Genomic DNA, 119880 nt, shown 5'->3' with positions numbered 1-119880 from the left:
CCATTAGAACATTAGTTGCTCATCAGACTCTTGCATAAATGAGTTATAACTCATATCAATCCATCTGATAGCTTGGATAAATAGTCCTTACAGAGCAGGTGGTTGTAGTAGCCATGCTGCTTTAATGATCATCAATCTTCTTCCTTTCCTTCAGCAGCCTTACCGAGGTTCTCCGAAGTGTTTGATGGTTTTTGTGACTTTGCTTGGAGAAACTTTGTCTTAAAGTTAGAAGTCTGTAAAAGAGGATGCGTATTTCTGGAGTAAATGAATGACCACTTAAAGTTTGAAATTTAAATTTTCCAGACTGACTAACATTAATGTCATACTCAGTTTCAGCAGACACACCCATGAAGCTTGTCAAAACTTTTTCAATGGTCTGCAAAAAATATTATCAAGTCAAACAACGGCTACCTTAAAAAATCTAAAACGTGAATCACATTTTGCTTTGTTTCCATTTTTCTGTCTACATAATTCTTCATATTTTATTTCATAGTTTGTCTTTAGTTTCGCTCTTCACTGTAGAAAACAGTAGAAATAAAGAAAATATCTCCAAATCATTCTGAATATCACATTAAAGCAGTGATTAAGTAATCTATTTGACCTCTCTTGTCACGAGTTATTAGCAGTTTCGCCACAAACGAATTTCCCCTCTAAATGTCTATGGTTGCATTTAATTTACTCATTGTGGTCAAAGGAAAGGAGGAACTATTGAATGTTTCATTAAAACAGTTAAACTTAATGAAGAATATGAAAAAATGAATACATAATTGCTTATCTGATGACTTTTTTTCCTTCTGTCTTACCCCAAAAGGTATCTGATTGCTGCACACGTTTATCTTGTCACCCTTAGGAAGCCATCGGTACTGTAGTCTCGTCTGTAAAAAAAAAAAACACCTCAACCAGTTACAGTAATAAATACTATTTACACAGATTATTTTTCTCCTCCAAACAATGAATGTGACAGCTGCTTGAGCTCTGAGATCAAAAGTAAGGTACTGTTGGTCTCTAGTTTTTGAGACTAACATTAATGAATGCCACTTTTACTTGGGATGTTTAACATTCATTTTGCTGATAATAGTTTCACAAGTAGGGTGGCACAGCGGTCTGGTTTTTAGCACCCCTTCACATGAAACTCATGAAATGAGTATGAAACTCATGAAATGAGTCATATCTGATTTTATCTGATTTTATCTGATTTTATCTGATTTTATCTGATGAGAACACCTTCCACCAAAACCACCATCAAAATGGCAGAAAAGTCAGTTTGTCAGATGTTTGTGTGTTTTCTTATGTTTATTGTAGAAAATGAATGAATGAATGGGAGACTGGCATATTGTCACATTTGCCTAAATAAGCAGGTTCTCTGTCAGCCAGCTGCAAAACATATTACAGCAATAAACATTTTTTATTGGTAATGAGACTCACACTTGGTAGTGTGAATAAAGGTGAACAACATGAGGAAGTGTCTCCTCCAGTACATCAAGAGCAGTGTCATGGATTAGCGTGAGCTCCTGAGGTTTAATTAATGTGTAAAGCAGAGCTTATCAGTTGCCCTTTAGTTTGCTTTGGCAAATACATCAGGTCATAATTTTTCTGCAGTGAGGGCCAAAGGTTCATTACTCAACTACAACTATAACTGACATTACTTAGCTTCACCTTAAGTGGAGATGCAGATGTGGGTGAATGATTCATTAAACCAAACCACCAACCAATCGAATTGATTTAGTTCTTTATACCTAAATAAAGAAGTTGTCTATAATAACTCCTGTTAACCTCTGACATAGTGTTACTCACTTATAATTAACCATAAAGATTTCATACTATGTCATTGTAAGTACAAATAAGAAGTACAAAATAATTAGTAGAATATATTGTGGATGAAGAGCTCATGTGATGCTTCTGTTTAGCTGAATCATGTTAAACGTTTCTCACAATAGAAGAGAATCAGTTTCTTAACTCCAGTAATGTCAGTGATCATCATATTTCCAGCAGTGTAACACTTATTTCCTTATAAGAGTGTGTTCCTGTCACATGTCCCTCCAGTGGTTTGTCGGTGGGTGTGATTTGCGTCACATCATTGAAAACTGCACGTCCTTTCTGCACAGAGGTTTAAAGGGTCTGAAAGTAAAGCCACAATGCATTATTGGAACTCATGAATGCAAGGTGATGCTGCTGTGGTTTTGTTTCCGCATTTTCGACACGTAACAGACATTCGTCACAAATAATAACCTTGAAATAGAAGACATGACAGAAATGAACATCCACGCCTCACATGTTCATTTAACATTTATTTAATTTACATTTCGAGTTGTTGTAGTTGTTTGCTTTGGTCGATTACTACCTGTACTGAAAATGGGACTGACAGCCCACTCATTTTTCTAACTACATTATAAGTGGCATTTTGTCTAACAAAAAAAAAAGCCAATAAAGAGCTGTATAGATGGTGAAATGTTCTGACACATACACTATTCACAAAGAATTTGAGATATTAAGACTTTTGGGTGAAAATTCAGAATGCACCTCAAATGCACTATAACCTTTACAAGTGAACTTAATTTGACCTTGTCTAAACTGTTGAATGTCCAACTGTTCAATGTTTCAGTACTTATTGCATGACATGCTGTTCTCTAACAAGGTGATTAATGGCAAAAATCACAACAAGTGTGTGATCCATGAACTGACCACTAAATGTTCTGGCCCAATGACAATTTGTATTTAAACAGTCCTCTTCATAGTGCTGTTCGCATTTTGACATTATGAGACCAAGACCACACCTAACAACTGATCAAAGTGCGCCTGGCCATTGCGAGGCTTCAAACGGGATGTTCTCAGAGAGCTTAGAGTGTCACAGAGTGTCATCAGCAGGCTGCAACAGAGAGACTGGAAGAGTCACAGAAAGGGACAGAAGTGGACGACCTTTGGCCACATGCCATGCCGATGACTGCTTCATTGTGAACAGTGGCATCTGGAACCAAATGATGAATGCCACTCAACTCCAGGCACATTTAAGGGAGGTGAGAGGCACCTGAGTGTCACATCAGACCATCTGAACCCGCTTAGATCAGCGTGGTCTGCGTGCTAGACGGGCTAGGCTATATTACAGAAACACTTTAGTTTTTCATTCAACCCAGTTTAACAGCATCGCAAACTACATCCTCCAACAGGATCATACAGTTACCTTATTTCTTACACTGTTTCACCATCACTAGTGTACCATAGTGTGCACATAACTGTCTCACATGACTTACTTACACGTAGTTTATTATATTTCAGATTATTGTATTATTATTTCAGCTGCATCAGTGTGTATTGTATGTCAGATACTAATGTACATACTTACATTAAAGCAGTTTCAACCAGTTGTTTAAGGTTCAAATATAATAAAAAAAATCTGAAATACACAAACGCTATTAAACAGTTCATCTCCTCAACTCCTCTCCATGGTGATAAGGAGTGAGGAGGAGATGCAACCGAAGAAAGCAATGTCACTCGCACTTAAAATTAGAGAGAACCATACAGTGATTGGAGAGAATCCATAGTGGCTGCAGTTTTTTATTTGAGGCCAGTAGAGGATGCCCTCCTTCTTTATGATGACTTCAAGTTTTTAATTTATATATGATTGAAAATGTTAAATGTGTAAAAACACTTCAATAACACGCAGAATGCATATATAACTGAAATTCATTGGATTATGGAAAATGGCCTGCTGTTTATTGGGTCTTTGACTCATTCTTGAAATTCAAATAGACCATCTTTTCATTCATTTTGTCGGATGAGTCAGCTCCCCAAGGCCTGAGGAATGTCTCTCATTCACACATAGTCTCAGTGAGGGTGCACTAGGGGGCAGTGTCCCCCACTTCATTCCCTTCATGAAGTATGACATTGCTTCCTCTGCCATTATTCTCATCCTCATCCTCATCATCATCAGCAGCAGCAGCATCGAAGTATGACTGAGGTGTCTGTAAATTCAGCACCTCAGGCAGAATTGGATCCACCACTATCACTTGCCCGTTTACCATCAACACTGTGATTGTGTTCATGCAAGTATCCTTGTGAATCTTATTTAAATGCACGTAATCCTTGCACACAGCTGTTTACCAAAGAAACACAATAATATCTTGTTGTTGGTAATTTTGCCTTTCACTTCTATAACAACACTGTTCTCAGGTGTTCTTTTATATTTGAAGAAATGAAAAAAAGAACTGAGCCCCCAGTTTGATTAGATCCAGTAAAATGAAGGATTAAGTTTGTGTCAACAGCTCTGGCTAATAAACTCATAGCGCCACCATCTGGCCTATGGTGTAATTTAATTTGCTCCAACTACCAGTTATTTTTGTAATTGCAACATGGAGTCATCTGGCAGCATTTGGTTATGGAGACCAACTTTGATAACGTATATCTGCTTTTGTTCCATGGAATATTTTTGTGTTTTGATTGGTTTGGATCATTTCTTCATGTGCACTTTCTGTTGTCTTGTGTTAATCAGAAAAAGGCAGATCAGGACAACAGAACTCCATGAGAGTTATTTAAAAATTGAACCAATTCAGTTGAACTAAACAGTTCCATCTCTTTCCAAAAATGTTCCAGATGTGAAGGGACGTCTTGCAGCCAATTACCAGAAGACAAATATGAAATTTACAACACTTCTCTGGCTTTGGTTTTTGTGCAGAGTCACAAGTCCAGAATGTTTCAACATCTGTCCTAAAAAACAGCTGTCAGCACAGAAAACGAGGTGTAAACTAACTGTAAATGAAAATATGAAAATGAAATGTTATAACTTGTGTTTAGTCAGGCAAATGAGCCAGTATTACATATCTGTGAGGAGTAAATGTAAGTACACCTCAGACAGATTATGAACAATGGATTGGAATGGATTTCAGACAACCGTTACTGGATCACCAACAAAATCCCTCCAGAAGCAAGACATGCAATAGTCTGAGAGGTCTCAAGGGAACCCAGGGTAATTTTTAAGGAGCTAAAGGCCTCTCTTACTTTATCTAATGTTCATGTTCATGAATCCACCATCAGGAGAACACTGGCGTGCGTGGCAGAGTGGCAAGGACAAACCCGCTGCTCTCCAAAGGGAACATTTCTGCCCACCTGCAGTTTGTAAAAACATCATGTGGTCGAGCCAGAAGACAGTTGGGAAAATGTTTTATGGATGGAAGAGACAGAAGTAGAATTGTTGAGTTTAAATGAGAGGCGTCATGTCATCCTGTCTGTGAAACACGGGGGTGCTAATGTCCTTGTTTGGCCCTTCTTTGCTGCATCTGGGCCAGGACAGCTTGTCACCATTGATGGACCAGTACATTCTGAATAATACCAGTGACTTTGCAAAGAAAATGTCAGGACATCTGTCAATGAGCTGACTCTTAAGAGAAACTGGGTCGTGCAGGAAGACAACGAGCACAAGCACACAAGTCGGTCTACAAAGGAATGATTAAAGAAGAACAAAATTAATGTTTTAGAACGGCTAAAATCCCTCCAAGCCGCTATAGGCAAGGGATCAGAAGTTACCATACCAGAGATGTTTAACTGCTGTTAGTGCTGCAGAAGGGGGTCACACCAGACACTGAAGACAAGGTTCACGTTTACTTTTCTTGAATAAGTACATTCACAAGTATAATATTTCCCTTTTTTTTATTTGACTGGGTTCCATTTGTCTATTTTCAGGACAGAGGTTTTGAATCAGTTTTATGCATAAATATAGACAATTCTTATGGGTGCAAACGTTTTTAAGCGGCACTGTATATAAAACTATATATATTACACTAATATGTCATCATCAGATGCTGTTGTTCGGTTATGCGAGCTTTTATTTTGAAAGTTCCAACAGGAAATGCTCACGGCGTCTGACTTGTCACGGGTCTGGGTTCAACCCCTGCTTCAGCATCTCCTCAGAGGTGACGGATACAGCTGGTTCATCCCGGGTGCAGCACAGGGAGCCGAGAAGATCCAGGTACAGCGCACACATCACGGCCACCGGACCCATCCACACACACGAGCCGGGGATGGCGTCGCTCGGCGTGGGGCTGCATCTCATCCGCAAGCGTGGAGCAGGCAGGAGCGCCGCGGTGGAGAGGAGGAACCTGCTCACGGTGTGCAGGTGGGAATTCCTCATGCTGATGTGTGTTTTCACGACAAAGGGGATAAAAACAGCATCTTCAGCTGAGTGTGTGACGGCAGATTAGTTAATTCATGAAGCGTTTAGTGGAACTCCATTTTTATTCAAATGTGACTATGTCTACAGCCTGCATGTCTGTGGGATGGCTTACAATAATATATATATATATATATATTTTAACTAGCTGGTTTATCTCAAATATCAAATGTCTTAACATAGTTTGCACAGTGTATTCAACAAATCTCACTGTCTTACAAACAAGCCTCCATTAAACATTTTTAAAGTGTCTGTTTCCATTAAAACCCATTTCAGTCTACCAGATATACAATTTAAATACAGAAATATCCAATGTCCTTTTATGAATTTAGAAAGCACTGCATACGTGTTTTGTTGAGTATAACACTGAGGTTAGGACTTCACCTCAGTCCTCCCTGCTGTTATAAATGATAAGCTGTTTAACATGGTGAGCATCTGTCTTTTTACATACTGTAGACAGATGCTGAGGTGTGCATACACATGTCACAAGTCTGTTTCTCTTTCTGTCTCTGTCAGCTGGAGTGAAAGCACTCTGCTCTGGGTATTGATTTGTGGTTGTTTCAGTGGAGCTGGCAGATGTCAGTCACTGACTGACAGTCCCTGTGGTGCGTTTGATATGAAAGAGTAGAAAAAGGGAAGAATATAGAGTAGTGTTTCTACTTTGGTGCCTATTCAGAAAACAATCTGTTATTTCGCCACTTGCTCCGGCTGCTGCCTGCTTAGGTTTTTTTTCCGATCAAAAGAGCAGGTTAAAAACAACAACAACAACTACAATTTCAAGCCTTAATTTTCAGGCTCGATGACAGTCAGATTAAAGTGTGCCCCCTTCCTCCTTAAAATCTGAAACAGATGACAAAGGAAGGCCATTAGTTAGGCACAGGTGCTACATGCTGACCATGCTGGTCCCCTCCCAGCTCCTCCTGCCTCCACACCAGCCACCAGTGCCCTGATTGGCACAACTGGAGGAGGAAAAAGAGAAGAGAGAGTACTGCAGTGAGAATGAGGAGTAAGAGGAATACCGGAGAAAGCCAGAATAACCTTATTCCACCGGTAAAGCTGACAATCGATTTACAGATAATTAACCGAGGACTATGTAAATGGAACACTGATGCTCTTCTCTGGAGTATTTTATTAAACCTAAATTAACATGTTTGAACTTCAGGACTGCTGGTTGGATGAAACAGCCAATTTCAATATCACTTTGGAGTCTGGGATTTTTATTTTATTGTTTTCTATTTTCATATTTTATAGACAAAACAACTGACCAGTGAAGAAATCCTCAGACTCCTGGATAGTTTGTGACCCAGTAACTTATATTTTCTGCAATGGCTCATTCCAGCTCTTTATTTAAACTATATACGTATCTGTAAGATGTGTAACAGGCCGTTTAGATGTCTGCGTTAAGTTGACGCAGAGGCTACGGCAATAAAGCCTGGATTATGCTTCGGCGTAGTGATCACGCAATGGTCACGCAATGGCCACGCAGTTGCTTGGACGCAGTCGTGAGACCGTGATGGTTCTGCGTGGGGTTTACGTGTCGAAATGCAATTCAATGCCACACCGGTAGAGGTGCGCTATGATTTTTTGTGACCGACCGACCGAGACTCTTGTGACGTATCTCGCCTCGTATAGTTATTTACCTTCCGGCTTTTGTCGTAGTCACAGTGAACGATGGACACCGAGACAGAGAGACTGGCGTTAGAACTCCAAATTATTCAAGCAGAGGAAGAAATACTTCTATTGCAAATTAGGGCACGATGGAAACGATGAGTGGAAACCGGAAAAGCGGTCTCCAGCGGATGTAGTTAGCGGACCAATCACAGCCAATGCCGCTGCGTTGCTGCTGCGTTGCTGCTGCGTTGCTGCTGCGTTGCTGTTGCGTCGCCTCGACGCGCGTCGAGGATTTTTGGGAGGTGCACGTCTGGCCCTTGCGTAGGACGTACGGGGGTCCGCAAGGACGTAATAGGTCCGTACGCCCCCTCGCGCTGTGTCAACGCGGAAGCATAACTTGGGCTTAACGCGGCCACCTACGCAGACCATACGCTGAGCCTAGCGCTGTAGCTGATGTGACGTGAAGGAAGTGGAAAGTGAAGCAGGAAGTAGAAACAAAAATGAACCCGGCTGGCAAAAAAGACACAGTTCCGACTAGCGTTTGGGTGGCGTTGTTACAGAGCGAGACAGACTGACTAGTGTGTAGGTCCTTGCATTTAGGTCCCACACTAGCATATAAGTGCCTTAACTCAGTATAAAATTTTAAGTCTTTTTATATCTATACTAAGACGTGACTACTAGATCACTAGGTGTGAGTGTGAAAGAGAAGCCACTACTATTATTATTACTGCTAATTCAGTAACTTTGTCCTGCCTGTGCTGTCTGTGGTAATATCATACTGTTCTGTAAATAGTTATTAAGTTGCTTAGGATATTTTGTCTGTTATATTTTGTGTGCAGTAGACGAGATACCGTGAAGACAGTCGTCCTGTCATATTCGTTCTAACAATGCCGTCTTTTTGTACAGAAGTTTAATTTAATTGGACACATTAAATGAAAGACAGTTAGTTATTATTGTAACAGCCTCCACGAAGCCTGAACGATTTGCAGTTGGATTTGATGTGGAAGAAAAGCAAATCACTCGCCTTTAATAACACAAGTTTCTGTTCACTGTAGCATAAATACACCTGTATAGTAAGTGGAGGGTCAAACTAATAGTAAGGGGTTGAAGATTACATGTGATGGATTTGTCATTGGAAGTACTTTAATCAGAGGTGGAGTGAAGGGCAAAATGTATGACTTTGGAAATGCTTTACATTTAAAAGTGTCGGTCCACAATTCCTGTTTTTCCTGCAGCAGTCTAAGTCCCATGTCTTAGGCCAAAGAAGCATCTTAACTACTGTTTACACTTTTTAACGACAGCTCTCATTTAGACCTGCTTTTATGCAATTTAATGCGCCTTGCCAACTGAGTTTGTTGATGTACTGTGAGAAGGCCAGAACAATTTCTGCAAGTGTTATTTGATTTTTTGAGATTATTAGTGGTTATGTAAGACCCACTGCTGAAAGATACTTCAGAATTTGTTGCATTTCGCAGGTGTTTTCACTTATTCATGCTCTTCTCAAGTTGACATTAGGTAAAGCTATACGGGCTATTTGCTGAGGTTGCCACATACAGTGTGCTGATGGAGGCTAGGGGGTGTATATGTGATGCACACAAATGTTACAGCAATAATTCTCCATGATTCTTCATGAGTAGCAGACAGGCAAGTCATGCCCAGTCAAGCATTATGGCTTTAATTTCATTTACACCTGAGCCCAAGTCTTAGATCTTTTCAGAATGTCCCTTGTGTTTGTGGGGAATAACTCTTAGTTGTGGTTTCTAGATCGAGTAGTAGAGCTAATATTTCATGAATCGTAAAGTCACGAGTCCGTCAAACTTAGAAACCATTCTCATTCATAAAGAAAGCGCGAAGTGCAAAAAACAAATCATTCACTATTTGAAGAGGGAACAAGCTGACGTCGATTATTGCTGTCGGTTGCCTAGCAACAGGGTTTTCACAACTTCGACCACTTTAAAAACACCAGTATTGTTCATATGACTTCAAACATATCAAGAGTTACACTTTAACACAGTGCGAGAAGAAGAAGTGATGTCATATGAAGAGTGTATGGGTTTCAGGCACTGACTGAAGTCCGTGTGAACTGGTCTTTACTGTGCGAATGTTGAAAGAGTTCATAACTGATAATAAGTTAACGGATAAGTGCAGTATGCGGTGTACAAAGAGAAAATGTTATCTGGGTTGTTTCAAAGTTAATATGTATACATACATATATATACGTTTGATCAAAGTCTTTTCTCATAGCAATAAGCTATCAGTTTTTTCCTTCTTTCACAGGAAGCTTACAGGCCATAGTCACCCTGCTGCTAAGCAACGAGGGGGAGCGAGAAAAGCAGAGAGAGATGTGAAGTCAGATTATTGAGTTGATGTTAAGGGCTACACACAATTTGCCACAAGTCGTAGACACATTGCAGCCTTATCCATTAACTTTCCTTCCTGTGTAATTAGTCAAAATCAGATTAGGCAGGGTCGGTCGCATGCCACACATTACTGTGACAGTGGCCTGCACATTAAGGCTCGATTCATTGCGAGAGATTAATCGAAGCCTCATTACAAACACAGGGGCCATGTGTTTATTTTCTGTGCCTTCCAATTGATTAAAAAATGCTTGTTAATTAAGTCTATTCTTCTATTTGTTGGTTTGATTTTATCGGCTTTTGGTGACACGTATATTAACAGTCAAAAAATAATTGATTTGATAGGCACCTTCTGACTGTGGTTGGAGTGTGTGTTAGTCTTTTACATAAAGGCAAGAGACAGATATCCTGATTTTAAGTAGCTTTTAGCACCAACACAACACATTCCCCTGGTAAAAGTCAAATTCTTTCAAATGCACTACACCAGCGGCTCTCAAGATTTTATTGTGAATTCAGTCACAAAGCCAAAGCAGAGAAAACCCTAATATCATTATCTTTGCAGTAAAGTTGCCTTTTAAGGTAAAGCTCCTATAATCAGTCATAATACATGTGTGTTCTTTCATGTCCAGGTTTTCAGTGAAGACGCTGCTGGACCGCTCCTGTTTTGAGACAATAGATGATTCATCTCCAGAGTTCATCAACTTTGTTTCCATCCTGGAACACATCCTCAGTCATCGACTCAAAGGTAGGCACCCTACGCCAGTCCTAATAATCAATAAAAGGCATTATGTACTTTAACGTCGTCTCTGTATTGTTTCTGGGTGACAGAGGTTTCTTTGTGCATCTTTAAAATACAGAGCATAGTGGACACTTGTACAAATTCCCTCTCTGTGTCTTTGTCTCTCAGGTCAGACAACATGGTTTGGCTACGAGAGTCCACGAAGTTTCTGGGACTACATAAAAGCTGCCTGCAGTAAAGTACCTCATAATTGCATTCGAAGCATAGAGAGCATGGAAAATGTGCGATCGTCGAGAGCGAAGGTGAGGCTGAAAGCTTCTTTGGATCAGATTTAATTTCATGATACAGCGGGGAAGAAAATAACTTGGATCTTAAATAAGTCAAATGCACAAACAGTATTTGGTTGAAATAATACTTAATTTAATTTTGCCTAAAATTATACGTCCCATCATTGAGTCTAAAAATATTTGGACCTCCAGTACAACACACTTAGGGTGCAGAATCAGGCTTCCGTGCTTCTGGCTTACTTTGCAATATCCTCTTAGGAAAAGAACAAAGGAAACACAGCCAGAAAAATGTTAAGAAAGCACGAGCAAAAAGCATGACTCAGTCATCGTACCTCCTGTGTAAGACAGCAAACAAGCGGAGCTAACAATCTTTGCTCTGCAAACAGACTGCAGGTCCAGACTCCCTCGCGCACTCAGCTCATGAACCCAGTTTTACAGGAAGCTATTTAAGCATTTATATCAGAAAGGCAGCTTTGAAATTATGCTGATGTCTTTATTTTCAGGTGTGAGACCTGCTGAGCTAGGGCTTTCGGGGCTTTTAATTCAGCTGAAGTGTCGTTAGGAAATGTTTCTCATAGTTTCTAGATGCTGAGACATCAACAGCCATTTAATCAAGGCATTCATGTCCTTTGAGGTGTCGTATAAATTATGCGTCTGTGGTACTTCCGCGTGGCTGCCACTGTGGTTTTCTTTATCAGTAGTGGAAACAGACCATCATATCTTAGATTGGTGGATTATTATGATATTGTCCAGAGACATGTATGGTTCACTGGGGATGAAGCTTCTTAGCATCATTATCCCAGCTGTGCTTTGTGTTTTGTGCCAAGTAGTGTGTGTGCACTAACTATGCTGTGACCGTAAACTCTCTGTCTGTGGTTATTTATTTAGAGCTGAGTGCTGCTTGTGCCTCTGTCTGCAGGGCAGGGCATGGATCAGAGTCGTCCTGATGGAGAAGAGACTGTCAGAGTACATCACACTTGCACTGAGGGACTTCAAAACCACCAGGTCTCAGTTCGGTACTCATACCTACAGTATATAAATATACACTTTGACCTCTTTATCCCAGTTATAGAACTGTTTTATCAGAGCAAGTACACATACAAAGGGTCTCTGTCCAGCGTCTGTGCCGTGTGCCGCAAGTTGATTTAAGACCTGTCTACAGGTGTCCCACTAACACATGCCATCAAGCAGCCAGCTATCATACATCCTGCACCTGCACCTGCCTGCTGTGAGATGAATGAATGCTAATCCTGTGTGGTGATTGTAGGAGGTTTTATGAGGACGGTGCAATCATACTGGGAGAGGAGGCCGGGCTGTTGGCGGACACGCTCATCGGACTCAACACCATCGACTTCAGGTACGGACCGTGATCTGCTATGTTCCCCGCTGTCAGTCACGCTTTTTCTCCCTGTTTTTCTGGAATATGGTCATTGGAGCAGAAGAAATCCTTTTCTTGATTTTTTTTTTTCGTTGCTACATGACCTGATTTTGCATCATTTGTGTTTTTTTTTTGTTTTTTTTTGAAGATGGGCAAGGAGGTGCTGGGGTTGCTTCAGCTGCACTTGGTGATGCAGCAAAGGAGGAAGTTTAACACACCTGTAAAAACACTTAATCAAACAAGAGGGACAAGTTCCTCAATGGTAACTGAAAGACAGTTAGTTATTGTTGTGACAGCCTCCACGAAGCCTGAACAATTTGCAGTTGGATTTGGTGTGGAAGAAAAGCAAATCACTCACCTTTAATAGCACAAGTTTCTGTTCACTGTAGCATAAATACACCTGTATAGTATGTGGAGGGTCAAACTAGTAGTAAGGGGTTGATGATATATGAAGACCCTGGCTCTGCAGAAGACTGATTGAAAAGAGCGGCTCAGGTGACAGAAACTAGGGCATAACGTCCCCTGGAGTCCTGATAAGCCAGTGATTAATGTTGTAAACAGAAACTGTTGTCTCTACCTCAGAAATCACATGAACACCATTACGCATCATTTGCTGGATCTTATATAATGATATACTGTAACAGGAGAGACCGTGCTTTGATTTTCAGTTTTTGTCTTCTCTCTTTAGTTTCTGCCTGAAAGGCGAGGGTCTGGATGGCAGCTGCCCTGCTGTGATTGACTACACGCCTTATCTGAAGTTTACTCAGAAGTAAGTGGGGTACATGTAGATGTAAGTGACAGATTTTACACACACAACAGTTACCCACTTCCACCGACTTGCCTGTTAATTAGGTACACCAGTGAAAATTAATGCGTCCAATGTAATAGTCCTGCACTAAACCTTAGCTTCATAAAGGTTATGGTGTTCAGCATTTGAGAGAGCTGTTGATTTAACTGTTTTCATTTACGAGGCAATGGTTTGTAGGACTGTTGAATTGTATTGTGTTGCACCGACACGTTTCTCACTCGAGCGCTAGGCTAAATAATGGAAACACTTTTGTGTTTAAGTCAATCCAGTTTAACAGAACCACAAACTACATTCTCCAGAATGATCATACAGTTGAATTAGCACCTTTCTTACACCGTTTGGACATAAACTGAACATTATCACAGTCCTGCAGCAAGACTTAGTCTGTTATAATAGAATGCATTCATTTTCACTTGTGTACCTCATGTTTCGGAAAGTCATTGTGTGTTGTGGTTGCGTGACTGTTAAATGTGGTCAGGTGCATTTTAATTGACGTATACATCTATTAGACTTGGTTTCAGTTTCTTGTACTGGGCCGTCAGCCTGTGTCGCCTCATGTCGCGTTAGTACTTAATGTTACAAAGTTGTATTTATAGTGAACTACGTTAGGTTTGTATATACAGTGTTATCTACAGCAGACTTTTCAGAAGCCACGCAAAAGTTTTAAATATAAAAGATAAATCTTTAACCTGGGCCAGACGCTCAGGGCCTAACAACAACATACACTTACCACCGCTGCACAAGATTTGTACTAATATGTGGCACGCTGGTTCCCTGTGCAGTGCAGACAGCATCAGCAGTGACGAGGAGGAGATGAGGACTCTGGGGAGCAGTGGCAGCGAGAGCAGCACCCCCGACAAAGCGGCCACTGCCGCCTCCATCTTCACCGAGCAGAGCAACTTGGTCAGCAAGTGCAAGCGCTTTGAGCAGAAGTATCGCATGGCTCTGGAGCAGAAGGTAGCCTATATGAGGGTTATTTTGGGACGAAGGCATAGGATGGCAGTGTGACATTTTGCTTCGCATGATAATTAGGGGCTGGGTTTGCTAAATGTCACAAACATTCAGCTTGATGTAATATGTTGTATCAGAAACCCCTATTCATCTGTTAGTCTGTGTGCTGTCAGTGTAAAAACAAGGATTTCCTAAATCTGTGCCTTCACAGCATTAAACAAACAATGGAAAACCAAAGAGTATGTGCGCCTCTGTGTGTTTGTTTGCCTCAGGGTTACCTGGAAGAGCTGGTTCGTCTACGAGAAGCCCAGCTGTCGGAGGCCGTGTCTCATAACGAAGCTCTTGAGCAGAGCCTAAGAGACACACACATCTCCCACACACTGGAGAAAGAACAGCTTGAGTACATCATACTGGAGCTACAGGACCAACTGTGAGTCCATTCTGCTGTGTGCCTATTTTTGTGTTAGTCACTGAGTGCATGTCAGGTCGCTATGCACAACGTGGAGAGGTTTGCAGCTTTACCTACTGTGAAACTGACATTTAGGACACAGCAAGTAGCCTGGAGGTTGCAGGCGGTTTATTGCTTGTGTGTTCTTGAATCAGTTGCACTCAGGGCTGCTTTTAGCCAAGACAAATTGCTGCGTCAGCGCTGTGTCTTTCCATTAATGTTTTAATCAGTGAGAAAACCCTTTCGCAGGTTGGTCAGTAATTCAATGTAAGCTACAAGAGGATTTGGCAAGAGGATTTGTGCCATGATCTTGAGAGTAGACGCTGCAGTGTGATGACTCAGTGGATGGTTTCATATGCAAATACAGTGGAAAGCTAAGTGACACAGAGAGAGAGAGTGAGAGGCTGTTACAGTGATTGTGGGATGACAGTCAGGGAGCATTCATTGAAAATGTATGCTGTTTGAAAAAGAAAAAAAAAACGTTTCCCATGAAATCACAACATAAGGATTGAGGATTATGATGCCAATACTGAATATGAAAATGACAAAATATGAAAATGATTATTAGTAGTAACAAAAAGAAAAAAAGACGTTTAGTCAGGCTTGAGGCTTTACTCTGTGGATGTCAGTGTTAGTTCATTACAATGTAGTGGATGAGATTAAATGAACTTGTGTAGACATTTATGGTTGACGATAAACCCAACTGACTTGCTGATCTCTGACTCTTTCACCGGGCCGCCGGCAGTTTGAAATTGTTAGCCTTAAGTGAAAAATCAGAGTGACTGTCAGATGAATTACCAAGATTTCTTTTTTTCGTTCATGTCCCCCAGTGCATGATCTTTTAATCTAGTGTTTACCTGTCCAATACTTTAGTTTGTTACTAGTTTCCTTAAAAGCTACTGGCATTCCCCACAACTGCAGCTGAATTATGTTTAGTATTAATTAGCATTTAAATTAATGTGGTGAACGTTACTGCTGCTAAACTTCAGCATGTCATTCTGAGCTGACCAGTAACATTAGCATTTAGCGTGAAGTACAGATGTTTGCAAGTACTGCCTGCAAAACTGCAACTCCTGCAAGCAGACATTACAGTCTGAGTTCCTGTGCGTAAAGTGTTGGAGGTACGGTTGTAAACTGTGTTTCCTTTGAATGGTTAGCTTTTATATACTATACAGTATAGCTATATAGTTTTGGCTTTATCGATATCTTATGTGAGTGTGTGTATTTTCAGGACGGTGCTGAAGAACAATGATTTGCGGTCCAGACAAGAGTTAACAGCCCATCTGACGAATCAGTGGCCGTCACCCGATGTCCTGGACGCCAACGCCGTTGCCTTGGATACGTTGCTGTACAGGAAGAGCACAGGACAGTGGGAGGAGTATGTCGTAACAATCAAACATCAGCACACAGGGATTGCATCTTCATAAAGCATAAAGGAAATAATCTAGGATTCAGAAACATAGAAATTAACATATGTATTAAAGCTATAAATATAAAAAAATAATAAGTAGGGCACTATAATGCATACTACCAATCACATAGGAGGAGCACTTAGATGAGGTGACTTCCTTTAGCTCCTATATTATTGTCATTCACAGGTCTCTTTATATTAGACATGGGATAACGATCTTGCTCTTGTGTCTGTATCAATTTAGGGAGAATGCTCTGCACTGCCTTCACATGATTGGATTCATGATTCGGTACATTTTAGATCTGTGCATTAACTTCTCCCCGAAGGAAAGCGTCACCAACACCCCGGTATTGATTCAAATGGGAGGGTCCCCTAATTGTAATAATTAAATCAATGCCGCAACAAATCAGCAGCGTGGTGTGGGTTGAAGTACTGATTACAAAAGCAAGATCAATCAGTGAAGAGGGGAAGTGGAGAGAGCATATCAGACAGCAAAATCTTTACTTTCATTACTCTTCTATAGATTTCAGCTTCAACGAACCTTAATCTTGACGTACTTTATTTATTTGGTATGAATTAATTGCTAGACTACAAACGGTAACTTCAAAAATGCGTGAGAATACCTGCTACTGATAAGAAAATCTCAAGTACATTTTACATTCTTGTCAGGACTAATTCTGTGTGTCGTCTTTATTAATCCCTTACTTTCCTTTTGCAGGAAGACTTTCCAGAGTCTGGAGCAGCTGTCTGCAGATATGAGCCTCTCCCAGACTTCTCTTGAACCGTCACAAACACAGAGTCTCGATGCCAAGCCGGCCAGCACGCAGTGGCCACACCAAGGTACGCCACCTTTTACAAATAAGATCAACGCTCCTGATGAAGGTATTAACTGTGTGTACCCTGTCAACCAGGTAAAGAGGAAACTCCTTCACTAAGAGGTCTGTGTGGCTCCCTCACCTCAGTAGCCAGCTACAAGTCTCTGGCCAGCCTGAAGTCAAGCGAGTGTTTGGCCAGTCCTGCAACGGAAATCAGCAGCCCCGGCATCACTCCTTCATAGGCGGTGAAGAGCTAAAAAAGTCTCACTAGCAGGGCCAGGCCATCCAGGAACTTTCTCATCGTAGGTGATACTGATTTTTCTGTTTGTAGAGGTTTATGTTCTGTATGTTGAGCTGTAAGAGACTGAGGGAAGCTGAGCAATCTGGTGTAGCACATTCTTTGACTGGCTCCATCAGACTGAATATTAATGTAATCAAAGTGTGTTTGAATGCTTTTGTTGGTGTTTTTATCTGTGGAGCATCGCCTTTCCTTTACTGGACATAAATTTTAAGATAATAGATGACGAATGAATCATGTCACTTCACAGTATTCAGAAGACAGTGTTGAGTTTCTGTCTTTCAGAAGGTTTTACAGGAGATTGTATCGTGCACTGACTGTAGATCAGATCAGACGTCTGAGAAAACACAAACAACACAGCAAGGCTGAGTGTCACTATGAACTGTTCTCTGCAGTTAAAAAGATCTGTTTCATGTTACAATTGTTTTTTTTTTAATCCTTGATTTACGGTGGTTAATTATCTGTCAGAATGTTATCATCACCTTTTTGGACAATGCAGTCTTTTGTTTTAAGGTGTAAATGTTTTTCCTTCCTCCCTTTTTCACCAGCGTTATTTTGTCAGTTTTGCGTATCATTCAGTGTCACATGGTTTTGTTCTCAGGTAAGATCACTATGATTGATATTCACCTTTCACTTCTGGGTTTACTTCAAACTTGAGCTTTATTACAGGATTCCCTTTAATTATTAAAATACATCATTTCACTGTAATGGGTCACTCCTGATCCCGTATCTGCAGAGCCATGTGTGTCAGTGATCAGTAATAAAATGCAGCAGATATTCTGAGTGTATTAGAGCAGAATATTTTTTATTGTTGGTGACTAGCCGTGTACCTCAACACTGAACTCATAACTTTACTATTTGCCTTCAGCTTGTTCCAGCAGTCATTTGCACAGACGTACAGCAGATGTTTTATTGGATTTATTTGCCTTTTTATCGTTCATTTTGAATAAACTCTACTTGCTAAAACACTGAGAATTGGAATAGTGACATTTGAGCTTCTTGCCAACGACAGGTGAACATTTGGGATCCCACATAAAGTTTACATGCGTCAGTCCTCTTGTCAAAGTGACAGCTCTTTATTTTGTTTTAGACTCACACTGTACTGGCACTGTAGAAGCTTTTGTGTGTCCCTCTCTTCACACACACATTTACATGTAACATGTTATTGGAAGACCAAGTGCAAAAACATGGAGATCATCCTAGCACTGACAAGACACAGAGGAATAAAATAAACTAATCTTATATCTCAAATTTCAGGCACAGCCACGTGTTTACTTAGACAATTAAAAAATAATAGAGCTATGGCTTCCATCTGCTGGGTGTTAAATACACCATTAGATTCAGATTAAATATAAATACAATAAAAATAATTTTAATAAAAATTCTGATCATCTTTAATATTTTGAGATGCAGTCAAAAGGGTCTTTGTGTTTTCGCTCCCATTTCTGCTTGTGTTTTTTTTTTAATTTGGCAACGTTAGTGTTCTCCTTCCGGGTATAGTCTAGCAGTAGTGGTGTTCGTGGTGGTGTTTGTTGTTTTTGGAGACAAATCTATCACGTGTTACTGGTCTGCAGCGGCCCCTGTATCCTCTCTTGGTTGTGTTTGCGGAAAAAGGCCTTTCCAAACTCGTACGAGCTGATCATGATGGCGCAGGCTGGAGCCACTTTGATCAGCCTGGGGAGGAAACCTGGCAGGTAGGCAACAGATAAGAGGAGAGAGTATGTATAATTTACTTGGGTACGACCATGATTCATAAAATATGAGGAAAGTGCCTACCTGCAAACAGTCCACGAAAGCCGTCCTGTTCCACAATATTGCGCATCACACAGAAGGTGGAGGAGGCCTTACATGACACTGACGAGACAAAATTCAAATGATTGTTCAAAACCTGACCACAACAAAACCAATGAGGCTTCAGTAATGCAGAACATTCCTCATACAACCTTTTCACACATATTCATGCTCCTCTTCATCAAGCCCACCTATATTACAATTAGTATAAACTGATTTTAAACCAGATACATTGTGCCCCCCATCCCCCAATGTATATTTGTATTGATTAAAATCATTTTATTCCACACCAAGACTGTATCTAATATTCAATATTAGCTTGAACGCCGTCTTGGTGTCCACACCAATTTAAGTACTTTATCTTTGATTCTCCAGTGCTAAGACCTACACATTAACATACCAACCACTTAATGCATAGGTCAATACAGGTAAACACTCAGCAGTCTACATACAAATAAAGGACAAGAGGCATTATTTTGAAAGAAGGGTGAAGGAGGCCATCTGTTCTCTACTGGAACAGCCATCATTCAACATAGGAGGAGGTCTATGACACCACTTATCAGTAACAATGCTGCCCCCACATCCTGACCTATTCAGACTCCTGGCCCTGACTGTCACATGACAACCATGTGGCCTCTTAAGGTGTGAAATAGCATGGTAGTCTATTGCCACCTTGATTTAACTCTGCTGAAATCAAACGTTGCCATGACAATAAAAAAGTCCCGTATCCCACAGATCTGTTTGCTTATTTCGTTGTCTTGTTTTCATCCAACATGTCCAAATTTGTTAAATTAGATGGTGCTACTCAATCAGTTTTAAACGTTCCCACAAATGTAAAACATCTACATGCTTCATAAGCATTAATTAATATAATAACTAAATAATGACATATTTACAGTTCTTTGCTTGAAGCTCTCCAAGCTCCAACTGTCTTCTTGTTTTGACGACGTCAAAAGGTAAAGTGACAATCGATGCTATCTGAAATAAATAAAATACGAATTAAACAAAACAAAAAAACAGTTTAGTTATAAATTATATTTTCACAAAATTCTTTTTGCCAGGTTATTAAGAGAACTTACGGATCCTGACACTGCCCCAGATATAAAGGTGATGGCAAACGTGGGTTGTCTGGTGTTGTACCATTGACACAGCCAGCTCTTGCTCCTCTCATAGTTGTACCAGTACATGGCTGAGAAGGGCACATCTCGGAGCAGTGTGGGCCCCAAACCCCTCCACAGGGACAGCCAGCCTTCTGTCTCCACAGCTAAGCGGATGCAATGGCTCAGCTCTCTGTACGACTGCTTCTGAGACTGCAGCTTAGTGCGGATCAGCTCCAGAGGGCTGATCACTGTTGCCGAACCAACTGATATGCAGAAGAGGAAGACAATCCAAGGGATAAAATATTAAACACACATTAATCATATCTGCCATGAGACAGGGACACAAATCGTAACGCTGAGAATAAAGGCTACAGGTAACTGACAGTGACGGCAAAAAAACTAAATCTATATCTTGGTTTTGAGCATTTTAATTAAAAAGGTATCAGATCTTTTCATGAAACTATAATCACTCTAGATGCTGAAGCAGTGGTATTCCTCCTTACCTACTGTGCTTTTTTTATCCTACTTTTAATAAGCACTTACAAGCAGTTATTAAAAAGAGAATGAGAGACAGTGACTCAGAGTAACACTATCTCTAGTTTTCTGAATGAAATCTAACATGGAATAAAATTACCGAAAGTCAAAGGAAAAAAATTATGGGTGGTTGCCCTTGGAAATTAATCTGGAAATTAAACCCCACCCCCGCTTTATTAAAATACTGCTGGGAGGTAACTATGCTGTGAAGGAAACTCATTCTCTGATGTAATCCATTTGCTCTTAGGTTTTTTGTTAGATAGACATATAAAATTATGTAGTCACCTAAATGTGACTGACAATACTTGACGTCATAGCTTGCAACATGATCGATATACTGTGTGTCCTATGAGAATTAGGTTGGAATCTGTTCTGTTTTCCTCAGTAATGGGACAGCAGATAGATAGTTCACCTCTGGCGATAGCTCCTGCAAGGAGTGGAGCCTTCTGAGCATGATCTCCCATCCTGGCCTTCAGCACTGTACACAACTGGTCGTAACATGTGAAATAGATGACTGTAGCTGGGACTGCCATCACACTGGAGACAGCACATATGGAAAGTAAACATTTATGATGATTTTCTTCTCAAACTGACAGGCAGAAGTCAACCACAAAACTATTAAATTGAGAAGTAATGTGAAGTAAAGAACATTTAGTTAAATAATACTACAATCGTTTTTTGGGTAATGACTTTACATGATGTTCTGAGGTGGCTTTCCACTAATTGGTACCACTTCAAAGGATGAGTGCATTAGCCACTGGCTAATTGACTGATGTCCAACCACATATGCCAAATATCTCTTTAAGAAGACGAAAGGCAAAATGCAACACAATCAGGGATCAGGAGAAATACAGAGGACTCACAGGGTTGGAGGCAGACCACTCCATAACGCCTTGATTCCCTCACACCGCACTATTTTGATGAGGGCATCCTGCAAAGAAGCAGAGCGGAGAGACAGTGAAGGATGATGTGCTGTGTGAATTTCCACCACAATATGATTTTATGAAGTGAGAATAGCAGGCAACTTGTCTGACTACTGACCATAAATCTTTATAAAATCTTATGATAAACCGTGAATAACATGTGACATTTTACCAGTGTGCCATTGAAGTGACCTGATGCTTTGTACCAGGCCTTGGAGTTGCCATTCTCACACACACATATGTGGTCCATAAGTCCATTGCAGTAGACAAAACATTTGCCTGAAAGATAGAAAATGTTAACATTCATATTTACCTCTTCTGCCTGTAATAACTGGAGAAGAATGGACCAAAACATTTTAAATTCATATTCATTATACCTTTGGGGAAGGGACTTTGCTGTGCCTGCAGTCTGATCTTCACAACATCCAAAGGTGTGACTGAAAAAAGCAATAATTTAAAATGACTCCCTGTTTATACTACATTATTTAACTAACATGACACACCAACCCTTACACATGCAGAATTGCTACATGCCATTTATATTTCGCATTATTACTTTCTTTAGTAAACTATTAATTTACTTTCCAGGTGACTTTGAACCATTATTACTACAGTAATTTGAACATCATCAACAAGAAAAGGCTTCCTGTTAAAAATGTTAAATGTATGTATCTCACCAAATAGAGACGTGAGGATGGCTCCGGAGCAGGACGCCACCATCTGTTGAACAGGAGTAATGCCATTGCTGGCTGGCGGAGCAGAACTTTGACCACTCATGCTGTCTTCATAAGAACATAACAGACACGACATGACATTAGATGTATTTTAATACGCACGTTTGTTAACATGCATACAAGAACATGCTTTGTCAAATTAGCAGATTAGCAGCTACAGAAACCCTGTCCTCGTTAATGCGATGAAGGTGCCTTAACGTTACATGATGAAGACTGCGCTCTGGGCTAACGTTTGTTAGCTAATAACCTGAGCTAACTTCCTACCTGCTCAGCTCAAAACCTCAGCGACAACAACGTCTCCTATGGACATACACATTCCTCTCGGGGTTTTTAGTTGGTGCTGTCCTAAAGGTTATTAAATGACAGCATCTGAAACACGTGTGTATGTTCTGGGTCAACTAGCTCCCCAGTTTACACCACAAACATTACAAAATCACATAATATTTACTTCCGCTTAGCAGATTCGTCTTGAACTTGTCTAAATGTTACGTTAGAGAAAGTGAAAAAATAACATACAAGTATAGAACACATATATGTTTATATTTATATACATTTATTTGTGTTTATAATTTCCTTCATCCATTTGAATTTAATTTAATGTTACGTATACGTTGAAACGTCACATTCAAACATAAAAGGTGCATTTACTTATTTTTTGGTGTTGCCAGCTTTCCGTAAAACGGCAACACCTCACTGTTTCGAATATATAGTTAAGACTGCTGTAAAGTTAAATACAGACAAGTGAGTTAAAAAACTAAAATATAAAATTGATGCGTCTTTTTAAGCGAAGAGTTAAGTTGAATTAAAAAAACTACAAAATGGGTTTGAAGGTGATTGTGATTACGTAGCCGGAAAGTGTCAGACGTGGCAACATGAGTCCCCTTCTCTCCACCAATGGATTTAAAGCGGGAACGAGACGGTTAGAGGAACAACGACTTCTGCGGCTCGTCCATTAGTTATTAAAACTGCGTTTAATTAATTGCTTGTTGTAGCAAATATGCAGCAACGGTTCTCACGGATTTTATCGACGATAATTAATGAAAAAAAATTAACAAATGGTGTCTTACCGGCACGTTGCCTGTCCGCTGTGGAAAGGAAACCGTAAACGTACGTTAAGTTTGCATTTTGCTAGTTAAATGTGATAACATGGGGACAGTGGGTAACTCGACTCAGTTTAACGTCCCTTGTTTAACGCATTACAAATGAAACGTTTGTTTTGTTGCGACCTTTGTCTTCTTTGTAAACATCTGTTTCCTTTGTTTACACACAAGTATTCACGGGGTATGTTTATTCATGACAGGAGGGCAAGAAAGAAAAACTTTATTTCTCCATGAAAGAGAATAAAATGAGACCAAAACGCACCCTGAAGCATTCAGGGCCGAACTGGAAAGGTAATGATTTTGTTTATTTCCGTGTTTGTACCAACGCTAACGAGCTGTTTCCGTGTTTTCAAGTTACTATTATACAGCGAAGCATCAAGCAGATACATGAAGTAACTAATATAACGTTAATGATCATTTGTGTCGATTCAAGAGTTGAAAATTTGCTCAACAAAACTAAAACGTAATTCAGCGTTTACTCAGGAGTTTTATTATTTTTCTTTTGCCCCATACGCTAGTTATTTGATCCTGAAAGGCTGCCGTACGTTGTCTTTAAACCATTTTGATGAGGGTCAACAAAACATACAGAACATGAATAATACGTCTTAATAAGTAACAGAAACTTTAACAGCTTGATATTACAGCACACACAGCTGGTTAACAAAGTTACATAAGTTCACTGGTGACACTGGACTTGTCCAAATGCCTCTCTCATCCTGTGATTATAATGATTATCTTTAAGGAAAAGGTGGAAATACTGCTGATAAGACGATACTGAGCCAGGCGAAGCGGACATCGCTTTTGTCCTCTCCTGCACGTGTCCAGCCTTTTGCTGGGAAAGTGTTTTACCTGGACCTGCCATCAAACAGAATAACGGAGACGCTGGAGAGTGACATCAAAGATCTTGGAGGGGTGAGACATAAGCATATTTGCTTTTTTGACAGTTTGAAACTAATAATCTGGTATTTGACTTGTGCCAGCTTTACATTTTACACATCACGTTCCTTCTCATAATATAATCCATATCAGAACTGCAAACTTCATCAAACTTATCATCTCATCTGTTATCTCTTTTATAGAGCAGCGTCATTATGATACTATTTATGATGCATGAGTTGTGTTTGCTGATATGGGATAGGAGATTATCTCCCGAATGTTGAACTTCTTAGGGCTGAAGAGTAGCTAAACTCGACAGTAGTACCGGAAATTTGCATTGATGGTCTAAAATAAACATTTAAACATATAAAAATGTATATATACAAACATATACATACATTTAAAACAAGATTACAAATATGATCTGATATTTGGTGTCAGGTTTTTGCTACCTGATTGTTTTTCAATGTTCTGTGCTACAAACATGAATAAACAGTGTAAAAAAAGGTTGTAAACCCATTATTATAAGACACTGTTCACATATCTAATGTGCTATTACTCTGCTGGCATTTGCCGTGAATATCTTTTCTCTAATCTTGCATCTTGTCTTTTTTCCCTCTTTCAGACTGTTGAGAAATTCTTCAGCAAGGACATTAAGTATCTGGTGTCCAACAAACCGGAGGCTAAGTATGTGCATTGCCTCAGACGGGACTCTCCTGTCCCTAGCCCGGACTCGGGACAGAGTTCACCTCACCCACGCTCAAACCCGCCCTATCCTGGGAGCCATGGGGACAACATCAAGAGCAGGTCTCAAGGCCAAACCGACACAGTGAGTTCATATGGATTATTTCATCTACCGTTATCCACATATGTTTTTTTTTTTTAGGTTATCTCACGTCTGCACTTCCCTTGTAGATTGTTTTTCTAGTTGCTGATATCCTTCCTTTTCTGTTGTTTATCAGTTTGTCACAAGCCGAGGAAAGTCTCTGGTGGAGAGAGTGGTGAAAAAGCAGGTTTGTTATGTCAATGTTATATTTACTAAGGAATTTTAACGGCCTCTTTTCATTTCTGTGCTAATATTTGCTTGTTTGTTTTTAGGAGAGGGTACAATTGAACAAGATCCTGTCAAATGCTTTGGAGTGGGGTGTGAAAATTCTCTACATAGACGGTATGTTGTACACATTATAGCTGTTTTTACCTTTTTACATAGTTTGTATTGTGCATGAAATGCATTTAATTTTGCTTTGACTCAGAGTTTTGTTTTCTGTGGCAACTAGATGTAATGGCGTATGTTAAGAAGAAGAAAAGAATTATCAACAGCCAGGTTCCTGTGTCTGCTGTGGCCAAAACAACTGTAAGCTTAAAGGTTTATTAACTCTTAAATGCATTATTTGGGAATAGATTATCCTAAAACAAATTGTCTGCCATTCTTAATAGGTCAAAGCTGTGTCTGCAGCAAAGCAAGGTGGTCAAAGATTCAAAGGTAAATTATTTTTCTTGGACTCATCAAGTTTTCTCAGTTGATTTATTTTTAAATGTTAAATCTCAGGCACAGATGTTGCATGTCTCTTATACTTGTTTCTTGTAACTACATGCTCACATCTACTGTTTATTTCAGGGGGGAGGATCAGTAAACCTTTTATCAAGGTTGAGGATTCAAGCAGGTAAGGTGTAGTTGAGAAAAAGAACCTGACATCCATCTACTGTCTTTAAATGGTGGACTAAGTATTTATTTTTCCTTGTCAGACACTACCGTCCAATCTACCTCACAATGACAAACATGCCCGAGTTCAACCTGAAGGCTGTGGCTCCCTGTACTCCCTTCAGTCTGGAAGAAAAGGATCCTCCTGGAAACAAACAGCGGGGACACAGGTATAGTGCTTCATTGCTTTGGTCCATGTAGCTTAAGACTGGCAGTATAGGATTCCTCACATTTATAAGGACCGCTTTATAAAGGCGCAACATAACAGTCTGATGATTACAGATAATTTATTGTAATGCTAAAGCCACAACATCCCCTTACATTTTATTATAAGAATCTTCTAAATTAATAACTAACACAATTTGTGATGGTACTGTTGCAGCCACTCAAAAGTCCTCAGGGTACCTCATCAAGACTGAAATTGATGAAAGAAATTTTTCAAAATGCAATATTGTTTTCATTTTTGAAAAATGTATTTGTTGACCCTCTGGGATCCTGATGGAACAGAGGTGAAAAAGCGTCAGCAAGTGAGGAGAGAGCTCATGGTCGAAAGAAGAACCGAGACAAGAAACGAGCCGGCTACTGCGAGTGCTGTATGGTCAAATATGAAAACCTCACAACGGTAAGTTTGCTCATTTGTACCTGTTAATACGCAGAACAATCATTTTTGGTATTGTAAAATATCACACCACACACTGCATATATGTTTTACGTCCTGTGACTTCTAAGTCACAGAACAACACTAGATTATTATTATTATTATTATTATTATTAGTAGTAGTAGTAGTAGTAAATAGCTGCAGCCTCAGTCCTCACTCTGAATTAACAATAGTATAGATTATTGTTATTTGAACCCTGATACTGTTGTTGGAAATATAAGAACGACGAATTGTGTCCAAAAATAAGCTTATCTTATAAGTGATATCTATATTGAGTTCTACATAATAAGTAGAAGAGTCGCTGTGGTGTTTAACATAATCTTACAAATGCTGCTCATTGTTAGTGTCTTCTCTGTAGGGTTGCACGTTTATGTAGCAGAAGGTTACTAAATGATATTTCTGTTTGTTGGTGCTTGTGCTATAGAGAAAATGTTGCCCTCAGTGGCCTTCTCTGGACAGCTGTAATTATCAATAATTTATCTGGGTAATTTTTGTTCAGCATCTGCAGAGTGAACGTCACACAGCTTTCTCTAAGAGCGAAGAGTACTTGGTGGTGGACAGACTGATTTCAACCCTCCACTGCAACTTTATCCACATCAAAGCTAAAGTTAAAAGGTAATTTTTCCTCTTCAATCATTCAGCTACATAAGACAAATATATACTGTAAATATAATATCTACTTTTCCATATTTGTTGTTTTACAATTGTTAATTATAATTAACTAGATTTGTCTCTCATCCCCATTAGACCCAAGTGCAGTGTGTCCTCTCTTCTGGTTGCTCCTGGACCATGTGCGAGAACTGACCAAAGGCCCAAAGGAGATCTTAATCCCTCAGACACTGTTAAAGAAGAAAAGCCTTGGGCCGTGGATGGTTGTGAGGATTCACATTCAGGACACAATCTAAAGATTAAATCATCACCGGATTTCCCCGCACTAATTCATAAAGACTGTGAACGGAGGAACTGTTATACGTACTCGGACAGATCTAAGCATAAATCTCTTGCACATAAACGGCTGTGCAGACAGAGTTCTTTGACTTCTTGCACACAAAAGGCGGAGGCTCAAATTCAGCAGTTTGAGTTTGAAAAGGCCCCGTCTAGAGGTGACTGTCTTCCTTCATTTCCCTCCAGTGTTCCTCTGGTGGACCCAGAGGACCAAATACCTCACAAAGACATCTCAACCTCTCACTTTCATAATTTGAACATGCAGAATGAAGTGTCTTCAAAAAGTGTCACTTTCATTCCAAATGAACAAGAGGAGTCTGATATGAACAATGATGCTTTACTCTCGGAGACTATTCAGGACAGAGACGTATCCCCAGAGGAAGTGACTGGAAAAAATCTCTCAGAAAAGGAAGAAGGAAGCCGTCCTACACAAAGCCTCTCTCCGGTCCGGAAAATACAGAGGAAAGTCAGAGTTTATAAGCGCAAAAGACGGAAAGTTGAAACAAACGTTGACTGTAAAAAGCCAAGTGATGCTCCTGAAAACACCATTTTAAAGCTCTGGGAGCTTTTTCAGTCCAGTGAGGATATGGATGTGGACTTTCTTGGATTTGAGGACGCATAAGAGACAAACTGGGCTTTCTGTGCCATGGACTATGGAGGCGGTCAGATTTTTGTTGTCTTCAAAAACGTTTTTAAAGAATTGATCTACACCGGCTTTTTGTTTGCGGACAAAAACTGCATGAGTTGCACTCATGCTTTATAAAAGGCAGCTGCTGGTGTTCTTTAACATTTGGTGCTTTTAAGGCGGCAATAAAATGTTTTTTTTATGGTACGCATTGTTTGGCATTTAGATTCTAAATTCATCACTGAACTGATCGACACTGAAGAACTTAATTCAGAAAGATCATTTTGAGTTTCAGTAAGGGAAATTGGTACAATTAAGTTCCAACACTTCTGAAAATGACCTGATGTTCATTCTTCAGTTTTTAGAAGAAATGTGAATGCAATAATATTCTTCTCAAAAACACCTTTTATTGCCTCTTGAAGAACTTATAAAATACTGGATGAAATGCTGGTGTATGAATGAGTATTGGAGATTTTCATTTCAGTATTTTACTAAAATAAACACATTTGTGTTTTAATGTGAAAAACCTGCTGGTTCAATGAGTGGTATTTGGCAGTATATTGTGACTTTTTAGTTTTCTTCCTAAGTGCACTTCATGACCTGCCTTCATGCGTGTGTTTTTTATTTATTTATTTTTCTCCTCTTGTACCTTAGTTCAGCGTCTTCCCCTCCCTCCCCCGTGTTTAGAGCATTAGCATACTGCCCTTGTTCTCCCTTGCTGCTCTCAAATTGATGCGGCGTGTCAAATGGTAGTTTCTGCCACTGGCATTAAAAATAATGAGCATCGATATGTTCTGAGGTACAAGTGCAGTAGCACTGCAAATAAAAAAGGGTAAGGTACAGCTGAATGTGATCGTCTTGGCGTCTTTCATACAGATTTATACCCTGCTGCCGTTGTGCTTCATCATTGTGGTGCACAAATTGTCCCTTCCTTGTGCGTATTACACCTGCCTTATATCAACTAATTTTATTTAGTCACATCTAGACCAGTATTAGCATATATATTGGCTAAGCACAAAATACAGCAGACGTATACAATATAATGTAGAGACTGTGTCACCATTACAGCATGTCCACCAGAGGGCAGTGAAACGTTTATTTATGTATTACCCATATCATATCAGTCAGAAAACATCTAAATTAGAATTCCTTAATAATCAGGCATCATAAGAAATAAGAGATTTTTGTTCTTGTTTGTGTTTAAAATGTGGCTTATTCCTTCAATCACTGCTAGATTTTTAAAGACAAATAATTTCTGCTACTGGCCTAAAAAAAATCCTATAGAAATATTTACATCATATAATCTGCAATTAAATGTTTTGTTTCATAAAATTAGATGAAGATGTGAACGACTGTATACTTTTACTGTGATTCAGTGTTAAAGAAGGCACGTGTTTGGATGTGAATCGTTATGCATCCAAGCAAAACACTGCAGGCAAGTAGAAGCCATTGCCAGGGTTAAACTTTGTTTTCCCCACATTTAGTATAGAGCCTATGTTCTCCCTTGCTGCTCTCAGTGGATGCACCGGGTCAATTGGGAATATCTGTGCTGCTGTAGTTAAAAATACAGGAGCGTCAACGAATTCTTGCCTGCAGTCAATGCAATACTGCTAATAAAACAGATGAGGCAGATTTTACAGTCACTGTTATTGCAACAGCAACCGTGCTTACTCTGTGCTTTATCATCACAACATACCTTCCTATATACAGTACCTGCCTTTCCTGAAACTGAACACATTAGAGATCCACTACCTGTGTTTTTTTTTTTTTTTGTTGTTTTTGCTGTGTTTCGTCTATGTTTTCACATAGACAACCACTCACTCTTAAATGTTGGTGTCTACTGTGTAAATTAGTTTATATTCCCTGTTTAAACTGGTGAGAATACACTGTATAGAGGCATCATCCTTGAGTGGCTGATTATCACTGGGAAATCTTAGGCCTCGTCCACACGTACGAAAACGGTCTTTTCCCTCTCCGTTTTCGAGGGCATCGTTTCAAGAAATATCCGCGTCCACACAGATCCGTTTCAGCACGACCGAAAACGCTACTTCATATTCCAGGCCTATAGGTGGCGCTGTTTCAGTTTCAGAAATTCACCAAAAACGGAGAGGAAGAGACGGAGCATGCGCACAAATCTTGAGCGCTGTTTACAAATCGCCTTTTTTGCTCAGCGTGGTGGCACAGGAGCATGATATTTTGCCCTAGTAAACCTAATAGGCTCAATATCTTCTCCAGCAAGAAAACTAGCATGTAGTCCGCCATTGTTGTTGATGTTGTTACGAGACGTCTCGCGGGAGGTGGAAGGCTGCTCGGGGGTGTGGCGATGACATCATCGTTTTCGCCGTTTTCGCCGTCCACACAGAAACGCAAGAGTTGCGTTTGCGAATTTCTCCACCCTGGGACCCGTTTTCAGAAAAGTGCGTTTTAGGGCTATGCGTTTACAGGATACGTGTGGACGAAAGGCCAAAACGATGAAAAATTTATGCGTTTCAGCGTTTTTGCGTTTCCGTGTGGACGGCCCCGAAGTGTGAAGAGTTTAAAGGCCATTAACACCAGTAAAGGAGTGATGACAGTGGCTGTACCTAAGGGGCCGTCCACACGGAAACGCAAAAACGCTGAAACGCATAAATTTTTCATCGTTTTGTCCTTTCGTCCACACGTATCCTGTAAATGCATAGCCCTAAAACGCACTTTTCTGAAAACGGGTCCCAGGGTGGAGAAATTCGCAAACGCAGCTCTTGCATTTCTATGTGGACGGCGAAAACGGGGAAAACGATGACGTCATCGCCACACTCCCGAGCAGCCTTCCACATCCTGCGAGACGTCTCGTAACAACATCAACAACAATGGCGGACTACATGCTAGTTTTCATGCTGAAGACGATATTGAGCCTATTAGGGTTACTAGGGCAAAATATCATGCTCCTGTGCCACCACGCTGAGCAAAAAAGGCGATTTGTAAACAGCGCTCAAGATTTGTGCGCATGCTCCGCCACTTCCTCTCCGTTTTTGGTGAATTTCTGAAACTGAAACAGCGCCACCTATAGGCCTGGAATATGAAGTAGCGTTTTCGGTCGTGCTGAAACGGACCTGTGTGGACGCGGATATTTCTTGAAACGATGCCCTCAAAAACGGAGAGGGAAAAGACCGTTTTCGTACGTGTGGACGAGGCCATATATAATGTGACATTGTCCCAGTAGGTGTTAAACTCTTGCTTCAAAGACATTCAATCAAAAAACATCACACCTGAAATAAAATTATCTTCAGCAATGCGTTAACTCTGGAGGGTTTTCTCGGTTGCTCTGGGGCAAGCCCACACTGGTCTAATATTAAAGGCTCCTATAGAGTAGTGCGGGACATAGACGCCGTACGTTACGCACGTAGCCGACGCCGGTGCGAGGCAATTTATACTCTGTAAAAACACCACCCCAACGCTAGTCGGCGCTGTGTCAGGTTAATTTTTGTATCTGCTTCCTGCTTCACTTTCAACAGTGGCGACTGACGCTTTCACTGAAATTTCACCTAAGACTAGTCATGCCAACATGGTAACGCTTTATAATACCATGTGCTTATTAACTCGGAACAGTGCATAATAAGCCGTTAACAATGCATAACTAACAGCTTGTTAACAGTTATTCCCCGTCACTAACTGTTAACAAGCAGCTTGTAAGCAGCTTATAAGCATATTGTTTAAGAGTTTACAAGCAGCTTGTTAACTTAAAAAGCAGCTTGTAAGCGCTAATAAGTTGATTTTAAGTTACTTACAAGCATATTATAAAGAGTTAACAAGCAGCTGATATTTTACTTAAAAAGAAATAGTTTTACATTATATTATTTTGGTGAACCTTCTCAAAACCTGTTTATAATCTCTGTTGCAAAAGCCAAATTTTCAATGTACTTTCAAACTTTGGACGTGAGTAATTTTTGTATATAAGTTAATTAGTTCCACATTAGGTGTTGTAGCGGGGGACGGTTATTAGCGAGACACACATGCGTGACGCAGTTGCGCATTCCAGCTGGTAATACGTGTTGTGGTTGTGATGCTCTCTCTCATTGTTTTAAGCTAGCGTCTGTAAAAGTGATTAAACGTGTTTAAAACTGCATGAAACTATAACACAGCTTCGTTGTGGACATTCATATGAGTTTTGCAGTAAGTTTTGGTTGGTCAAAAAGACGCTAAATTGTGCTGAAATCGCGGAGATTTCGCCTCATTTGCATATCGTTTCACTCGCTACAGGAGAGAGAGAAACCACTCCGTTGTCCGTGTGTGTGACTCATGTGCTCCCCTTTGTTGATTCGCAGGTGCGTTACACTGTTCATATGTATGTTCATGTATTTTAATGCACTTTGAGAGAGATGGATTGCACACAATAAGCATATAAGAACGATGCATTTTAATTGCTTTGTGGTAGTGTGTTTACATATGAGTTCATGAAGAAAGAGTTATTGTAAATGAGAGATTCATTTAAGTTTATCTTTACCCTGTATTTTTCTTTTTTTAAATATTGATGTAATACCAGTGAGTTAATTTGACACTGAAGTGTTAATATATTTCATTTTTTTTTTTTGCATTTAAAGTTACAGGAGTAAATTCATATTATTTTGTATGGAAAAAAAAAAGCTACGAGCTGGAGAGAGAGAAACCACTCCATTGTCCGTGTGTGTGACTCATGTGCTCCCCTTTGTTGATTCGCAGAAATAAATGTGCAGATCCTGATTACGGCCTGAGTCCCTGACTTCATCTGTACTAGCAACCGACATAAGTCTGCTACACTTGTTAAGTGTTAAAAAGCAGCTTGTAAGCGCTTATAAGCAGCTTTTTAAATACTCACAAGCATATTGTTACCAGTTAACAAGCAGCTTGTTAAGCGTTAAAAAGCAACTTGTAAGTAACTTAAAAGCAGCTTATAAGTGCTTACAAGCTGCTTTTTAACGGTCAACAAGCAGATTTGCAGAGCCCGGATCTAAAGCGGGGACTACTTCCTATACTTTCACTACCTCAAACATTTATCCCTATATTTCACATGGCTCGTCTCTGAAAGTCACTTTCAAAAGTACTGCTCCAACCAGGATTCGAGCCCGGGTCTCCCACATCTGAGTCTCAGCAGTTACCAAGTGAGCTATATTCAGATGAAATAACTGTGACTCTTTCCTGTAATGACCTTGATACTGTGTATTCCATGTAATATAGTTAACTAACGGCAAGGGTGATGAACCCTATGCAGCGGTTGATATTTGATTCCTGTCCCTGCCTGTTAAAACGCAGCTTGTAACTTGTAACTACTGAGACTCAGATGTGGGAGACCTGGGTTCAAATCCTGGTTGGAGCAATACTTTTGAAAGTGACTTTCAGAGACGAGACATGAGAAATATAGGGATAAATGTTTGAGGTAGTGAAAGTATAGGAAGTAGTCCCCGCTTTAGATCCGGGCTCTGCAAATCTGCTTGTTAACTGTTAAAACGCAGCTTGTAAGCACTTATAAGCTGCTTTTAAGTTACTTACAAGTTGCTTTTTAACACTTAACAAGCTGCTTATTAACTCTTTAAAATATGCTTGTAAGTGACTTAAAAGCAGCTTATTAGCGCTTACAAGCTGCGTTTTAACAGGCAGGGACAGGAATCAAATATCAACCGCTGCATATGGTTCATCACCCTTGCCGTTAGTTAACTATATTACATGGAATACACAGTATCAAGGTCATTACAGGAAAGAGTCACAGTTATTTCATCTGAGTATAGCTCATTTGGTAACTGCTGAGACTCAGATGTGGGAGACCCGGGCTCGAATCCTGGTTGGAGCAGTACCCTTGAAAGTGACATTCAGAGACGAGCCATGTGAAATATAGGGATAAATGTTTGAGGTAGTGAAAGTATAGGAAGTAGTCCCCGCTTTAGATCCGGGATCTGCAAATCTGCTTGTTAACCGTTAAAAAGCAGCTTGTAAGCACTTATAAGCTGCTTTTAAGTTACTTACAAGTTGCTTTTTAATGCTTAACAAGCTGCTTGTTAACTGGTAACAATATGCTTGTGAGTATTTAAAAAGCTGCTTATAAGCGCTTACAAGCTGCTTTTTAACAGTTAACAAGCTGCTTGTAAACTCTGAATAAATATGCTTATAAGCTGCGTACAAGCTGCTTGTTAACAGTTAGTGACGGGGAATAACCGTTAACAAACTGTTAGTTATGCATTGTTAACGGCTTATTATGCACTGTTCCGAGTTAATAAGCACATGGTATTATAAAGTGCTACCCAACATTTGTATCTCTGAACCTCCTCAGTTAAGGCCCTTTTAGAGTACAGCGGGACATAAACATGGAAAATTAGGTACACAGCCTATGCTGGTGCGAGCCATTTATACATGTGCGCTTGTCAGTCTGGCTCACTCTGTAAAAACAACACTCAAAAGCTAGTCGGTCGGGTCAATGGCGACCGAAACTTTCGCCTAAATTTCGACAAAATTTGGCCGAAGACTACAAATATTTATATCTCTGAACCTCTTCAGTTAATCTTTCCTCATGTGTTCCATCTCTGTTGATCCAAAACAATCAATTCGACAACTGAGTGAATGAGTCATGATGATAATAACAGTGGGAATTGGGCAGGAATGGCGCTCCTGCTGTTTTTGCATGGAAGAGATTTTATAGGCTATCAGCTCAGTCGGTCCAGTCGGCGGAAGGCTGGGCCCGCAGTTTTTCTCCATCCTGCCTCCGCTCATATTTATGCATTAGGCGTTTCTGCAGTGAGCCGCTGGACATTGATATGTTTTAAGGAGGTGTCCCCAGTCCTCCCTCCCTCCCTCTCTGCCTCTCTGCCTCTCTCTCGCTCACTCCCCTCCATGCCTCCTCCGTGCCGCTGATCCTCGGGGTCTCGGTGCGCTCAGACGCGCTCGGCGTTCAGACTCACAAGCACCCCGATGGCCCCCCATCAATGGGACTGCACTAACCAGACGATCAGCCCCGGCTTCAAGCTCCCCTAGCGAAGGCAGGACCCCGAAAGCCTTCTCCTGGATTACCGCACTGTTTATAATTTCCAGCCAGAGAGAGAAAGGTGATGATGCTGATGATGCGCCCGCGATGGTGGATTTCCCTTTTGTGCGTCTATGAATTGATGCACGTCGGTCATCTGAGCAGCCCCGATGCCCCAAATGGTAACTGATAATATTTTGAATATTATAGGAATTATTATAATGCAGAAAAGGCGTTTTATCATTATCAAAAGGCCCGTGTCTATTTTTTAATCATAGTCCAGACTGCTCTTTGATCTACATCTGAAATGTGCACCTAGCCGATAGCTGCTCCATGTTATCAAAAGAGCAAGGACCAATCGACATTTCAGATGTGTTCAGTGTTTGAGATGAATGTGTTTTTATCACGGGTGATTTCAGCGCGGAGGAACAGGCTTGTGATGAAATCGGTGTTTTCCTCTCTGTGCAGGAGACGCCTTGTCGAGCCTGAAGGCTCTTCGTGATGCGGGCAGGTTTGTCGGGAAAGAGGACACGGTGCCTCTCCGCCTGCTCTACAGCAAGCACAACCACAGCCAGATCACACAGGATGAGCTCAGCACCAGGGTGAAAGCCAGCTCCGACTCCACGCAGGTACACGGTGTTTTCATGTTATGAGGGTGGAGAGAGGAGTGTCTGCATGGAGGCTGTGTGAGCTGCAATGATGCATTCTGGAGACATCTCTCTGTTTACAGCTTTTTTATCCTTCATCTCATCTCCTTCCATGCTCGGTGGGAATATCATAATTAGTTAATAACATGCGTAGCAGAAAAGAAAAAAAAAAACATTGAAACATTTAGATAGGAGAAGACCGCACTAATTACACAATCTGCAGGTGCTATATGGGTCATTACTGCCTTCTTAAAAACAGACTGTCCTACATATAATATTCAGTTTAGCATATCAATTGTTCCAGATCACACTGAGCACTCTGTACATTTAGGAAATCGTCAGCAAAAGTCATCTGGGCAACCAGGATAATTAATAATTTAGTGCTAACTTGCATCCTGTGTGTCTTGTTGCTGGGACAGCTGTCTTGGTAAGCACAAATTTTTACCTTATTCATGAATGAGAAGGACCACAAGCTAGCTTGCCACAGTAAATAACAGTAGAGAAATGCTAGCTTCTCTTTTGTTTAAGGTCATTCAGAAACAGCGTTAGCGTGATATAGTATTGTCCAGTAGGGGGCGCTGTAAACTCTAATTATTAACTAAAAGCATGTCCGAAGTCAGCCCTTTAAAAAATGTTGCTGTTGTTTATGAAAAATATATTGTGATTTGATTAGATTTTTTTTTTTGTACAGCAGGCTTGTGTTTGGATGTTAGCCTCTTTGTGTTACGTACCACAAATCTGTAGGCTTGTAGGTAAAGCTGGCTATGCATTACGTGAACTTTGTTTTGCATTATGGTTGACATGACCACCTGCAAAATCGATCTAAAATCTAACAGAATGATTGCGAAAGTCTGCTATAGCTATTTGGCCTTGGCAGTAATAACCAATATAGTGCTGTAATAATCATAATCACTGTAAGGGTGCTCAGTGAAGCAGACTGTCTGCTTGGTTCTTTTTAAGGGATGAGTCAATTAGCATTGTGCAAACCTGTCATGCGTTTTTAATTTGTGTGGCTTGTGTAGGCTAGCCTGTTCAAGGCTCAGGGAGTGGAGAGGGTTACAGATGGTAGCATGCAGGGAGGTGTTAACCCTTTGTCTCTCTCACACCTCAGACAGAGCTGGAGTGCAGTGGGTAAACAAGCTAACAGGAACCATCTGCCATCAGATATCATTTTAATATTTTCCCTTTGAAGCTGATACTAATCTCATCACAGATTTGTAACACGCGCTTGCTGGAAGCTGAATTTTAAAGCCAGGAAATACATTTCTGTGTATCAACAGAACAGTTTTCGGCACAGATTCTTAAGATTTCCTTAAATCTCGCCGAACATTGCCTAAAGCCTCATGTTTTCCAGAGTTATAGGCCTTCTCTGTAGTCAGTTAAGGGAAGCATGTAAATCCTGAGTTTAAAGCACAGAAGATCCTGCATATACAGATAGTCAACAACAGCCACAGATTTCTAACAAGTTATAAAAATTGATATTGGGAAAGAAATACAGACTAATGGGGAAGGAGAGAGACAACGGCAGGTTGGATTTGATTTATGTTCTTAGGCCTCTATTCTCCAGAGAGCTGAAATTTGTGATGTCACTTCCATAAAGGTTTGATCAGTCATCGGCTGTTTTTAGATCAACAGCCTAAAAACAAATCTGTCAAATAGTTCTGAAAATGTGTGATACACGGGACGTTATTTATAGACTTCCGTTGCATCGCCTATTTTCAGTCCCAGACACAAACACCACTGAATGAGTGGCGGGGAGTTCAGCTAAGTGCTCTTGTTGTTTTGGTGGAAAAACAAACGGTTCAAGTGGAATCAGTGTGAGTAATATGCATGTGCTGGTTCACATGTTTCCCTGGCTGCCTCTCTGTGCAGAGAACTGCAAGCACTTCCAGTCATACTTTGATAATCATGAGTGGAAAGTCTGGCCTCCTATAAGTCAGAAATCAATGTAAGAAGAGTCAGTGATTGTCTCTTAATATTGGCCCAGCTCAGTCAAGCCGGGGTGCGCTTTCATTAAGCACAATTACTGGTACCTCCTCCCATCACGAATCCAGTCTGCCAGATTAGATTTCATCCCAAGTGTGGGGTTGTCATTTGTGCGTGCTCCCTTTTAGCTGCTCATATATGCATTGACCACGCAAAGACACGCTCCTACAAACAATGGAGTCTGTGGTCACTGGGGATGCTAGTGCTAAGGTCATCCTTGGGTGAGCACTGGGGCAATTCCTGAAACAGGAACAAAAACCCCTCCTCCCCTCGTTGTCATGCAGTGTCCAATATGTAATGAAGGTAGCCTGTGGGCCAAGCCTAAGGGGGAGGGTGTGTTTTTTTTTTAAGGTCAACATTGGTACTCTCCTGGACCGGAGGAATTATTGTTTGGAGTTCTCATTCAACCACATGGTGTGTAATGAAGCCTGTACCAGATGTGCCCAGTGTTTGAATTAACACATCAGATCATCTGCCAGTCACACATGGTACTTGCCGGCAAAGAAGAAACTGCATTTTTGTGTTTGTGTGCATACGCTGTATGTCCTGGCTGAGGGACAAAAACCTGGTGGCGAAAACGATAAGCTGATTCAGAATTTCTGGGAATAACTGGCTTTGTGAAAATGTGACTAAACCAATCTGGTGAACACAAAAATCAGCGTTACTGTTTTTTTTAAAGGTACCATTCCTGTATGTTATCAGCTAAAGAGAATTTCTGATTTGTTGCTGAAACATTACGGTATGTTATCAGCTAAAGAGAATTTCTGATTTGCTGCTGAAACATTACGGTAAGATCCTTTTCAGGCATCCAGATGAAGAAAAGGACAGACCTTGATGTCTTAATGAAGACGGTCTTATTCTTACTGCTGGTTGGTGTTGAAAAAGACAACACAGCCATCCGTCAATGCAGATGAGAATTGATCTATGCGTGTGACAATGAATTAAGCAATGAATATGATAATGGCTGTTTTTAGTGATTGTAAATAACTTGTCTTAACTGCCTTTTCAGGTGAACCATGTGGCCCAGGCAAGCTTCCAAGTCGATGCTTTTGGCAGAAAATTCATTTTGGATGTGGAACTGAATCAGTGAGTATTACATTATTGACTCTGTCTGTCTGTTTGTCTGTCTTCCTGTCCATGCATCGGGCTTTCTAACTATATATCTGTGTGTATACTGATGTCTTTTTTTTTTCAGCTGTAGTAGCAGATTTATTCTCCCTTTTCCTAAAAATCTTTAATGTCCAGTGTCTTAGCTGATAACTAGGGTAACTACAGGATCACAGGATGGCTTCATTTCTCCCTGAAATGACCATGAAATGACTTCTTTAATGGCAACGTGCTTGTTGAAATGATCCCAGCGGGAGTCATATGTCATTCTCTCAGGCCTGAATAACACTTTTGAGTAGACGTTTACATTATGTTCTTCCCCAAGCACATATTGCACATTAAACTACTGCTGACTCCAGTCTTATAAGTGACAGTGGTCACTGTAGTGCTGCCAGGCAAATACTCATATTTCTCTGATTTCTGCAGCGCTGTTAACTGCCTGTTTTTTAGCAGTGCAGTTAGCACCTGAACTCCGGTGGTTGCCAATGTTGGCTCGTCTATGGATGGATGTTTGTGTATCTATATATGGGTGTTAATGTCTACAGCAGTCCAGGTATTGTGTGATTTAAAAGCTCCATCATAATGGGAAGTGATTTACTGCATAGGCTGGAGCACTGCCCTGTCAGACACTGGTACTGATCACACCTGTGCTGATAGAAAGTGAGCTGCTCTCCCCTTATTTTCTCTATCCTCCTTTTGTTTGTCTCTTTCTCTTTTCCCTCCACCTCTTTAACGTGACCACATCACCCTGTCTAAACCTTTCATCCTCTCTCTATTCTGTTTCTGTTTCTCCCAGTCACTCTTTCAGACCTCGTTCACCTCATTTGTCCTAAAAGCCTGTGAACTTGGCACACAGGCATACAGTGATGCTGCCTGCTCATCACAGAGGAAGTCACTCTCCTGCTGAGTAAAACGTTACATCACAGGAATTCCCAGGTTTAGAAGATATGTTTCTGTACATCCTGCGGCTTCACCGCGTGACGCATTGCCGGTCACGGCTCTAGATGTGTTGCACAGAGGCGTACGTGTTGTTTGGACTGTTTAATGTAGAGTAATTATTAATCTGTGCAATTATAGCAGCCTTTCCTATAACACCTTAATTGGTTGTGGTGGAGATAGTCCATCAGAATATCAATCAATGGACAGAAAGCATAAATATAAAATCCTGTTTTTCACTTACTAGAGAGTGAGTTAGCTCTATTCCATTTGAACTGACGGCAGTCTGACATGAAGTTCTTTGTATAAGAATGAGATCAGTGCAATTTAGCATTGTGTTGTGTGCCTTGTGTCTGTTTTTTTCCAAAAATCCTGAAATGATTAGCCAGTGAGTCAATTCGCTAATAGAATGAAATATAATCAACCCTTTTCGATAGTTATAATTAACTGCTTAACTTCCTTTTCAGGCTAAAATATCAAACATTTCAAGCGTCTTGCGTCTCATCTTGAACAATTTTCCGCTTTATCAAAATTTCACACCTACTTACATAGTTTTTTACAGTACTATAAAATACACCGGAGATTCAGAAATGTGTTTTTATTTTACGTGACGCAAACATTGCAGATATTTTAATAATCAATTCCACCATTTACCAGACTGAAAAGCCCCAACATGTCTCATTACAAGTTCAGTGCGCTTTCGTTTTTCATCATTATTAAATTGAACTTTGAGCTGTTGGTTGAACAAAATGAGACACTTTAAAAAAAAAAAAAAGAACCTTGGGCTCTAAGAAAATGTTATATACATCTCATGTATTGATTATTTTTGTGGTCAGTTATAGAGATAGGAAATGTGCGGAGTGAGAGGTCTTTGACATGCAGCCAGTCGGCAGGTCTGTCGGCCTCAGGTATTGAACCATGGAAATTTATGTGGCAAAAGCTTTAACCATTAGACAACAGGGCGCCATGTCATTATCCTTCTATTTTCTTACATTAAATCAACCAAAAGATTAACCAGTTCAATCAGATATATGTTTTGATTCATAGTTCGTCAGTCTGCATGTTTCTGTATTTTGCTTTTGTCACGGTATTCTTCTCTCAAAAAGAAAGATCTTCAGGTTCCTGGTGTGTCTCAATAAATACACCCTGGTGCCCTCCTCTCCTCTCTCTACCACACTCCTCAGTGAACTGATCCCCCGCTTGACAGTCACACTGATTTTGTTTACCGATAGCTTTCATTCCAGACAAAATAAACCCAGTTGATGTGTGTGTGGGTGTCGGAGTGGGAGGTATTTTAGCTGAATGGACCACCGTCACTTTTTGGCTCCCAGCAACAAAACCTAGTTCTCTCAGTTTGATCAATGAGCGGCTCCGCTGCAGTGCGTTTTTTGTGCGTTTAATTGTTGCTATGAACAAACAAGGGAGGTGAGTGTTTATTTGTTTTTGTTTTTGTTTTTTATTTCAGTTTTCTTCACCAGCTGTGTCTCAAATGCCGCATTATCATCTTCGCTTTTCTTCCTTTGCCTGGAGTTAGTTTTTGCTCTCAGACTGTGAACAGTGAGAGTGTAGGCGTTTTGTTATAAAGTCATATGCTTTGGGTTCTTATGACACACAGTGGCTGCTGAATATGTAAATTCTCAGTCTAGTGTTCTTACTTACAGGTGTGAAAAGGTTGCCTGGATTGTGCTGTCCTCAGAGATGCTAGCTGTGATATAGGAGCTTCTCTATAGAGGTCCAGAGTGAAATATCAAATATTGCAATCATTGACACAGAATTTTGTACAGACATTCATAGTTCGTGTAAGATTCCTCCTTTCTGTCCATGAGGTGACATTTTCAGTTTATTAAATGTTTTGATTAACTCCAAATACCCAAAGAATTAATGGTGCCCCCCCCGTTGTGTTGTGCGATGAGTACTAATTCATAAGTTAACACACTATCATAGATATTTTGTGTGAGATCAATTAATCACCACATTAATCTGTGCTCTGTGTTCCTTGGCTTTTCATCAGTGACATACCATATTGACACAACCCCCCCCCCCATCTGAAGTGTGACAGTCTATGGAGAGAAAGTAAGGGGGGGGGTTGGTGGGTCGTAGGGTCTTTATTCCCCCTCCTGGTCTTTGTCTACCTCAGGCCCTCCATCTCAGCGAACGCCTGCAATTTGCCATTCATGGAACTAGAGTGAGCTGTACACGGGGTTGGGGGTTGTCTCTCTCTCTTTTTTTTTTTTTTTTAAAATCATCCTCGTCCCCGACACGCACGCGCACACGTCGCCACCCTTGATTGCCCCACACCCACTCTCCATTCAGCCCTGCCCCTGCTACCCCCTCAGCCCACCCCTCCCACCTGCTCTCGCTGAATAATAGATGGGTGCTGTAACATTAAAGAGGGGTGTGCGGGCGTGTGCGTAATGGATTCTGTGCCTTGTCTATCATGTGGCCAATGTTTGACCGGTGTAAGTGTACAGTGGTACGTATAACATCATTTCCGCGAAAGTACACGTGTCCTCAGGCGTCCAAGGACAAAAGTACAAGTCCTAGGAAGTACTGAATAAATAAGTTTATTGTTCACTAATTCATATGGTCATAGTTTTTAGATGTAGCTGTGACAGTACTTCAAATATAGGATTTTGTATAGTAATAATTTAATAATTTTATTAATTTAATGTAGCAAAGAAAGCTACTTAAATATGAAAATAAGCTGTGTGGAGATTTTGAATTAAATCAAGAAATAAACATGATGATAATATAACTGTACGAGTCCACTGAAAGAAGATACAGAAAATAATACTGGATCATCTCTGTTGAAAAATGATCTCTTGTAATCATTACGATTTAAGCACAGCACTTAGTTAAACTTATTCTCTGGCACATATTCAAAATTTACATTTCTGTTCATCACATGTCATTTGACAGCGACCAGTCAGATAGTAGCCCGACTGGGATAAATTGTGTAGTTTTGTGTGTGTCTGTGTGCATGAGGAAAAGCCCAGAAAGAGGGAAGACGGTGAACACGTCTGTATAGTTTAGCGTTCATACAGTATGCGGGTTATATATGTATGACAATGTGTGAGTGCAGACAGACAGACAAGAACAGGTGGGCAGGTCCAGCTGGGAGTAAAGAGTTTCATAATCTCAGTGTTATGAAATAAGCCCCTGCAGCAGCATAAAATGAAGACAGCGTCTCCTTCTCCTCATGTTGACACTGACAGACACTCGGAGCGTTGTTATTTCTTGTACTGTGTCGGCTTTCCCTGCATGTAGACACATTATTTATGCTAATGCAAAGGGTCAATTACAGACGACGCTAATTGCATTATTCATTTTCATGAAGGCTGTGTGGATATGCACCAGAGAGGAGAGTGTTGGTGGAGAGGGGGCTGGATTGGATGGCGCTCTAATGTAACCATGGGATCCTTCCAGCTGCCTGTATTAGGCAAGAAGCTAACCAAACATCCCATGGTTCAGTGGTTTGACGAATGTGTGCGTATGTGTTGGTGCATCTGTGCACTGGCAGGAATGTCATTGCCATTGTAGTGGTCAATAAGGAGAGGAAACTGAAAAGCTGCTGCTGCCGCCGAGTCTCTGTGTGTGTCGTCTCGTTGGGTCTCAGGTGCAGAAGAGGAACGTAAAGTGTTGTCTTGATTAGAGATAACAAGAATGGATTGAAAGAAATGAGGCTCAGACAAAAAGAGGGAGGATTAATAATTAGTAGGAGGAAAATGAAGACAATACGACAGGCGAAGAAAGGCCAGATTCAATTAGTTTGCCAGCATTTGTCATCATATAGTAACACACAATGATTTTACACTATAGGTTAATACTATGGCTAAGTTTATTTATTATAATTTATGTTCTTAAAAATAATACTTCTTCCATCAGCTTTGGTCAGAAGAAGGCCTTAAATGCTCCAATACTTATGAGTCACAAACAGTCAGAGGTGCTACAAATGCAGAGTGGTGTATTAGTACAATTGTGAAGAACACATAGCTGCAAAATTAAATTTATTTGAAGTGCTGAGTACATTTTCAGGTCAATTTTGTCAATATACTTATTTGCGATAGACTGGCGACCTGTCCAGGGTGTACCCCGCCTCTTGTCCAATGACAGCTGGGATAGGCTCCAGCAGACCCCGCAACCCCTCACAGGAATAAGCGGTTACAGAAGATGAATGAATGAAAGAGATCCTTTTAGTAGTTTTAGGGGATTTCTCTCTTTTTGTCTTGTATCTTTCTCTTTCAATTTGCTCATTGCTTAGATGATTCAACTGGAAGAATACCTCGTCCATCCTACTCTTGGCAGTGCTCTAAATGTCAGTCATGTAACAGTGTCTTTGTATAAGATGACTGGGATTTTACTTCTCGAACTCCGGACTTCTAAAATAAGTCCTTCCACTTGTGTTTGAGTGGGTGGAGTTGCCGACTCTAGTGTCTTCATTTCTTTTCATCCCAACAGTAATCTCTTGTTCACTTGAACTAATGAGTGCATCGAAATGCCATCTAGCTGATGTCATGTTCATCATGACTTTCTCTGACTTTCACTGTGACATTTTCCATTTCATCCCTCTAATGTGAGTAGGTGTCCGGCTGCTGCCTCGGATCATGGAAGGTGCCGATGCTGTTGCGTCACTGGTGTGTGTCCCTGCACCGTGCACCTCTGTGTGTGCCTGTATTTATGGGTTTGCTGCTTGTCTTTACATGCGGATGCTTCTCACATCCCCACATGTATATGATTTAATGCTCTCTCATGTCCCATTCCACGGTAATTCATCATCCAGCCGCTCCTCACTATCTGCCTCCTGACATTGCTACAACCCAACTCCACTCTTCTCCTCCTTTTCCACCTTCATCTCTGTCTCTGCTCCTCTGTTCCCTGCTCTGTAATTTATTGCGGGGAGGCGTGATCTGATTTGCTGCGAACTTAATGAGAAAAACACAGAGAGGGGAGTGTGTGTGGAAGAAGGAAAGAAGAGGGAGCAAGAGTAAGGCATATAGTCGAGGATGGAGAGAAAGGAGAGGACAGAGAGAGATGTGAGGATGTCCTTCATGCACCCTTGAGCCTTGGTGGGTGGGTTGAGTAGGTGCAGGAGATATGGAACGATACAGAGTGTGTGAGCAAGGTAGGCACTTGGAAAGAGTACCCTAAAAAGTAAACAATCCCAACATCTCCTCTCCTCCCCTCTCCTCTCCTCTCCTCTCTGTGTTATCACATTACTTTGCACGCACTAAAGCTCATAACTGTAGCGATAGCGTTGGGAATTATGCTTGTGTGTGTGCCCGCCTGTGAGCTAATGTAGTGCTCACAAATAATATATTACAGGTCTTGTTTGCTAAGAGGCTCGTCGTCACATCCAGGACTATGTACAGTATGTACTCGCTGTACCTGATGGGAAAGGCTGTGAGTGTATGTTTTTGTGTGTCTGAGGGAGTTCAACTCCGTACGCACAGCATAAACTCTGTATGATGTGTGTGTTTTGTGCGTACAGAGGTGGGCAGGCTTAAAAATAAAAAGCATGGATGTTAGCAGTGGCAGTGTGTAAGTGTGTGTTTCTTTTGATGGGGTGTTCGTAAGGACGCCACACTTTGGGCGTGCTGCGGTGCCTCTTTCGGCCACTGCAATAATTCCTGTTTTTATTAGCCATTAAGATGACCCAGTGTAAGTGATGGCAAAATGCACTGCAAAAAATTAACTCAGAAGTTCAGAAGTCGGTAGATAGAGTAGGAAGTGTTCAACGTCCAAAATTGCTTTCAGTTTAGTATAAAAAAAATAGAAAGATTGTGCCAAATTTCACAGCATCTTATGAAGCAAAAACCCTCAAGAAAAGCAGATTAGTCATTAGGATACATGAATTCAATTCATGTCAGTGCGCGTGATTAATTGTGGCGACATTTCAGTTTGGAGCAAAGTAACAGGACGAGCATCCAACAGAAATGATCCTCCCTAGTTCCCTGACACTGACATGGCTAAAATGCCAGCTGTCTTTAAAGGGCAGGGTTTGTGTTGACGATATTAGGGTATCGCTCTAGCTGCTCTGTCATTCTTTCTTTTCTCCCCCTCTATCATGTTATATTCCTTTATTGATTCTCCACTCTGTCTCTCCCACCCTTTTATCCCCCCCCCCATCCTCTGTCGAGCCGTCTCCCTCTGTATGGCGGATTAGTGGAGACAAAGAGAGATCCTGAAGCCGGCTCTTGCTGAAGACAAGCACAGGAGGAAGGCTGTTGTTCTCTCAGCAGGAAAAGATACTAATGCCCCTCTAAAGACTTTTGTCTATCACAGCTTACTCATTTTCTTCTGTCATGCTGAATAAAAGTAATTTCAGCGTATGGTTTACTGTCAAAAGATTAACTATTTAACATTTATTTTCCTCAAAATCAGATGGAGTTACTGGATGGATAGGCCAAAGTTACCAACAAACACACATATAAAGATGCATGTCAAGACGTGAAATAAACAAAGCACCATAGCTTTGTCCCAAGCGGACGAGGCTCCAGGAGTGTCTATCTTAGCTTCGATTAACCCTGTTTTCATTGCGTGGAGTTCACTAAACATCCACATGTTGTCACAGATACAGATCTCCATGTTCTCCTTAGTGCCTGCAATGTCCCCAGCCACCGCATAATTCAGAGGTCAACTCTGTTTGGCTTGAATGTTGCATCAACCCAAGACTGCAGAAAATGGGAACACAAGCTCTCAGCTTGATTCTTCTTTTTTAGTTCTATTAACATCAACATTTTTTCTTGTTTGTCAGCATCAGTATTCCCTCTACAAGAGCAGCTATCCCAGTGAGTCTGCTGTTGGAATTGCATGTCTGATAAGTGATTGGAGGGCGAATGAATTATAGCCTGGAGACCTTAATGAGGCCTCAGTGGGAGGGAGGCAGGGGTGGAGGGATGGTGAGCAGGTGAAAGCAGCTGCGGCGTTCACCAAAGAGAAACCTCACCCCCCCCCCCCCCCCCCCAATATCTCCTCTGTCTTATTCACATCTTTATTTGTTATGTACCTTTCCATCTTGCTGTGTCCCCCTCATGCTTTATCTGGTGCACTTCTCTCCTCTCTGGTGCTGGCTTTCTCTTCTCTAAGCACTCCCCCATCCTCATTACGGACGCCTGACACAGCACATGTTCAGTCCTTTGTGTGGCAGTGCCCTTTTATTACCGGGTTAAATGGCAAATCCATACATAACGCAGAAGTCCATTTGATGGCTGTAGAGCCTGCGTGCAGAGCCTGTGTGGACATGTGAACCTATCTGACTAAATCTGCTGATTTCTTTTGAGCGTCTGCTTGTGTTTGAGTGTTTTGGGATGTTGAGTGTATTAAAAAGAGTCTTTGAAAAGACTGTGTGAAAGCAATGAAAAGCCTTGTACCCCAACACTTCTGCCAGTCCACTCACACACACATAAACATTAGTCCTGCCAATCTAGCCTTTATGTGCTCTTTTTCATGGCAGTCCTTGGCGACACAGTCCGTGAGAAGAATTTTAGACCACACGGAAACTTTGTTTGTGTGTGTGTGTGCACGAGTCACCTCATGAGATCGAACTGGGTTGCCACAGCAGATGTCTTTGATGCCCAGAGCAACTCACAACAAAATGCTTTAAAAGAAGGACGAAGTTTGACGTGACTGACACCCAGATGGGCTCAGTCGCTGCTTTCGTCAGTTTTTACCTTTAGAAAACCCAATTATTACGCTTAAAGCTTTTTGGAGAAGCATCTTCCTGAAGTTCCTGGGGCTCGTATGTTTGCACAGGTTAAGTGTGTGGGTAGGTGTGTGCGGGTAGGTGGGCTGCTTGACATTAAAGTGAAAGGAAAGCGAGAGAAGGCTGTGATTACTATGTAAATGGATGTTCTAGGTAGGCTACACGCTGCAAGCTGTAAGTGAAGCGTCTGTGGCTCTACCTCTGAAATCTCCTCCAGGCCTGATTGACAGCTGGATGCAAGCGCTCAAACAGATGTTGCCGCGGCAACAGGGCCAAGAAAACTCTCTTCCACTACAGCGGAGGACAAGCAGACTAATTAAAGAAGCAATGAGCTGAGAGAGAGAGAGAGAGAGAGCATAACAGACACTGAACGAGAGAAGAAATCAGTGAAAAGCTGTGGATGCATTTTGCTCTGTCTCTTTTGCAGCCGCACATCTGGACTGCACAGACACCCTCAGGTGCCAGATCCCACACAAGTATGTCTGACTTGAATTGGACCACTTGTGCCACCATGCATCCAAGACTTTAACGTCTCAGGTAGTTTTAGATATGATAATTTATTAAATTATTGAGCTATTGGCCTCTATTTCTGTTTCCTTCAGTGTCTGATTTTTCTTATAAATGACATCTTCAGCTTTGTTTTACAAAGATCTTCCACAAAGCGGTAGATCACAGCGCACGGATATTTTTTTTCCTGTCACATTTTGTGTTTGTTTGCATGTGATAAATGCAGTTATGCAGTTATAAACATAAAAAAAAGCCAGAGGTACAGTCTGGGTGGGTGGGGAAATCTTGCTACGTTGGTGCGTGTCAGTGTGGGGGATGGGTCTGAGGCTGAGTTTGCGTCTTTGTCTGTCAAATAAATTATTTAAATCCCACAACAATTAAAGCTGAAATCTGTTATCGGCGTCCTCCATTAGAGCCCCGTGTGTCTGCCTTGCTGCCTCAGTATGCTGCTTGCTTGCTCCCCCCCGTCTGAGCTCAGCGTGAGTCCGGATAAAGATCACAAGCTCTGAATCTTAAACACACATCCCAGCAGAACAAAGGCTAACAGTGCGCGGCTGTGACGCAAGGATTCGCGCGCACACCGAACGTCTTCATCACAGGCGTGTTTGAATATCTTGACAGTTCTTCTTTCTGATGTAAAAATGTTGGTAATATGTTACTGGTGTCTCTAGAGTCGTGGTGTTTTTAATTTGCACTATGGAGAATAGTCTGAGGTGTTGTGTGAGCTGAGGTTGGAGGGTGTGAAGTGTGTATGGCTGCCTGTTCTGCACATTCTCTAAACATCACAGTTTTTTTTTTTTTTTTTTTTTCAGGAGAGGGCCTCATGGCAGTGCATGATAGGATATCTGTCCAGGCCCTGAGCTCTGTGTTCACACCTTGTTTTCCCACTCTGCTCCATTATTCCTCCATTGACAACACTTCTTCCCTTCTTTCCATTTCTCCCGTGTCTCCCCTTTGCCCACGTATTTTATATTGCTGTAGCAAACTGACCATTAGTCATCGTAGAGAGCAGCCTCCTTCCACTGTGGGCGTGTGCACTGATGTCAGGGCTTTGGTTCAAAAAACAATATATGTGGGATATCAGCCCTGGAGAACGTCTGCTCTCAGTTAATATTAGAAAAGTACACGGGGTTCCTGTGTTCAAATACAAGCTAATTTCTTCTTAACTGACTCATTATTACTAGTATTATACTGTATTTATCTATTTATGTTTTCGCTTTTAACACAAAGCACTTCCTTTGCAGTGATATTACTATAGTGATATCATTGGCTAAAGAAAGACAACTAATGGTCTGTGACAGAAAGCCTAGAAACAGGCCTTTCAGCAGCATTATGAAGGTTTTACTTGCAGATTTCAGACACAGCAACAAACAACTGAGTCACCCGCCAAGCTGTTTTCACCTATTTACATTCTTTATACTGCACCAAACTAAACAGATTAACATGTACTGTGCAGAACCTAGAGTGGAATTAACCTCATTCAACTCTTGTCAAGAAAGCCAGTGTAAATCATAAAACTGCTCTTTTCAGTGAAAAAAAGGCCTGAATGCTAAAGTTGTATCCGTTATTTTTGTTTTTTCATTTTTGCAGAGCTTCTTTATTTGCGACTGGATGAAAGTTTGGTCTGCTTGACGGTTAGAAGCATCGTAGTGGTAGTAAACCTGGGAAAAGTTAGAAACCTTGAGTTGAGATCATCTTGTCACACAGGTTGGGACTATAAGTAGCCCCATCAGTGTTATTTCCCATGTTTTTTATTTTGTTTACAACCTGCTCTTCATTTTATGAAAACTGATCACAGTGTCTCAGAACGGTAATGAGGCTGATAGCCCCAAGCAACCACTGGAAAAAGACAGATTGTTACTGCACAGATTTGAATTAATTCAAGACAAGATAACTAATACTGAAGGTTTATCAATTTAGATTTTCGTCTGGTGGCCTAAATCTACCCTGTAAACACTGACTTATAAACACCGACACCCCTGAACGGGGTGAAAATCTGTCCCATCTACTTGTCTCTTGTCGGCGTCTGGATGTTGACAGGAAGCTGGTATAGATTGATGTCTCTCTGGTTCAGTGTGGCAAGTGGCTTGTTCAGATGCTGCAGACTCTTTTAGTTGCTCATTTTTATGTCAGTTTGTGTTTCTGACAAACGCAGCACTCCTCCTTGAGCAAAAGTAAACTCCGATTAATCAAATGAAAACAAGATGATGTTGGTGTTTAATACCCTCTGGTGTTGTTAGTGATGTGTTGTTCATAGCTCAGTGTGTATATTGAAGACTCACAATGTACTGGTGGTCCTGGCACTGCTCGCATGTATTTCTCCTTCTCGTTCTGTGTTTGTTTTTTCATGTTCAAGTCACCTATTAGTGAGATAACAGGATAAAACTTTAAACTGTATTATGTTTTGAAATAGACCAAAGAAGGGACAAACCTCCATTCATATGCCGCATTCCCCTGTTTTGTGTGTGTGGCTGTGTGTGCACTAGAGCTCATACATCTCTGTCTCAGATTGGGCCTGCAGTGTGTATCTCCATTGGGATTCCTGGGTCCAGCTCTGCTGAGGAAGCACACACCGACTGATTTCTTCTTATTTATGCCACTCTTTCTCTCCCTCACACTCTCAATTTATTTCCTGCCCCCTTCCCATTGTGCCTGTGTTGCATCTTACACTACTTACTGACCTTCACTTGTCCTTTATTCCTCTGATAGAGACACATACACATAAGCACTGGACATTTGCTAGAAGACTGGATTTGTATAATTATGTTTGTGTGAGTTTGTGAGCTGGAAATAGCCTCGTCCCTGCACGCTGATCATAATTAGCTGGGCTGATGCTCTGAAGCTCTGCACTGCCGAGACAGAATACAATCATTCTGTGAAACAGGATCATGCTCGAATAGCTGAGTGACAGTTCAAACAATTTCTAACTTTAATTTCCTTTTTTTCTTTCTTCTCTGTTCCCAGTGATCTCCTGTCTTCGGGATACGTGGAGAGGCATTTGTCACCAAACGGGAAGACTGTCGTCACCAGTGTAAGATTCTGCAAATCATCTCCTTATCTCCCATCGTGCTCCCTGACACAGATTACACTGGACCGCTATTTACAGTTAGGATGGAAGATGCAGTATTTTATGGTCTTGTCATTAAAACCATCTAAACCTTCTAAACCATCTTCCCCGGTATAAACATGCAACATGCATTTGGTTGTTTGAGTTAAAACAATAGTTATATACGCCAATCAGCAATAACATTACAACCACTGACAGGAGAAGTGAATAAGATTGACAATTTTCTGATAATACAATGTTCTGCTGGGAAACCTTTGGACCTGGCATTCATGTGGATGTTACTTAGACATGTAGCACCCACCTAGACCGGACCAGACACCTCTTTGGTGGCAGCAGCCATCCCCAGCAGGATGCAGCCTGACACGGGCACACACACAAAAACGGTTTAGGAACAACTCCAAAAACATGAAGGCCAGCACAAGGTGTTGACCTGGCCTCCACATTCACTAGATCCCAAACTGATCAAGTATCTGTGGGATGCACTGGAACAAGCCTGATCCACAGAGGAATCGTCTACACTTATATGTCCTTTTCTAACCTCAGCGGTACAAAGTGCTCTTCAGATGTTCTTATTCATCCATTCTCACTAACACACCAGAGGCAGCAGCCATGCAAGGCATCGTTGGGAGCAATGAGTCCACCAGCTCCTCCTATTGAACCTACGCACTGAGCCACAATGTTGGCTGAACCCTTATTAGTGTAAATATCTCTTAGATAACATGATCAGTATCATACATCCACACATAGATCACATGTTAAAATCAGCATGAGGTTAGAGATGTATAATGTCATGCTGTTATGGCGTATGTTTCCCTGACTCCAGAAAATAGCAGAGCTGCTGAATGGGCACCGCTGGAAATTTGTCCACAGCTGTAAGTTTACAGCTGCAATTTCCTGTAGACCCTGCAGGTTCTTCTCCCTCTCCTGATCCTTTTATTGCTTAATCAATGAGTCAGTTTTAACGCCGGGAAAACCCACACCCCGTCCAGTCATCTAGACTTCTTCTATTCAGCTTACATTTATGGAAACCCAAGTGGATCTGTGGCTTTGGACTGAACCTGAACATGAGCTTAAGATTGATGTGATAATCCTCTAAAATCAGTTACAGGACACCCATTGAGGCATTGCGTTACATCACATAAGTGGAGGGATTATAATGGTCAGGGTTTACTTAGCTAAGTAGCAGATTAGTGAGATATTAGATACTTCACAGAGAATGATCCAGATTATTACACCACATATTGTGTGATATGGTCACTGGTAATTATGGCACTGACTGTAAAGCAATCTGTGAATTAATTCTCTGTGTAGATGAATATTCAGAAATCTCCATCTGTAGTTTCCTATTGTCGGCCCCTTTTTAATTGGAAACAGCAAGAGCTGCTTTCTTTTTATTAATGCATGCTATTCAGAGAGGTTAATAGGAGACGAGCCCAGTTTGTTACTCAATGCAGAGGTCAACATGTCAGCCACTGTAACACAGCTGCTGCTCTGATAACTAGGTCAGAATCCTCTCAGCTCATGTTGAACATATGTAATCAAGGTAGCAGGTACACACTGCTAATGTGGTCGCAGTTCCAGCTCTGTGTCCACAGTTTGGGTTCAATGCAATTAATGCAACCCTGATTCACACACATCCCATCCATGTCAGAAGACATTTCTCCCAGTGTGTTCTTTGGATTTCTAAATAATTTGGTTGTATGATTATTAGTATTAGTGGTACGTGATGGTGATTCGGAAATGTGTCACAATGTTATAACTAAAAATTCGACGTGCGGTGCATTTCGCTGAATGAAAATTAAAAGTTTAGTCTAAATGGGATGAAAGCCGTCTGTGTCTCCTGTAGGCAACGTCCTTGGGTTTAGTACAGTGACACAAAGGAGGAAGTGAGATTCCATTGAGAATCATATGAGACACAAACCCATGTCTATAACCTTTCATAATTGAATAAGTAAGTATTATACTATAAGGACGTTTTTAATAGTGAGTCAGCTTTGTTATGGAGTCTCATTTTTTTCCTAATGAACAGTGTGTTTTATTGTAATGTAGATGTAGTTGTATAGTTTCCTTATCTCTCTTCATAATGGATTCACCGCTTGCAAACTTTTGCTGACATTCAGGGGGCAGTGTGTCCTACTTGTTTACCAAGTATCTGACCTCGACCTCTACATTGTCCATTGTGTTGTCCAGATTAGATGATTAATTACTCTTGTGAGGGTCTTAGGAGATTACAGATCTGACAAATTTAGCCACACACACACGCACTTAGGATGGAGGATGTACCCTCATCACTTGGTTTTGGGTTTTTCTTCCTTTGAGGAGAAGTGGAGCAGAAGGTTCAGGGCGACAGCATGAGAAGAGACGCTGGGATAGTAGAGCACAGCACCACTTATAAATAGCCTTCTCTGTCTCTTCACTTCTCACTCGCTCTATGTCTCTTTGCTCAACCTCTCTCTCTTCATCTGTAGCTCCAGTTAGGTTTATCTAACGCTTCCACAACCTCTTCTGTTACACACCTTTATGCTTTATGCTGTCAGTCAAGGTACTGTGAATAGTCTCTCCTCTCTTGCCAAGAAAACACTGCTGTTTACTCTTATTTGTCAGATCTAGCCATTGTTAACATGATAATGGGAAAACGGAGAGACGGCGAAAAACAAAGGATCCGTAGCTTCGTTTGTTCGCCCTGAATCCGATTTGAAAATGATAGCTAAGTGTGGTGTAACTGGGACTGAGGGAGAGGGAAGAGGCAAGTAACCGTAAAAAGCAAGTGATTGAAAAAAACAAAAACAAATCACTCTCTGCATGGCTGATGCAATTTCACTCCTATAATTCAATGATGACAGTTTATTCAGATGAGTTCCTCGCACACTGATACACACACAAACACACACACACACTTTGTTTGCAACACTACACTTCTGAGGACTTCAGCTTGAGAACATTCATGCTCTAAAAACAATGACTGTAAACTATATATAAGCCTGATATCCCAAAGTTAAGATGGCCTTTTAAGGAAATAAGGACAGACAAATTGTTTCCCAATATTCATCTAATAGTGAAATTAGTAAAAAAATAAATAAGTATGATAATATGTTAATAATATGTTAGAAATTATGCATATAACCAGTGAGTCAGAGATCAGACTAGAGTCAGAGGGCCTCTGGAAATAAAACATTCATTGTTGTTTCTCTGTAAGTTCATATTCCCAGACCTAACTTTGGTCCAAACCTTTCATTTGACAGAAGGTATCTATGACAGAATGCCAGGAACTGACATGTTTTCCCTGCGTGTGTTTTCATGAAAATATTGTCTTAACTCAGTGCTAACTTCTCAATTATTTTCTGTCATGCCCCCCCTAGGGGACAGAAATGTTTTCAGTCTTGGTTCCAGCAGGCAGACAAATGACAGCACATTCTCTTCTGCATGGTTTGATTTTATGACAGTCTATAAATATAGTTTAACCCCCACAACTGCCATCAGAGGATCTACTGTGTATCTATGGGTCTACGCAAAAAAAAAAAAAAAAAAAATAGAAAAATATTTCTCCAATAATCTGATATCCCGTGACAACTCCACAGCTCCAGTACATATGATCTAATGATGCTGGTGCATTAAAAGAGCAGTATCTAAGAGAATGTGTTTTTGTTTAGGCCAATGCAGACAATGTACTAATGTAGTAGACCTGAATCTGTTATCAAACATATGGCTATATGAGTAGTATCAATCTTCTCATCTAAATTACACCATGAAAGCTGAATAAATATGAATGAAGGTAAATGGAAAGTAATATTGCAGGAGGTAATCTCCCTAACAGTGACCTAAGTTTAAAAAGCCTTAAAAAGACCTAAGCCATAAAACTTGAAGGAGAAGAGTGTTGTTGCTTGTACTATCTGAATTATCACTATCTGTGTAACACAGTATCTACACAGTGACATTGGTTATTGTTACTATAAGAGAAGTACTACTATGCCATACAATATTTTTTACAATAGTGTGTTTCCATCTTTGAGGCAACAGTTCGAGGCGATCGTTTTTCTGACATTTCAGTTCCCAAATGTAAAAAGCCAGAGAAATAAAGAAGCATTTGGAAGAATGCATGTGGAAGAATTTGGTTTGCCTGCACAGAGCCCTGACCTCAAACGCATACAACACCTTTGGGATGAATTAAAATGCTCACCAGAGGCTGTTGTAGCAGGATAATAATGGCTGTAGTTCAGGTTTTCACATGCATTTGTAGTTTAGTAACGCCAACAAACACATACGTGCATCCTCACACAAACCCATAAGACATGGATTAGGATGGGGTCCACTGAGAGAGCTGGATGTAGAAGTGGATGCAGAGGTACGTTGCTGTGCGCAGCATCAGACGGTAGAGCAGAAATTGATCCTTTGATAAAAGCTGCGCTTCCTCAGGGAGACCCGCTTCCTGCCTAATGGCTGTTAGGCAGCAAGAAATGGACCAGCAAGAGATGGCCTGCAGAGCACTCAGACACTTAGACATCATACACGTCTATAGAAAATAAATGTGTGTTTACGCTTGCAGATAGGGCAAGAGACGCACTCACACATAGATAGATGGGGATGGAGAGTGTAGACGCATAGAATGAGTGCTCGACAGAGATGGAAAAAATTTACAAGTGACCGATGGTGTGGCTTCCTACGGCGAAAAAGTTGCGATGGAAGAGAGTGAAGTCACAGAGGCGTTAAGACACAGATGGTGGGATGTGAATGGGTTCATCTCAGAGAGCAAAGCACCAAACAAACACTCATGACGTGCGTTCACATATATGCACCAGACCAGATCATACTTACACTTGCGTGTATTAGCAAATTAATTCTGTGTGATTGATCTCCCTGGACTCATTTCCTGATGGAATATGGTAATGAATGGAGCAAGTGGAATATTTCCCTCTGTGTTCGAGACGTTTTCAGAAGCAAAAAGCATGTGTGTGATCTTAACGTGTGTGTGTTTTGTGTTTTGTGCACAGGGAGGAGAGCACTGCTACTATCAGGGAAAGGTCAGAGACCGCCCTCGCTCCTTTGTGGCTCTCTCAACCTGTCATGGATTGCAGTAAGTACAAATAATATGGATGTGACTTTTTGTGTGTGTGCATGTTTTTCTAAGCCAGTGTTGGAGTCTCTGCATGTTCAGGGCCAAAGCTTTGCTCCATTTCATTCATTAGGTCAGTGTAATCAGTTTTAGGCAGCCCTCCCTGCCTCTCTGCACTTTTCATTACATGGGTTATCAGACAGACAGACAGACATCACCCTGTCTTTGTCTCTTCTTCTTCTCTTGTTTTCTCCTCCTTCCTCTTCCTAATGTTGGTATTTTTAGCGTTGCCTATGTCAGTGAGCGAGGTCCGAAACAAAGCCTTATGGGAGGAATACATGTACACTGTATATTCTGAGTCACTGTATGTGTTTATGTATGTAGAGAAAAGCAAGAGAGTGGCTGCAGAGAGCAGATTAGTTATTGTGTTCATAAAAACACACACAAATCTTTTAACTATGAAGTATATATTGTGTCTAGTATATTTTGTACTAGCTAGTAATTTTACATTCACTATTTAGGTGTATTAAAAAAGTGTTTCTGCTCAACGGTTAAGACTAATCCTTATATTAATTATGTAATTACTTTTATATAGAATCCCAGACACTTTGTAACTTTGTCTCTTCGTAGACATATTTAAGGTTGAAGATGTGAAGACCGAGATGTTACTTCTGTGAAGACATTAATACCATTTACCACCATTTCATTGTTGACAGTGTACACTATCCCATCTAATTATCGCTTTAGAAAACATTATGACTCATTCTCCATCCATTACTCCGTATCATAGCTTTGCTCGGATGCAGTATGTCTCGCTTCAATATAATTAACCAAGCAGACATGTAATTTCAGCTAATTATGGCAAGGGGCTAAAATCAGATTGATAGTTGCTGAAAAAGCTAAAACATGCTCTGGCTCTTAATGATGTTTGCATATTTCATGGGATTGTGGCAGCATGTTGGGAAATTTGTCAGCACAGCAGATTACATTATGGTGCATGCAAAATAACGCAAGGAGGGATAATGAATTAAGCTCCAAACTAGATGAACAGGCTGCGTGCACAGTACGACCTCATATTAGGGGACTAATATGTTATAATGTGATGGACAGGGTTACAAGTGTTTCCTTCTGTCATGACTGGCACATAAAACGCGCAGTGTGTCACTAATAATTGGCCCAAATGTTGGCGTGGCATATTATGATGCTGTCATACTTATTTTTATTATTTGTAACAATGCTATAGGACCTAAAGCTTAAGTTTATGTGCGTGTATATGAGAGAGAGAGAGAGAGCAGGATGTGAAATGACAAACACCTGACTCAGCATAAGGGAAATACTCTCCCTCTAATGTCTAACCCCCCGACACCACTATATACTCCCTTGACTCCCTCCTCCCTCTCGTTTTCTCCCTCTCTCTCTCTCTCTCTCTCTCTCTCTCTCTCTCTCTAACACACACACAGAAACTTTACCCTGTAATGCAATACACTATTAGCTGTGTGTGGAAGAATAGTGCTCGCAGCTTTATGCGTCCTGTTGACGTCATACAGAATTATCTGCATATCTTTATTTTGGACACTTTGGATTTGGGCACTAATGCAAAACTATGCAAAACAGTTTTTAAACCTTGAAGCTACATTGAGGACTCGGGTGATTTTAATTTTTCCCTTATAAATTATCAAACCTGACAGCAAAACATTAAATTGAAACTCCCTATAAATACAGGCATTGATTCTTCATAGGTTTATCACTAAAACCAATCAGTTTACATTATCATTTAATGCATTGTAATTGTAAAAACTCTCTGCTGCTACTTTAAAGCTTTATCAATGGAAGGATAATCCTAATGTAAAAGACTTTTGATATGATATGAGGTCCCATCTCTCCAAAATCTGATTCAGAAAATTGATTTTTAGATCTTTTAATGTTTAGAAACCAGTGGAATAATAGTGAGGTTTCTCTTTTATGTAAAATATAAAATTAATAAATGAATGAACACACATTTTTCTTGTTCAATAAAGCTGCTCTAAAAAATGCTACATGTAACTTCCTGCTCTACAGAAAAACACTCTTTGACCTGTTTTTTCTGACCGGGTGTAATCTACTTTAAGTGCTGTGTTGGACCAGGATGAAGTGTGTCCTGAAGGGTAAAAAAAAGTCTCGGAGAGAGAGAGAGAGTTAGAAGGGAAAGAGGAGTGAGTGTTTACCCTTCTCACTTCACTTTGACCTGACCAATCTCCTAAAAGCCTCAGATAAAGTTAATTAATGGATAAAGTGTCGTTTATGTACACATGCCAGCCACGAGAAGACCTTCAACCAGCTGCTAAAATAGAAACCGATCTTTGGCTTCTCAAAATGGTTGCTTGTTCAAAACGCCGTGGCCTCTTACGGTCATGACCTTACTGGGTGACAGAGTTTTCCAGCACATCGGGAGCAAGCGTGCACTTGAGGTTACTACATTTTTCAGTAAACGCTGGAGTGAATTATCTGCTAAATGCAACCCTGGAGGCTTGGCCCTCGAGCTCTACTCAAGTACTGCACTTGATCTTTGTCATCTTCTGAAATTAACCTGTCACGTTCAATTAGTTCAACCAACATCAGTAGTAAAATGCTGCTTACAGTACCGTAATCAGTATTTAATATAGGATATGAATACTCCCTCCACCACTGGCCGTACATAGGCCGAGTACAACATTGAGGACAAAAGAGGATTTGGGCCAAACTGCGCCTAGTGGGAGACCTTTACAGTTATTATTCTGACAAATGCTCCAATAATACATTTAGCCCCCGAGCAAGCAGCGAAATGACTAATCTATCACGCTGATAGTTGAGGAGGAGTCAAATTCTTCCATTTACTGATGAATAAAACTGCAGAAACTTTCCTTGATATGTGCTCTCTCCTCTCCCCCTCTCTGTCTTTTTCAGTGGGATGTTTTTTGACGGCAATCACACCTACATGATTGAGCCTGGAGGACAGGGCAGCAGCGGCAGCAGCAATGTAAGTGCTCTACAAATCTATGCTTTCAAGAAGCTAGAGATGGCTCCCCTCAGCAGGGATTACCAATCCGTCTCCTTGCGGTGAATTGCTTCTCGGTCCTGTTGAGTTGTCAGTGGTCGGATCATTTTTCACAGCAGTATTTGTATGTCTGATCGTCCTCTACCCCCCTGAGGAGTCCCCTCTGAGGAGCTCAAGTTCCTCTTTATCTTTACCAACCGACATATTTAGCACATGTTCTTTTAAAATGATTTGCATCCGGCTGTTATTTAACACTATTAATTATTCATAATGTAGGTTCCCTTGAATTTTCAGTGTTCATGCTTTCTTGGGTTGGTGCTGAAGCTTTGGTAAACTGTGCACTCGTCACTTTGCTCTCGGCTACAAAGTGTTTGTTGGACACTCTTCAGGTGTTGGGTGTAATAACTGACCCAGGACATGGTAGTTTATCTGTTCCTGTCACAACAGGGAATATTCCATCAGAACTTTTACCAAATTATAATGCCACACAACAGTTTCATAGTGTACCCCCTTTAACATGCTGAAGTACCACCTGGAATACAAATAGCACATGTGAGAATGGTTTTTATGGTATTACAGGATTTGGAAGTTATTGCCTTGAGAGGAGGCTGAGACAAATCGCAATCAGTTACAGATCACACACCAGTCATTTCGACTTTTCCTTACAGAACCCTGAATGCAGCACACACACACGTAGACAACACAGCTCTCAGATTTTCTGAGTCACAAAGCCAGCATAGAGAAGAACAGCCTATTAGATGATAACAATTACAAGCATCATGGTCAGAACCTAAAGACAGATCTGAGATGGTCTAAAGATGCGTTAAGTATGAGAGGGAAAGAACAAAACACTGTGTGTGTGAGAGAGACTTCCTTTCTGCTCTAATTAAAACCTACAGAAGATTTGTGTGTTAATCGGTAAGGGACGAAAAGAGACCAGATAATAGATGTCACGGACGTAAGTGTGTTTGTGTCCGTGTGCGCACTCGTGGTAGCTGCAGCTTGGCACACATTTACTAAAGCTTCGTTCCCATATGACAGGTCTAGTGCCAACAATATTGAAAGAGAAGGTATGAGAGAAAATAAAGAGGATGGACGGACAAAAGAAAACTGACGAGGAGGAAGGGGCATAGCAGGAGGTCTTGGTTGAGCCAAATGGAATTAAGCTGCTTGATATTGTATGAGAGAGAAACTATAAAACAAGAGAAACTCATTTATTTATAATGGTCGCTATTGCCGGGAAATCTGAATTTAATAAAAGCGAGGGCGTGTTGTGGATGTGAAAAATGGTGGAAATAAAATAGTAGACGGAGAGGGAGAGCGTGCTTGTTTGTTTCATACGTCCTGCTTTTCCATCCTCTTCCTCGCCTCTCCTCTGCCTCCGTCGTTCCTCTCCGATGTTTTCTGGAGAGGCTGAATTATTCAAGCGATGAGAGAGAGAGAGAGAGAGAGAGAGAGAGAGAGAGAGAGAGAGAGAGAGATGTAGATCTTAACTCAGAATATTTCTGCACCGCTCCCCTACATAGATACAGCGCCTTGGTCATTCAGTCATGTAAAATGCACACAGATTGGAAAACCTTTTAATTTATAGTTACGTTTTTGTACACGGCTATATATGAAATAGTATAAAAATACCAGTAGAGCAACATCTTTAAGTGTCGTGTTCAAAAATTTAAAGAAAAACATCAATCACAGATGTTTAAGTTCAACATTTCACATTACTTGCACGCTCTTCATCCTCTGTTACATTTGAACGTTTCATGTGTGACATTACTTTTAGACTGAAGTGTTTCCATGTAAGGCTTCGTCATGCTTCACTATATTCATCCAGTGCTTCAGTGTCCTGTACTTCGCAGATGCAGATTTTAAAATATGTGATCTGTTATCATACTTTGTTGCATTTATGCACCAATAATAATAAAAATATAATATAAAGCTGTAGCACTAACATAGATTTTGTTTCTTCTCAATGAGTCGTTTAACTTTGATTTAAGTAATAACAAAGCAGTGGTAATGATTGTAAATGTGTAATCTGTGGATTTTCCACTGTGATGGATGCCATTTTATTCCTGATAGTATTATTATGGCTTCATATTTGCTGAGATCTCAACAAATTCTATATTACTGCTGCCCTGTGATAGACTGGCGACCTGTCCAGGGTGCAACCTGCCTCTGGCCCAGTGTCAGCTGGGATAGGATCCAACTCCCGCAATTATCTGCATAATAAGCAGCAAAGATAATAGATGAATAGCTGACATATTACCACTTTTAATCAAGTAAAGGATTATATTTTCTTGTTCATCTTTCAGTGAAACAATCATTTCACTTGTAGCTGCGAAATACTATAACTCATCTGTGCTTCTTTATAAAAAAAAAATCACAACACATTTATCCATGCTGTAGTACAAATATTGACACATTTCTGGCTGCAGGTACGCAACTCAATTGGCAGTATTGGTCTTGTTAGTTTGGGAATGCTGTCTGCATATCAATGCCGTGGCCGCTGCTGCCCTCGAGCCCAGCGGTGGCTGTCAGTTTGTCAGCACCGAGCCCTGGATGTCTGCTCCCAGAGGCAACAGTCCATCCAGACTGTCTCTCCCCCTCTGGATTTCTACCGGAGTATCTCTTTTTCTATTTTACTCTCGTTATTTGCGTCTCTTTGTCTCCTGCGACACATGGCTCGGTCTGCAAGTCCACGTCGGACACGCATGTCTGCAGGAGAAACCTAGCTCTCTGTGTGTGACATTAAGAGGCTCTTATGGAAGCAGTTCTTTGAAAGGTTGCATGCTCAGTCATGCTCTTGTTATATTATACAAACAGCCATACACCACTGTGAGACTTTGCGCTAATTGGGGTAGTTAAGTTTAAAAAACAGAATAGAGAAACATGGTTGGGAGAAGGCTGTGTTGAGATAGAGAGTCAGCGTGGCTCCTGTCCTGCCATATGGTAAATCCATCTGCCCTTCTTCCGCCAAGGCAGAAGAAGTTATACAGGACATTAGATAAATGTGTCTTGAACAAGCGGCTCTTGTCACTTCATGCAGCTGAACTAGCTTTAAACTGTTTTGTTTTGTTATGTAAAAAGGCTTGTATACAAGTCGACTACTGCAGTGAGTCATCTATATCGCCAAAATTAAAGTTCACAGGATAAGAACGTGATGTTCTCAGGCGCTGCATGGCCGATGAAGCTTGTGCTTCTTGAGCGTGTTGGGAATCCGTGTGAGCGTGCAGACATCATAGGGAGGATGTGTGATGCTGATATGCGTTTGCAGAAAACACCATATGTTTAGCCACCCTGGATTGTTGGACACCCTTCCCGCCCCACCTGCACTTCGGAGCCACAACCACCATTGACTTGCAGTGAGGACTGAGACAAAGCATAGTGCAGTCTTTGTGTTGATGTTCTAGTAACTGTGAGTTACAGCGTATTTCAACTGTGTGAAAGCTAAAAAAAGAAAGCAGGGATATTAAATATAACATTTGCATTGTTACATAAAATCTTCAGTCTTGCAGCTATTTGACGCTTTACTGCATGACCACGTCTTTGTTCTAAATGCTCAGTACATACAACATCAGCATGCTAACAGTCTCACAGAGACGACACTTAAAGGCTTTTTTTTTTTTTTTTTTTTTACAGTAGTCTGAACTCACAAGGTGTTGAAGTGACAGAAATCTAGCTTTGTTGCTTCTCACTATTTTAAATCATTTTAAATTGACCATCTCAGAGTTTTAGACTGTTAGCATCTTAGTGTTTCCGCATTTCCAAATCCCCGATCTTGTGATGTTCAGAAATGGTTTCCTTTATTATTGTTTGTTTGGGGGATCTGACCTGCAGGAGGTAGACGACAGGAGGCTTAAGGGATAACGGAAGATGAGGGGGTGGGGAGTTGAAGGGTGATGGGAGGGGAGCGTATCGATGGTGGCAGGTTTTATGGTGGGGGTGTTTGCATTAGGTGCCAAAGGGAGGATTTTTTTATAGGCATGCAAGCTGGGAATAACACTGAAGCATGATGGGATATAAAAAAAGGGGGGGAGGGTGAGGGTGGGGGTCTCCCTGTGGCCTGAAGCCAACTTCATGTTACTAAACCAGGACCAGTTCATTCACACATGCACCGAGAGAGTGGAAAGCATGTTATCCCTCCCTGCTTTATATTCATGAGCCAGCAGTCTGTGTCTGAGGTCCCGTTTCCATTGGCAACCCCGAGCCCCGCCCCCGTTCCTTTCTAGCACAACATGAGAATCCCATCTGTATAGACCCTTAATCTCCACCGCCACACACAACCTGCCGAGTCTGTGCGTATGTATCTTCAAACTGAGATTATTGGCAGGGAGAAATTATCTGAGAACAAAGAAGGCATGGTCAAGAAACTGTTTCATTACGCTAGCGCTACCTCAGTGGCACTACCACTGCTCTGATAATGATTTCTGATACTATGTGTATGTGCTAGAAATAATACAAGAGCTGCTATGTCAAACACTGCTTCAAATTACGAGTCTTATTAATCACCAGCCGCTAAACTCTCAAGTGTCACATCAAAGGAGTTGGTTCCAATTATAACTGCAGCAGTTTACGCTGGTGGTTTTTAATTCAAATGCTCCGTCCGCTTGGACTACATCAAAGATAAGACAAGGCACAGGAGTACTAAAAGCTGTATTTTAATTGAATGCTTAGTGTCGTTAATTGCCTTTTGAGGTTCTTAGCTTCAATATTTGTCCGCAGAGCTGATAAAGTGGTTGTCGTGGCAAATGTCAACTTGTTTATCCTCTCAAAGTTGCTTTAAAATTGCTCTGAGTTCAGTCTGTAAGTATTACTGTAAGTCACTTAGAGGCACAATCATGCAAATGGCATCACTAAGTAGGAAATAAACAGCATCCCACAATAAATCAGTTCATAAATCCAACTACATAAGGCCCTTTAACATTTTGAGGCATTTGTGTGAAACCAGAACCTCACAGGCTTTGTCAAACAATACATTGATTAAAATGTGGAAACATAACCAGCTGAAACTATCACAGTGGCACATAAGAGCAAATTATGTCCTTGAATTACTATTCCAGACTGACTTGAAATGACGCTCAGTTGAACCTCTTAGTTTTTTTGTGTTGTTGCCATGGCTCTTGGGCACTTTGAGGCAGTCATTAGGTTATATCATTCTTGGCCTTGTTTATAGACAGGCACACATTTTTATTATGATTTTAGTTTTATTTGAAATAAAAAGATGACAGCGTAGAAAACCGTGTTTCTTTTACAATTTCACGGACCTCAACACTTTAGAATAACACGGTGGACATTAAAAATGCAGATCAGTGCTCAATAGGCAAAATACACAGGAGGCAGCAAAACTTAAATTTGGCGTCATCACAAGGACTATCGCTACTGAACGATCGCTTCCAGCTAGGTTGGCAAATGTTTAAGAGCACAGTAGACACATTTTGTCCCCTTAGAAACCACAGTTAGTGTTTTTGACATCACAGTTCATAATTATAATATAATTTCACAGAGTCATTCAAATAGCATTTGTATATCAATTTAAGACAGGTGAAGAGTATGCTACAGTAAATGATTAGAAGACATATATTTAAAACAATGCACAAAGCAAAAAAAAAAAAGCAAAAGGCAATGTAAACTGGCACGGTATTCTCATAATTAGTGCATCGAAAAAAACTGCAACAGCTGCTCTTCAGAGGGCACAGTGACATTTTTAACAATTCATGTTACAACAACAGACAAATAAAATACAAACAGGTGATCCAGTTAGTGGTGTAAGTCAGTGTTATGTTCAGTAGAGATAACAGAAGACCTCCATACTCTAAACAAGCAAAATTAAGTTGAGTCGGAAGGTAAAGTAACAACATAACGTAACAGAAAATAATATATCTGAGGACAAGCTGTCAAGGGTTGGAATATATATAGAACCACTTAGTAACAGTAGTGAGAAAGTTGGTCCATTGGCCACTTCAGGAACTTAAACTTAAATGATCCCGCTTTGCTTGTAAATAGTGAGACAAGCTCGCTGGCTGCAGTGTCCATTTTCGGCTATAAATAAAAGTTAGTTTTCTTCCCTTTCCACAATACTAAATTGAATACAGAGGTATTTGCACCAGTGCTAGTGTCATATTCTTTTCAAAAATAATCTCATCCTTCATATACTGTAGTACCTCCAGGGTTATTCTGACTGACTCTCGTCCTCTGTGATCAACAATTTACAAACCTGGACTGACAGACAGAATTTTTAAAACCATCACTCCAGAGTCTGTAAATAGCTCTCAAGTTATTAACTTTCATCTATCATACTCTATTAGTTTTGTTAGTGATGAACAATATGAAGGTTTATTGACAGAAGCCTTCAACGTGGTAAAGTTATCAGCCTCTCTCCTCTCACTGTGTCAGTACGGGAATGTCAATCTCTATGGCCGACATCCGTGAGCGGCTGGAGTAGCGGTGGCCTACATGGCTGGATGCATAACCCTGAGAAGGAGCGTAACTCTGTGATGGAGCATAACTCTGAGAGGGAGCGTAACTCTGAGAGGGCGCGTAACTCTGAGAGGGAGCGTGACTGTGAGAGGGAGCGTAACTCTGAGAGGGAGCGTGTGACGGAGCATAGCTGTAGACTTGGGTCCCTCCCACCTCTGAACCATACCCATCTGGAGCAGAAAGCTGAGACATGAACACCTGCGGAGCTGCAGGGGCGATCACACTTTGTGTGTAGCCCTGAATGGGCACATAAGGGTGTGTGTCAATCACTGTGGGAGGATATGTCTGAGGTGGGAAGGGTTGCGGACCATAAACTGGTGAAGGAGGATACCCGTTGGCAGTGAGAGGCTGGGTGGACGGAGAGGTAGACATGGAGGGTAAAGGCAACCAGAAGGGTGAAGGCAACTTCTTACACATACAGTACCACATGAACATCAGCAGCGCAGACAGCATCAGTCCTCCAGAGCAGCCTATAGATACGTACACAGCAAATCCGTCTGAGAAAATGTTGTCGTATTTGGCGTTCATCTCCTTGGTGCGGAAGAGGAACCACACTGAGGGCGCGATGGCGACGGCTCCACCCAGAAACAAGAACGTCCCGGCCACCAGGTGACAGCCTGCACTGTTCACTAGGAATCGAATCGTTTTAATGTCCGGTTCAGGCTTGTCTGAGCAGCAGCAGGTTTTACACATCCCAGCCATGCACAGCAGCAAGGCCAGAGAGCTGAGCATCAGGCCGGCCGGAAGGCAGAACTGCAGGAGCCGCAGATCCAACTGGTCCACTTTAGAGTACCACTGGAAATGAAAGATGATATCTCTTAGAATCACTTAGGACATAAATGAAACAATAATAAAAAAACAAACAAGAGGAAAGCAAATTTCTGATAATACCTCTGAATCATAGTAGTAACATCCCGAATAGCCATCTTGCTTCACACATTTAGCCCACAGCCCATCATAGACACTGATATTTTTGGCATTGCGATTGAAGGTGACGAGTCTGGTTACACGCCACTGTGGGATCACAGTAGCCACAACAATCCCACTCACAGACACAAAGGCCATGATGAAGGAAAAAGCATTGGTGGCGTGGATGTCCCGGCACGACATGGTTGCAGTTAGAAAGTGATGCTTCCAGGAGAGTTCCTGTTCCTGGATAAACAGACGAAGTGCGACAGAAAGCAGAGGCTGGTCAGAACCGGGGAAAGCACTGTGACTATACAGTTTTTTTTTTAAATACACAAAACTCCTGAAAATAACGTTGTTATACAAGTTTATCCAAATGGCCCCATTAGTACTGAATCTAACTGTGCCATGGGCTGACCTAGCTATGGGCATCCCCCCCTGTATTTCTATTCACCACAGTGTAGTTGACCCAATATCTGCTGTCCCAGAGAAACAATGCTCTCATTTCATTAGCAAACAAAGTGGGAATGACTTGGTGGCTGAGCTTGCAGTGAGAGTGTCTATACAGCAGTGAATAGACGGTACAGTGGAACAATAAGTAACTGAATTAGAGGCTTGAACCTGCCTGTGTGACGTGATGGCAGTTACTTTTACGTTAATATAAAATAGAGCTGCTCTACTTGTACCAAAGCCAAAAAGATGCGATTATACCGTCCATGTTTGATGCTTACCTGCTGTCAGTTCAGGAGTTGATTTAGGCTTTACTGATTATGTTTAAATCACTTTTTGGTCCCTGGACACGTTTCTTTAAGCTGTTTACATTGTCTCGTAGTTTAAAACTAAAGATGAGCATGGATTTGCAGACAGGACCCCTCTCATGCAAACAATTTCAAAAGACAGCTTTTTGAAAGATTAAGAACTTCAGATATGTCTTAACAGTGTTTAATTTATTTATTTGTGGTTACTGTTATTTTTACTCAACTTCTAGTACTTATCATATTTAACTATAATCCCTAAATATTTAATTCCTATTAACTTGTAAAATTAAACTCTTAAATCGTTGTTTTTATATATATATATATGTATATATTCAGGCTTCGTGGTACTGTCTGGCTAAAATCCATTAGGTGACTGGATAAACAGCAGACGTGCTGTAATTTCAGGTCACTTGTGTGTGACTGGAGATGCACCATAACTGTGTAATAACAGGTATTTATCTAGCTATTATCACACTGAGCAGCCAGTTAGCCCACAGAGCTAGGCTAACTATCGGTAGTGTTATTAGCTACTGTGCTAGGTCTTTTAACCAACTGAATAGACGGTACTTACAACACATGTATATGTAAACAAGCGTGTTCACTACAATCGACTGTGTCTATAACTCAAATGAGCGTGAAATGTGTGGTACGAACAAATTAAACGCAAGCTAACTAGCCAGCTAGCCGACGGCTAACAAGTTAGCATTACAGTAACATTAACCTGTTGCATCCCGATTGTTTTACTGCGAAGCTCAAGCACGTTAACAACATTTAACATAAGCGTACAATACCGTATATTTCCAGATGTTAAATTGTGTGTTTTACAGCGAAGTCGGTGTCATTTCGCCCTGGTCCCCTTTTACACACTTGTGAACACAAACCAAACCACGGCCTTTTACAGTAGCTCCGAGAGTAAACAGGATGTGGTCGCTGAATAAGTTGAGGCGTTTCCGTCTCACAGGTGGTTAAAACCCTGTACAGCCACTGGGTTAACCATTACTTTAGCGCTGATGTTGTTCACTAATGTTAAATCGTGTTACTCCTAATATTATTAATAAACGATCGTTGAACTCACAGGGAACATAATAATCATTTATATCAAATTGTCCTGAGGTAGATTACACATATAACGAATGTGTCTGCCATTGATATTTGTTTTTCTGATAAGGTAAGATAGGTGACTTTTTTAGGTGATAGTACAATGATAATAAAATATATCTGATCTGATCTTATCTTTTTTCTATTAAGTACTGTAAGTGTTTTGTAAGATGTTTTATACCCTGTCCAACCCAACTTTAACATTTCTTTAATGACCGTATATTATTTATTTGAGTCAAGTTATTTGTCTAATGACTAGTCCGAGCTTAACTGACGAACTTGGGTTGTATACATAAACACATTTATCCAAAGCAAGGCTGCAAATTCAGGTCATTAATACAGATAAGACAGAACTGGAATTTATCTCAGAATGGTTGCTGACAAAACTAGCAGCATGGAAATTATTTATTTAGTTTTTAAGCAAGTTTATCTCAGGTGAAGGTTTACCTCAGGTTACCACAGCTGCTTGACTCCCAGATGAGGGCATTTGTTCTGTTAAGCTGTTCTGTATAAAAATGTGAAACGGTTGTGTACGTTGTACTGATGTTGTGGTGGGGCTCTGCTATTCACCCAGCTCTACACATCTGTATCTGTCGTCTTGGTAGAGGGGGCTGAGATCTTTCAAGTGGATGAAGAAATTTGTGCACCATGAAGGAAAAGCCAGCATCCCAGAGTCTTTGCTGTGACTGTGTCACTGATGAACAAAGTCATTAAATCCTTGTTTTTGTGTCTACCAGGGAGATGTTCGCATTCATATGATATATAAATCAGCAGGGGAAGAGGGACTGGGTGATCTCCTCAGTGGTAAGATGATGGCTGAATAACTGAATAACTGCAATTAATATTTATTGAAGCAAAATTACTGTTTGGTTTTGTGATTTACTTCAATTCAAACTGCATATAGAAAGTGTCTCTGTCTGCTCCTGCTTGTTGATAGAATTAAATGTCTTTTGTTTACCAGGTGATCTACCGGAGCCGCCTTTTCCCAGCCCTCCATTCCCTGGATCAAGAGTTGTTCACAGGAGAAAAAAGAGACAGGTAAATCCTCAGCATGAGCAGACAAGGGACTCTGATGGACTTATTTTGTGGATGAGCATGTGTGATAGTGTAAAAAGAGATTAAGAGATGATCATCCTTTTGATGCTTTTAGTCTAAACCTGATTATGCAGTACCCCCCCATATGTTTCCCCCATAGCTTCTTCTTCTTTTTCTTCTTCTTCTTCTTCATGAAATATGTATGTATCTGAGCAGAGGCTGCTTCTTGCCTCGTCTTCTCCCAGTCACATGTCTCTGCAGCTGTCTGTCCCTCAGCTTTCAGTGCTGCAGACAAAAGGCGGTTTAACTTTGCAAAGTTCTTATGCATTGATTTGTCATTTCTTTTATTGTCTTCATGACCGAGGGGACGTGTTGACTTTTGTGTTTACTGCGCTGTTCTGAAATTCTCCTTGATATGCAAACGTTGGGAGTGTGTGCTAATGTGACAAAACTGTTCTCTCAGGCTTCACTTGCGTCACGAAGTGTTGAAGATGAGCCCAAATACATCGAGCTTATGGTCATCAATGACCATTTGATGGTAAGATTTTAACTAGTTACAGTTTGATGTGAATGTGCAAATGTGATGCAGTAAAAAATGTGAAAGTTATAATAATTTAACATTATATTCGTATTCAAAGTATGAAATAGTTCAGTTAGACTCTGCCTATGAGCGATATTTGAGAGTAGTTCAATTTCATTTTATTTGTCTAATGAAAACTGGACAACATTACCAACCTGAACCTGAATCTGGGCGGGCAGAGAGTCAAGACTATAGACAGAGTAAGAGTGTGCACATTAAATGCTGCCTGTGTTGTGCAGTTTTGATCCATATGTGTCTGGCTAAGATCCAGTGAAACAGAACATATTTAGTTTCAAACACAATAAATGTGACTTTATAAGTGAGTTAAATATTCAGACAAAGATTCATTTTGTGCGTATAAATGGCTTAAATTAATCTGTTCCAGGTAATGAATCCCATATTTATTTCTTTGTCTTTTTTTCCCTCAGTATAAGAAGCATCGACTTTCCGTTGGGCACACCAACAACAATGCTAAGACAGTGGTCAATATAGCTGACATGGTAAGAATTGTATTGATCCTCTTCTTGGAAAGCTTGCCACAAGCACTCCCAGGTATTACAGCTGAGTACACATTGCACTGATTTCTCATTTAACCAACCTCACTCTCTCCACTTAAAGCCTCTCCTGGCCCATAATATGCTGCGAGCAGCCATTAACCAGCCAGTTATTAGTTTCCAGATGTCAGAGGACTGAGACAGCCTCCCAACAGAACTGAGGCAGATATTTAAATGTTGGATTATTTGTAGCCACGTCTGTGTGCTGTGTTACTGAAATCTGACCTGCTACGGGGTCATGTCTGTAAGCTGATAGGCTGGTGAAGCTGGAGAGAGGTCATGCTCTGTGTTGTGTCCTTGAAGATGATCATATGAAGACCCTGTCTGGGAAGGATGCATCGATTTCCAACAGCAGGAAACATTAATACTTCCAAATGCTATTTCTCTGCACCTGATAAAAGGCCTGACATGTTGTAATTTCCCCATCAAATAGTAAAAGGATTTGTACATGACCGAGGCAGAATAAGATGTAGCACAGGTCTAGTGCAGACTCACCGTCTGAAGGTTTTATTGTTGCGTCCACACCAGAACTCTCCACAGAGATTCACAACCAGAGGCAGTGTCAGGGATCGAGCCAAGCATATATCACTGACCACTTCCTTTCTGCTCGGCCAGCGTCTCCTCAAGACTCTCGGCGTTCAGTTTAACTGTGGAAGCTTTGCTCTTCTCCGGTGTTTATCTGGCCTGAGGCCCCGACAGATTTCCATCTTATGAAAGCAAACATTTTTATTTGCCAGTGCCTCCGCTCCTGCTTCGTCCTTCAGACTGTTACCTTTGTTGACTGTCTGGTCCCTCATGATGCGCTGCTGTCTGGTAGAAGGATCATACTGACAGTTTGACCGCTGTCATAATATACAGCTGGAGATTTTGATGAGTGTGAAGCATGCCTGTCAGTTATGATATTGATCCCTCCATGTCATGTTGGCACTTTCAGTTACTCAAGTACCTAAAGCTCTGTGACTTTCAAAAGACGACGTCCTGACGTTAACTTTACTTTGATTCCCCAGATTTTCAGGGAACAGCTTAATACCCGGATTGTGCTAGTTGCCATGGAGACCTGGTTAGCCGAGAACAAGTTTAACATCGACGATGACCCCATGGTGACTCTGAAGGAGTTCATGAAGTACCGAAAAGACTTCATCAAGGAGAAATGCGACTCTGTTCACCTCTTCTCGTAAGTCTGGACATTTAAAAGAGAGTTTATTGTGTTCAACTCCTTTCTATTAAAGGTCCCGTAGGCAGGATTGCGAAGATCCAGGACTTAGCCAAAAAATTTTAACATCGACAACTTCTCAGTCCCTCCCCCCTTTCCGCTAAAGCCCAAAACGGTCTCCCAAGCCCCTCCCCCCACAAGGGAGCGCTGTGCAGGATAGAGCGCGTGCATATTGGCCCTGGAATACTGTGCACGAGCAGAGAACCGAGAGAGAGCGAGTAAACAAACTAGCATGGAACACACCGACGTAACAACAACAAAATAGTTTTTATAATACCCTTCGTTATTGCTAAATAATTTGACCTAAAGTACAACGATACAGTCGTTATACTTTAGGTCAAAATATTTAGCAATAGTCAACTTTAGGACAAAACCAAGGTTAGGATGTTTCTAAAAGTAGCCTACATTGGTGATGTTTGCTATCAGTAACAGTTAGAAGCATTTATTGTGGCGTTTTATTCCACAGTTTAGATTTATCAATTTGCTATGTGGTAGATATATGACCGCTACCTGTTGATGTGGTTATGAAATGCGTGTCCATGAGCAGTGATTGACACTCTGTTAGATACACCCCTGGTCTTGATTGGTGCATCTGAATATGGAGCGTTGGATGTCTTGCAAATCGCGCTACAGGCTCTAGGTGGGGCCAGAGGAGCCGAATTTTTTTTAAAATGACCTGCTTCATGCAATTATACTTGAACATAGGGTCAGTTTCAGCAAATATGACAGAAAGTTAGTTTTATAAGGCTTTCCTACTGCACCTTTAAATGTATAACTTTCTCCTTTTTCAGAGGGAATCGCTTTCATAGCAGCTGGGGTGGAGCTTCCTACATGGGAGGAGTTTGCTCTCTTACTAAAGGAGGGGGGGTCAATGAGGTGAGTTTCCAAAAACTCCAAATTTTACCTTCAGCTCAGGGTTAATTCATGACAAGATATAGGCCACACAAAGCACAGTCATGGGCTAATGTCATTATTTCAAACCTACGCTGAACACCAGCAAAATGCTGTTTTCTCTCATTAATGCGGCAAATTTAGATTTTCCACGTCAGTGCTGTGCATGCATTCCCGTAATATGCTGTAGTCTCTATTTTTCTTACTATTTATATTGATCTTTTCTCCAGACTAATTAAAAATTCTGCTTTTGCCCCCCTTTCTTCATCAGTATGGGAAAACAAATGAGATGGCCATAACTCTGGCTCAGTCTCTTGGGCAGAACATTGGCATCTTCTCTGACAAGAAGAGGATCCTCAATGGTACTCAGTTAAACCTTAATGAATCCTTTATTAATGAGGAACAATCATTTAAATCCTGGTTTTGATGCGATCGCAATGTTTTTTTGGGTTTATTCCAGGGGAATGCAAGTGTGATGATCGCTGGGCAGGCTGTATCATGGATGACATTGGGTAAGTTAGTCTAAAAGTGCACCTCACAACCAGAGCCATGTCATCTCTCACAGATGCCGGTGACTCAGTCCGTCATCTGTGCAACAAATTCTGATCACAGTAGTGAGTTGGATGCAGCATTACTCAGACTATAAATAATTATGTTTTTTGTCTTATCACATCTATTAAAACGGATGGTTATTATCACAAATCAAGTTGGGCAATTTCTATTTAGAATGTGATCCTAGACATATTCTCTATATAATTAGAATTAATTAAATATAATTAAGTCTTCTAATTGTTATAAACTCATTAATTGTCTGCACCTTTTAAATTTTATCAGACTATTCTTCTGTTTATGAGTTTAAATCTGCTAATTTCAGTATTTCCATCCTCTGGAGTGTTGTTGTAGTTTTATGATTCACCACTAGACGTCAGTCCAGGTTCATTTCTTCACATTATATAACTTCATTCACTAGTTATGTCTTATGTAATTTTTTTGCTTGCAAAGATTAGAAACTAGGCTATAAATCAGTGTGTGTATGTTTTATGTTGTCAGTTTCATGCAGGACTTACAACAGTGTTTGTCTTAAAATATGTTTGTGTACAGTGCGAGCCTGCTTGGCGTCCTGCCACAGTGAACATATGGATGTGTGTACTTGTCTGCAGGTGGCTGTGTGATGTGTGTTTGTGTTTGTGTGTGTGTGTGTGTGTGTGTGTGTGTACTGTATACCCCTCTTCTTAAATACTTCTTGCGTTTCCCCTCTATCCCGAATGGGACAGCAGGTGAGCAGAGGCTTGCTAGAGCGTTGCTTGTGCTGATTTTGAACCAACTGGCTGCCTCGGAGGAGGTTGTCAGTCATCACAACCTTTCCTGTTTCATTCTACAGCACTACGGCCACTGTGGCCCCAGCTTCTCTTTTTATTTAAGTGATATGAACAAATACAGTTTGATGTCCTGTTTATAAAACACTGGCTGTATTTTTCATATTTCACATGTACTTAATATGTATTCTTTTGGCAGTCTGATCAGCCAAGGAAATTTCATTAAGTTGTTTTTTCAAATTATTGAAAGGCTCTTTCTCCACACTGCCCTTTGAAAGTCAAAACTTTTCATCACTTATTTTTGTCCATGTCTAACCGATTGATACAGTCTGCAATGTCATTCTCATCTTAGGTCAGTCCCCTTCACTTGCCTTTTAACACTTCCCTAACCTTCTGCTTCCAAATCTATTGGTCACCAGGACAAACCTGCTCTAACGTCACAAGGTCACATGACAGAGGGCAGGCCACTCTTTTGAGCCTGTCACCTGTGAATGGACCCAACCCCAGTTAGTTTTCTCTAAAATCAAGTCAATGGTATTTCAGACATTTGTATTCAATGAGCAACTCAGTCATGTCCGTTGACAAAAATTTATTTTTATCCCTCCGCCCCTGCATGTGTGATCTCACTAACCTCACTACTACAACTAACTATCTTCACACTTTTTTCACAGGTTTTAGCTACTGTGTGTGACTGTGTGTACCTGAGTGTGCCTCTGAGTGGATTCGTCTGTTCACATAATGCGTACTCCTATGCAATGTGTGTGTCTGGCAGCTTTTTATGAGCATCCTAAATCCTAACTACACCTTGCATGAACTTGGTAAAAAAGACACAGTCCTTATAGAAACTAGACTGTCTGGATATGCTTGAAGGCTGAGTTAGGATTTGGAAACAGCACTTTGATTTACTGAAAGTATTTACTACTTGTATTTCCTTTCTGTTTCTTCTCATGAACAAGTGAATGGTGCCATGAACAAACCAGGATAAAATATGTATTTTGAGGCATATAAAGTTACAAAATTGAATACTTTTTCGATGTAATGAGTACGCAGGATACACAGACATGTCATAGACTCTGCACATTTAAAAAGTGCTGCAGAGATGAATCAGTGGTTGTGTGTGGTGTAGATGCTGCCAAGCCTCCTAACAGCCACCAGGGGGTGATAGGCTGACGTGATGAATCTACATACATGTGGTGCCTAGTACACTATGTTATGTATATATATATATATATTAGTTACCAAAGGTAATTTTTTAAAGCAGTGTTTTTTATATATATGTATATTCTGCAATAATACATATTTTGATCCTACAGTCTTATGTGAAAAAAAGTGTTTTTTGTCATGGCTGAATAATAATACAATTCCACGTGGCAATGATTGTACTTCTCCCATTGACTGGTGAATCATTCAAGCATGTCTCATCTTTACTTCACCCCTCGTAATAATATAAAAGGGGATGAGAGCTACAAAATTTTAACAAGATTCAGCCCTGGCACAAATTTAGAAATCAAAGATGCAAGTGCCAAATAACAACTGGGACAACTTTAAACCCAATTACTGTAGGAAATCTTTATGAAATATTGTAGTGCACTTCATCCATCCTCAGTGCATCATTACTTGGCACCTTCTGTAACCATCATCATCGTAGGTGGCTTCATTCAGTTGCATTACATACCAAAGAGACTCCGATTCTCTCTTAGCGAGTCTCTCTGTTATTGCATTGTCTCCTCTGACAGTCCTGATGAGCCACAGCGTCAGAGCCCCTCTAGTTAAACATGTGCCTCCAGAATACTCAGGATTATGCTTTTTTATTTTTATTTTTGATTGATTTCATTTAAATCATCCGAATTAGCGCTGGACATATGATTGAAACAGCTCAACTTTATTTTTCAACACATCAGTTCACTTAAGATAATGATTGGGCTCCAAGTAAATGTGTCATCCAGCTGCACTTTACCCGTTTATTATAAATTAACTGAAACACAGCAGCGCATCAAAGAGTTGATGATCCCATCGCTTATCTGAGCATCTTGTGAAAATGTATTAAATACTAATGTGGTCTCTTACAGAGACAATAGCAAGTGATAATGCAATAACTGGATGAAATCAAATCATTCGCAAATTAAAGTTAATTTACAGGACAAAGTAAAAACAGAGCATCTAAGGATCCATTTCCATCCCACACTGTATCTCCATATGATCCTCACAACATTAGCTGTCCTGTATATCTGTCCCCATGTTATTGTAAGGATCTCGTCTGAACTGTGAGTATGGTAAACCTGTGATACCCTAAATATTTATGGTGTCTTTGGTAAGAAATGCAACTTTGCAATGGCCAGGTCTGTGCTAGTGAATATAACATTTAAGTAATAAAGTATAATGGTACAAAAAAGGTTAAAATTTTATTTTATAGGTAAAAATGCTTAAAGCTGTATTTTCCCCACACTATTTGTTAAATGTTTTGTCCTCTAGTGTGGTTTTGGAGCAAACCTTCTTTCTCACAGTAATGTCTGGGGATGTTTTATGTATTTGATCCGCAGTAACAACATAATATTCTGTGGTTGTATTGAGCAGTTTCTACCTGCCCAAGAAGTTCTCTGAGTGCAACGTGGAGGAGTACCATAACTTTCTGAACAGCGGTGGAGGAGCCTGTCTGTTCAACAAACCTCTGAAGGTATATCATACACACACGCACACTGGACACGCTGGACACGCTGGACATGCTGGACATGCATATATTAATGTGTATATTCATTTTGACCTTTTTCCACTCAGCTGCTGGACCCTCCAGAATGTGGAAATGGCTTCGTGGAGCCAGGAGAGGAGTGTGACTGTGGCAATGCGGCGGTGAGTTAAAATGTCTCTAGGTGAACTGATGAATGCAAATTGGGAGATGTATTCTGAAGATTTAACCGAATAATCATCTGAGGTCAAGACGATGGGCTAATTGCCCGACAGGAAAACCACCTGCTGTGTCAGGCTTGGTCTAAGAGGAGGTCATGTCTAGCGCTGAAGTAATTTCACTGGAGAAATCAAGGCACTTATTACTGGTGGAGTTTGTCCGCGGAGAACCTCTTTTTAAATCGATTATATGATGTAAAACACAACATTCATTAAAAGAAAAGAACACATCTGAGATCTGTTTCTGTTTGTTTGTCTTTTAGGAGTGTGCGAGGGAAGGGGAGAACTGCTGTAAGAACTGCACCCTGACTCAAGGCTCCAACTGTAGCAACGGACTCTGCTGCAACAACTGCCAGGTACAAAACAGGCCACGCCTGCGGTGAACGAGAGAGCTCAACACACTGCAGCTAAGGGAACACATGCAAACAGACAAAACACAGTCAAAGTCTTCCTCAGTTTGACAGCACATGTGCAGCAAATACAGAAATGCAATGCAAGTAGAGCAAAGCAAAGTACAACAGAAATGTTTCCAGGGACCCACAAAGGGATGAACGGGTCTGAGACACGTCTCAAAGTTATTGAAGTTCGCTATCCATCAGTGGTGTTGGAAATGAGTTGAAATGTAATCTAATCTTTCTAAGGCTTTTGCTTATTATTAGCCTGTCATTACAAATAATCCATCAAACTGCACAATTTATTTACCATTTGATGGCATTAATAATATTTATTTTATTTATTCGCTGTATGGGGTCCCCTGGAAACATTTCCCTTTCCATTTCTTTGCTGGTTTTTGTTGTTGGTGTGAGTATTTGCAGCAGATGCATTGTCAAACTGATGACAACGTTTTCTTAGTTTGCCTGTGTTTTCTTACGTCACATTGTCCTGGCCACTGTAAAAGCCGTGTATATCAATGCCTTTAAAAATGCAACTGCCATTTGGCTTTCTTTCAGTCTTATAATTCAGTGGTTTTGGAGCAGCGAACAAAGACAACTTGCTATTTAGAATTATGGACATATGTCAAAATGAATGGTTAAATAAATGCTGGCGTAGTTGAGCTGTGAATTGGGGGAATATGGGACACAGATGGACTAATAGTGGCGTGGGATATCAAAAGAGAAAAAGATTCCCATTTCCCGATGTTGTCACTGCAACTTAAACTCAAACCCCCTTGCAGTCTCTTTGATCTGTATTGTATGCTGCTGCAGATGGAGGTCAGAGGAGTTGTGTGCCGAGACGCAGTGAATGATTGTGACATCCCAGAAGACTGCTCAGGCAATTCCAGCCAGGTGAGCAAGGGCTTTCTTCACGCGGCACATATAAACATGTGTTCATGTTCAGATTCATGTGACAGTATTTCTGAGGCATTCTCTGCTTCTTGCAGTGTCCACCAAATGTGCACAAGATGGATGGTTACACATGTGAAAAAGACCAGGTGAGATGTTAAACAGTTGAATGAGTTCTTAGATTAAAGGTTTATTTTATGCTCAGGACCAGCTCTGTTGACAATTTATTAACAGTCACATATAATATTTCTCTCTCCACAGGGCCGCTGCTTCAATGGAAGGTGTAAAACCAAAGACAGACAGTGCAAGTACATTTGGGGAGAGAGTAAGTGTATTATCTCTCATGCATCTCTGCAGAGGAGATCTCGCACAATTAAATATTGTTGGCACTTACGAGGTCCCTGATGTTTTGCACTCAACGTTATTTGTGTTGGGTCTCCCTCAGAGGCTACAGCAGCTGACAAGTTCTGCTACGAAAAGCTGAACATCGAGGGGACAGAAAAAGGCAACTGTGGAAAGGACAAGGACACCTGGATCCAGTGTAACAAACAGTAAGCCAGTCTTCTCTGTGACTGATACCTAGTGGATGCGGCTCTGGCTCATTCTCTCAAACTGATTTGTGTTTGCACTTCTGTGTCTCAGGGATGTTCACTGTGGCTACCTGCTGTGCTCCAACATCTCACCTGCCCCACGACTGGGAGAGCTGCAGGGAGGACTGACCTCATTCTCAGTAGCCCAGCACAGTGCTTCTCTGGACTGCAGGTAAAACTAATAGACTAAAAAGACTGATATATCCGACCTTGTTTTGCTCGCTGGTTCTCTATCTCTAAAATAACACCCCACTTGATAGCTGTTGATGACTTTCCTCCATTGTTTATAGTTTCACCCTCATTTTGGGTCCAGAAGGAAATTACTTGTTAACAAAGATATGGATGGAACTAATCAAGGGATCTGGGACAAAATAAGTTGCTCTGTAACTAAATTAAAACCTGAAACCCTCTGAACTAATCGGTTTGAAGATGGCGGCATAAAGAGCACATACACGCCGTACATACTGCAATGAAACCTGGTCTTTCTCTCATGACGTGTTACTGACTCAGTCGTGTTTGCTGTTCAGCGGCGCTCACGTGGTGATCGACGGCGACACTGACCTGGGATATGTCGAGGATGGGACGGCCTGCGGAACAGACAGCATCTGTTTCAATCACAGATGTCTCCCTGTGCAACAGTTCAACTTCAGCACCTGCCCCGGGACCACTGACAAGTCCATCTGCTCTGGACACGGGGTACCCACCAACTCATATCATACACTTACATAACTATTTTAGCCCTTCAGATGAAATGGATCGCTTGGCTATTGCTATTTTGTAACAACAGATGTCTGTCTTCACCGTCCTCAAATCCTACCTTCAAGTTGTACGCTGAATGATGAACATAAGGTGCACAGTAGATTATGGGTTACAGGAAGTGTAACCCTTGCAAAATAATTTGAATTGCCCTTTTTTAATTAGGTTGAGAAACGTCTCAATTGTGAACAGTGTTTACTTCAGACTCAATGTCCAGCTGTCTTTGCTAATCAACATATAACCACATATTCTTCTAAGCTTTTTTTCTCTTTATATTTTTGTTCTGCAGGTGTGCAGTAATGAGCTGAAGTGTGTGTGTTTCCGGGGCTGGATGGGAGATGACTGTAACTCCATGTCTCCTTTCAGTTACCTTGTGGTGGGACCCACTGCGTCTGCTTCAGGTAGAGAATCTATTACCACTCTACTCACAACCTGCCACCTCTGTCTGTTCAGCCCTCTCTCTACTTCCCATTTTCTCCCTCATGTCAACATTCAGGTCTACCTCTTCATACCTGTTCTTCTCCACTCTTTCCAAACTGCTTCATCTCTTTCTGTTTCTTATTATCCCTCCCTTACTCCAATCCACAAATACTTCAACCAGTTTCTTTGCTTTTTTTCGTGTGTGTCTGTTGCATTTATGTTTATTTTAGATCCTGTGGCGGGCTAACATCTGCTCTTTAAGACCAGCTGCATTTGTATTCACTGAACCACGCATGTCACTCTTTTTGTTTGTCATTATTTTCACACTCATTCTTTGTCGACAGGCTGATGTCTTTCACGGAGTGACTTGAGGTCAGATTTGAGTTCATCTTTCATTGTGTTTGTCCCGTCTTTGATGTCATTTCCCGGTCCTTCTCTTCCTCTCTCATACAAACTTCAGCTCACCACGGCTGGTTAACCGTGACCCTAATTAAAGTGGAAAAACAAAGCATTACGTTTTTAGTGTTACCCTCAATCCAAAGCACATGTAAGTTGCTCTCAGAGTAGCGCTGGAGGGTGACATCAGTTTATCCCCACTTGTCCTCCTTCTAAACTTTCCCTTGCTAAAGGTATTGTGTTTTTGTCTTCTGCCGCAGTGTTTTGTGGTTTGTGTATCCCCATGTGTATAGATTACTCAGGGTACATGAGACTCACATCCAATTAACACACATTTGGCTTCCCACTGTCCTCTCTTCCCTTGTCTCAGGTATCACCAGCACCAACATCATCATCGGGGCCATTGCAGGCTCGATCCTCTTCCTCGCCCTGATACTGGCTGTTACAGCCTGGTGCTACAAGTGAGTGTCCTTGTTGTTTGTCTGTGCGATGCGTAATAATGTGCAACAGATTTGGTGAAAGATCAATGATCAATGGCCACTGTCCTCCTCACAGGAGCTACAAGCAGAAACGTTTCGCAGAGTCAGAGGTTCACAGAAGATTCTGCCGGTTTGCTTAAACTTTATTTTTCATATGTTGCTTTTTCAGAGCTGTGATTTTTTTTCTATGTGTGTTTTTAGAGTTAGTTATGTTAATTTAACTGTTTTGCATGAGACACAATATTAATAGTTTTGAATAACACAGAACTCTTCAAATTATTCAAAAGCATTGTAAAGTATAAATTACAAATTAGGACTTATCTGGAGACAGAAAATATCCTTGACCAGTGGTTGTACACAGATCCATTACTAAAGCTTTAATATAACACTACAAATTTACTCCTACAAGCAGTAGTCTTATTTTATAACATGTCAGACAGTTTTGTCTGCACCAAATCATCACAGTTTGTTTTGTACAGGAACTAGCAGCTAAAGTGGAGCTCAGATAAAAGCACTATATTTTTCCTTGAAAACCAGTGCAGTCGAAGCAACACAAATGGGAACGCTGAAGTCTCAAATTTGGGTTTAATTAAAGTGCAAGGATGAATCATTTTAGAAACAAATAACATTTGCTCAAGAAGGTTTTAAGTAACTATGACGATGTTGTTCACCAACTGGAGTTGTTTTCAAGAAACTCTACAAGTCCAGTTGTCTTTCTTTAACCTTTTTGGATATTTGTTCAATGACAAAATCTGACAAAACCTTAAGCTGTGTGTTTCCTGCACTCGTGCTCCTTTCTACAGCATCCTAAAGCCCTCTTCTGTATTTCCAGGCAAATGCCCCCAGGTGACTATGTCACAAAGCCTGGGGATGCAGATTCATTTTACAGTGACATGCCTCCAGGCGTCAGCACAAACTCCGGCTGCAGCTCCAAGAAGAGGTCAGCCTGCCTGTCGCACCTGCAGATTTGCACCCTGTCCTTCACTCCCTCCATCCCATCCATTTCTCAGAACATCTCAGTGTTTGGCTTCAGGTGTGCTATCTCATCATCACTCGTTCATTTGCTTGCAATTGTGTGTGTGTGTATGTTGCATTCTCTGTAAGTAAATGAGCGGTCCTATCATGCTTTTATCACTATCATGGCTGTCATTATCTTTCCTAAAGTATTTGGAAATGAACCAAAATGTGCAAATTTGTGAACATTTTGGTGGGAATGGAGAATTAAGTGGCTGATTCCTCTCATATCATATTCAGCTGTCATACTAGCGTATCATGGCTCATAATTATTACACGGCATCTCCATCTTCTCCACCCCTTGGCCTCCTCTCTCATCGCAGGAAACGCAACAGATTTTCTAGGCGGGACATTGCTGAACTGTTTTGTTTTATCCTCATGCTGTATGTGTGCGTAGATCTAACGGCCTGTCCCACTCATGGAGTGAGAGAATTCCAGATGCCAAACACATTTCTGACATCTGTGAAAATGGGCGACCGAGGAGCAACTCATGGCAAGGTAAAAAAAATTATAATTTCAAGGTGGAGTACTGTGTGTTTGTTTCCCCAAAGCACCTGAGGTTAATGTCCTGAGCAGTACAACAAATTGTACAAATGTAGAAAAAGAAGCATGAAGCTTTAGTCAGGACATGAGGGGATTGTTCTTTATTTTATATCTTTCCTGAACCTGCACTCTCATGCATTGTACTTCCAATAAATGTTTTTCAAGCAATTGTATTTAACTGTACTTATATCGTGTTTACGGTGTGTTTATGTTGTGTTTCTGTGCAGGAAATCTGAGTGGCAATCGTAAGAAACTGAAAGGAAAGAAGTTCCGTGCTCGCTCTAACTCCACAGAGTAAGTCCCTTGTGGGAAGATGATCATGTTGTCAATGAACAACATACACACAATCTGCCGAGAAACAGATGTCACAGTAAAAGAAATCTGAATCTTTATAAGGATAAAGCTGGTATTATTTCTTATTTAATATTTTTCTTGTGTCAACAAATCACACAAAAAGACTGGAACAATGTTTTAGCGAGCATCTTAAAGATGTTTGTCATTTAGAAAAGTCAAACTACTTAACATGTAGTATGATCAGTGTATTGTTTGTTTTTGGTCTTTTGATTTGATTTGTTGACAGAATACAAATAATGTTACAGTCCCTATTTTAAAAGAGCTACTGTCCTCAATTATTTTTTTAACAAGGATAGAGAGAAATACAAATAGTACGATGCACTGAAGTCAAAAGACTTTGACATCACATTGTCTTTTCTTATCAGTTTGAAATATCTCTCGTCTGGCTTGTGAAATTTTACTGCACCTCTTAATCTTTTAAACATTTCTCAAAGCCTGTGAATAAACTGTATTTGCATATATGCCTGTTGACTGTTAATGGACGATAAGCACTGGCTGCCTCCCAGCCTGGCACGTTGGTTTGTTTCTGGGTTTGAAGGTCTTGGCATATGAAGTAGTCTGTAGTGCAGCTGTTATTATAAGCATGGGACTGACGAGAAGCTGACTGCCTGCAGTGATGTGACCAATATGCAACTGAGCCTGTGACACACACGACACAGTTGTTTGTGTTTTTCATGGTGCTGTTTTCATCTGACACCACACGCAGGTCTGTCCGCCATCTTCTCACCATTTTCTCAATTGCATCTTGTTCAAAATATCTTTGCTCTGCTCTGCTTTCCTAAAATGTTTCCTCTTCCTCTCTCCCCACACTTTTTGCTTATTTCTGGAGATTTTTATGTCCTTTTCCTTTCCTTCTTACCTTTTCTCTCTCCCCCCCTCCTTGTGTTGTGTCCATTAACCTCCCCCTCCCTCCCCCCACAGGTATTTAACCCCTCGCTCCAAAACAGAGTTTTATGATGTAACTAAATGGGTAGAAGATGTGAATAAAAACACTCAAGGACCTTTCCTTAGGTATTACCTCAGACCATGTCCCGTACCCTACACGCTTGTCTAAAACTCCCTCACGTTTGGTTTGATTTGTGGTATGGAAAGCAAGTTTAGAGCCAGCCTGGTCTTTTTCTGGAGATGCTTTGAAGTAACTTAGTTAAAGTGTTACAGAACATAGGCATGTTGCAACTTGTAGTTCTTAAAAGGGGTTGCCACTCAGCATCAAAAAAGGACAAAAAAAAGCTTTATGTTTTTACCAATGCCACTGAAGACTATTTTTATAAACAGCTGCATTTTTTATTTGCAGATTTTCATTTCCTGCTTTGTTGTGTTGGTGCAAAGGAAATAATGGCTTTGACTGCCTGTGCTAGTGTTATAATACAGTTATGATTCAGTCGTTTTATTCCTTGTTTCTCCTAATTCCCTCCTTTGCCTCTTGCTATCTCTGCATGTTCAGTGTTGTTCTGTCAGTAAGTGTTTGTGTGTCGGCCCAGCCTCGCTCTCAGTGACCTTTACGTGTCTTTGCATCAGTGTGATGTCACTGCCAAGCTTTGGGTACGGCTTTGACATCATCACCGTGCAGTTGTGACAAACCGTAGACCAACTCTCTGATCGTGTCCGAGGTCTATAGATAATTATGCCAACTACAGTATTTCTTCACTTCTGCAAACCAAACTCCACCGTATCAGTCAATCAGCACTGGAATCTATAGACCTTCCCCGTGTTACAACGTCTACTGAAGGACAGAAACGGTCCAAAAGAATGGGGAGACATGGAGCTTTGCATCAGGTCACAGAACAATACGTTCTGCAGGAAGAAATTGCCAAACAGCAGGCAGCAGAAAACATTTCAGACTGATGAGACAAACCTCCTGATGGCACAAGTACCTATAAGCACCAAAAGCGATAACCAATCAACACTGTCATCCTTGGAGCTGCACTTCTGGCATAGCTAAAAATAAGCTGTATTTCTTCATATTCAGATATTAAAAATAAAACTGAATACAGGAATTTATCGTGAGAAAAAAATTTCTTCTGGAACCAATGACCTACCAGCTCCACTCTCTCCACTGCTTTGACCAATCCAGGACTTTCCGATCAGCACGCAGCAGTGGTGCATATGAGCTACTGCACATGGGACAGGCTTTCTGCATCTGTTTCTGTGGATAGGACCTCTCCCTCTGATTCTTAGTATGTTGTTCTTACCCAGCTCTGGTCTGGTCTGCTGTCTCAATCACTTGCTCCCAGTAATAAGCATCATACACTGATCTCACGTATCAAGACAGTGCATCAGTTCATCTGGCAGAAGTTGCCCTTAGCAGAATGCTGTTTTCACTGTGGCTAAAGATCAATTCTGCACGTTCTTGTCTGACGACGTCTTACTTCTTGCTGAAAACGCTCTGCCACAGGGAAGCATGACTACGACTGCGCCCACACCTCAGCTGGGAACTGTGTACTATAGTGCGCAGGAGTAAATAGTGTGCACAGAGGTTGCTCTTGAAAGCTAAGCTTTTGTTGCACTGGTTTATTTTAACATGTTTATTTTTGATGAGCAGGAGTGAGAGCTTTTAAAAGCAACCTCTCTCTTTAGGAAGGTGAAAACTCAATAACTGGAGCAGCACAAGGAGGATGTTGCCCAAAGTCACAGGTGTAACATGAGCACAGGTTCCTGGATCTAACCTCATTTATTTATCTGTGTCTTTGGTCAACTTAATCCTACACCGACTTAAAAAGAAGAGGCCGTGGTTTAATAATGTCACTTCTTTTTTTCCTCAGGACGCTATCCCCTGCCAAGTCTCCCACATCCTCTACAGGATCTATTGCATCCAGCAGGAGATATCCATACCCTATGCCACCTCTCCCCGATGACCAGAGGAAAGCCAACAGGCAGAGCGCCAGGGCAAGTATCAGTCATAACTTAAAGCCAGATTATAGCACTAATTGGGCCGTGATAACAAATGCATCTGTGCGGTTTTCAAATTAAACAGTGGTTAAACAGAACGTCTGAGTCAAATGCGGAGCTCAGAGGCTGGCCTACTTTTTTTCCCCCCCTACACAGAAAATGTATTAGGAATCAATATTTCATTCAATAAACCATCAGTTTAAACAGCAGAATTCATAATGGCATTGGTATCGATAAAATCCTATCAATTTCCACGTCTACTATGAAGTGACTCTCCAAGAGTGAACAATGACAAATGTTAAAATATCTATCTTTCTCTCTCTCCTCTGTGCACCCGTCTCCCTTCTTCTTCTCTCTCCAGCTGTGGGAGACCTCAATTTAACAACAGTCATGCCCACTCTGCAAAAGACCTTAAAGAACTACACTTGTCTCTCCTTTTCTATGAATGAAAAACACAAAAATGAAACAAAAATGACTCGAAACAACTGAAGAGAAAGAGAGCGAGCCCCCGCCCCCCCACTGGACAGGAAGTAGAAAGAGGTGTGTTTGAGTTAGTGTGTACAAGTCAGTATCTCCGAGGCTGTTTATCAAGTGGGTGTCATCCAGTGGATCTCTACAAGACGATGCGGAGTTGCCGGAGCGGAAACCGGCTCCACATCCACTCCAGACCAGCTGGAGCTCAGACTGAGCTGTTCCCGTCTGCTCAAGCCTCACCAATGGGAGCGGAAACCCCCATCACTCCGACCCCTCCCGCCTGCCCTGCTACCCTGTTAACCTCCTCTTTAGCCCGGCTCTTGTCACTTCAACACCACCTCCTCTCTTAAAGGAGAGCAGCGGAGCCAGGAGCGTCCCATTGTATCACGCTGGATTTCATTTCCGTTTTGACGCACGTGAATCACTGTAGAAACTACGACACTGTATGCATGAGACAACCCTGTTTATCAGCAACCTCCTCCCACTGAGAAGACGAGCAGAACAGCGGTCTGATCTGAAAGGAAAGCATGCGAATGGGCAGTGATTTTATACCTTCTGTAGGTTTTCTCTCCACTAAAGGTTAACCCATATTGTATCAGCAGTTATAGCCCATAACCCCAGCTCATGGAACCAGCCTGACCCTGCCCTACTCTGCTCTCCCTCCCCTTCCCTTTGGTTTATGTGTGTGTGTGTGTAAATATGTACAGTAAAATACACACAAGAATATGTTTTTGCTTTTATTTTGAAAGACAAAAAGACAGAGAGAGTGTCTCTCCTCTTTTTTTCTGCTGTGTTGTCGACAGAAGCGGATCTCTGTAGATAAGACTCGAGACCCTACAGTCGTTCTTCCGTCTGGGTTTCTGTTTTTTTGTCCTCATTATTTCTCCCTCTGTAACTGTGACCTCTTTAACTTCCTCCATCCACAGCAGAATGTAAGTATTTTTTTTTAATATTATCTTAGCTCTATTTCCAACTCTGTGAAGAGCACACAGACGTCCATTAATGTTAATTGTGGCACATTGGGAGAGTTACTGAGGCGGTCATTGATGAGTATTAATTTAGCCCAAATCTAAATAGTTTAATGTGCCATTCCTGAGTGAAATTAAAAGACTAATGTGTGTTTAGTGTAGTTATAGACGTGCCACTTGTCACTCATGTGGTTTTTGGACATTTCCCATTCATGATAATGTTTAGTTCCCCCTCTACATTTGGATGTTTGAGGCCAGTGTGCTCCCACAAAGTCGCTTGAACGTGAGAAGAAGAGGTGAATATGGCTGAGTCGGGCCAGAACTGTGACTGAAATGTGCATTTTGGATTTAGCTGTGATGACTGAGATATTTAGCCTTGTAAATGATTAACTATGCTGTACAGTGCTTGCTGTTTGAGCTTGTGAAGACCAACAGCATGACAGTTCTATATCAAATTATTTCTTCCGGTAGGCCCATTTGTGAGAACATAACGGGAAACGAGCATGTCCATGATAGATTTTCCCCCTCATTGCCTTCTCCCGTTGTCTTAATGGGTTTGTGAACCGCAGCTTTGTAGACAAAGTCAGGACAGGAAGTCACAGGGCTTAAAAAGGATTGAGAATAGCTTTTTTTTTTCTTTTCTTTTTTTTAACGTGCTCCGACTGATGTCATGCCAGTTTAGCTATTTTAGGTGGATTTCCTGGAAATGAATCCCACTCCCCAACAGCAAGTTCTTTGTACAGTTACGACTCAATGCTCTACCTTGTGTAGAAACTGTTGTCTTAAGGCCTCATGTTTGTCATTTTACTGTTGTTTAGCTTTTGTTCCAGTGTGGGCACTTTTACATTTGTAATTCATGTAAGCATTAGGACTGTATAGGTAATACGATCTTCACAATATTGGACTAATATTGCTACTAGTATCTTTTTTATTAAGTACCTTTGTAATGTTCACTTCTTTTCTCAGCATTGTGTACAGCAGCTACTCGAACAGTAATTAAGTGCATTATTGTAATTATGTGTGTTGATGAGTTTGAGTGGAGACATGTTGAGTTTCTGTTTTTAACACATCTGTCCTGGGGCCAATAGAAGCTGAAGTTATTTTGGCATGTGCTGATCTGTATAAGGTTGTTGTAAATGAGATCTGTACGGGCTCATGATTTGCCTTTTACCAGAGCTGTCGTCTTTGCTCCGGTCTTCTTAAAGTATCGGTCAATGTCCAGCGGCCCGACGCTGAGGAGACCATTATGTGAGCTCCCGAGTAACGTTTTTAACATCGTGATACCGTGCTGCATCGAGACATTTGTCCCAGAGTCGTGGACATTGCACTGTATAACACTCTGAGGACTCTTTCATTAGGGTTGAGACCGTGCAGGCCGCAGCGATTTCTTTTGTTGTCGTCAATCTTCCAAACACATCTGCTGTATTTGCCTTCGCACACGGCCGGATTGACTAATACGAACAGGACAACTCTGGCAAATGTCCCCCACAGATGAGCTGTCTGTCTCTGTGCAGCCAGAGACTTGAATGTATTTGTGTACTAGAGCACACCAACCACCCAGTCTCAGCCACGTGCTCCGATCTCGTCAGACTCATCGGCACTCTGCTCCAGGAACCTTAAAACCCCCACATGTACTAATGGTAATACTGCAGTTGTCCCCTTTATGTTGTTTATTTTGCCTGTATGCTGTACAGATTGACAATTCAAAAATCAATCCCCCATATTTTTTTTCCTCTTAATCATTCAGTATTGTAATATATTTAATATAAAATAAAACTTTCATCAACACATTGCTTCCAGAATTTATTTCTTCAATCACTTCAGGGTGCAGACTGAAGAAATACATGACCTCAAGGTATCTCCTATAAAATTTATAACAGCAGGTTTTACAGCAAGGTGTAGATACATGGGACAAAGAAAGGACTGCTACTGCGTCAGTTCCCTGTGTTGAGATATCATCATCGGTATCGGGGCACCCTTAAAATAAATAGCATTTTAATCACAAAGAGCAATAAATGACAAAGAATAGCAAAACATTTCATAGTCATGTGAATCAGTTTGGTGTTCAAATAGTTTTATCAGTCTTTTACAAAGCAAGGTTCAACTTTCGAACACATGGAGCGTCATCAAACTGTCCGTGACAAACAAATGAGAATTGTCCTCCATTACTTCTGCAGACAGGTCTGGACTGAAGCTCAATACTTTCTGTTGTCTTCTCATTGGATGACGTTTGTCCATAAGCCCTGACAGTTCCTTTACTGTGCACTTTGTCAGCAGACAGGACGAGACTCATCTGTTGTTGTGCACTTAAGGTCTGTCTGAAGCACGAGGGATATGCTGTCCATGTTTATCACAAACGCCCTTGGAAGTGGCCCCTCAGTGCTTGCAGCTTTTCTCGATGGAAGGGTTTAGTTTCCATGGCTGCTTCTTCATCGAGGGACTGCCGGATGCAGCTTTTCAGATGGTCGACACCAAACCCGGTGACGGCAGAAACAGGAACCACGTGTCTGAAGGTCATATAGTTCTTTGGTATCATGTCATCAGGCAGCAGATCACAAAACTCTGCGGTGGGGGAAATAAGGGGAACAAAACAAAAAGCCAGTGTGCATTACTGTCTTGTTGATATACTGCAGGCAACACAAATGACTGTCTTCCTCTGTTCTCGTTTTTGGTCCTGATTAAAACTGTTCTGTCTTTATCAAAAGAATCGAATACTAGTACTAGTACTACATTGTGACTCCACCATTACTCCATAATAAAAAGTAAATATTAAATTCAAAATGATGTTTAACTTACAGGATATAGATCACTGTTTTGTGCTTTTTATCATGTTGTTAATACATGTACTGACATCCGGATCAATGTCTGATATATTACTAGTATTTATTGTTACACGCTTCAATACAGAGCTGTATATCAAAATGGAAACAGTGTTTAGATTCTTTGAATTTACCCTCTGGGTTTTGTAGTTTCTCCTTCAGCTCTGCTAGTTTGTCCTCTGCGTCAGGCAGATCCATTTTATTCACCACGAGTAATGCAGGCTTGGACATCAGCTCCTCTTTATACAACTCCAGCTCCTTCAGAAAGGAATGAGAAAGCAGAGTAAAAGGTAAGATAAATATACATAGCCGGTGAATCTTAATTCAAGGCAGATAAAAGGGAGTCAAACGAGTTTAGAAAAGGACCTGGCTGTGAGGGTTATGATATAACATATCACAAAAATAAATAATAGCTTCTGTCTCACCTTAGTGAGAAGTTGCACAGCTTCAAAGGCCGACCTAAATGGCGTTTTACTTGCCAGCTGGAAACCGCAGACATCAACCTGCAGTCAGACATAACACAACCAATCAGGACTCCATATTCATCACAGATAGTTTACATCAGACCACACTCAGACATACGTAGGTGTCAGCTTGTGTCACAACACACCACAAATAACAGCTGCTTGGTCCTCTCGATGTGTTTTAGGAACTTGTGGCCCATGCCTTTGTTCATGTGAGCTCCCTCAATCAACCCCGGAAGATCAGCAACAGAGATCTATCAAAAATAAAAACACCAGTCTATGAAGGAAACACACAATAGAGCTAATTCAATGGACAATTAAACGACAATACAGTCATTTTAATTTCCATACCTGCTTGTAATCGGAATACATCAGTTTGCCAATCTCAGGCTTCAACGTCGTGACTGTGGAATTTATAACGGATTTTATAAAGAGAAGATCATAGAATATTGATCAAATTATTTCATGTGTGTGTGTGTGTGTGTTATTATGATCTTACAAGCATAGCTGGCAATCTGAGGTGTGGCGTTAGACAAAGCTGTCAGCAGAGATGACTTTCCTGCATTTGGGAACCTGAGGGTGATTCAACACAAGAACAAAGTCACGATAAAACGGTGTCTGGGCAAATTTGAGCCTCAGCTTAAATCACTTTGTGCGTGTTTCTGCTCTCACCCCACAAGGCCCAGGTCAGCAATCAGTTTGAGGTCCAGTCGGATGTGTTTAGCTTGGCCTCTACCGGGCTCAAACCCAGAGTACAAAGAGCCTCCGGCGCCACCGTTAGCCACCAACAAACGATCGCCTTCAGCATTCAGGTCACCTTATAGGAGAAGCATTAAATAAATAAATTCTATTCCACTCCCACTTCATTACAGATACTGTATGTCTTTACCATAAAATGAGAGAGGTATTAGAAAAGATTCTAGACATACCAATTTTTCTGCCATCATCAGTGGTGACAGCGATACCCACAGGAGCAAGGACCTCCGCATCCTTCCCTTTCTCTCCTTTCAAAGCTTGGACGCTGTTGAAGAACGAAATTAGGACTATTACAAAACTTCTGCAGATCTCTAACATATTAAATTAATGGGAGTAAATGAGCCATGAAGTTTAAAGCAAAGGCGTCATTTAAAGAAACCAACCTGCTGTTGGCTCCGACGCCACCGACAAAACGTTTCTGTGGGTATTTGTCCTTGATCCCCTTCAAGGTCATCTTCTTTGACGCCACCACCCAAACATCTCCACCTTTCCCTCCTTGGCCCCCAAGACGGGCCAAACCCATACCACCACTGCCTCCACGGACGTACAAGCGGAGGTTGTCCACAAAGTTTCCATACTGCAGACAGAAGAGAAAAAAGGAATCATATACTTGAATTATCTTCAAAAACCAAGTTGACCTAAATTGATCAAATGGTTAACCCTTTATCCCTCGTGCTACCCTCTTGCATAATCTCTCTCTGTCTGTCCATTTGCTTGGGGTCCCAGAGGCCCCCAAGGGTAGCACGAGGGTTAAACGCATCATTTGTTGGCATGACAGACACATATAGCAAGAAAAGACCATGACATTTGACAGTGAAGCCTTCCTTTAACGTTGATGGCTAAAGTCATACAACTATAAGTCAGTACAATTCATATACTGACAATAATAACAGAGCCCACAAAACTCGAGGCTATACTTTCTGCGTCAGCTCAGGAAGTTCAACATGCCTCAGGAGCTGCTGATCATGTTCTACACTGCAATAGTCCAGTCTGTCCTGACCACATCCATCACTGTCTGGTTTGGATCCGCCACCAGGCATGACAAGGTCAGACTGCAGAGAACAGTCAGGTCTGCAGAGAGGATCATTGGTACCGATCTTCCCTCCATCCAGGACCTGTACCGGTCCCGGGTCGGGAAGCGGGCCAGGAAAATCACCACAGACCCCTCACACCCTGGTCACAACCTGTTTAGACTCCCCTCAGGCCGGCGTTACTTGGCAATTAAAGCTGATTCTGATTCTGATTCTGAGACCACATAGATAAGTTTGGGGAACGCATGATGCCCACCAGACTAGATTGTTGTAAGAATAACAAATTAAAACAATTATTAACACAATCATAAAAAAGGTTTGCAATAATGAAAACTATTGATCCCCTAATCAATAATACAATACAAAGGATATTAGAAGTCTATAAAATAACAAAAATGATGGCAAGAAAATATGTAATAATCAAAATAATAGTCGCAGCCCTTGTCATCCGAGTTTCTTATCCATACTTTCATAAAACCAAAGGAATTATGTGTCACTTTTGTACATCCAAGAGATGTTGTGTGTTATTTTAGGTCCTCCGTCCTTCTCCAACTTTCTGTTAAGCAAAGTAAATTGAACCTACAATGTTTTCGTACCTTTTAAAATAAAAGCCCATAAAGCCGTGATAGCTCGTAAATATGATTTTGTTCTTATGCTTTTACTGTGCCTTTTAACATTACTGTTAGCTTAGCGACAACGTAGTGTGTTGATGTTTTGACCGTGCTAGCAGCCTGTGACACTGATAGCTAGCTTTCAAGCTAATGTCAAACATTGCGGCTGAACATTTTATTTACACAGTGCTTATCTGCTGCAGCACATACCTTCCGGAGGCAAATCCTACTCAGGTAGACCATCTTCGGTGGCGTTTATTGCCACTTTTCTAGCTAGCTGCTAGCAAACATGTGTCGTGTGAAGGACAGGAAGTGAGCCGTTGGCTTCTCTCCTCTGATTGGATGAGGAGGAGGAGTAGAGGCGGGGCTACAGGACAACCGTGACTTCAAGCTCAGTGGTGTGGATATGGTGAGGTTTTTTTTTCTAATGCACAATGAACAGCACATATTCAGCTACAGGAGAATTTAGCCAGTTGAAATGCAGCAGCAGAAATAAATACTTTTGATGCTGAAACCCCACATAGTCTACAGAGATTTTCACCAGGGTTACGTTTCCATTAAACTTAAATGCTTTAAAGTGAGGTACCCAAACATCCAAAGCGTTCTACAAATGCTGCAAATCACTGTTAAATAAATGCTTCAATTTACCAATATGTTTATTTAACACAGTATTTCTGTGGTATGGGACAGAGTTTTCTGTCAGAGTCTCTGACGTCTGGTAAAGACAAATTCTGGTCCATCTTGAACAATGTTTACACACCCTCCACCTGGCAGCAGATTCAGGCAGACAGCCGCATTCATTGACAGGCCGCCGTCTCTGTCCTGCTCCACTGACAGGTTGAGGAGGCCATTTGTCCCTCAGGACATATGGCTCTACAATAACTCCCTGTGAGGACACAACTGGACTGTGGTTTCTTAATCCGGACTGTGTTTCTATCATATATTTTATACAGAACTCATACACCTCATTACTTACTACTACTATCTATCTCTCTATCTCTCTATCTATCTATCTATCTATCTATCTATCTATCTATCTATCCCACAAAAGTTGATGTTTATATTTAGTCTCTTGGGGATAACTCACCTCACCTCGTGTCACCATATGCTCAACAGTTTCCATTTTTAGTCCCACTAATATTATCAGTATGATGTTTAAATTAGAAACTGATCAACAAATCAGGACTACCAGAACTGATAGCAATGGTAGTATATAGCGTATTAGCGTATCACATTTGCGTGCAAAAGTCTGAGCAAGTAATAACTTATGGTAGTTTTTCAAGTGAAAGCACGCAAATTCAACTACCGCACTAAATATGCTTTAGTAGCCTTTTTTTTTTTAGATCTTTTATGAAAGTGTTGGTTTGTAATTTCATGAACTCAAAAATATCTGGGAAAAAATTGTGGCATCTACAAAACTTTGGGCCCTCCCACTGAGCAAATATCTTTTTTCTTTTTTTTTTTTCTTGATGGCTGAATATGCAGCTACAGTGCTCTTTCCTGCAGATCACTTCAGGCTCTGAGATATTTTTAGAGCAGCAGTTTAAGATCAGCCCACAGATCTTCATTGATGTTTGAGTCAGAGGACTTTGGGAGCCACTCCAAAAGCATCAGCTTGTATGTCTTCTCTTTCTTCTCTATTTCATGGTGGATTTTCAGGTCTGCTTTGGCTCTTTCCCATGCTGCGCAAGTAAGCCTCCTCTCTGTGTCGGTGTCTTGATCACATTCACATCCAGATTTTTTATATTTTGTGGAATCCATTCTTTCCTCTATCTGTGCAGTATTCTCTGAGCTACACAGTTTCCACCTCCATTATTAACGGTTGGCAAGCCATGTTTTTCAGCAAGTGCTGTTCCTTTTATTCTAGCATGTTTGGTGATTGCAGGAGGCAAGGAGCTTAATTTGAGCTTCCTCTGTCTACAGCACTTGTTTCTATGCAGAGTTCAAGTGTTGACGTTTGTGGTGAGGTCACAAATAAAGTTTTCGTCCTGACAGCGCTTCAGCAGAACCTTCCTGGGCAGTTATTTGGTGTTTTGCAGTTTTATCTGAAAGGTTTGGTCTTTGCAGATCTTGTCTTGACTTCCACAGTTGTCCTTAACTGTTGTTTCTTAATGATATTTCAGACAGTGAAAACTGAAAGCTGGAAGCCCTTTGATTCCTGCTTCGTCACATCGTTCTCTTATCAAGTCCTCAGCTGCCTGGAGAAACCCATGGTTATTGAGTGTCACTACAAGGTTTGAGGACTCAGTCGACAGTTTAATTGAATAAATGAACAGTTCAGAAACATTTGAAAAATGTTCATTTTATGTCTGTCTGTTTGTCTATCTATGCCTTTATTTTTTACCTCTGGAAAAAGTGACCAACACAGTAGGTCTGCAGATGTAGATGTGTGCAGATAGAAACAGCAGTGCATGAAACGGTATATGAGCATTCACAAGTTACATTACTAACAGTAAAATGTGTCGGTCCACAGATATCTGGGTTACAATGTACAACAAATTAAAAAAAAAAATACTATTTCTAATTCAGGTACTGAAAAAAATAAAAATAAAAATGATAATACCAGGGACTATTGAATGGCCTTGTTTATTATAGAAATAAAAAGATTAATTTATATATATATATATATATATATATATATATATATATATATACACACACATATATATATGGCCTTTTTATTGTTTGTATTGATAATAAAAATCATATTTTTATGTATTCAGTTATCAATTTTTGGATTTGTTTGTCTTCATTTAATTTTTTTTCTCAACTTAACCCTTACATGTCTTGTTCCTGTTCTCTCACGTCTTTCCTTTGTCTGACAGCACCTCGTAAACTCTGTTTTAAGGATGTTATAGCCAAATACATGTATTATTATTATTCTAATACTAGGTATTCTAGTCAGACACGTAGACCTAAGCCAAGTTCTGCCAAAAAATGATGTTTAGTTTGTTCTAATGGGCTAATTTAATATTGTTTGTTAAATAACATGGTTGTATCGGACAGTATGTGTTTGTCCTGAGTATAATCTACATTTACAACAGTACATGTCCTAAAAATAAGACGGTCCACTTTAAGGCCGCTCGGTGAGCAGCAGTGTCGGATGCTGAGAGATGCTCTGATCTTCCGGCTCTCTCTCTCTTCTCGCCGTGAACGCGCTCACGCCTGCCGGTGCACAGTGAGATGCGCATGTGACGACAAAAGCAGACGCAGGACCCGGTTTCTCTCTTTCATACTCTGCCATCAAGACTCAGACAAGACCTCCTCCTCAGTCGACATTCACAGGCTGCTCTGACCTGAACAGACCAGGTCTGCTCGGATCTAACTGCACGCAGGTCAGTGTGTGTGTGTGATGCCGAGAGAGAGAGAGGCTGGCTTATTATCTCATACAAGACCCCAGACAGTTGGACAGTAGGTCCTCCCACCGGTGTCTGCCTATTTATACGGTTAGAAAGACAGCCGTGATTTGTGACAACAGGACGCAACTTGGAGACAGAGCGATACACCTCAGCGCGGTAAGAGATCCTGTTCTTGGCCGATTGTTGCGGATGCCAGTTGAGTGTGTGCCTGACCTAAATTACGCAATGATGGTGACATAGCGGCTGTCGCATGTGCTCCTTGCGCCTTATTGGACGCAGGATGCTCGGAGTCAGGAGTGTAGTGGGAGGTTTGAGCCTCGTGCGTCCATGAGGATGGTGATCATGATGGGGCAAGAGACTGCTGCATCATTCACTTCCTCCGGTAGCCTGTGCTGCAGCATCATCCACATACAACCAGTCTAGCACCGGTTTGAATTGAACCTAATTTTGTAACTGACCTTCGGATTGATGCTTGTTAATTATTACAAAATCCAGAGATTATAAGAAAAAACAGACGTGAAGAGAAAAAGAGGAGAGATCGTGGACGCTTTCCAACTGAACAATACAAAATAGTAGCTACAGTTTGTTATTGCTGACTAAACGGAACATCTGCCTCACCTGAAAGTTTTAACACGTAGTTTCATTTGTTTAGCATCTTGCGCACAATTGGTGCATCATGTTCCTAGTGTGGTCCGTCCTACACGATGCAAAACGCTCACGTGTAGGCGCATGAAAAGACAAGAAGACAGTACCAAAATGAAATAAAATAAAATAAAAACCAAAAAGATCTGATTAGCGCGAATGATTTATTAAAGATACAATACACGGAGTGGGCTACACGGCTTGATCATTATTTGCACTTAGCTATTTGTTATCCTGATGTCAAAATGATATGACTGTATTGTAGAATAAGGGTAAACCTCAAGTGATGCACACGGAACTGTTGTTGCATCATCTTTAAAAGGGCAGCAATAATCAACTGAGCTGGAATAGTTAAGTTTGCGTGACCATGGTACTAAACAGCAACCTGTCCATCCAGAATAAATGCTGCATACAGCTGTGTGGCTAAATTGCTTTGTTTTAAGGTTCATGAGAAAGCATTTAAAAACCTGGAAAAGGGTAGTAAGTGGACATTTTTGTTTTGTGTTACCAAAAGAATCAACTTCCTGTCTGGTTTTTAACTGCACACATCTGCTTAGTTGTTTTGCACAGCTCTGTGTTATCATGGAAAAAAGCTGAAACAATAAAACACAAGAACGAGCACCAGTGCAATGGAGTACAAAATCAAACTTTTAGCAAAAGAAAAACAAAACAAGTTTTACAACTGTAAACACTGTAGGGTTTATCTAATTCACCAGTGGGAAATGCCAGTATCAGTCTGCCAGCTGGGGGAATAACATTGTCCAAACAGGGCTGGCTGTGTGTGGAATCCCATTGCTTTCTTTGAAAAGGGTAAACAAGCTACCAGAGACAACAGGTTGGGCTACGGACACAGGTCAGACAAGGGGAGGGTGGGAGGCAGGGAGAGAGATGTGCACGTGAAATGAGTTGGATGACACCTGGGATTTTTAAGGGAAATGAGCCAGAGTTAAGAAGTAAGACAAAACCAGCACGGGCAGTGTTGCGGTTTGAAAGTGGGGCAAGAAGACACTGTCCACTGTAGCCGGGGTGTGATGTTTTGGCGGGAGGAGCTGTGATGGTTTGATCTGTCTGCATGCCAGGACCTCATTCTCATCCTGCTGCTGGTGAAAGAGTCGGTAAAGACATAAACAGGCCCAGTGGGATTAGGGCCCACCCGGAGGAGTGATCACGGGGGATTTGCTGCCCGGCGGGCACACAATGGCACTGTCTCGTAACACACAAACACGCACTACACATGCTCAGCGGCAACATTTCACAACAGACTCAAGCCTACATAAATCTGATTAGAACTCCCCTTTGTTTGGGAAGCGGCACCGGGGTTAACAGAGGCGGGTCTCGCCGCGGGCCTTGTGTGACAGGACAGGGGGTGTGTGGACATCGGCGGGATGGCAGTGAGAAAAGCTTGGGGCACGTTGTGTTGTGGCGGGGTGTTACCACGTGTGTGGAGTCCCAGACAGACGGGGAGGGTCATGGCTGTGTGTGGGAGCACAATAACAGGATGAATAAAGGTTTTTTTTCCCCCTCAGTGTGTGTTTCTGAATCAGCTGATGATGTGGATGGAGACAGAATCTAGCTAACATGAAACAACAACAACATTGGCAGACACAAAGGAAGTCAGCCGGTTTGAACCTGTTTAAATAATCTGTCCCAGACACGTTGAAACAGCGCTGGAACAAAGCACAAATGAGGCTCTGCTTTTAGCTGATTGTATTGAATGGACAGTTACAGAATAGTCTGGAAGCATCTTCACATTTCTATCATTCTGTCTCTCCTTACAGCCGGCTCTGGCCCAGGCTACAGCCATGCCTCTGCTGGAAGAGACCACTCTGCCACAAGACCACCCACCCACTGTCCCTGTGGTCATCATAGGTATTTTTTCCCCTTAATTTCCTTAATTGCTTTTACATAATTCCTTCAACCTGGTTGTAATCTTGCACACATTCACATTTTCTCCTAACTTGTAACATATAACGCCTCTTGTGGCGTCAATCCCTGCAGTTTCTCAAACCTCTGTTGGTTTTAGGTAATGGACCATCAGGTATTTGTCTGTCCTACCTTTTGAGCGGATACAAGCCCTACTTAGACACGACAACTGTCCACCCAAACCCAATACTATACAGGAAACTGGAGGAGACCAAGCATCTCCCCATCACAGAACAGGTAAAAAAAACGAAACACCTACAAGTCTTGCTAATTTAAACATAATCACACAGCCACTCAGGTTTGGATTTTTTTGTTTTGCAGGATCTGGAATATTTAAGTGAGGGTCTTGAGGGGAGATCAAGTAATCCCGTGGCTGTGCTTTTTGACACCCTGCTGCACCCAAATGCTGACTTTGGCTATGAGTTCCCTCCTGTACTTCAGTGGCGGAGGGATAAGCAGCAACACATCCCACATCTGGTTCTGGGGAGAGCAACACCCGGGGGTGCTTGGCATGTAAGTTGGCATCTGCCATAACTTTGTAACAATATGTATTTTCAGAAAATGCCTTTGTTCTCTCAGTGACCTTGTCTCTTGCATCTCCTCAGGCAATGGAAGGGTCCATGCTGACTATTAGTCTTGGCATCTGGATGGAGCTTCCAGGGGTCAACTATAGAGACTTGACCAATGGAAAACGCAGGTAATGACATAAGGTGGACAGCCAAGACTCAAGTTTCAGTCCAACTCTACCTCCTTCCTTATCATCTCTGTCCCCTTTCTCTAGGGATGTGACCAGTGATAGAGCCACCCCAGAGGAGATCTCATCCTACTACCGCAACTATGTGAAGCTAAAGGGTCTCCAAAAGAATTTTGCTGACAACACCTATGTGACCTCCGTCCAGAAACTCTGCCGGGGGCACAATGGGGAAGGTCTGAAAAATGGGCACACTGATCAAGGAGATGAAGGGGTGGGGAATGGTGGGAATCAGGGCTTTGAGGGAAATGGAGTAGAGTGTGTAAATAGTGGAGGAGCAGGTGCGCTCTGGGAAATAAGGGGCTACCAGCAGGTACAGAATGACACTCATGTCCCCTTCTCTCTGTTTGCTGAGAATGTAGTCCTAGCCACTGGTGCATCCGATTCACCCGTTCGATTAGGTGTAGAGGGGGAGGACCTGCCTTTTGTATTCCACAGCATCTCTGACCTGGGCTTGGCTGTAAGCCGGAGAAAACTGGATATGAACTCTGATCCAGTCCTAATTGTAGGTGCTGGTTTAAGTGCTGCCGATGCAGTCCTGTGTGCTTGCAACAGCAATATTAGAGTGATTCATGTTTTTCGTAAGAGGGTAGATGACCCAGACCTCATCTTTAAGCAGCTGCCCAAGACCGTGTATCCAGAGTACCACAAAGTCTACAACATGATGTGTTCTCAGACCTACACAAATGTGGATCCTTCTTCAGGTCCCAACAGACCCCAGGTGGGTAGCATTGCCTCTTCCGTATGTGCCAAGATGTGCCCCAAACCCCAACTTGTTGCAGGTAACATGGCTGGTAATACCAGTGTCAGTCTCCTTCCCGACTACACCAGTTTCCCTGAACACTGCGTGGTGTCCTTCCAGTCTGACATGAAGTGTTTGCTGCAGGGGAACAACTCCCTCAAAGCCTTCAAGATCTCCATGGCCCTCGTCCTAATTGGGACAAACCCAAACTTGTTTTTCTTGAAGGGGCAGGGCCAGTACCTGGGTCAGGATCCAACAAAACCCATCTCCTGCAAGCAAAACCCCATTGACATCAACCCCTACACTTTTGAGTGTACCAAGGAGCCAGGCTTGTTTGCCATGGGCCCGCTGGTGGGAGACAACTTTGTTCGTTTTTTGAAGGGTGGTGCTTTAGGCATCGCCTCCTGTCTGCTGAAGAGACTCAAAAAGAAAGGGAAGCTCATCAGCAGTGGAGGAAATAACATTGTGGAAACATGATGGAGAAAAGTGCACGACACACCGGGTCTTAGGGTGCAGGTTTCAAACCCTTTTACCAGCTGAAGGGGGAGTTCAAATACGTTTTTAGCATTAATGCAGTGTTTTCTCATCAAAGGCGGTTTCACAACATTGAGACCAAAAGGACAATGGATGTACACCAATTAGTTTCTACAGAAACAAAGGACAGCTTTCAAGAGTCTGGCTTCATATGAAGTCCCCATATGTCCAAGCTACAATGTGCCAATGTTTTCTAATCAATCTGTAACCTCATAACAGAAAAGGACCTTATTTTCATCAGGGTTATTTAATCATTCACCATGTGTCTTCAACTTATTATTGTATCATGCTTTGGGTCTTCTTTAGCTTAGCTGTTAGGAAAAACTAATGATATAAGACTACTGCTTCATTTCAACTGATGTAACTTATTGCTGTAGGTGTGAAAGTGGCATGTGCTCAGAGAGCAACCCGTGGTCCCACTTACAAATCTACGAACTCTATGTAACACAACCATGCGTGGGGTTTGCTAAATGACGCACACACCAGTGTCTTCTCAGAAGCTGTGACCCAACAATGGCTTATATGTCTTAACGTTCCTGATTATTAAGCCTTCTTTTCTTTAATTCTTCTTTTAGCTGCTGTTCTAGGTAGTTCGAGCCATAGACTAATAAATCTGACCCGTTGCTTTGGTAATACTGCGACTCAAACGCTTCTATGCAAATAATTTCCCTTGCAGATCTGAATGAATTCTTGCACACCGAATGCTAATTTTATTGTTTGTATTCAAGTTTCCTGAGAAAACATATGGTCATTTAAAGACCATACTTTAAAGGTATTTTTCTTCATATAGCAAACACTTTGAAAATCAGATTTGTTATCTTTATCTGAGACATAGAAACTTTGGGCGACACTGACCCGTGTTTGTTATTAGATTAAAAAAAAAAAAAGGTGGACATGCTGTTCCCTGACAGAGTTGTCATCATGTAATTCGTAGAAAATAGGTTAAAACAAGAAACACTAGTGTGATCCTCTAATTTGAAAGATAATTACCAATTATATAATGACTAGAAACTAGTGCAAAAGTAAGTCTTGCCTTGATGATCCATTTATCTCAATGCAGCGTTTTGCAATGTATTCTTGTCATTTTGGGCAGAATCAACTCTAAACACATATAGATACGATGGGTCTTTACAAAGTCAAAACAGGACAAGCACATGAGCACAATACCCATTTTTATAATCATACCATCCAGTAGTTTATTATTATTTATTTTTTTTTAAATCAAGCTAGATTGACATTTTTACATTACGCAATATTAACATGTTGCACCATCTAAAGGCTAACATCTACTTAATATTTTAGGATTTACTACTAATCTATCATTGTAGCGATATTAGTTTTTGTTGATAATGTGAAACATGATACACAACTTTCACAATTAAAAGGTTCAATTTTTTTCCATAGCTAGTTCTGAAATACACCAAACAAACGTTCACAGAAGTTTTCCCTCATATTAACTTTAGCAGCTCTATTTCTACAAGTGTGTATATTTTAAATTCTTCTGACATTTTTTTAATACATCTTTGCAGTAAACAGCCATGACTGTTTTGTTAAGTGCCAAGTAACTTAGAGGTTATGAGGAGAGACAGTAGCAGTCAAGCTTCCATTTCTGTATTTTTCAGTCTTCTAAACACTATTTAGAAAAATGTGATGCCACATGCATTTTATTTATTTTGTGTGCCATGAAAAGCTAATTTGTTTAGAAGGGAATTTCTTCTTTTGCTTCTTTCAATGCAATTTATATCAGTTTTGGGGGCTGATGCATTACTAAATAGCACGTTATGTAGTCATATTAGTTCAGTTTAACACATTGTTTAGGTAATCAAGAGTTAACTAGTGAAAATGTTACTTGTGTTAACTATTGAATTTGAGCTACCTTGATGCTTTTTCCACTGACTTCTAAATATTGTTTTGGTATAAATATTAAATATATGCATGCAGGCATACTGCCTAGCAGCAGCTGCTGTAAGCAGAAGACAGAAGTTTTGGTTGGACAGATGAGGGAAGTGCATTTAAGGACTGTACAGAGGACTGGCTGACTCAAGATATTTTGTTTCTTAAAGATAAAAATATGAGGCTGTTCAGGTGAGACATACCTGTCCACTGCTTTAAAGCATGAGGTTTATTTTCTTGTGTCAATCTTAACATTTGAGTCCAGATCTGTATGAATTTTGTAAAGCAACACAAGTATTTCAGTAACAAGATAAAAAATACTATTGCAACGCCGAAAAAACGTGTTTAAAGGCAGGTCTCATAACGTCTTTGATGACCCTGCAGCCTAAGAAAAAATAGACTTGTGTTAACTCATCATTCATGCTGAATGGCGAGTTAACCCTCCATTCTGTGAATTTGAAAGGGCAGCTGGGCTCCAACTGTCTGCAGAGAAATGCCAGTGGATGTTTAGCGTGACGACAACTTATCTCAACAGTTTCAGATCTGGTAAAGTGCCTAAAGAGTTGGCTGAATGGAGGTGGCTTAAGAAATGGTAACACTTGAATCCCTCTCAAGTTTCTAGTCCTGCTAAAACCAGGGAACACTCTAGGTCTTAACTTTAAAACGAAGGAACGGTTGCTTTCAGCATGTAGACTTTTAAAGCTCTCTTGTACAACTCAAGACTTTTTAATGTTTTGTATGCCATAATTTTTTATTAATAACAAATAAAAACTTTGAGAAAAATCTCTGAACATTAGACTGTCTTGATACATTTTTTGCTGTCAGTGGCTTAATTACACTATGAATATGTTTCTGAACATTACTAACACACAAAGCAAGATGAAATAAAGATAACCGGACACATTTATGAAATTATTTCTGGATTCCTTTTTGCATATACTTCCTGTGTGTTTGAAATGAATTCCCTCTGGAAGATGTCAAAATGAGGGCAGTTCATCTTCTCCGGGTTAGTTTGGAGGGGTTGTACCTAAAGACACAAACACACACAAAAGAGTGCATCTCATACGTCTGTCCGTGTCAGGATGGGCTTTTAACATTCCTCATGGATCACTCCTCAATGTCCTCAGAGGCATTTTGAACAAACAATAAAAACAGGCCAAATTAAGCGCTGTAAAGCGCACGGACAGTGTTTGAACAGCTTAAAGCAAACAAGCTTCCTATAAACCTCGTCTGGAAACTTCGTTTAGACCCACCACCCCCCCAAAAAAATACTGGATTGTTTTCTTAGCAGCGGAGTCTGTTCCCCGGCTACGCATGACTGACTGAGCATGACTCAGTGATCAAACAGCTCAGCCTTGACACACACACACACAAAATCAATCTCAGACTGTCTCTTTTCTGCTTAGTCAAAGAAAACACGGCAGCGCCAGCTTACATCACTTCTGTTACCCCGGCAACCGCTGTGACGAAAGAATTGCTACGTTCTGATTGGTCAACGTGAAGCCACAGAGGCCCCATCTCCATAATATCCAGTTAATTATGTTGTCTGCACTTGATTATAATGACTGAGGGTCCACAGACAGATTTTATTATTCTTATCACACTGACTATCACGCGTGTTAAGTGAGGAGACAAGTACGTTTGATGCGAGAGACGAAATGTTTCACTTGTTATTCATTTAAATGTCCAAGAGGAAGAAACTACTTAATTAGAAGGTGAACATATTTAAATGGAAGGTCTTTTAGCTATTACTAGCCTCCTACTAAATCAGAGACAGAGCTTCGTGTGAGGACATAAAGGGGGATATTATTTAACCGTCTGGCCAAAATAAAAAAGGGCACGTTAATTTATGACACACATTATTTTATGAGATGTGTTTTCAAATGGAAACAGTTAAAAAAAGTCTTTACTTGTACAGCAATCAACATTACCTTTTAGGAACTTCATTTATAGATGTTAAACCGCTTACACAATTATTCTTTTCTTTTTTCTATCTCTGGCTATAGAACCGTCACTAGTTATTTTACATAAATTATACTTCGTTTTAGGGCTTTTATCTCCTTTCTTAATTAGTGACTTGTTTTTTTTTCTGTTACAATCTTTCCTGTTTGGCTGCTTTTATCTCAGTTTTATTGAGGCAGTATTTTCCTCGCTGTGTCTCTTTTTAAAAACATATTTATGCTATGATTAGGTTGGTTTTCCATGGGCCTCTTTTACATCGGAGCCAGCATTTTCCACCCATGAAGACTTTTAAATGAGGAGTTGTCTCTGACCAGTTACCCTGTTGTTAGTATATAACCAAGTCAGAGGTAACAAAGAAGACAGTAACTAAAAGAGCTTGAAGATCTCAACTTGTTACTAAAAATAAATAAAATCAGTTTAGTAAATGAAATAATGGACCACTCCCAAACATAATTGTGAATAGTGACTATAAAGAAGCTTTACAGGAAGATGCTGAGTAGGGATAACAACATTACTTCGCATCATCTTCTAATAGAGCCAAGACTTCCAGTATCTCACCTGAAGAGGTCATCTCCTATGGTCTCATCTCGTCTGTTCTGACGCGCCTCCTGAAAAACAGCCATCGATTCAAACCACAAATCAACCACTAAAACAAAAAGTAAACAAATAAGAAGGGAGACGCTACCTCAGCGGCATCTTTCAGCCATTCGTCCAGATCAGAGTTCTTGCCCCTGGCGTGAACCAGCAGATCAGATCCTCCAATAATTTGTGGGAAACCCCGTGTACCTGGCACGTTCCTCTGTCACATACGTACAAGAAAACACATGAGCCTTGAGGATGAAAGTTGGGTTTGGACATACTCTAAGTTTGTCATCAGGGCATCTCTTAAAACCAAACACACACAAACAATATGGACCTCTGTCTCACAAATAATACAAATGTTATGAAGAAAATAAATTCTGGTGTCCATGGAGGAAAGGAAAAGTTTGGTGGAATTAAAAATCCATGGAGTTTGCAGTGAACAATAAATTTGGGCCACTTATGTTGACTAACATTTAAAAACACTACCACAGTGGTTTTAGGGAGTTTTATAATTTCCTGTAAATTTCAAACAAGCCTCTGCTTTGTGTGTTGGATTGTGGTCTGACCTTGCGGAAACATTTGAAGTTCTTTCCGTAGCCGTTGCCCTGTGTTTGTTTTGGTGTGGTTTTGGGCGGCGCCGTCACAGCGAGCGATCTAAACTCCACCAACAACAGCTTCTTAGGAAGGTTTTCATCGATCTTTGATTCCTGCGAAACATTCAACAAAGATGCATCTTACTTTATCTTATGACTGAACAGCAAATATATATGTGTAAACACTAGACCACAGTAGTCTTTGTTGAGTTTAATTGGATTCTTGTGGATGTGAATGTATCTGAACCAAAAATATATAAAGAGTAAATATCACAGAAAACTAAACTTCTTTGACATTTCTTTAGTGTGATTTCTTTCTTCAACTCCCACCTTCATCTAAGCAAACCCTCTAAGTATCACAGCTGGCCCCACTGTCTCCATAACCAGCTTCACCTAAAGGAGCTCAAACCCTCTAATAACATCACTGTTTATCTACAATGTTCTATCCAAATCCTGAAGAGACAGGAAACGTCACAAAATAGACTGCATTTGGGAGATTTAAGAGTCAACAACAGTGTGAAATAAATAGATTGGCTGTTAAAAACTGAAATTTGATGCTCTGAGAGGTGAAGCTGTGAGCTGCTGAAACCTTTTCAATGTGCCATTTAACACTGTTGCAGTTGGAAAAAAGACGTCTTTATAGACTTTGATGCATCCTGCACTTTTTTTCTTTCCAGGGCTTTGACGACAGGCGACACTGACAAATATGTAAGGCTTGAAAATACATCATTAGGATATACTGTAGCTAGGAAACGGTACCCATTCAAAGAGAGGAAAACTGTGACAGCATGAGCTTTCACATGACTTACCTCGACCTCCTCCTTGATCATAACAGGCTTCAGCGGGGTCTTCGCTTCTTCTTTAGGTTGGCAAATATCTACGCCGAGTAGTTCTACATCCTACAGGAAAAGAAAAGGTGAAAACTGAGCTATAGTGAGACGTGCATATAAAACGGCCAAATAAATAAAAAAAATTTAAGATTAATGAATGAAAAGCTTATTTCCTCACCTCAATGAAAGAGCCCTCATCCTCCTCAAAAGGCGTTATGGTTTTACTTGTACTGGCAGACGATTTGTTTGGAGGTTTACTAGACCCGTAGTTACTTGTCATGTAGTCTGTGGGATGAACCTGCTCCGTCTTGATTGAAACATGATGCTGTTCAGGTTGCGGTTTCTTAGGGAGCCCTGATTCTTTCTCCAGGCTCATGTGGGCCCTTTTTGTACTTGTTCCATTTTTTTCTTGGTGAACCCGTTGTCTCTTGCATGAGGACAAAGCCTCCTCAGAATTCAAGCCTTGTTTCTTTTTAGCTGCACTGCGCACTACTGGTTGCGCTTGCTGACCTTGATCATCGGAGGTTTGTTCATCCAAGCAGTCCATATCCAGAGACATAATAGACTCCAGCTCCTCTATCTTTATCTCTTCTTCTATCTCCTTCCTCTTTCTGCTCCGTGGTTCCTCTGTTGACTGTGCCGCAAACAAGTCCGCTGCTGACCCATGTGGAGTCTGGGACACAGCTGCAGGCCCTCTGAGTGAAGGCGAAGGGCTGTTTGGTGCCTGAGAGGTGATGGATGATTCCAGTACAGGCCGCTTTGGCTCTGACATGACGGCAGAGAGCTCGTCCTCCAAAGGCCTTGACGAGAGGGTGAGACACACAGAGACATGTACACAGAGACAGTGACTAACTGCTTATTGTTGGCAGTCTAAGGTATGTTTGTCATGGCTGGCTGTACAATTTGTATCAGCTTGCAGTTTTAAACAGCACAGAGATGTTTACCTTTTCTTGTTGACAGCCTGAAAGAAACTGGTCAGAGTGGACTGTTTCTGTGGGGAAGGTTGCGCAGAGGCTTTGGATTTCTGAGGAGACTGTTTGTAAAAGGGTGTCTTCATTCCACTGTTGGGCTTAGAAGTGGATGTTGGGGGTCTGATGTCAAAACTGTCTGCACCTGAAACAGCAAAAAACACTGAGTTGAAAGGATGTTTCTTAAAGCATTACAGATATTAGGTTGGTGCTTTCATGACGAGTAAATTCAAGGCATAGTTTGTTTTTTGTTTGAAGCGGTGTTTGGAAAAAGAAAACAGACAGCTGGTACCAGACTGGTCCTCTGTAAGTGAGTTCAGTAGAGATTGATCTGTGCATCTCTAATGCATTCCTGCAGCTACCTGTTAGTGTGGAGTCAGGTTTCTTCCTCTGAGAGTCTATGATCTCTCCAGTGTTGTACGATGAGCTCATTGTATCAGCCACAATACACTGCATAGCGGCCTTCTGAGCCATGAGTTTGGATCCATGGGGCTGACTGGCTCTCTGGTTTTGCTTCTTCTCTGGAGTTTCTTCTACAGATGCCACCCTGCTCACTTCGCATACTGCATACGGCTTCCTGACAAAATAATTAAATTATACACGTCAGATTTCTGGAGCAAACACAAGAATGTCAAGTTTGGACCACTTTAACACATAATGTGTGCCTGTGATGGGTTGTCCGTACCTCTGTGATTGCTCTGTGTTCACTGCATAAGCTGTGATGTTCTGAGATGCTGCAGGTAACATAGTCTCATCCACAGCCGCGCTCTGTGACAGCGATGCACTTGGGATTCCGGGTTTCATTTTTGAGACGGTGTCTAAAACACAGAAAAAAGACACAAACAAGTCAGAGAAAATCAGATGAAAAAGATAAAGTGCTTTTCTATCTCTTGGTCACCCACCTGAGTCTGATATTTGACTGGACGGATTGCAGTGCTTGTCACAGGAAGCGAGGATGGCAGCCAAACCAATTTCAGATTCTGTGATGACTCGTAGGCCCTTTCTGTCTCAGCGGTAACAAGAAAAATGCCAGAGAGAGATGTTTTTTAAGTGCTCAAAAATCACTCTGTCACATTGACAAGTACATTTTCTCAGCCCAGTCTCAAATGCCTTCCTGTAGAAGAGCAGAAGTTTGCACCTTTGAACAATGCTCTTCACAGAGTTGGCCCACTCTGTGGCAGAGGGAGGAAGCAGAGTTTGGGAGCTGCCTGTTGTAACATCGACTACACAGCTCTGTTGAGACTCCAGCAGGTCCCGGGGCAGGGAGCCCTCCTCCAGCAGCTGGCTCCTGCCACCTCCAAAACTCACTGCTGCACTCAGCCGCTTCAGCTGCAAACAACAAAGGAAAGCAGCACCATTTATCTACATGTAGATTAAGAAAAAAATGCTGTAGTTGTTATAACAGTCAAATGTGGTTTTAGTCGTGTAAACTTGCTTAGAAATGCAGAAACTCTAACTCATGTGACAACTGCAAGCTGTCACATGAGTTAGAGCTCTCATCTGGCTTCTTAAAGCAGAAATGTAAAATCAACACAGGTGAGAAAGACGACAATAACACATGCATCAGAAGATGACCTCTTCAGTGTCTTCAGCAGCATCAGCCACCATGTCACATGTCAGCTGACTTCACTTTATAGTGTTGTGTCAATAAGGCAAAATAAGATAGTACAGATAACTTTGAGGTCACAATAGTGTTGAGTTTCAGGTTATTTTTTGTTATCTATATATGATTTATAGCTGTAGCACTCAACTATGAAGTGAAGACACATATGTCTAGTGCTGAAAGAATGTGTCAATTAATTAACAGGTTCAATGCCAAAGGCTGAAACTATGAGTTAATCATAAAACATGAAATAAAAAAACGGGTTGTTTTAGTTGAGGATAATGATTTGGTTTTAAATGCTTTCCTCTATACTGTTATTAAATTAAGAAATATAATACACATTTTCATTTAATTTGGTTGTTTCTTTTGGCTCTCTTAGGTTGTGAGAGACATGTGTAATTACTTAATATAAAATAAATTGCCTGGCAACTGATATGTAGCTGCAAAACACTAGATCATGTGACATACACTGCCTGGGCAAAAAAAGCCGCCACCAAAAAACAAAGGTCACACACTCGAATATTTCATTGGACCGCCTTTAGCTTTGATTACAGCACGCATTCGCTGTGGCATTGTTTCGATAAGCTTCTGCAATGTCATTTTTCACCAAGATCTTGTATTGATGATGGGAGACTCTGTGGTGGCCAATCCATATGTGAAAGTGATGTCTCATGCTCCCTGAACCACTCTTTCACAATTTGACCCCCATGAATCCTGGCATTATCATCTTGGAATATGTCCGTGCCATCAGGGAAGAAAAAGTCCATTAATGGAATAACCTGGGGCCTCATGTAGAAAGGGTGCGTGCGCACAAAAACGTTCCGTACGTTCTTGTTCACGGAAAAGTTCAGATGTATCAAGAGCGAAATGACCGTGAACGTGTACGTGCCTCACGCCAACCTCATGGCTGGCGTACGCTGGCTTCTACAACTGTTGATCCTTTGGCGACACTTAGAGGTGATGCTGGGAAGCTGTCATAATAAATAAATGTGAAAACAATTAGTCCGACCGATCGGGACTGTACCGGTCAACCCTGAGCAGAGCCATGCCAGCCACGTGGGACGGAATTATTATGTCAGTAGGAATGTCACACAAGTCTTTGTACATGAGGCCCCTGGTCATTCAGTATATTCAGGTAGTCAGCTGACCTCATTCTTTGGGCACATAATGTTGCTGAACCTAGACCTGAGCAACTGCAGCAACCCCAGATCATAGCACTGCCCCCACAGGCTTGTACAGTAGACACTAGTCATGATGGGTGCATCACTTCATCTGCCTCTCTTCTTACCCTGATGCCCCCATCACTCTGGAACAGGGTAAATCTGGACTCATCAGACCACATGACCTTCTTCCATTGCTCCAGAGTCCAATCTTTATGCTTCCTAGGAAATTGAAGCCTTTTTTTCCAGTTAGCCTCACTGACTAGTGGTTTTCTTAAGGCTACACAGCTGTTCAGTTCCCTTCACATTGTGCGTGTGGAAATTATCTTACTTTCACTATTAAACCTACTGTAGTTCTACTGTTGTTTTTCTTCAATTTGATTTCACCAAAAGTGAAAGTTAAGTGATCGCCGATCACGATCAAGATTTCTTCACATTTCTTCCTCGAAGACAATGGTTCCTCACTATCCTTCCTATTTTTAATAATGCGTTTCAGTTTTAGTAGTTTCTTCAATCTCCTTAGATATTTTCTCTCTTTGATACATGTATGGCACAGTGGTGAGGTGGTTAGCACTGATGCCTCACAGCGAGAAGGTTCGTGTTCGAATCCATGGGCCGGCTGGGGCTTTCTGTGTGGAGTTTGCATGTTCTCCCTGTGCCTGCGTGGGTTCTCTCCGGGTACTTTGGCTTCCTCCCACCATCCAAAGACATCGGCCGTATGTGTGCGTGTGAGTGGTTGTCTGTCTCTCTATGTTGGCCCTGCAATAGACTGGCGACCTGTCCAGGGTGTCCCCCCCCCCCCCCCGCGACCACGGGATGTGTCTTTAGACATGGTTGTTTAAGAAATGAGAAGCTGCTCATTGCATCAGTTGGGGTTTGTTACGCACGGCTGTGCTTCCTGTCTCTTCCTGGTCACTCCTCCCTTGGCCTGCTGAGCACTTGAATCCCATTTGTAGGAGGAGGGGACTACATAAGGAGGTGAGAGGAGCGGTGTCTTGGCCTCTCACTCACCCTCCTTGTCTGGCGCACATTACGACAACGCCAGGTTGTGTTTTAACCTCATATTTCTTTGATTTTAACCAGGTGGTTTAGTTCTTTTCCTGTTAAGTGTTAGAACTTTGTAGGCTTTATTATTTTAGTCTGGGTTGTAGTTAGTTGTAGTCCTGTTTTCGTTTTTTGTTCATTTGATTTGGGTTTAGTTTCTTTAAGTAGTTTACTTACTCAGTGGAAGGAGGTCGGTTGAGTTTGGTTTGTTTGTTTTTCTCCCCTGCTCTTGCTTTCAGTTTAAATAAAACACACTATTCTTGAAACTCAAACTGTGGTCTGGCCTCCCTGCTATATGTCACTGTATGTGTCTTGTGAGCCGTTTTAGAAAAAAGACAGTAACAGGGTTAAATAACTTGTTGACAGCTGAAAGATAATCACCCACGCAGTAATCATCCAATAGGAGGCTTGTACCTATTTGCTTAGTTAAATCCAGGTGGCAACTTTTTTTTTTTTTGGCCAGGCAGTGTATAATAAAAAGCTAACTATAAAAGAAGAAGGGCAATGTATCACCTACAAAACATGCCATGCCTTGTTTTCCTTGACCGACTTATCAGCTATAAATTTTATATTATGTGACCTTCACTTGCAAATGTGACCACTGTGATTAGTAGTGGTTTGCATGATTTGAAAATCTATTTGATTATCACAAAGAAACATGAAGCAGACCTGTTTGGCACTGAGGAAAATGAAGGTCTTCCCACTGAAAAGCTGTTTGCGAAGTGGAATCAATCCAACGTTTACTTCCTCTTTACTCAGGCTGGGCTCATCGATCTCTGGGATGAAGCTTAAAAATAATGTACAGAGGAGATAATGTTGCTCTGTGCAGCCACTCAGGTTCAGTTCAGTGTCAGTGGGATGTCTGTACTTTACCTCTCGGCTTTAGGAGGTGGTAGTTTTTGCTGAAAGGCTTTGTTGAGCTCTGAGAAGAACTCTGGTTTCACAATGGGACGACAGCACAGCAGAGCGGAAATGGTCTGAAGAGGAAAAACAGAAAGCACGTTGCCAGCAACACGTCACATGTGATAATAAAGAAATAAAGTCTTGTCCTGACCTTGATGGTGACTTTAACAGAAGGCATGGTCAGGTGAGTGCAGTCCTGAGTCCAGGTGTTGACCAGCTTTCCACCCAAAGCTAACAGGGCCTGAGAGAGCGATGCCTTCCCATCGTTGTCCAAACATGATGAACACACCACTGGCTTCAGATGGCCCACACTGAGATACAAAACAATTTATTTATTTTTACAAAGATCTTGGGTTAACTGCGCAGTATTTATGGCCACTCTCCACTCCCCAGCTTGTATACGTACCTGAATTTGCTTTGAAAAACCCCAAATGTAATATTGTCCCCTGCCTTTAGGTTCACAGGTGCTGTTACACGCTGGTTGTTGACATATGTGCCATACTTGGAGGTGTCTTTTAGAGTCAGGGTCTAAAACACAGGCAATAACATCCATTAGTCAAACAAGCCATCTTACATATTTCTATTTAATTATTAATAATTTAAGAAACCCCTTCTTTAAAATTAAGCTTAAGATAGAAAGGTATTTTCAGGTATCCCAAGCTAAAACTTTATGCCAAACAGGTATTAACAGGTATATTAAATTGCCTTTAGCCTCTTATGGTTCAGAACAGTAACCCAGAAAGACAATAATTAAAAATAAATAAATAAATGTTTAAGAGGATTCAGAAAACACAGACAAATAGAAAAATTTATGTTGGGTAGCTGATGAACACTGTAAAATAAACCTACATGGTCTTAATTTCTGCCACTTGAACAACAAAATCAATGCAAGCATTAATCTTATTTTTTTGCAAATTACCCTTAAACTGTTAAAGTTAGACCTGTTATACATCACATTGTCTTTTTTCAGTTCTAGTTATGTGGTTTCAGCGTAACAGCACCATCTTCTGTCGCAAAGTGGCATTACACGGGCAAATAGACTGGCCAAAAACAAAGTAGTCACCTGGATTTAACTAAGCAAATAGGTACGAGCCTCCTATTGGATAATTACTGCATGGGTGATTATCTTTCAGCTGGCAACAAGTTATTTAACCCCAACTGATGCAATGAGTAGCTTCTCATTTCTTAAACTACCATGTCTAAAGACACATCCCGTGGTCGTGGAAAAGATGTCAGTGTGTTTGAGAAGGGTCAAATCATTGGCATGCATCAAGCAGAGAAAACATCTAAGGAGATTGAAGAAACTACTAAAATTGGGTTAAGAACTGTCCAACGCATTATTAAAAACTGGAAGGATAATGGGGAACCAGTGCATCAGGGTAAGAAGAGAGGCAGATGAAGTGATGCACCCATCATGCCTAGTGCCTACTGTACAAGCCTGTGGGGGCAGTGCTATGATCTGGGGTTGCTGCAGTTGCTCAGGTCTAGGTTCAGCAACATTATGTGCCCAAAGAATGAGGTCAGCTGACGACCTGAATATACTGAATGACCAGGTTATTCCATCAATGGATTTTTTTCTTCCCTGATGGCACGGGCATATTCCAAGAGGACAATGCCAGGATTCATGGGGCTCAAATTGTGAAAGAGTGGTTCAGGGAGCATGAGACATCATTTTCACCCATGGATTGACCACCACAGAGTCCAGACCTTAACTCCATTGAGAATCTTTGGGATGTGCTGTAGAAGGCTTTGTGCAGTGGTCAGACTCTCCCATCATCAATACAAGGTGAAAAATGAATGCAACACTGGATGGAAATAAATCTTGTGATATTGCAGAAGATTATCAAACAATGCCAGAGCAGATGTAATCAAAGGTAAAGACGGTCCAACGAAATATTAGTGTGTGTGACCTTTTTTTTTTTTGGTTTGTTTTTGCCAGGCAGTGTATTTTCAGAATCAAAATCAGTATTCTCTTTATTGCATTTGTATACTGATGTACATTTCAGGACATAATCAGTAAGAGATTCCTGTCATATTCAACTAAAGCTGACGCTGCCAAGCCTGTTCGTGGAGTTGAGTTTGTTTTTCTAAAGAACAACCATGACAGACAGCTTGTTGCAAATGTAGCAGGAGTGGGTCAAATGAAGTCATGCAGGTATGGGGAAGGCTAATAGTGTTCAGCCAGGTGATGTTACATACACACCTCAGACAGTTGCTCCTGAGGACACTGGAGAGTCTTCATAATGAGTTAGTGTGCTCAGATGGTAGACGTGCAAAATACACTGCGCAATTGACAACTTTTATGTTGCTGCACTGCTTTGAGTAATTTCAGTCCATGTTTAAATTACGTTTTTTCCTGAATGAAAAGTTGACACTACTGTACTCAAGCAGGCTGCATCTTCTGCTCTCTGTTAATGGCTGTAACACTATAATATTCAGCTTTAGTCTAAAGATGTCTTCTAAATAATCTGTAATCTCTAGGAACTTGTTCTATGTGTTTAACCCATCCAAATGAGCAGTGGTCAGCCATGCAAGTCAGGGAAGGTTTCTTTAGGTGTTGGTTCAAGGTACTGCTGCCATAGACATAGAGAGGATCAAACCAGTGGCCTCACAGTCCTAAAGTTGCTTCTCTAACCATCCAACATTCACCTTTGCATTGTTTTACATACAGGACATATATCCGGTATTTTTCTCACCTCGTCAGAAGCAGTGAGGTGAGCGTGGGCCCTGCTGATGGACTGGTCGCTGGAGAGAATGATATCACAATTCTTGCGGCCGACCACATACCCTTTATCAGAGGGAAGATAGTGGGTCTCCCCTGTGAGTGACAGACAACAGGTTATTGACTTTGTAATAGAAACATCTCAGACAACCAAAAAGGGGTAAGGTGTTTACAAACTCACCTACTTACATTAACATTTGAAATAAATTAATGCATGTGACTGTTTTCAAGTTCGCCAGTCCTCTTTCCATAGATTTGTTTTACTAGGAAGTATACTGGATCAAAACAAAACATCATAATTTATTTGCCTCAGTTCTTGGCATCAGTGATGTGAAAGTCTGCAGAGAATGATGTCAATAGGTGCGTTTAACCTAAATGAGGGGTTTGGGATATAATTACGAATTCAAATTAAATTAATTATTTAAATACGGTACATTCACTTGACAACATCGTATTTCTGTATCTGTTAACCAGACTTTGACTGCAACTACAGAACATGCGAAAACAAGCTGGCTAGCTGTTTATTTGGGCTGCTCCTCGGTCGGCTAACGCGGCTAACTTCATCAAAACCTTAACTTTAACAATTTGGCAGTTTGATAAGCGATCTTTAAAAAGTCAGCCGTCATAGGAAAATGTTACCTCCAGGTTGCATGGGTGTGAGTATCCACATTTTACTGTCTTTTAGGACTTTTTCATGGATTAAAACAACTGTCCTGCAACCACACGATGGACAATCACAGCGCGCCTCATTTTGACGTCATAACTTTGCGCAGGCGTTTCAAAATAAAAGTCCCGTGCCTCTCTCATCCGGTCTGATCTTCTCCGAATGTTATTTATTTTATATTGTATATTTATGACAGATATTTAGAAAATTAAATTAACCTTTATACATAGGACATGAAAAATAATATTATAGATCTAATTCCATATGTAAATGGATGCCTACCCAAAGCAATACATAAATATGTGAAATTATATTTTGTGACAAAATAAAAGCCAGAACAACCTTGTGAACACCATCAGACAGTCAACACCAGGACAACAAATAGAAAAGCAACTCACCTGCAACAAAATTTCATAAGCTATCTTACACAAATTGCAAAGTCTGGTTGTCACCCGATGATACTCTTTCTCAGGGTCTCTTTCTTTTAGGCCCTTTAGATATTTTGCTCTAAATTGCATGGGATGATTGCAATTCAACATTCCCAGCTTTAGAATGACATTACTCAGTATATACACAGCAAACAAATAAAGAGTTGGAACAGTGAATAAATAAATACAGAGTATTTATTCAGTATAGTGTCAGGTAATGGATTTGGCACAGACAAAAAGTAGACTTATTACAATTACAGTATATATACTTTTTATTTGATTTCAAACATGAACCAGAAACATATCAAACATTTGTACTGACAGATCAACAACAAACACCAACACCAACATGTTAAAATGGGAAATCATAAATATAAATACGGTAAAGCTAACTGATTTCTACAAGCCTCCTGACAAAATAAAAGTTCTGGGGTTTATTTATTAAATCCTAAATAAATATTACACGTTAACTATTGCTATCTTTTGCATCAGTGGCTGAGCTCAAAATAAAGGGTCATTGTCAGATTTCCATGGCTGGCCGGCGGCTGTTCTGAGGCGGCCTTGTCCCCAGAGGCAGGGTAGTTTATGATTGACTCTCATCACAGCAACGCTAGTGCAAGAGTCGGGTTTACGGATGACCTCGCACCAGTCTGGATAGTCCACTGGCTTATATCCTCTGCGGGGAAGAACAGAGTTAAATCAGAGTATGAGCGAGACATCCAAATTTTACTCGGTCCACGTTGGAGTGTGTGAGAAAACCAACTCACTGATCACAGCATCCTACTCCAAAAGGCTCCATGCAGACACACTGGTAACAGTCACCGGTGATCCAGCTGTCTCCTATCCCGTACACCTGTCCCATGTATTCACAGCTCCCTTATAATAACAAATATCAGTAGCTGTGAATAAGTACTCAACAGCACTTGTAATAATGAAAGAAGATAGTATCAGCAAAATAAACTTTTCATTTAGAAGCCAAGGTGTTCCTTATGAATGGTCTTTGTGAAATTACATGTTATGGATTCATATTTGTGTTTAATGTGTAAGCAGCATTTAAGTGTTGCTACAGGTTTGTGTGGATAAACTGAACTTCCCTGTTTTGGTTGTTCTAAATCTCTAAGTAAAAAATCACCTCAGTAAAAGATCTATTTTATTACTTGCTGCCACTTGATGTGTGCACAAATAATCTTATGGGAAACTCATACCTTTGGTGTTGAAGAAGCATTCCCCACTGTTATACACAGAAAAACATGGCACACTGGCACTAATGAACACAAGAAAAGCCAAGACTACTCCCTCTGCGTTGGCCATTTCTGTAAAAAAAAAAAAAAAAGCAATACAAAGGTTAAAATAAATACACACCCACACAAAAAACAATAACCACATTACACAAATTAGAAGGTCTTCTTACCTATTTTAAAGTGTCCAGTACTATGTATTGAATATTCTGTTTCTGTGTCGTTGTCTTCCAGATCTTCTCTCTCTGCACCTCTTTGTTTCAATCACCCTCTTTTTTTTTATTCCTTTTTTTTCCCTTTTGACTCTCAGTGTCTCCTCCTCAGTGGCACTCTTGAACTGATGCACTCTCTCCCCGTGGTCTCAGATATTTATACCAGCATGTTTTTATCTCCACACTCGTTTCCACGGTCTCTGTGTGCCCCCCCCCCCCCCCCCCCCTTACTCTTTAATTACCGTTGTATACATTATCTGCACACGCACATACAATGTACACACACGCAAATATACACATAAACAAGCGTTATTTTCTCAGCCTTCGTCATTTTCTCTTGTACTGCTTCACAGGCAGTGCCCCAGAGTATACAGTGTGCACTCTTTCAGATAACATTTGTCTCAGCGTGAGCCATTTGACCCTATCAGTACATCATGCTGGTGACACCATCTACAGGACAACCAGCCAGTGGCCTATTGTCCAATGCAGGAGCTGCATGTGTGTGCACAAACATGAACCTTTGACCCTCTGCTCCAAATATAATCTGAAAAAGGCCACGTTTGTGTTTTTATTGTAAAATGTTAATTTATGGTCTTCAAACAGGGATCCTGCAGATGTTTCTGATAACCGTCTTTCTCTTACAAATTGCTCATTTTCGAAACTCACTGATGCATATCAGTTGCTTAATTCAATTTCATGTCGGTAATGAATCATCATGCACATATAAGAATCTAGTGAATCCAGTTTTAAATGATTCAGTGAACTTTAGTTTAATTTCCTATTAACAATATCTTGGTCTTGGCATGTAATATAATATTTACATTTTAGCTTATTTCATGTTTTACGCATTTGTGTTGGGATTTGTTTGAAAAAACAGAAGAAAAAAAAATCATAGTCCTCTGATAAGCTCTCATATGTACATGCCTGTGCATAGATATGTGTGCACAGGCACAGGCACAAAAACACATACACAGAGATTTGTTTCACTGCCCAGAGGCATATTCTGACTTTAACCTGTCCTCAGTGAACACTCAGCTCATTTCCACTCGCATTCATCACATTTTCAAAACACTAAGAATATACCCTCTGTCTGAAATTAGACAACTCATCCTCCATATCAGATTTCAAATCAAATAAATTTGTCCTCACATGTGCACAATGCTGCACCATGCACATTATACTCAGCATTTTCCTCTGGGCTGTACTCAGGTTTCACCAGACTGCTTCATGTGTTTTTTGTGTACTCCAACGTGTCGATCCAGTTTCATAATTGCTGCCTGAATCATTTTACATATTTTTAGAATGGGTGATCTGAAGTAATGCAGGGGCGGCGACTCAAATTACGATACAGTTCTCAAGTAACAGCAAAAAGAGTTGTTTTGTAACACTGACTTAGACAGCAGCTCATTTAATTAACAAACATATTATTCCTCACATGAGTGCCACTGGTTTTCCAGCCAGTGCTCCAACAGCCTTGTGCACATTAAAATGTCACGTATTATGCTTTCCTTGAAAATGGACCATTGCATAATAAAGAAATCATTGACTGGGAGGAGGATGTTTCATGAGCTGGAAGTCCAGATTAATGCAATTAAAGTTTTATCAAAGCATAAAAAGAGTAACTGTATCTAATGCCATAAGATTTGAATCAGGCAAGTGAACACAGTAACAAATCACTCTATGATGCTAATGAGCCATCACATTTTGTTCATGTCCTGCACAGAGGCAACCGGGTGACCTGGGTAAACTGTAAAAAAGCACGGTGGAAAAAAGGTCTGACTTCTCCCTGCTCTGATGGCAAAAATGTTGTTATTCCTGAGAGGCCATGTATGATCCAAGCACCAACGTCTGTTTGCTCAGAGGTGGTTCTAGCCTGTTTAACGACTCGGGTGCCTACAATTCCCGTCAGTCAAGGGTCAGCACTAAACCAATTCACCGTGATGTTGTACACTCTGCTTTTGTATTAACTTCATTGTTTAACACAAGCCTGAACATTCTGTCTGTGAAGTTATGGGCTTATATTAACAGTTTAATGAATGAATGAATTAGTGGTTTATTTAAGAGCATTTCATAGTTTCATTACAAATTCCATAGTAGTCTACTGTAGGCTAAATCCGCCTCTGTGTTTGCTCATGGAGCAGGATGTTCATGCACACTACATCTCTTTGTAATAAAAACCCCTTTGTATGTCGGTGTGGGTGTGCTTGACAAGGAATGAAAGAGCAGGTAAACAATGAAACATGATATCCAGAGTCATTTTTGTTCACTTTTTATTCACACCATAAAGAAAATGTTAAACATGTTATGGTAATTATGTAATAAA

The 119880-nt window shown here is 41.0% G+C and overlaps 8 protein-coding genes across 9 annotated transcripts; 4 read left to right on the top strand and 4 right to left on the bottom strand.

Annotated features, from left to right (window-relative positions):
- The first annotated feature begins 5477 nt into the window (after positions 1–5477).
- Positions 5478–18164, top strand: rundc3b (RUN domain containing 3b). The gene is given in 12 exon segments (XM_084556761.1): positions 5478–5977; positions 5979–6106; positions 10758–10873; positions 11036–11169; positions 12074–12159; positions 12422–12511; positions 13221–13301; positions 14123–14297; positions 14564–14721; positions 15971–16117; positions 16869–16990; positions 17062–18164. Coding segments are annotated over 12 exon segments (1521 nt in total). The 5' UTR covers positions 5478–5839; the 3' UTR covers positions 17208–18164.
- A 151-nt stretch (positions 18165–18315) lies between these two features.
- On the bottom strand, positions 18316–22780 carry slc25a40 (solute carrier family 25 member 40). Its single transcript, XM_084556762.1, has 10 exons — positions 22610–22780; positions 22289–22393; positions 21989–22048; positions 21784–21890; positions 21552–21619; positions 21101–21225; positions 20134–20417; positions 19951–20032; positions 19040–19117; positions 18316–18950 (listed from the first exon to the last, which is right to left on the bottom strand). The coding sequence occupies exons 2-10, from the start codon at positions 22386–22388 to the stop codon at positions 18817–18819; spliced, it is 1038 nt and encodes a 345-aa protein (XP_084412888.1). The 5' UTR covers positions 22389–22393; positions 22610–22780; the 3' UTR covers positions 18316–18816.
- Positions 22781–23110: 330 nt separating this feature from the next.
- On the top strand, positions 23111–29077 carry dbf4 (DBF4-CDC7 kinase regulatory subunit). Of its 2 annotated transcripts, XM_084557942.1 has the most exons (13): positions 23371–23452; positions 23646–23736; positions 24188–24357; positions 24947–25150; positions 25284–25334; positions 25420–25489; positions 25599–25675; positions 25759–25804; positions 25940–25985; positions 26068–26193; positions 26531–26645; positions 27182–27297; positions 27430–29077. In XM_084557942.1, exons 2-13 carry the CDS (start codon positions 23676–23678, stop codon positions 28247–28249), a joined length of 1902 nt encoding a protein of 633 aa, XP_084414068.1. In that variant the 5' UTR covers positions 23371–23452; positions 23646–23675; the 3' UTR covers positions 28250–29077. The 2 variants fall into 2 exon arrangements, with proteins under 2 accessions (XP_084414069.1, XP_084414068.1); XM_084557943.1 differs by lacking the exon at positions 23646–23736 and having other exon boundaries at positions 23111–23452.
- Positions 29078–35301: 6224 nt separating this feature from the next.
- Positions 35302–86455, top strand: adam22 (ADAM metallopeptidase domain 22; the record flags this gene model as incomplete). Its single annotated transcript, XM_084557861.1, has 32 exons — positions 35302–35398; positions 35685–35845; positions 38859–38935; positions 51066–51132; positions 56157–56239; positions 59141–59213; positions 69205–69271; positions 69429–69505; positions 69966–70040; positions 70511–70582; positions 71644–71810; positions 72641–72725; positions 73012–73102; positions 73201–73252; positions 76631–76730; positions 76832–76903; positions 77221–77313; positions 78163–78243; positions 78339–78389; positions 78502–78565; positions 78686–78791; positions 78883–79002; positions 79358–79526; positions 79876–79987; positions 80773–80863; positions 80958–81011; positions 81714–81914; positions 82293–82393; positions 82666–82732; positions 83714–83803; positions 85555–85678; positions 86288–86455. The coding sequence occupies 32 exons, from the start codon at positions 35302–35304 to the stop codon at positions 86453–86455; spliced, it is 3108 nt and encodes a 1035-aa protein (XP_084413987.1).
- cldn12 (claudin 12) lies at positions 63762–68283 on the bottom strand. The gene is made up of 3 exons (XM_084557613.1): positions 68161–68283; positions 66597–66857; positions 63762–66500 (listed from the first exon to the last, which is right to left on the bottom strand). Exons 2-3 carry the CDS (start codon positions 66813–66815, stop codon positions 65610–65612), a joined length of 1110 nt encoding a protein of 369 aa, XP_084413739.1. The 5' UTR covers positions 66816–66857; positions 68161–68283; the 3' UTR covers positions 63762–65609.
- Positions 86456–87997: 1542 nt separating the features above from the next.
- On the bottom strand, positions 87998–93115 carry gtpbp10 (GTP-binding protein 10 (putative)). The gene is made up of 10 exons (XM_084557780.1): positions 93015–93115; positions 91546–91739; positions 91336–91427; positions 91079–91223; positions 90906–90979; positions 90758–90810; positions 90553–90660; positions 90368–90445; positions 90077–90200; positions 87998–89685 (listed from the first exon to the last, which is right to left on the bottom strand). Exons 1-10 carry the CDS (start codon positions 93045–93047, stop codon positions 89474–89476), a joined length of 1113 nt encoding a protein of 370 aa, XP_084413906.1. The 5' UTR covers positions 93048–93115; the 3' UTR covers positions 87998–89473.
- A 5474-nt stretch (positions 93116–98589) lies between these two features.
- osgin2 (oxidative stress induced growth inhibitor family member 2) lies at positions 98590–101389 on the top strand. Its single transcript, XM_084556324.1, has 5 exons — positions 98590–98674; positions 98829–98965; positions 99050–99241; positions 99334–99425; positions 99510–101389. The coding sequence occupies exons 1-5, from the start codon at positions 98608–98610 to the stop codon at positions 100696–100698; spliced, it is 1677 nt and encodes a 558-aa protein (XP_084412450.1). The 5' UTR covers positions 98590–98607; the 3' UTR covers positions 100699–101389.
- Positions 101390–101787: 398 nt separating this feature from the next.
- nbn (nibrin) lies at positions 101788–115742 on the bottom strand. The gene is made up of 17 exons (XM_084557069.1): positions 115655–115742; positions 114990–115111; positions 112700–112821; positions 112445–112604; positions 112264–112367; positions 112060–112177; positions 108722–108912; positions 108486–108586; positions 108269–108401; positions 107946–108160; positions 107560–107728; positions 106794–107415; positions 106595–106684; positions 105759–105899; positions 105296–105409; positions 105169–105218; positions 101788–103675 (listed from the first exon to the last, which is right to left on the bottom strand). Exons 1-17 carry the CDS (start codon positions 115683–115685, stop codon positions 103642–103644), a joined length of 2517 nt encoding a protein of 838 aa, XP_084413195.1. The 5' UTR covers positions 115686–115742; the 3' UTR covers positions 101788–103641.
- Positions 115743–119880: the final 4138 nt, after the last annotated feature.

This window comes from Chelon labrosus, assembly GCF_963514085.1.
Source record: "Chelon labrosus genome assembly, chromosome: 12".
Lineage (NCBI taxonomy): Eukaryota > Metazoa > Chordata > Actinopteri > Mugiliformes > Mugilidae > Chelon > Chelon labrosus.
The sequence above is the reverse complement of the archived record's forward strand: the minus strand, read 5'-3'. Positions and strand labels throughout refer to the sequence as shown.

Coding starts and splice junctions, on each gene's coding strand:
- slc25a40 (XM_084556762.1), bottom strand. CDS start 22,388: ATGAGTGGTCAAAGTTCTGCTCCGCCAGCCAGCAATGGCATTACTCCT. Junction 21,891..21,988: donor GCAAAGTCCCTTCCCCAAAG/GTATAATGAATA, acceptor TCTATCTTTCAG/GCAAATGTTTTGTCTACTGC. Junction 19,118..19,950: donor AGAGCTTCAAGCAAAGAACT/GTAAATATGTCA, acceptor TTGTCTCGTCAG/TGTCATGTAAGGCCTCCTCC.
- dbf4 (XM_084557942.1), top strand. CDS start 23,676: ATGAAAGAGAATAAAATGAGACCAAAACGCACCCTGAAGCATTCAGGG. Junction 24,358..24,946: donor ACATCAAAGATCTTGGAGGG/GTGAGACATAAG, acceptor TCCCTCTTTCAG/ACTGTTGAGAAATTCTTCAG. Junction 25,490..25,598: donor GAAAATTCTCTACATAGACG/GTATGTTGTACA, acceptor TGTGGCAACTAG/ATGTAATGGCGTATGTTAAG.
- cldn12 (XM_084557613.1), bottom strand. CDS start 66,815: ATGTCGTGCCGGGACATCCACGCCACCAATGCTTTTTCCTTCATCATG. Junction 66,501..66,596: donor GTTACTACTATGATTCAGAG/GTATTATCAGAA, acceptor TTTCATTTCCAG/TGGTACTCTAAAGTGGACCA.
- gtpbp10 (XM_084557780.1), bottom strand. CDS start 93,047: ATGGTCTACCTGAGTAGGATTTGCCTCCGGAAG. Junction 91,740..93,014: donor GTAGGATTTGCCTCCGGAAG/GTATGTGCTGCA, acceptor TTCTGTCTGCAG/TATGGAAACTTTGTGGACAA. Junction 91,224..91,335: donor TGATGATGGCAGAAAAATTG/GTATGTCTAGAA, acceptor TTCTCCTATAAG/GTGACCTGAATGCTGAAGGC.
- osgin2 (XM_084556324.1), top strand. CDS start 98,608: ATGCCTCTGCTGGAAGAGACCACTCTGCCACAAGACCACCCACCCACT. Junction 98,675..98,828: donor TGTCCCTGTGGTCATCATAG/GTATTTTTTCCC, acceptor TGTTGGTTTTAG/GTAATGGACCATCAGGTATT. Junction 99,242..99,333: donor CACCCGGGGGTGCTTGGCAT/GTAAGTTGGCAT, acceptor GCATCTCCTCAG/GCAATGGAAGGGTCCATGCT.
- nbn (XM_084557069.1), bottom strand. CDS start 115,685: ATGTGGATACTCACACCCATGCAACCTGGAG. Junction 108,402..108,485: donor CAGTCAAATATCAGACTCAG/GTGGGTGACCAA, acceptor TCTGTGTTTTAG/ACACCGTCTCAAAAATGAAA. Junction 106,685..106,793: donor ATGAGGGCTCTTTCATTGAG/GTGAGGAAATAA, acceptor CTTTTCCTGTAG/GATGTAGAACTACTCGGCGT.